The 144,179-nt window shown below is 44.0% G+C and overlaps 3 protein-coding genes and 2 pseudogenes across 4 annotated transcripts; 2 read left to right on the top strand and 3 right to left on the bottom strand.

Moving 5' to 3' along the window:
* Positions 1-33,948: 33,948 nt before the first annotated feature.
* LOC136514393 (uncharacterized) lies at positions 33,949-37,070 on the bottom strand. Of its 2 annotated transcripts, none has more exons than XM_066508357.1 (6): positions 36,911-37,070; positions 35,901-35,983; positions 35,266-35,315; positions 34,556-34,593; positions 34,376-34,450; positions 33,949-34,008 (listed from the first exon to the last, which is right to left on the bottom strand). In XM_066508357.1, exons 1-5 carry the CDS (start codon positions 37,052-37,054, stop codon positions 34,394-34,396), a joined length of 372 nt encoding a protein of 123 aa, XP_066364454.1. In that variant the 5' UTR covers positions 37,055-37,070; the 3' UTR covers positions 33,949-34,008; positions 34,376-34,393. The 2 variants fall into 2 exon arrangements, with proteins under 2 accessions (XP_066364454.1, XP_066364455.1); XM_066508358.1 differs by having other exon boundaries at positions 34,376-34,447.
* Positions 37,071-40,797: 3,727 nt separating this feature from the next.
* LOC136510576 (protein NETWORKED 2D-like) lies at positions 40,798-43,809 on the bottom strand. Its single transcript, XM_066504980.1, has 2 exons — positions 43,716-43,809; positions 40,798-42,929 (listed from the first exon to the last, which is right to left on the bottom strand). The coding sequence occupies exons 1-2, from the start codon at positions 43,807-43,809 to the stop codon at positions 40,798-40,800; spliced, it is 2,226 nt and encodes a 741-aa protein (XP_066361077.1).
* A 6,007-nt stretch (positions 43,810-49,816) lies between these two features.
* On the top strand, positions 49,817-52,983 carry LOC136510575 (uncharacterized; annotated as a pseudogene).
* An 18,607-nt stretch (positions 52,984-71,590) lies between these two features.
* LOC136510573 (uncharacterized) lies at positions 71,591-81,142 on the top strand (annotated as a pseudogene).
* Positions 81,143-125,776: 44,634 nt separating this feature from the next.
* LOC136514501 (uncharacterized) lies at positions 125,777-126,630 on the bottom strand. Its single transcript, XM_066508444.1, has one exon. The coding sequence runs from the start codon at positions 126,546-126,548 to the stop codon at positions 125,973-125,975; it is 576 nt and encodes a 191-aa protein (XP_066364541.1). The 5' UTR covers positions 126,549-126,630; the 3' UTR covers positions 125,777-125,972.
* Positions 126,631-144,179: the final 17,549 nt, after the last annotated feature.

Below are 144,179 nucleotides of genomic sequence, written 5' to 3'. Positions count from 1 at the left end.
ATGGTGAGTGATCATCGTGGGAGGGCGAAGACTCGCAGTCGTCCTCATCATCAGAGGACAATTGGTGGTCAAGCTTAATGAAGTGCTTGGGCCAGGCCACTTAAGTATGGGGTACTCAATGTGCATCTTGGTATACTTCTTATCAAGTATTCTATCAGTGGTGATGCGAGCGTACCCATATGGAATTGGGCAGCCATTAATGGTCTCGTCTCCCGTAGTCCAGGCTTGGCCGAGCGCCACCTTGTCCTTTGTCCATTCTTGATGGATGTACAACTTGACATTGATGGGTTCAGTGATGTCGTCCACCAGATGAGGCACATTCGCATCTTCTTCATCGAGTGGGGTTGATCCACAGCTGCTGGAACCCCTAAACTGTGGGCTAAAGGTAGTAGGAGTAGGGTTTTGTGGTACTTCTGACCCCTTGGACTCGTGCTTCAACAGTCACCTCAATCCATGCATCCATTCTTTCTTCCATCTCTTTTAGTCGCCTCAAATACTCTGCCTCCTGATCCGCTCTACCCCTCGAGCGGCTCTGGTAAGTGTTAGATTCTTGGGGGAATGCTAGTTTCTAAGGAACAACACCGGTTCCTCTAGTGCGACCAGGGTGCTCCTTGGTTCTGAGTGCTTGGGTGAGCACGTCTTTCTCCCTATTAGAAGTGTGAGTCCCTTGCCTCACCTCCTCAGTTACCTGGGAGATCCTTTGGATAAGTTCGCTCATGGGTTGATTTGTGGAGCTAAAGCTCCCATCCTCTGCGTGGCGTACATTCCTCCCCATACAGTATATTACTAATCTTGCCTCCCAATCAGCGGTCTCAACCTTAACGCCTTCCTCAGCAAGGCGATCCACCTTATCAAATTCTGCTTCAAATTCTAGCATTTTTTGGCATAGCCACGAGAGCCGAGATGATGAGGATTCATCGCTTTCTGTGAGTTCTTATTCTTCCTGCTTAGTTCTAAGTACTCCTCGGATAACCTGTATTCCTTGAAATCCTGCCAGAAGTCCTTTTCCTTGCTAAATTGTCCACCATCAAAATCTGGCTCTTTATTTTAGAGGACAAAATTCTTGTACAATGTCCCCTTGAATTCTTGAAGCATGTCCCCATGGTTTCTTTTGCTTTTTTCTTGACTAACTCCTTGTCATGCTCCATTGGAAAAGTGAAATACTCTAGGATCTTGATATCCCATATGTAATTCTTCTTACTTTTGGAAACTCTCCACAGGTCATCATCTTTCCCAATCCACTTCCTATACCTAATCAGGATGAAGTCCCTTACAAGTAACCTGAGGATAGTCTTATATTTGGTCAAAGCTATAGGCAATGAGAGTGGATTCCCGAATTCATCGAACTTAGTGATGTGCCAGTGTGCATTCCTACCAATAGGAATCTTTGACATGCCTCGCTTTGATCTGGCCTTCCTGCTACCCAAACCCTCTGCCTCCTTGGCCGGCAGAGGCTCCTGCTAGAGACACCAAGTAAGCTATGACCCTCTCAATTGATTAGCATGTGTGGCTATATAGTCACATGATACCAAAGTTACCTGGCCATCTTGGTCATTTTGACCCAGATAGAGCAGGCCGGGCGGGGTCCATGGCTGCTTGTTCTCATCATCCTGATTTACACCGTAACCATTTGTCGGATCATACGGCTCTCCTATCCCAGCGATATCAGCCGCTTCTTGTTGTCGATCTGTTCTTCGATGATGGGATAATAGGCGATGATGAGTCATGGCTGTGACACGATCATGGTTAGTTTTAGCTTTGGACAACTACTAATAGCATATGTTCATATTATATATATAATATGTTTAATGCAAAGTCTAATAATAAGTCCACGTACAATAAAGTCAAATAATAGCATATGTTCAACTAGAACAAATTCATTGTTTGATTGACCACATACAACAAAGTCCACCTATGGTTCTATGAATCTAAGCCTACATCAACTTCCAAATAAGAAAAGCAATGACCATAGCCATAAATAAAAGCATGACATCTTTTCAAGACCAAGGAGCAATTCTCCTAATCTTCACATCTCTGGCGGATGGCTTCTCTTCAATCTCTAGTGCCAGCGGATGGCCATGGTTTGTATTCATTGGACCATAGTAGGCCGGTTGCCCATGGATTGCAAGGTAGGTCGGATGACTATAGTAGGCCCTCAAAGCTTCAGCTTCTATGTTGTATTTTTTGTGCAAATTACTAGGGTAGCGATTGACTTGAGCATAGCAATCTTCCCAGGTTCGATAAATCCTAGGCATGTGACCAACATGCACTACATACCATGCCATGGTTGCCTATACATTTAAGTAAATTAGGTTGTCATTCTAACATAATGTATTCTTATAAAATTTAATATATTTATGAATAATACACAACAATTGCATAGATAGGAGTGTTTGAAAAATAGCTATTCATGTGCCTTAGTAATAGTTACTACAACTTATGATTATATCATCATTGCACATGACCATAGTCTTAGTCCAATTAATATATTAAGTCATCATAACCTTAGTCTAAGTGTCATCATAGATGAGAGAAAACACTCATATTAAATATAGTTATCATCGACACTGACATCACAGGAAAGGGCTATCTTCTATGAATCCATCCAATCATTTAACGGGTGTTTATTTTTTTAGAGCATATTATTCCAAGCAACTGTCGCAATGCGGCGGTCCTTGTTTTTTCTTTATGTAAACACCAACAGGTCCGGTGAATCCGTGTCACATTGAACGATCGATCACGCCTTGTTCTTATCTACCAAAAGTGTCATTTGCCATGAAGGAAAAGGAATGATAGGGAAGGCTCGTTCGCTAGGAGGATTTTATGCTCTACCCCCAGTCCCCCTCAGGGAGTTCTTTTCCAAAATTCCACACAACAAAGAAAGAAAGGACGAGAGTTCACAAACAAGTTTGTGTGACCTATATAATCTACCAAAAAATTGAATCTTGCAGGTCACATTTGATCATATTTTATGCATTCATTTCCTTATAAAAAAGATTGGGGACTGAGATTCCTTGATGCCAGTGTGGCCGTGTGGAACAAGAATTCTAGGTCTTTTGCAGTCTTATGTTTTCAAATTAAAATTTGAATTTGAAAAGATAAGCATGTGTCCAAGAAAAAAATGAAAAGAGAAACAGATCAAAGTTCCAGAAAAATACATGTACCTCACTAGCGGGTAGAAATTAGCAACACTTGGGCTAAGTTTTACAATTTTTACTTGGATGAAATTTGAATGTTTGTTTGTGTAGTAGCAAGGTTCATTTTATAGGTACGCCCTAAAAAACAGTTATGGGTGGTAATCTGCAATGAGTTGCTTGTATCTTAGCCATGTGTTGCTACTGTGAAAAAGAAAATAACAACCAGGCATCACACACATTAATTAGTTGGCAATTTAGCATATGATGATATAGTATGAAGCTGTATATAGTAAAATTAAAGGTTCCATCGCTCTACCTTCTAAGAAACTAAGCAAAATTACTTCAGCATATTTCTGATGCGTGCCATTTGTTATGTAGAGTTAGATACCAGGTGTTTGCCTTTTCTTTCCTATTTTTCTCAAAAGAAATCAAGTTAGATAACAATTGTTTGCTTTCTTAAAAAGAATTAAGAAAGTTAATTAGATGTGCCAACTGTTGATAACCATGCATGCATGAGAACAAAAGGTTTTGTGCACACAGCACTTGTTTTCAGTTTGTGTGTGCAATTAAAATTAAGTATATATACTTGGGCTAGAAATCTCTTCCTTTATCTTAAAAACAAAAAAAGAAATGCTCATATATGATGGGTAACAAGGAACATTTTTTCCTTGAGAAAGAAAAATATCTACAGACTAATCTAGGTAGATTGCTTGCTACAGATCAACAGCGAATCATGATTTTCCAGCATATCTAGCGACTTGATCGGTAGCATGGCAATGGCATAGGAGGACAAGAAAGGACTGATTAAAAGCATGAAATGACACTCCTTGGCTTTTGCACAAGCTTGAAACTTGAAGTGACTCATAATCAGCTCTAGGAATGAGATTTGTGAACAAAATAATTTATAAAAGGAAGCTTAAAAATAACAAAAAAGATAACAACACATGACCATAGCCTCGGTCCAATTAATATATTAAGTCATCATAACCTTACTCTAAATGCCATCATAGAGGAGAGAAAACACTCAGATTAAATATAGTTATCATCGGCACTGACATAATAGAAAATGGACAGTGCTAAGAAGTAAGAAGTCTCCATTGGCAATGGATCAATGCTCAGATTAAAAACAACCATCATAAGCATAGACATGTGCTTGGTATAGAGAAATCCTCAGAATATAATCAATCATCATTGGCATGGACATGTGCTCGGATTTATATAACAAACATATTTCAACAATGGACATGTGCTCAGTATAACCATTTTCATTAACAAATTCAACTCAAGCTTGAGCAATCATTGAGAGGCCTCACAAAGACGGTGGGGCATTTCATCAAACACAAAGACGAAGTGAGCCACGCACTCACCATGGGGGGTCAAAAAGCAGCTGTCCACGCGCTCCTAAAGGCCTCGGCGATGGGAGTGTAGGCTTGGAGGAGGAGGGGCACGGCCAGCGTCGTGGACAAAGAATGAGGACACGGACAGCGCGGTGCTCTAGTGTGGGGCAGTGGACGGCATGGGGCGGTGCTCCGGCGTGGGGCGGTGCACAAGCGTCGGCATCAAAGAAGAGGAGTGCGGGGCTGGGAACGGCGGTGCAGGGCGTGGTAGATGGGTGCGCGGGGAACGGTGGTGCCAGTCGACACGGGGTGGTGCTCCGGCGGCACGGGGGAGGGGTTGACGTGGGGTTGAAATGAATTTGGAAGATTTCAACCTGCACCTTGCTATATACCAATGAGGTTCATCACTGCCGGTTCTACTAATAAATCGACAGTGATGAGGAACCATCACTATTGGGCCATTCCTCAAACCGGTAGTGATGGGGGTGTACCAGTTAGGGGTTAAGTAGTATAACTTTTCCCTTCCTTTCGAATTCCTTCGACTGCCTCAATGGGTAAGACTCCACAACTTAGCCCCCGAGACCTGTGTTTGAGTCCCAAGAATTGTTCATCACTGTCGGTTGTAAGTCTAAACCAACAGTGATGAGAAAATATCATTGTCGGGTCAATCCTCAAACCGGCAGTGATATGGGTGTGGTAGTTAGAGGTTAAGTAGGATAACTTTTACATTTCTTTCGAATACCTCTACAACTTAGCCCCCGAGACCCGTGTTCGAATCCCATATGGCCCAATTTTTTTGGTTTAATATTATAATTTATTAAGTAGTCTAAAGGTCAAAAAGAAAAAATAAATTAGCCTTAGCACACATCCTATACTAGCGCAGCGGTTAAGTCTCAGAACTCTGCAGTCCGAGACCCGATCTCGAACTCGAGGGCTAGCACATTTTTTTTAATTTTTTATATATCACTATCGGTTTTTAAAATAAACCGATAGTGATAACCAGTATCACTAATGGTTTTGTCTCATCACTGTCGGTTTTTTTCAAACCGATAGTGATGTTTATATATATTAAAAAATTTCTTTTATATGCTGAATAAATAGAAGCATGTATATTCCTATGTCAAAATGGCTTGAAATTTTTTTGGCAAGCATGTACACCCAAGTTAAGACCCCACACAAGATCTTAGGTTTTTCTGATTAGTTTTTTATTTATTATAATTTACTATGTGCTGAATGAAACAAAAGAGGGTGAATTTCATCTTGGACCCATTAGATTTTTTCATTGACCTCCACAAAATTCTTATCTCTAGGGCACATTAGAGCCTATGTAAAAGTTTGGCACTATTTTGGATCTTTTCATGAATAGACTCAGTTCAACCTATAATTAAACGGTGTCGTCGCCAGAAAATTCAATTAAACCTCAGAAAGTAGCAAACCATCTATGGAAAATCCCAAACTAGGTGTTTCCTTCACACATGGCACGTGCAAGCCTAAGAAAAAGTTTGAGACGAATACGACATCGAAATACGTATGAACCACAGAAACCTTGGTAACCTATGTGTATAGTCATGGTCGATGAAAGGGCTCATATACCTCTGTAAAGAATGTATGTTCTGCCTATGTCGAAATGGCTTGAATTTTTTTTGGCAAGCATGTATACCCAAATTAAGGCCCCAAACAAGATCTGAGTTTTTTCTGATCATTTTTTATTAATATATTTTTCTCTATGCTGAATGAGACAAAAGAGGGTGAATTACATCTTGGACCCAATAAAGTTTTTCATCGACCTCCATAAAATTCTTATCCCATTAGAGCCTGTGTAAAAGTTTGGCACCATTCCGGATCTTTTTGTGGGTAGACTCAGTTCAACTAATAAATCGGGGTCATCGTGCGGAAATTTAATTAAACCTTAGAAAGTAGCGAACCATCTCTAGAAAATCCCAAACTAGGTGTTTCCTTCACACATGGCACGTGCAAGCCTAAGAAAAATTTAAGACCAATACGACACTGAAATGCGTATGAACCATAGAAACATTGATAACCTATGTGTATAGTCATGGTTCGATGAAAGGGCTCATGTACCTCTGTGAAGATTGTATACTCCACCTATGTCGAAATGGCTTGAAATTTTTTTGGCAAGCATGTATACCCAAATTAAGGCCCCAAACAAGATCTGAGGTTTTTCTAATCATTTTTTAGTAATATATTTTTCTCTATGCTGAATGAGATAAAAGAGGGTGAATTACATCTTGAACCCAATAGATTTTTTCATTGACCTCCACAAAATTCTTATCCTTAGGGCACATTAGAGCCTGTGTAAAAGTTTGGCACCATTCTGGATCTTTTTGTGGGTAGACTCAGTTCAACCTATAATTAAACGGTGTCGTCGTGCGGAAATTTAATTAAACCTCAAAAAGTAGCAAACCATATCCAGAAAATCTCAAACTAGGTATTTCCTTCACACGTGGCATGTGCAAGCCTAAGAAAAAGTTTGAGACGAATACGACATCGGAATGTATATTTCTAGTTACCCAACAAATGTTACACGAATTACATGCATGACAATAATTAAACACACAAAGCCGTACAAATTAAAATTAGAACCTAATTAAACTATGACCTTGAAAACCTAGCTAAATAAACATTAATTACTATCGAAATCACTGCCGGGTTCGATCGGGCCACGCACACTAACATGCCTCTATAACCATATATGGTAATTAATGTCATGGATTATGTATCCGCTTGTATCGATGAAGTCCAATGCCCATATGAGTGCACTCTCTTGTGCCTCATAATACCGAAAGAATGGTCGGCCATAGATGTAACCTACTGAACAACCACTGTCCCTGTTAGTAATCCTTATGCAATACTGGCGTCCTTCTATAGTGAGCTGGCCGAGGTTACCATTGCAGAAGTCCCAATCATACCCGAATTGCTCCGTAGCTTGGTCTAGAACGGCCCACAAGCCACATGCAGCATAGGTAAGGTCCTGGAGCGCAATCTGCAAGTGGAGAAAAAGAAAAAAAATTAGAGAATGTTATTACAATAATAAACAACAAATAACCACGACTTAGGTATAAGTGATCATTTTACCACATCCGCATGGTTGTAGCTTGCAAACCATTCGCTTGCTTGCGGGACGGGGATGTCACTAGCATTCAAAGCAAGTACCTTGAAGTGCGAGAAATTAGGCACATCATAGCAAACACGTCGAAGTGCCTCTAAACAGATGCGCATGGCACTGAATTAGACGCTTATCACATCCAGGCTCTGTCTTCCCGTCTCGTGGATATGGTTCCGATGATTTGCACTCCTCAAAGGGATATAAAAACTGAGTTCACACGACCATAGCCGACCACTTGCATTAGATGCTGTGTTCTAGACAATGCCCGAGATAAAGAAACAGCTAAGTGCTGTTCGTAGCCAATCTATTGGGGATATAGTCTGCGACATATATGTATGCAACAATGATATTAAACTAATTACACTTATTTGTTAGCATCAGAAAACAAAAGATGTTGGAAAATATTTTATACAATAGGTGGAACAGGGAACCATGGAATGGCCACATTAGGAGCGAATGGCTCATCACCAGGGTGGAAACCTGGTTCTTGTGGTGGGGGAGGTCCGTTGTTCATATCACCTGATCGATAAAATGTCAAAAAATATGAACATAAAAAATATGCACAAAAAATTCTTCCAAAGTAAAATGTGGCAACATAATTAAATATAGATCGAATGTAAGGAATAAGAATATATATAAATGTAGAATGCAAAGAAACATGAATACAAATATAGATCCAATGAATATAGATAGAATATTGGAGAAGACAACATATCAATACCATTGAAAAATACAGGAGCCATGACCAAATCACGTAGAGAGAGTGGATTTCTTGAGAAGTGAGAGTGAAACGTGAGAAATGAGACTGTGAGAGTTCGTGGATGGGTGGGATCGATGTATGTGGCCGACGGTTTGTTTTATATAGGGGGCATGGACATCACTGCAGGTTTTAAGTAGAACCGGCAGTGAAAGTTAATATCACTGTCGGTTTTTTAATAGAACCGACAGTGACAATTAATATCACTGTCGGTTTTTAAATAGAACCTCATGGCTTCTCCAATCTTCAGCGTTGCTCTATCTTCAGTAGCATTCTTCTAGTACCTCTTGTGTGCACCATTTTGGTGGACTACGACGCATAATGATATTTGTGGTTTGTTGTGAGAGGAAAACATTGTATCATGGCTGATAATGCCTGGCTGAAACCAACATACATGAAGAGGCTAGCTCCTGGCCAAGGGCCATTTTATAGGGGCTAGCAGTCATGGTACATTTTTATTTCTAAACTAAAGTTGTTGGGGGTAGGTGGGAGCAGTGTTCCAACTGTTGTGGTCAGTGGGAGCACTGTTGGCATGTTAGGAGCATCTACACATCATTGTTGGTTTTAGTTTCAAAACCGATAGTGAATGCAGCCTTCTATGTCGGTTCGATCAACTGACTATGATAGAAGCTATCACTGCTAATTTTAAAACCAAAATCAACAGTGAAGGGCCCCGCCACCATCACAACCAGTTAGGGGTTAAGTAGTATAACTTTTCTCTTCCTTTTGAATTCCTCTGACTACCTCAACGGTTAAGACTCCGCAACTTAGCCCTCGAGACCCGTGTTCGAGTCCCAAGCGGCCCAAATTTTTTGTTTTAATTTTATAAATTATTAAATGACTTTGAGAAATTGTTCATCACTGTCAGTTCTAATAATAAACTGACAGTGATGAGGAACCATCACTGCCGGGCCATTCCTCAAACTGGCAGTGATAGGGGTGTACTAGTTAGGGGTTAAGTAGTATAACTTTTCCCTTCTTTTCGAATTCCTCTGACTGCCTCAATGGTTAAGACTCCGCAACATAGTCCCCGAGACCCATGTTCGAGTCCCAAGCGGCCCAAATCTTTTGTTTCAATTTTATATATTATTAAATTAATTTTTTTCTATGCACCTTCTTTCTCCGTGGCCTTCTTAGCGTTCCTCTTCATCTCAGCCTGATCTGGAGACTAGAACAGTACATGCATCAAGTAAATGGATCACTCAACAGTCAAAACACAAGCCACAGGCATTTCCATTCACATCTCCAGGAGCATATACATCAATGATCAATGAAGGTTGGAGGAGCAATGGAGCTACTACACCTTTGCTCAATGCTGACTATGGGCTAGGCTCCTTCGAGTATTGCGAGCAGGGACTACAAACTGGTTGGGGACCAGTGGCACCGAGGAGCTATGGATCTTTCACTACTAGTAGTAGCTCGGAAGAGAATGGTCGCCCCAATGTCCTTCTATCGGAAGTCTAGACATATATATTTATATTTATATTTAGTTGGTGTTTAAATTCAGAGAGTAAAGTTTAGAAATGTTACATTCGGTGTCTAATCGAGTGTTTGAATAGTAATAAGGTCAGTCTCAATGGTAGTTTTAAATAACTTTCATTCTCATTAACTGCTATGATACATCAGCATATTTGCTGAGTTGGTAGAGTATTAACGAGGAGGAGAGAGGAAATGAGAGTTTCATTAGGATCAAACATCCTTCACGATTATGTGCATAATGATTACATAGTTAATAATAATCTAACTATCTTTACGTGCATCAATAATGAGGGCCTCATTGCGATCAAGCTGTATGTCAGTAGGTTCGTCACCCTCTTGAAGGATAGGTAGGGGTACGTCCGTCCCGAATAGAGTCATTTCCTGATAGCCCCTATAGCCTTCTTTGTCCGTCACTCCATCGACACCGACAATCTTCCTTTTCCCTTCTAGGACTACTTTTAGCCTTCCTTTTATCTTGTTGTCCCTTGCATAGAAGACTTGCATAACATCTCTTGCAAAAATGAAGGGGTTGTCTCTGTATGCGGTCTTAGTGAAATCAATGGTAGTGAACCCTTAGCTATCAGTGTTGATTTCCTCGAACCGGACCCACTGGCAGCGAAAAAGAGCTACCTTCAATGGACCGTAGGCTTGCTCCCATATCTCCTCTATGAAACCATAGTATGTCGCCTGCATATTGCGGTTTTCGTCGTGAGCATCAAAACAAACACCACAATTTTGGTATGTGCTCTTTCCATCTTGCTTTTTTGTGTAAAATGTGAATCCATTGATCTCATACCCTTGGTACTTAAGATATGTACTCGAAGGTCTCTTGGCTAAGGCATCTAGTTGATTACCCAACTTTATTCCAAGCAAGCGATGTTGCAACCAGTTGACAAATCCCTCCTTATGTTTTTTATCCAGCCAAGCCTATGACCTGCTCAGATACACAGTTTGCAGCGATTGCCTATGCTTGTCAATGTATGGCATCACACCCTCAGCTTGCTAGAGAACAACGAACTATGCCTATATGAAAGAAACAGGGTTGTCTACTGTAACAGATTTCTCCTCGATCGTTCCTTTGCCACGTAGTCTTCCCTCGTGATGAGATTCTAGAACTTCAACCCTTTTGATGTCCAGATAATATATGCAGAACTCAATGGCCTCATCCATTGACCATCCTTCAACCATGTCCCCTTCTGGCCTAAATCTGTTCCTAACATATCTCCTGAAAACTTTCATCAATCTTTCGAAAGAGAACATCTGATGCAGGTACATTGGGTCAAGGGCTCTAATTTGGTCAACAAGATGAATGAGCAGATGCAATGAGATATCAAAGTAAGTCAGCAGGAAATGCATCTCAAGCCTAACGAGAGTTTCGGCTATGTCCCGCTGCAGCTACTCTAGCGTGGACACATCAATGACCTTTTTTGAGATCGCGTTGAAGAACGAGTAAAGCTTTATGATTGGGGCATGGACCTTTGGGGGGATACCACGCAGGGCAATAGAGAGCAGCTAAATCATAATGACATGACAGTCATGGGCCTTCATAGGGCCATAGTTGAACTTGAGTTCTCTCATGTTCACTAGCCTCTTTGGGTTCGCACAGTAGCCCATCGAGACTTTGAGTTCATTGAAGAAAGAAATAAGCGCACGCTTTTCTTCCTTCTTCAATGTCCATGACGCAACTGAAAGCTCGAACTGGCCATTCTCTAGCTCCACGGGATGCATCTCCTTCCTAATTCCTAAGTGTTGCATGGCCAGGCGTGTGGCTAGTGAATCCTTCGAAGTCCCCCTGATGTCCATCAAGGTGTTAAGAGTGTTAGCGCACACGTTTTTAGTGATGTGCATGGGATCAAGACAGTGGCATACACTCAAAAATGGCCAGTAAGGTAGTTTCTTGAAAATCGATGTTTTCTTCCAAACGCTCCCATCAGGCGCTGCCACTGCATTGTCCCCCTTCCCAAGGACAACCTCTAGTTTGTTAAGTTCTCAAATTATCGCAGACCTGTCTCGATATTTTAGAGCTAAGCATTTCTCAATAGTACCGTTGAAATCTTTTCTGCTCATGCGGTAAGGGTGATCCTTAGGTAGGAACCTACGGTGTCCCATATAAACTATCTTTGAGTTATTTGGCAGATTTACCGCATCAGTGTCATCTAAGCACTCGACACATCCAGTATAGCCTTTTGTCTTCTCTCCAAAAAACGGACCTCGACCTGGCAGGTCGGTGATTATAGCGATAAGTACTCCCTTGATCGTGACATGTTCCTTTTTGTACTCGTCCCAAATATCTGACACACCCTTTTCAAACATCTCCACTAGTTCATCGATCACTGGTTCCAGAAACACATCGATGTCATTCCTAGGTTGTCTTGGCCCTTAGATCAGTAGTGGCACCTGGATGTATGACCGCTTCATACAGACCCAAGGTGGAAGGTTGTTTATACTGAGCGTCACTGGCCAGGTGCTATGATTGCTTCTAACCTAGTCGAAAGGATTCATCCCATCTATGCTCAAAGCAAACCAAAGGTGCCTTACCTCTCCACCGATGTCCTTATAGAACATAGTATTGACAGTCCTCTAGTCATGCCCATCGGTGGGGTGCCTCATCATTGTATCTTTCTTACGCTCTTCGCCATGCCAGTGCAACAGCTTGGTCGACTTTACACATGCAAACAGCCTATGCACCTGGGGAGCTATAGGAAAATACCAAATAACCTTTACGGGACCTCCTCTAGTCTTGGTACCCTCATTTGACGGCCCTTTCTTGTACCATGGAGCTTCACACTTGGGGCACTTGTCTAAGTCTTTGTATTTTCTCCACGGTACAATATGCAATTATTGGAACACGCATGGATTTTTTTCAACCTCGAGGCCAATAGGACAGATTATTTGCTTGGCCAAGTATGTCTTTTCTGGCAACTCGTTTTTTTTCTATGAGCATTTTCTTTATTATACCTAACAACTGATTGAAGCCTTTATCGCTCAATCTGTTTGTCAATTTGAACTCTAACAGTATGATGTCGGCTTCCAGTTTGCTCATTGGACAATCCCTATACAATGGTGTTTTGTCATCTTGTCTTATTTTCTCTAGCTTTCTTCGCTGTCTTTCACTAAGACATCTGGTCTCTACATTACATAGCAGCTAAGAAATGCCATCGTTATCCTCGGTGTCGTCAGCTAGCGTGTTCCTAAACACATTATTAATTGTGGCCATAGGTTCCGTGTTGACATTGGGTTCCTCGTCAGCATCATGGATGGCTATGTCAGGCATGTCCACATCATCATCATTTCCCTATAGAACATTCACACCAACCTCGCCATGCATAGTCCATATCGTATAGTTTGGCATGAACCCTTGGTAATCAAGTGCGATCATATAGACTCAATTTGACGAAAGTTTCTTTGATTCTTATAATCTTTGCATGGGCAGAAGACAGGGTTCCCATTCCCAGCATGGGCTTTGGCATCGGTGACAAACTGGCTGATGCCATGCATGTACCGCTTGTCCATTCGGGATAGATGCATCCACTCTCAATCCATCTCTGCACAAAAAAAATACTGAGACATTAATTACAAAGAATTAATAAGAAATCAAGCTTCATGAACAACAATTATAGCTCGAAAATACTATTTTTGGAAAACATTATTGTACACTAATTATTGGAAAATTGAAATTGGTTATCCCGGCCCTGTAAATTGAAAATCGTAGTAAAAAACAATTATTGCACAATAATGAAGAACAACTATTCTACTCTACTTCTAAGAACTAATTATAGCATTACATATTAACAATGATGATCTTGACCACCATAGAATATTTAGCTAGGAATTTAAATGTGTTCATAGACACCAACCTTTTGGATGATGGATTCACCACAATTTGAGCCTTGCACAAATGTCTAATTGGAAAAGTGCTCTCTAGAATGGAGAAAGAACTAGAATGAGAATCAAGCAATGTAGCAATCAAAATGAAGCTAATTAAGCAACAAAATCAAAGTAGTGGATGTTTGTTACTAACCTTAAAGCAAAAAGATCAAGCCATTCTTCAAAATCCAAGCACTAGCTTTATAGTGAAGAGCAGCCGCAACAATAGAGGAAAGGGCCCAAACGCGCGTCTCTGTTCTCGGGATAGAAGAGAGGAGGAAGAAGAGGATGGCTGCAACCTTTTTGTGTTGTAGGCTTATCACCGTCGGTTCTTGATTAGAACCAACAGTGATAGAGCCCAATCACTGTCGATTCTTGGCTGGAACCAGCAGTGATAAGTTGCCGCCAAAACACTACCGGTTTAAGCCACAAACCGACAGTGATGTGGTCCTTCACTGTTGGTTTTAGCCTAACCCCAATCATTTTTTTATTTTCAAGCTCATAACCGGCAGTGATGTCCAAATCTGGCGTAGTGTACGCCTAGTCATCCGGCCAACGACCAAGGCGGACGAGGCCCACGAAGGCCAAACGAGTCGATCAACTTGAAGATCAAGGCACCTCGAGAATATCTGAAGCCACCGTAGCTGGACGTAGCGTAGGATCAATCTGTAGTGCATTCCTTGTAGCAAACTAGAAAACCAATCTGTTAGCCCAATCGTCCTTATTGTAACCCTACCCCTCCTATCTATATAAAAGAGGGTAGGGACCCCGCGATTGGGATAAATCTCTTATTCCTTCATCCCATCTACTACGTAGCTAGGAGTAACAACCCCTATAACCGAGCATACGAATACAAGAAGAGCCCAACTGGACTAGGGCACCCACGTGCCTGAACCAATATAAATCTTGTGTCTCGTGTGCTACCATCTTATTCATCTTACGCGAGTAGTTGCTAGGCACTGCCGGAGCTAAATCATCCGACAGCCGGTAGTCTCAACTCTCGTCGCAGCGGTGGATCTTTGAGGATGGCCGACGGGCTCGGCAACGGTGGATCTCCGGGCTCAGCCAGCGAGCCTCAGTAGCGGGCTTGGCCCGCGCCCCCCCCCCCCCCCCCCCACCCCACCCCACCCCCTCAATTTACGTCGCCTCCATAATTTCTGATTATAACAGCCATATAAGCAGAGGATGGTCATATTTGAAAATCTGTTTTGGGTAGTGCCAAACACTTCAATTATAAATAACCAATATGTAATTTAAATTATAATAATTCTATGAATAATTTGGATTATATAATAATCCTATGTATAAACCATTTTATAATAATCTAGTTGTGAACAAAATAGGATCAGAATTTGTTTAGTTTTTAGGTGAATGTTCCGTTGCATGTATGTTTGGATTTTATGAGACCATTACGGACTTAGGTCTACTTCTAAGATGAATATTGTGTGCTTAATGTTTGGCTGATGAGAACGATTCGGGACTTGTACGTATGTTCTCTGAGATGATATTTGTTACCAGAGCAAAGGTAGAATGAGTTCGATTTGTTACTTCATACTTGCTTGAGCATTGGAGAGAAGCTGAATCTACTCCCGTCACAGCACCGAAGCATATATCCTCTGCGGTACTAGTGCAGAGAAGACTCATTCGTCACAGCACTATCAGTGGCCACATCCACCGGGACCTGCTTCTTTTTCTTTTCTTTTTTATTTTATTAAAAAGTATCACTCGGTACATATCGTCAACGAACCGGACATGCCATCTGTTTCTGATTAAAATCTTAAAAAAAAAGCCTCGAAAAATACGAGCACGCACTCAAGTTAAATCAAGAACTTGAATCTGGATGAACAGATTCCATCAACTCAGCTATATATGCTCATGTATGGTTTTCTGAAAAAACACACAACAGAGATGCAGATATTCATGTACACCCTCTCTCTTTAAGAACATCTGAGAGACTAGGCTGACGGATCTTGGACAAAATCATCAGACATGTCACCTTAGGTACCTCCCGATCCGCTGGACGATGAGTTGGGCATGATTAAAGCCAGTCGTCCCAAATGTTGGTGAGATGACCTGCAAACTGCTCAGCTGCATGCAACGAGAATCAAGCTAGGAAAAGTGGAAAACCACACGTTAATATGGGTATGGTGGGTACGGTACAACTTGATTTCTTTGGAGGGAAATTTCTTTTCAAAAAAATCATAATAACATTGATATGTACACTTTTACAAAATTATCCACCAAAAAATAGATGGAGAAAGTAACTAAAAGCGTACCCAAAACGTCATTCATTCTTTAACAGCAGTAGTTCTAGATTATGATTAAACATATAATTAGGAGTGCACATCCGATGCAAATGAGCTAAGTGTTTGCCGTTTGAAAACTTTCTTAGAATTCATACCTACAAGTTTACAAATAAATTATAAAAATCATTGCTCATATGATTGCATACAAACTAGTCCGAATTCAATCACAAAGATGATAAATTTTGAACATATTTCCACACAAGGACGGAATTCCAAACCTATACACCCCAGATTTGTCAATTTTACATCTCATGAATGGTATTGACATTGCACTGCAAATTGTATGTATTATATATACAGAACATATTCTCACTTTTAGAAGAGTAATTTTTGTCACAGTACTTGAAACCTATAGGTATATGGCTCCTTAGAAAATTCTTTGTTTCCTAAACTCAATCCATATTCATCGGATATGTGTATGACAAGTTAATGTAGCATAGATGCCCAAATTTTTACCTAACCCATTGCCAAAACAAATCAATATTAAGTAAATTCTCTACAAATAAAATTAGATCTAGAGTAATTCTCTAAAACAACACATTCATAGGTCTATCAAATATGTCGTAGGGGTAGCACATATGCAATGGTTCACGGGATTTATACCCACTAGAAAAGTAACTCTATTTTAACTCTCTGAAACAAGAGACAAATTGAAGCAGAACATATGCGATAGAGCTGACCCAACTGGCTCTTGATATTTACCAAAAACAAATCTGTGTGGTGATTATCTAAAACAAGATATGCATGGGCGGCATGTATGCAGAGCATCATGTACCGGAGAACCACAGCTTGAATGCTCTTTTTTTCCTTGACGGTAGCGTCACTAGTAAGGGCAGTCCCAATGAAAAAAACTATAGTTTCTATAACATAGGATATCGCACAAAAAAGTACTACTTTCCAACCCATAGTTTCTATGAGTAATAACTATTTTCTCTTTCTCTCTCCCAACTCTATCTTTTCCTCCAATGGGAGTGCGACACGAGCTTCCTAGAAACTGGTGGTTTCTCCCCAATGGCGATTTTATGGTTTCTTGGTGCATTGGGTCAAGAGTAGACCTGGTTTCTTCATGAAGAAACCATTTCTATGATTTTTGCTCTCTTTCTTCATTAATTACGTTGCCATGTCAGCATTTTGCCTACGTGGCAAGTCATTTAATGAGGATAGAAACCATCATCAATGCACCATTGGTACTGCCCTAAGCTTCCAAAGGAAGTTAAATAGACTTTGATTTGCAAATAAAAAAGGTTAAATAGAATTCACCTCATATAGAACAAATTAGAATGTACTAGTTACACGTGTGATAAATGTCTAACAACTCTAAAATAGGTTAATACCCTCTAGAATACTCGCTCCTTCCACCTTACAATATAATAGATATTCAATTGCAGTAAATCAAACTCTATGTTTGACTAAATTCGTAGAGAAGAGTAATAGCATCTGCCATATTAAAAGAAGAGAATTATAAAGATATATGTTTCGTTTTGTATCTAATAAACCTCATTTGATATCATAGTTATTATTGTTTTTTTCTAAAAAAATCAGTCAAACTTAGGAAGGTTTGACTTAGTACAACTAAAAATTCATTGTATTCCAAGATGAGGGGATAGTAACTTCAGATTAATTAAATGAAACAATACATAAATATAGGCAGTACATATGACATTGCTAAAACAAGTGCTCTGATATTTAACAACAAGAAAAATAAATATAAGGTGAATATATATATCTAAAACAAGATATACATGGGTGACATATATGTAGACTCGTACCGGAGAAGCTTGTGATGAATGCCCCGCTACTTTAGTGCTCTTTTTTCAGGGTTTTTTTTTATCCAGGCTATTACAATTCTTTGAGTTTTGAGATACTCCATTACAATTCGCCTATTCCGAGATTTGCCATTATAATTTCATCTCTCCATCATCTATGCCATTTTCTATGGTTGCCACGTACAAGGACCCACTGTCAAGCGTGTATGCGTACAGGGCGCCAACGTGCGTTAGGCCGCCGTCGCTCTCTCTCTCTGTCTCTCCCATCAGCTCCCCTCTCCCTATCACTGACATGTAGGCCCCACATGTTATCTTCTTCTTCCTCATATCTCCCCTTGCTGAACTGCAGTTGCCGCGTCGATGGGAGCACTTGTCGCCGCCCAGAACAGCTTCCTGGCGCTGCTGACCGTGTGGCCACAGCGGCTGGATCGCCTGCATGTGGTCGTGGCGGTGGTGGCGGCAGCTGCTCGCCAACTCAAGCGCCTGCGTATGGAGAGCGGCGTCGGTGGGCAGCGGCGCGGGCATGGAGCCCATGCGAGTTCGGTGGTGCATGGACTGGATCCAGCGAGGGAATAGAGGAGGACCAAGTTCGACGACGGTAGGCAGGTGCCCGAGCTCTGGCCGCCCAGGTCTGGGTCATTGCCGCCCAGCCACCGCCGCAGGGCCACGCAGGCGCGCAAGCATGAAGCCACGGCCGCAGCCTGACTAGCGAGCACAGGAAGCCGCGTGCGGGCATGCGGCGAGCGGGCGAGGCTGGTGAGGGAAGAAGATGGGGAGGCCAAGGTCGTCGGAGAAGAGCTCGTCGGCGGTGAGCTGCTCGCATCTCCCGTAGTTCAGCAAGGGGAGATAGGTGGAAGAAGATGATGACATGTGGAGCCCACACGTCGGTGATAGGAGTGGGGGCTGATGGGAGAAAGAGAGAGCGCGACGGCAGCGTGAGTCTAACAGAGGCGTGTCTAAAAATGGGCCCTTATACGAGGCAACCATAGAAAATGACATAGACGAGTGAAAGATAAAATTATAATAGTAGATCTTCGAATAGGTGAATTGTAATGGCGTATATTAAAACTTGAAGAATTGTAATGGTCTAGATTTTTTTAATGTAGCTTGCGTAACTAGTTTTGCAAGGAAGTTTTGATATGCAAAGCAAGAATTTTAGAAGAAAAATACACGAGCGCTCTCTAGATTTGTTACCATACGTTATTTTAGGTCTTTGAACTATTAAAATGTTTTTTTTAATTCTTGAACCTGTGGGCTCTCGCCGGCGGGGAGGTCTGGGAGCCGGCAGAGTTCGCCATACCGGTGAATCCGCCCCCTGTTGAGACACAGTGACTTCTTTGTTGAAATAGAAAATATATCTATGAACGCCGGTGCGGTGCTGGTTGGATCCGTTTCCGTATCAGCATCGACCAACGCCGCGCTGTGCTCGTGGGACTGGGAGACGGATCGGTGTCGGTGTTGGAGTCGGAGGGAGAGAACGATACCAGTACCGGGACGCCCGGTTCCTCGCCAAAACAACAGCAGCCTTTCATAATCCAGATCTAGGGTTCGAGGAGGAAGAGAGACAAGAGCAAGAGAGCGGCCATGGCTGCGAAGACGAGGGAGATGTGGGTGGACGGGTCCGAGAATCCTGCGGTGGGCTCCGCTTGCGTCTTGCCCAGGCGCAGCTCAAATCCCCTCAAGGACATCAACGCCAAGGCGGCGGCGGAGGCCGGAGCTGCTGTTGGGGACAAGAAGGTGGCGGCAGCGGAGGCCGGAGCTGTTGCTGGGAAGCGTCGTCACTACCGTGTCCCATCCGAGGAGTACTTCAATCTTTGGGAAGATGCTACGGATCGACAGGAGCTGAGGGTCTGTTTTACAGAGTTTGCGGCATTGGTGGACCAGTGGAATGCTGAGTTGATGCTTGAGGTTTAGCTAGTCAATTTGGGCAGTGCAAGCCGGTCCCTGAACTTTTTTTTTCAAGGTAGTGGCTAGTTTTTTCATACACTTCTATGTAATGATCGTTATCCAATATTGTTCAATGGTTTGCATATTGGTCTCTGGTTGAACTTATTTTAAGATAGTGGCTAGTTTTTTCACACACTTCTATGTATTAATCGTTATCTAATATTGTTCAAGGGTTTGCATATTGGCCTCTGGTTGTGGTTGGATTTGGGGTTTTGCGTCTGCCGCCCGGCCCTGCTGCTTATTAGCCGTCCTGTAGGAGATGATCTCTCTCAGGTTGAGAATGGAGCCGGTACTGCCTCTGGACTGGGAAGCTGATTCCCTGGATCTGCGTTTGCGGCAATGCTGAGGCTCTTTTCAAGCCAGCAAGTGCTCGCGCAGCGTGCCAGCGAACTGTTCGATGGAATGCCATACCGATACGACACCACCTTCAGGCTCTCTCTCACTCAGGTGCGTGCTTACCACCATCTAAACCTTGTCTCTTGCTTGCACCATTTTGTCTGACTCAGCTTGATGTGTACTCTTCTGTTGTTTTCTTGTATACTACTCATCTTTGGTCAGCAAGACTAGCGCTCTGCCCACACAATGCAGTAACCCTCAACTGAATGGATTACACGTTATGGCCTCAATATTAAATGGCACAAGCTGAAATTTATCATGTATAATCGTTCACTTCAGCACACAGTGACTTCTCTAAGAACTTCAAAATACCTATTCTCTAAACTATCTACAAATGTAAACAAGAAAATGTACAGCATATGCATATCTCTTTTGAATTGAATCAGCTGGTTAGTAAGAATATGCAATTCAGTCCCAGTAAGGTGCTGCAAGATCCTCAAAATAAGCTAAACATAGCCTTCTGGCACTAGGCCACAATCTGACATCAGATCTTAAATCTTGTTTGCTTGCTCCATGATGAATTTGGTTCCATCCAGAAGACCTGATCATCACAATAACATGTTAGAGTTAGACCATCAGATCACACACTAACATAGTTGAAAGTTTAGGCATTTGGACAAACACTCATGCATACCTAGCTCATTTTAGTGAAGAATTCCATGTCACTGTGCTGCTTTGAAAGGTACGCTGGATTCACACATGCAAACAGCGATGTCTTCTTTTTCTTGGCTGGAAAGAGGAACATCCGGAGCGGTACTTTTGATTTAGAGGGTGCAGTCCTCCAGGTGCTGCTAGCTTTAGGCCCAGATAAGCTAGTGCTATTGAGAAGCTTTAGGCCCCAGCCCAGCTCGCCTCCCCGCCCCGCTCGGCCAAGCACCCGCAGCCCAGCCGCGCGCCTCGGCCGCTCGGCCCAGCAAGCCGCGCCAGCCCATCACCGCGCCTTCCCCGTGCTCAGCAGCTGCCAGCCCGGCCCCACCCGTCGGCGCCATCCTCCACCTCCCACACCCCCGAGGAACCGCCGCTGCAGCAACCGCCGCGCCCACGTTTCGCTGCGCATCGTGGGAGCGCCCCCCCCCGCCTCGGCCTCTACAAAACGAAGCCGACCCCCCCCCCCCCCCCCCCCCCCCCCGCGCGCACCCCTGCTACCTCCCCGCCACTTCTTTGCATTCACGGAGCGCAGCAGAGGCCACAACAGCCGCAGCTGAAGGTCGCCGGGATCCACCATCGCCGAGCTCAGAACCTCCGCGCGAATAGTCATCTCCGAGCCGCCCCCATCTCCATTTCTCCCTTGGTGAGCTTCGCCTTGTTCCCCTATCTCTCCCGGTACCGTTATTTTCATTTTGCTTGGCTTCTAGATGCCCTGGCCGCGTGCTCCACAAGCCTTGGCCGCCGGCCATGGCAGCCACCGTGCTACCCGCTGTTCCCGGCCACCGTATCGGCATGGCCGAGACCCCTTTCTTCCCCCGCACCCCCCAGTGCACTCGGTTTTTCTTTTGGTGAACCCTAGCCCCTAACCGCGCGTGTCCGAGACCTCCTCGCCGCTGGCAATGGTGCGCCGTCATGGCTGCTACTGTGCTCGGCCGGACTCCCTCTCTCTCCCTCCCATCTCTAATCGGAGCCATTTGTTTCTAATCCAACGGCCAAGATCATCCGATACCCCTTCACGTGGCTGATTTGCAAAAGAGACCCTGGACTTTTCTAAGTCCTAACCCACAGTCCAAGGCGTAGTTCCCCGAATGCGCATTTTCGTTTGGAAAACGTAAACTTCACGGCTTAAGTCAAAAATACGTTTTCAGTATTTACAGAAATGGCATTTGAACTGTTTCGCTTATAAAATTGTCGTTTTAGCTCTGAATTGATCCATTCAAATCGCATTAGCTTCGTAATTTCATAAGCTACATGTTGGAACTACTGTTAGTCAAGTTTGGAACTTTTTGATTTCATGATTAGATTTAATTAAATATATGGCTATAGGAAAACCCATTTAAATCATAACTTTCGCATTTTAGCTCCGTTTTTCATGAACTTCGCGTTGACGTGATCGTAGCGAGACGTAGATTATGTTTACAAACATTTTATCTTGTTTTCAATACTATTGGTGTACTGTTCTAATGATAGGAATGTTTGCTTTGCATGAATGCTTTTAGAATGTTGTATGTTGCCGTGTTGGTCGCGTTCAGACGGTGAGGAAAACGTTGGAGATCAAGAACTCTTCGATGACCTGCAGGACCAGCATGAGTTTGTGAACCAAGGCAAGTATAGCATGGGCCTACCTTGATGTCCTATTTCACTTTAATCAAATACTCATTTGCATGTATCTAATTTTGATACCCATAAGGACAACCTAGTGATTGTTTATCCTGTGCCTTGTCTCCTATGGGTTAAATGCATATGGGTAGATTGCTAGTGCTCTAACTGAACTTGATATACATGATACTATGGAACTAAGAGTTTAACATGGATTATATCAACTGTTCCATAGGGTGAAAGTGCAAATGACCTTTGATCATGTTGCTCCCAGCCCTCCATAAGGACTTATCTGTCGGTAAAAGCTGGGACTGACAATGCAACCGGGAGAGTCATATGGCTTTGACTTTAGCTCAGTAATAGGACCTTTTCTAGCCAGTTAGAGGTTACCTTTTTGGCGCAAATGGGGCTTGCCATGTTGGGTATAGGGCTGCCTCTGTTCCTATGAGTATAGTCGCGATGGATATGTGCCATAGGAAAGGGGGGTTCCTACATCTGCCTGCCAAGGAAACCTAGCGGCCTTAACTTGTTAGGGAAACCTATAAAATGGCTTCATAGTGTACCCTGCCCGCTCACCTTGGTAGTGACATGGGAGTAATTAACCCGGGCATATGGGGATCACGACTCGCGGTGAATGTGCACCACCTCTGCAGAGGGTAACAAACTGTTATAACAGCCATGCTCACGGTTACGAGCGGCCCGGAAAACTCACAGAATAACTGGATACTTGATGATGTTCATTTAAGATGTTCTATGATGATATATGATACACTTTACACTGATATATGTACTTATGGGACTAAATGGGAGCTTAATCATAACTTGATAATACCTGTGAATAAAAGCTTGACTTACTAAAAATGCTAACTGCAGTAAACCAGTGTCAACCTTTTGAGCCTCATAACCCCATGTTAGCTTGTTAAGTACGGGATGTACTTACACTTGTTTATTTTCTTGATTTGGATAAAATCCCGGATGGGTAACAGATGACAACGGGTATGAGGATTTCCCAGAGGATTTTTAGGCTTGTGGTCAACCAGTTGACCTTCCCTGTGATGAAGCCCATGAGAGTTTATTATCTATTAATTTCCGCTGTGTGATGTAAGACTAAGTTGTATTATGGATCTGATGTAAGAGACACCGTGATGATACTTTATATGATTTGTCGACTTATGTGTGTGACTGTATCCTGGGCACACATGAGTATTGTGCATTCAATTTTATCCTTAAAATTGGGTGTGACACTCCCTTTTGGCCGAAGGCCTACTCCATCCCTCTTAAGGCCTGGCCTTGGCCTCTCTCCTTCCCCCTTAGCCCATTTCTCCAGTCGGGCTGCCCTGGCCTACTCTATCCTCCTTCCCCTCATTCTCTCAGCCTCGGCCCAAGCTAGCTTGAAGGCCCGGTTTGCCAGTCTAGCTTGGCTCAGTTGCGATCGTGCGTCCCACTCCTCTCTTCGACAGCCCAGGCCCGCTTGTCAGCGTCCTCGCCGTCTTCCTCATGACGTGCCCACGACGGAGTCTCTACCACCATCCGACTCCGCGCAGCCCCCACCTCATTCCTTGGTGTGTGCACCAAGATGCTCCACGGGCCATAAATAGCAGCTGCCCGTGGTCGTGTCTCCCCATCCCAAGTCTCGAAGTTGCAGCTACCTCGCCAAATCGCTGTGCCGCCGCGTAACCTAGCACCGTCGTGCTCGCCGCCCGCTTTGCCGTGCACCACGCCGCCTCCGTCCACTCCGCGCTTTGGTAAGATGACTAGTTGAGTTCGCCGCCTTCTTCTCTACCTCCCGGTGCTTTTCTCGCTTCGAATTGAGGGTCGTAGGCCATGAATCCCGTGTGCCGCTCGTCGTCGTCCATGGCACCACCGCCAAGCTCCTCCTTCCAATCTAATCTCCACCGTCCAGTCCAGATCCAACGGCCGACAGAGCCTGTTACCCCTTCGTCATGACCTTTTGCAGAAAACCCCCTCCATCTTTTTAAGTATAAACCCGTTGTCCCTGATTTCTTTCAAAAGGATCCCTGCCCTTCCTCCTATTAGTGCCCGCAGTCCTTGGCTGGGTTAAAAATCAGATTTTATTTATTTTAATTTGAAAATCAAGTTCCATCTATTTACAAAATTGCCACTACCTTCAGTAGGCCATACCTTCTCCATTTTAACTCCAATTTGACCCGTTCAAATTGCGTTAGGTTCGTATTTGCATTGTCTATGTGTTCATACTACTGTTAAGTATGTTTTCAACTTTTAAAATTCGTGATTAGATTTAATCTATTATTTTACTAAAGGAAATCTATTTAAATCGTAACTTATTCATTTTAGCTCTGATTCGATCCATTCAAGATGTGTTAGGTTCGTAACGACGTAATCTACGTGTTAGTAACATTGTTTAGCATGTTTAGAGCTTTTGAATAAAACAGTAATTTGATTAATCTATAGGAAGTTATTTTTCAATTAAAAGCAACTTAGGCTTTTTACCTTTGTTTCTTTTGTAAATAAAGTAAGATTAATCTTATGTTGATTTTCTAATACAAATATAATTTGATTTAATTCAATTTATATACTTTTTGAAGTATCTTAAATACGTTTTATAATTAAAATAAATAAAGTCTATAGTTTCTTTTCGAAACAAATCTATCGGTAGATGTATCTTTTCGTTATAGCTCCGACTAGAGTGATTTTCGCGTCTATGTGTTCGTAGTAACGTGTAGAACATTTTTAAAACCTTTTCGGTTGCTGTTTTATATGTTTGGTGTATTGTTCTAATTTTGATCTATTGTTTGCTTCGTGTATGATTGTATGGATGCTTGTGTGGTGCTTTATGAACATGCCCAGTCGGTGAGCTTTACATGTTGATCAAGAAGGAGTTTCTTTGAAGTTTTGGACTTGAAGAAAGATCAGAGTTTAAGGCAAGTATAGCATGTGATCTTTCTTGTTGTCCTATACACCTTTAATCATTTAATTCATGCTGCATGTGTCTACCTTGACTACCACTAAGGATTTTCTAGTACTTTGTTACCTTGTACCTTGTTACCTATAGGGTATTGCATTGGGTAGTATGATGCTAGTGCTCAACTAAAGCCATGATCTTATAATGTGACTAATGGTATATGCAATAAACATTAAAAGCTGCTTTTTAGCAACATGGAATCAGGAGGCTAGAGCATTGGGCTATTTTTATGGTGCTCTAGATTCCTCTCCCTAAGAACTTCTCTGTAAGTGATCATCCGGGACTTACAGTACAGCTATGAGGGCTACATGGCTCTGGCTTTAGCTCAGTATAGGGACATTTTCTAGCTTGTTAGTGGTTACCTTTATTGATGTAAGAATGGCTTGATGAATCAGGTATAGTGCGGCCTCTATCCCCTTATGTATAGGCTACGCGTCATTGTGCCATCAGGAAGGGGGGCTCTACATCTGTTTGCCAAGTGAATCTAATGGCCCTAACTTGTTAGACGAACCTTTGAAAGGCTTCAAAATGAACCCTGCCGACCTTCCTTGGTAGTGGGTCAAGAGGCTCATCACCTCGGGCGAAAGGGTAAATCACGACTCATAGTGAAAGTGTACAACCTCTGTAGAGTGTAAAACTGGTATATCAGTCATGTTCACGGCCCCGAGCGGCCTTGGAACCCTTATGGAATACATGATCATTAATGGTTAATAGATGATGAACACTAATGATATTGATGATAAAGATGCTCACTAATGATTACTGTTTATGCTATTCATTATTCATGTTTACCTAATCATGTGTTTATATGGGCTTGTGAATAAACTTATTGCCACCCAATTGCTAAAAGATGACTCATTAAAAGCTAATCGCAGTTAAATCAGTGTCATCCTTTTGAGCCTCATAAACCACATGTTATATTTGTTGAGTATGACATGTACTTACGCTTGCTTTACTTTTCAATTATTTGGATAAAAATCTTGGATGGGTACCAGATTGCTAGAGTTCGGAGGAATTATGTTTGTGATCAACCTGTCAGTTGTCCCTATAGAATTGGAGTCTTCACCTGAAGATCGGAGTTGTCTTTCTGTTGTTTGCTATCTAATGTTATATTCTTTATACTAAGTACATTATAGATTGAGCATTATCTATTGATATTACCCTTATTTGTAGCTATATGTGAGATTTGACTTTCTGGGCTCACATATGGTGTGTATCTAGTTTTGTTTTTAAAACTAGGTGCTACAAAGTGGTTTTAGAGCAATGCTAACTGTAGGATGCAAGTCTAGTTAGAATCGGACATTTTAGCATGCTTTCATTTCTGCTTAGTTCTTGCTTTCTCTCCAACCTTGTTATTTGCTAAAAGTTATGCTCACTTCGGTCTCTATTCTGTTAGGAAAACCTTGTATCTATTCTAAATCCTCTCTCTTCATCTAAATAGATGGGTCGTAATGAGAAGACCACCGGCATCAAAGGTCAGGTGGACTAGGCTATGTTGTCCTTGATTGTATTCAACAAGGAGAAGCTTTTAGTTATACGACAACAAGTATTAGAAGGAATGACTCAACATGGGAGTTCTCAACAGTGCTTGCCACAAGGTCAAACCAACATACCAACGGGACCAGTGAAGAGACAAGTGGCAGAAGCTTGGAAGAAAATGAAGTCCAAGGAAGATGTTGGTAGTAAGACGTTTGGTAGTCAGGACCAATGTCAATGCTGCAAGCATTATGGTTTTCCCTGTCTTCAAAACAAGACTAATAAGAGGGAAGTCAAGGTTAACCCATGTTATGAAGCCAATGTGGATAAGAAGAGGAAGATGGTCTCACTAGAGCTAGAATTGGGAAGCAATCAACATTCGAGTCCTACTACGTTGTCACATCTAGCTCCAATCCCTAGTCAAATAAACTCAGACTCTGAAGAGTCAGAAGTTCCTCAAGCTAAGATTACTCCACTCTTTCCACATGAGGTATGCATAGATGGGTAAACAATCACCTATAAGGAGTTTCAACCCTGAAAGATCAAGCGAGCTAGAAAGCGGTCTAGTCAAACAAAGATGAACCTTCAGAGTTAGCAAGCTGGCAACCCACCTAGCAACAATTCTGTAGAGTATGACACCACAAAAGATACAACTAAGATCATGTGTTATTGTTGCCAACATGAAGGACATTATGCTAAATTTTGCCCACGAAAGAATCAACAATTGTACCATGGAAGTGGCCAGAGTCGGATCACTACAAAGTTGCTACCAGAAAGTGTCAGTGATACCTAACCCAAAAGAAGCATTCGGTGAGAGTGACGAATGAAGAAGTCATGCTAGACTACCCAAGATCCTTAGTTAAGGAATAGGAGTTTATGCCCTTTATGTAATAAAAACGATAGTATCGCAAGATGAGTCAATGATTGAGATGTGCACTTTTATTGCTTTATTGAATTATCATTATGTTTATACTTGTTTTGGATCTTTGTGATGATTGCAATGATCTTGTTGGGTGTTCCCATAATTTCATTTAGTTTATAGGCCTAAGGTATTAGGATTAATGAAATAAATACTTGGGTTATGGTTTTCTTCTGTTCTCCCTATCCTGCCTTTTGGAGCAGCCTGAACTCTTTGGCTTATATCTCTGATTTTAGACGATCAGAAATCATGAGGAAATTCTAGACAATAGTAGACTTCAATATCTTTCTCTGACCACAACAATCACCTTGATAGCTATGTTGGTTATGGAGTTATGAAAATCACAAGACGATACACCTATGTTGTCTGAAGCCTAGAATAGTTTCTGTTGTGCACTATTTTTGACTACCTAAACTGCGGAATTTGGAAAAGTGTTCTATAAGGAAGTTGTGGAGGATTTGATAAGATTTCCTATGGTATAATCTACAACGTCATTTGATTAATATAATGAGAGTTATAGCTGTTTTATTGCGCTATTGTTTTCTGCTCACGAGGAATTTCATATTTCTTGTTCTTGCCCATACACAAGAGTATCATAGGGATGTCAGAACGTCTTGATACTAGTTAGCTCATCTGGAAGAAGGTGCAAGCTACCCTTTTTGTGTCCCCTAGTTGATTGTTTCTTAAGGGGGGTAGCCAAATGAAAGAAGTTGCAAGACGAAGGCTTCATACATTCTGGTGCTTCACTTGAAAATATAGGTTATGTCGCTAGATGAGAAGTCACTATCAAGCGCACGTATCTTTGCTAAAGATGTGTTACTTGTTGGATCAAGGAACTCAGGTATTTTCTTCTATTGGTTATCACTTCGAGTAATTATCAATTGGGAGCCAATCTTCAATATACCTAGGATAAGTTGGCATGGATGACATAGGAAGGAGATATTGGACATCTACAGTGATTTAATGGAGACTCAGAACATCTCAATGTTTCACCAAGTTAGCAAGTGCATTTTTGTTGAAGGAAGTTCTCTTCTTGGGATATGTTATTTTTAATGGAAGAAGAACTCGAGAAAGTTAATGATGAGTTTGGTTGTAACCCACCCAAGTATGTAAGAGTGATGCAAAGTTCCTTGGAATAGTAAGATCCTATCAGAGGTTCGTTGGAGGTTTTTCGAAGATCATTAGAAGATGGTTATAGTGGTATTGGGAAATATTACTAAGTTCGTTTGGATCAAGAAACCTCAGGTGAGCTTGGAAGAAGAGGTTGAAGTAAAACCTATATGATAGCTTTGCCAGATCAGAATAAGAGTTTCTCTATCTTTTGAGAAGCATCATATCTAGGTTTAGTACATGTAAGAATGAAAGCAGTGGCTTATGGATTAAATTAACTAAGAAAGCGTGAGTTGTACTACCCGACCCATGATGTGGAGAAGCTATTTCTTTGGACCTAAGCGTGGCATCTACAAGGACATGAGGGTGAAGTATATTTCACTAAAGATTGGATAAAAATTTGAGACATTTTAGTTGGATTGGAGCAATCAAGAATTATGACTTAGAAAAGTGCTATCACCTGGAGAAGTAAAAGTCGCAGTCGATGCCCTTTGCAATAGAGAATTATGCTAAGAAGGTTCAGGTGACACCAAGAACTAAGAATTGTATTCCAAGTTCGAGCAATTTAATCGAAATCATTAATATTTTAAAGATTGGTGGTAGATTCTCTTTCTAATCAAGAAAGTGAAAAGGCTCCATTGGAAGGAGAATATATGAAGAAGAGATTTGATATTATGGACTAAAAAGGAAAGGTGACCTAGTGATTGGAGTTACCTAAGTATTGTTTGGAGTACCTTTCGGAATCTTGGAATCAGTTGGGCAAGTTACTTGGAGTAAGGTCCATAGGTATGCTAGGTAAAGAAGAATCCAAATGCGGAGAATCTGCATCTCTTTTGTCACCATCTCTACGAATCTCGAGGACAAGATTCATCATAGGAGGTGTAGAATTGTGACACCCTAAAATTTGCTACTCTTGAAATAGAGCTAAATTGACTAATTTTTTTTTGAATTTTTGTGCTCATAAAAATATAGAAAAATAAAATTTTTCATTAAACTAAAATTTATCATAGAAATTTAGCAACATTTTTGTGCATTCATGCTGATGCATACTTATTACTATGATGAGTGGATTTGTCCAAAATTCAAAATGAATTCAAAATGCTTCTGAAATTGGACTTGAAATAAAAGAAAAGAAAATTCAAAAATAAAATAATTTAAAAAGTTGTAAAATTTATTTTTGGAGAACTTACCAAAATTTCTCACTTTTATTTGGACTAAAAAGTATATTTGAAACTCTATTTGAATTTGCATTTGGTTCATATTTGAATGTGGTTTTGAAATAGAAAAAGAAAATAAAAAGGAAAATGCTCCCTGTCTCCCTTTTGGCCGAAGGCCTGCTCTATCTCTCTGAAGGCCCGGCCTTGGCCTCTCCTTCCCCCTCGGCCTACTTCTCCAGCCGGCTTGCCCTGGCCTGCTCTGTCCTCCTTTCCCTCCTCATTCTCTCGGCGTTGGCCCAAGCTAGCCCATAGGACCGGTTTGCCAGCCCAGTTTCGCTCAGTTGCGCTCGCGCGTCCCTCTCCTCTCTCTGATAGCCTAGGCCCGCTTGTCAACATCCTCGCCATATTCTTCCTCACGACGTGCCCATGATGGAGTCTCTACCGCCGTCCGACTCCACGCCGCCCTCGCCTCATTCCTTGTTGTGCGCACCAAGATGCTCCACGGGCCATAAATAGCAGCTGCCCGCGGCCGTGTCTCCCCATCCCAAGTCTCAGAGTCATAGCTACCTCGCCGAATCGTTGCGCCGCCGTGTAACCTAGCGCCTCCATGCTTGTCATCCGCTTCGCCATGCACCGCGCTGCCTCTGTCCGCTCCGCGCTTCGGTAAGATGACTAGTTGAGTTCGCCGCCTTCTTCTCTACCTCCTAGTGCTTTTCTCACTTCAAATCAAGGATCGTAGGCCGTGATTCCCGTGCACCACTTGTCGCCGTCCATGGCGCCACCGCCAAGTTCTCCGCCGGTCACTCCTCCTTCCAATCTAATCTCCACCGTCCAGTCCAGATCCAATGGCCGATAGAGCCTATTACCCCTTCACCATGACCTTTTGTAGAAAACCCCCTCCATCTTTTTAAGTATAAACCCGTCGTCCCTGGTTTCCTTCAAAAGGATCCCTGCCCTTCCTCCTATTAGTGCCCATAGTCCTTGGCTGGTTTAAAAATCAGATTTATTTATTTTAATTTGAAAATCAAGTTCCATCTATTTACAAAATTGCCACTACCTCCAGTAGGTCATATCTTCTTCGTTTTAACTCCGATTTGACCCATTCAAATTATGTTAGATTCGTATTTACATTGTCTACGTGTTCATACTACTGTTAAGTATGTTTTCAACTTTTAAAATTTGTGATTAGATTTAATCTATTATTTTACTAAAGGAAATATGTTTAAATCGTAACTTATTCGTTTTAGCTCCGATTCAATCCATTCAAGATGTGTTAGGTTCATAACTATGTAATCTATGTGTTAGTAACATTGTTTAGCATGTTTAGAGATTTTGAATAAAATAGTAATTTGATTAATCTATATGAAGTTACTTTTTCAATTAAAAGCAACTTAGGCTTTTTACCTCTGTTTCTTTTGTAAATAAAATAAGATTAATCTTATGTTGGTTTTCTAATACAAATATAATTTGACTTAATTCAATTTATATATTTTCTGAAGTATATTAAATACATTTTATAATTAAAATAAATAAAGCCTATAGTTTCTTTTCGAAACAGATCTATCGGTAGATGTATCTTTTCGTTATAGCTCCAACTAGAGTTCTTTTCGCGTCTGTGTGTTCATAGTAATATGTTTCACTTGTTGTTTCATATGTTTGGTGTACTGTTCTAATTTAGATCTATTGTTTCCTTCGTGTATGATTGCATGTATGCTTGTGTGGTGCTTTATGAACATGCCCAGTCGGTGAGTTTATGTGTTGATCAAGGAGTTTCTTTGAAGTTTTGGACTTGAAGAAGGATCCACGTTTAAGGCAACTATAGCATGTGATCTTACTTGTTGTCCTATACACCTTTAATCATTTAATTCATGCTGCATGTGTACACCTTGACTACCACTAAGGATTTTCTAGTACTTTGTTACCTTGTACCTTGTTACCTATAGGGTATTGCATTGGGTAGTATGATGCTAGTGCTCAACTAAAGCCATGATCTTATAACTAGACTAATGGTATATGCAATAAATATTAAAAGATGCTTTTTAGCAACATGGAATTAGAGGGCTAGAGCATTGGGTTGTTTTTATGGTGCTCTAGATTCCTCTCCCTAAGGATTTATCTGTAAGTGATCATCCAGGACTTACAGTACAGCTATGAGGGCTATATGGCTCTGGCTTTAGCTCAGTATGAGGACCTTTTCTAGCTTGTTAGTGGTTACCTTTATTGGCGTAAGAATGGCTTGACGAATCGGGTATAGTGCGGCCTCTGTCCTCTTGTGTATAGGCTGCACGTCATTGTGCCATTGGAAAGGGGGGCTCTACATCTGTTTGTCGAGTGAATCTAATGGCCTTAACTTGTTAGACAAACATTTGAAAGGCTTCATAATGAACCCTGCCAACCTTCCTTGGTAGTGGGTTAAGAGTCTGATCACCTCAAGCGAAAGGGTAAATCATGACTCACAATGAAAGAGTACATCCTCTGTAGAGTGTAAAACTGGTATACCAGCCGTGCTCATGATCACGAGTGGCCTTGAAACCCTTATGGAATAGATGATCATTAATGGTTAATAGATGATGAATACTAATGATACCAATGATAAAGATGCTCACTAATGATTATTGTTTATACTATTCATTATTCATGTTTACCTGATCATGTGTTTATATGGGCTTGTGAATAAACTTGTTGCCACCCAATTGCTAAAAGATGATTCATTAAAAGCTAATCGGAGTTAAACCAGTGTTAGCCTTTTGAGCCTCATGAACCCCATGTTATATTTGTTGAGTACGATATGTACTTACGCTTGCTTTACTTTTCAATTATTTGGATAAAAATTCTGGATGGATACAAGATTGCTAGAGTTTGGAGGAATTAGGCTTGTGATTAACCAATCAGTTGTCCCTGTGGAATTGGAGTCTTTACCTGAAGATCGAAGTTGTCTTTCCGCTGTTTGCTATCTAACACTACAAGGTTTTACCCCTGATGTAACGGCCTAAAAGTGTTGCAATATACCAAAAATGGTTGCGATAGACAAAATTGCAACACTTTTTTTCGTTGGCAGACGTTGCCATAGTAACCGTGGCAAAAGGTTTGCCCAACGACTCATTTTGGTGTTGCAATAGGTTTTCCCTTATTGCAACACCAAGGAGTGTTGTTGCAACGCCATGTAGTGTTGCAACCCATAGTATAGGCAACCATTGCGGGTGTTGTAATAGTTACTATTGCAACACACCCGATGTTGCCAGAAATACCTATTGCCACGTACCCAAAGCGTGGCAATAGGTGCATTAGCAACGACAATGGGTGTTGCAATAGACCTTATTGCAACACATTAATAGCAATAGATGGACCCTCTATTGCCACGCTATCTCAGTGGTTGCTATAGGTGGAACCATCTATTGCCACGATAAATATTTGGTTGCTAGAGGTAGCCTCTCTATTGCCACACTAAACATTGTGGTTGCTATAGGTGCAACCATCTATTGCCACGATAAATATTTGAGGTTGCCTCTCTATTGCCATGATCAATAGTGGTTGCTATACTTGGACACTCTATTGCCACGCTTGCTATTGTGTTGAAACTGTTTGGAGATTCTATTGCCACGCCCACTATTCCGTTGGTATGATGTTTTTTGCAACATCGTTTGTTTGTTGCTATATCATATATTGTAACGCCAAATTATTATGTCAATAGTCCATATTACAACGCTTTATTTGCTTCAAACAATAATTGCATGCCGAACAATATATAATGAAAGAAGCATTTAGACATCCATTAATCCAAAATATGCTTTGTTCATATAATTCATTAATGAAACCATCCAATGTCAAACTTAGTCAATAACACACGCACAACTGAAACACATAAGGTATCCGACACACACTAGCTAGTTTGAACACATCAAAATGTAATGAACTATGTCTAGCACTGTAGCAAAGGTTGACTTGACATTGACCATCCCATCACTTGTGCGCTCCACAAACTCTATCTTGCTCTGACCAGTACTTGTACCTTCACACCTTGAACTGCCTCAACAACCTAAGAAATAAAAGTCAGGATGACTTACATCAAATAGTTCAAAGCAATGCCAATAGAAAGGCAGTGAAACCATAGCAGTTAGCTACTGGGATAAATTCTGTGAGGCAGAAACCATAACAACACATTATTACTGATCTCAAGAGAATTATAAGAGCACAAATGCAGATAACCACTAAAGGCATGACAAAAAAAATCCTCTTGAGTCTATAACAGTCACTCCACTATAGTTTTGTACAACACACTTTTGAGTCCATAACTTTGTCTAATACAAAAAAAAAAATCCAAGATACCAACCTAGTAGCAGCTCCATGCATGTAGCGTGGATGCAAAAATCCAAGATACCAACCTAGTAGCAGCTCCAACTTACCACTGCAAACTTAGTTCATCACTGGCACAATGGGACCCCTACTAGACTGCTGAATGGCATGCACGCGGTAGACTGCTGAACGGCATGCAATTCATAAAAGGGTTCAGTAGCCAACACATATGCTTTTTTGGTAACCATGAATTACAAAACAAAAGAAAGATTGAACTGCAGAATACTAACCTTGATGCTCTCTGTCAAACAACCTAGGCCAGATGTACCTGCACATGAATATCACCTCTTAGTAAATGTACTACAAAGAGGGCAGATTATATAATTCAAAAAATAGTAAAACATGGATAAACAGATCTGGCAGTAGCTCCCATCCTAACCTGACAAACGGGCCCAGCCAAGCCTAGAAGGGAAACCTTTAACTGTTTATGCGTGTTTCTCTCTTGCCTATCCTCGCTCGCTGTTTTTTTCTCACCGAAATTTTTTTACCCGTCCACGCCTATACCCACCCGTCCCTGTTTTGTATCCGGAGTTCTTAACTGGATTGACTACAGTAGCCGCACCAATCTTCACTTTCCAAAATTAGATTCTACCACTCATCATATTTTTCATCATTCACGACTATTCATTACTTAAATATTCACTGTCTTGAAACTATAGGAGTAATGTTTGTGCTGTGTATCACCCAACCAATTATAGCTAGATCCATACCTATCCTGTTACTCTAGCAACCAGAAATGGCTTGAAGATACAACCACCAGTCAATGTTGCAGCATTGAATCATGTTTGCATGTGGAGCATAGTTTGCAGAAACAACAGCGCGTGAAATTAAGCCCTAAGGTGGAACGAAGCAAAGTATGAGATAGAGGGAGAAGGTATGGAAGAGCAGATAATAAGACAATTGGCTGAAAGCAAAATCATTGGTAAAAGAGGGGAGTCACCTGAAAGAGCAATGTTCACTGCAGGAAAATTGCATCGTACAACTGTGCAACTGCAGGAAGAGATTTTTATTTAGTGTTGTTTTTTGTGCAGCTTCAGCGAACAAAAAACAGTCACTATGGTAATTCGTACTTTGCCTCTGATGCATGTATGACATGTTTGCTTCGTATAAGTACTAAACTGATATGGAGATGACAAAAAATGTTACTACATGGCGATATGGTTGTAAATGCATATATGACCTGGTAGTATGTTGTAAGTACTAAACTGATGTGGAGATGACACAAAATCGACTATATGGCGATATGGTTGTAAATGAGGCTGCTCCAAAGGAACATGTATTGTGCAACTTTCTGACAGTCACCATGCAGCAGGAAAAGATAACAACTAGAGAACCCAAGTACCAGCATGCAAACCCAAATATCATTCGATTTTTCAATAGAACCCTAAGAGATATTTCACCAAGCAATTTACAACTAAAAAGTTTTATGTAAGTAATCATTGCGAGCCTAGACCATACTGCATTTTACTTGTCGCCTAGATCAAAGGGCAGTAGGGCACCCATTTCCATTTGCAATGCATGGTTGAAGCATTCTACTCTGTTTCCAAAATAAAATAAATAGGAATATTATCTCACAGGACCAACGAAGTGAAGCCCGAAGCTGGCGCAATTGATTGAACATGGTACCACCATATTGATCTTTCCATTTCAGTACCTGTCTGTAAGACGATAAAGAAATGAAATAAGTAATAATGAAACCTAAAAACGATACATCAGGTGCAGGATTAAGGAATCAGAAAAGGCAGACAACTAAATACAAAAGCTTTAGTTACGGCTTTTGATCTTTGCTCATCCATTGGAGAAGCCTGGTGTGAAGTTTGAAATGTAGTTACTATATGTTAATATGCATGGTTCAACCATGAGACATGTTTTTTTTTCACAGACTAAAATAAATAGGAATGTGACCATATTGATCCTTCTATTTGAGTTGAGTGAAACAACACTTAAAAGAAGGCAATTGTTATTAGTTAACTGACATAATCAAGTTACATGTATATTCCTTTAAAAAGAAAAGGAATGTGAAGTTTACAACTGAAGCACAATGATTGATATAACATAACAGTTATATGGTCAAACGATCATAGAAGGTGGATGAAAAGTAAGTTAGCAGCAAACCTTAAATTTGCCTTACGCAGGTGAATGAACTCTACAATTAAACCCAATTTGGCCTATTTATATGTGATGTATACACAGAATAAAACTGAGCTGACTGCCTCTGAACCTACAAACATGTGTATAAATACAAATTTTCTACTCAGTGGTCCAAAAACTGGACAGATAAAGACAAAAATGTGTTTGCCAATCTTCGTACATACAGACTTAGTGGGGGCATCATGAGCGGCGGCGGCGTGGTTCCCGGGCCACACAGTAGATTGAGGCAGCGCTGCGCGGAGGGCACGGGGCCGCCGCCGTGGCCTCCGCGATGGGTTCGGGGCAGTGTGGCGCCACGGCGGGAGCCGAGGAGGCTGCCGCGGCCACGTGCGGCCAGGGCAGGAAGCCCCGCTACCTAGAGGACCAAGAGCCCTGTCGGCGCTGGGAGAGGGAGGATCAGCAAGGACAGGTAAGGAGAGAGAGGGGGGACGTACCAAACCGGCGAGCGGACGGTTGGGCGGGTGACACGCGGCGCGGCCACCGGCGGGGCTCCCCCGCACCGCCGGGGCTTGCTGGCGTAGGTGCGCCGCGGCACGCCTTGCCGAGAGGCAGCCACCGACGGGGCGCATCCGTGCCATTGCGCCGCAAAGCTCGGTGCGGCGCTTCGCGCAAGGGGGGGCGCGTGGCAAAGGAAGCCGAGGGAAGCGTCGGAGGCGGCGGGATTTGTTTCGCACGATGGGGAAGGGAGGGAGCGTGATTGGAGGGGGTGGAGTGTGATTTGAGGTGAGGAGAGGGAGCAAGCGGCGGGGGACGCGGTATCGCACGGACGGGAAGAGGAACGATAAAAAAAAAGTCACACGAAAAAATTGGCAACGGACTACAATGCAAGTATCACAAATGAACGTGATTTATATCATGAGGGTGCGATCAGAACCGGATCGGCGATAGACGGCTAGAAATAGTTCGGCCATTTGGGCTAAAATGGGCTTGGTTCATTCTTTCTCTGCTCAACGTTTTTTCTTTTTCTTTTTTTCATTTTATTGCACCATTGTGAAGTAACACACAAAAGTAATTATCTATTATACACCAATATATTTTTTAACGGATTTAGTATTTTCTATCATTTAAATGAATTTCTACACGCTTATCGAAAGTAATTCCAAGTTGAACTATGTGTACCTCCAATAAGATTCAAAAAATGCACGCGGTAGCGTGCTTGAGCGGCGATGCGCATGGACGGTGTGGTCGGGCGCCGGCGGCGAGCTGTTGGTGTGGCACGGCGGCGTCGAGGCGCGTCGGGCGCGGTGACGGCGGCCATATTGTAATATAAAGGCTGCTTAATGTCGAACACACCTCAGTACCCCAGTGGTAGATAAGGGTTTGCTTGTACTTTAGTTCCTGGGATCAAATCCTCCGTGGAGCATTTTTTTGTTAATAGAATATATTTTTTTTATCTGTTGCAACCATTTTTGATATATTGCAATATTTTTAGGCCGTTGCATTAGGGGTAGTCTACTGCGTGGAGCATTTTGTCTATTGCAACCATTTTTGGTACATTGCAACACTTTTAGACTGTTGCATCAGAGCGGGTCCCACTGGCTGGATTCCCGCGTAGCTAGTATTTGCTCCCGTGCAGGTGTGAATGAAATGGTGCGGTGAGTGGCGTAGGCCACGGGGCTGGTGACGTGGTCCGGCCAGTCCTATGCCTCCACGTCGGTACAGTGGCTCCCGTGGTCAGCGACGAAGACAGAACCGCTTGCCACGCATGTCATCACGTGTTCGTTCTTTTTCTTTTTTTTTTCTTCTAGAATTTTTATGAAATTCTATAATTTTGAAATAGTAGATAATTTCTAATGGAAAAGTCGTCAAAAACAAAGTTGTAGAACCCACTGAGATCTACAATTCCGGTTTTTGTTCTTTCTCCATTCGATTTTGTTTCAATAATTCAAATTTTGAATTTTAAAATATAAGAATTCGAATAGAATTTTGGGATAGTAAATGATTTCAAATGAAAACGTTATCAATAACAAAGTTTTAGAAATCATAAAGATCTACAACTTTTATTTTGGTCATTTCTTTATCCGACTTTGTTTGAATAATTCAAAATTTAAATTTCAAAATATGAGAGCTTCAAACATATTTTTGGGACAGTTAATGATTGCAAATGAAAAAGTCGTCAACAACAAAGTTGTACAACCCAACGTGATCTACAACTCTTGTATTGGTAATTTCTCCATCCGAAAAAATGGTAGTATACATTGTTTACAATTGGGTACATCTTTCATATTAATCACTTATAACTATGTGAGAGATGTATCAATTTGTGAACAATGTCTATTGCCACCTTGTTAAAATCATTTGAGTTTTTTATATGATGATTAGATAACAAAAACATGTTACCATGCAAAATTGTAGAATTTTCAGACAAAATTTAGAATTATTACAATTATTTGATCTTAATTTAGGAATAGAAGGATGAATTATCCCTAGCAAACAAATGTTTTTCCCTAACAACTCTGGGATATGGGATAGAGTGAAATGTATGACTATAAATATGTTCTTTGTAAATTTTTTGACTCCTATTGGAGGTACGCACAGTTTAATTTGGAATTACTTTCGAAAAGCACGCAGAAATTTATTTAAAAGATAGAAAATATCAAATGAGTTCCAATTTTTTTGAAACTCCTACACAACAACATATACTTAGGCTATTGCCTGTTAAAAAAGTTTCAGAAATACCAACTATTAAGAATAGAAATACCAACTATTCATGTGTTCTTCGTTCCAAATCGGTTCATCTAACTGGATGGAATTAGTATTTGGAAGAAAATTCCCCCAACTTGGCACAAACACTTGCTGTAGCCTGGTGGTTAGACTTCTTTGATTCCTTGTCGAGGTCTTGGGTTCAAGTCTCAACTAAGGAATATTTTTTTTCCGATTTAATTTCTCTATTCTCTCACTAACATGTTAAGAACAATGTATGCCGAAGTAAGTCACAAACAATAAAGTGGTGTGGTGGTACGGTGCACTTGGCTTTAGTCCAAGGTCTTGGGTTCAATTCCCTTGGCCAACATCTTTTTTTTGCCCTTTTCACGTCAATTCCCTTGGCAAATGGGCTCCAGCTTGCAGCTGGCGCTAGCAGGCCTGCTCGGACCAGGCGCAAGCGTGCAGCCTAGCACATATTTTTTGGTTTTGAATTTCAAATGATTGGACCAAACATGTATAAAGAAATATGCCAAAAAAAATCACAAACACAACCATGATGTGGTGGTAAGACATGCTCATCTTTAGTGGCAGGTCACGGGTTTGAATCCTCCTCACCCCCACTTTTTTGGTATATTATTCAGAAATGCGTGGAGCATTTTGTCTATTGCAACCATTTTTGGTATATTGCAACACTTTTAGGCCATTGCATCAGGGGTAGTCTAATGCGTGGAGCATTTTGTATATTGCAACACTTTTAGGCCGTTGCATCAGCGGTAGCCTATAGCAACACAAAAAAACTGAGACAATATTAACATGATATTGCGACCATTTAGGATTGTAGTTGCAATAAGTACTTAGCAATTGCAACGCCACAAAAATTATTACAACCCCAGAAAACTATGGCAATAGAAACATGGTATTGCATCCATTCGAAAATCTTGTTACAATAACCACCCTAGCAATTACAATACCATGGAACATTATTGCAACCCATAATAACCGTGGCAATAGTTACAAGCAAAAGCAACAAAATTCAATATAGTTGCAATAACACCGAGTAATTGCAACGAAAACCAATACTATTGCAACTCAAAAATGCCATTGCAATAATGCCAACTAATTGTAACACAATTCTTAAATGGTTACAGTAGCACAAGTCTGTTGCAACGACAAACTACACATATTACAACAAATTTAGTCCGTTGCATTATAGGCACATGTTGCAACCATTTTTTGAAAATGTAGCAATACGACCCACCTATGGCAACCAAATTAGTGATGTTGCAATCATGTGGCGTGGCATTAGAGGTAGAACCTTGTAGTGTAAGGTTATATTATTTATAATAAGTACGTTATATATTGAGCATTGTCTATTGATATTACCCTTATTTGTAGTTATATGTGAGATTTGACTTTCTAGGATCACATATGGTGTGTATCTGGTTTTGTTCTTAAAACCGGGTGCTACAATGGAAGAATTGGTACTCAGGTTATTTTTCAGGCTAGAATTATTTTCTATTCTCCTAGGAATAGAGGAGACACTTTGTGCCCTTTGATGAAGTTGCAAAATACTTGGAGTCCTTCGGTGGCCCCTAACCATTCCGTTCTTCTCACTTAGGGACATGGTTGAATTCAATTGATGACCTCTTTGTGATGCATCTTTGTAAGTTAAAGATTATAAGAGCTCACGAAGTGACCGAATCTCAGCATCCTTCATTCCGTTGGCACACTCTAGTTCACTTATCATGGCTCGCATCTCATTCAAGCATTCCTGGTTCTTCATTTCCACTTCTGCAAGCCTTCGCTTTGCATTCTTATAGTTTCCGAGGATGGAAGTGTACTCGTCTAATAGTACTTTTTCCTTATCTTGGAGTCCAGTCATAAGCATCTGCTGCAGAATAATCATGACATCCTCTTGATCTCCAACATTTGCAACTTCCCCACTAGTAGAAGTAGGATTTTTAGTGATATATGAAGCCTCTGCTTCGTTCATCTCCATATTCTGTTCTGACCTGCTCTCAGACATGTTGTTACACTGTGTTGAGTAATATATCACATTATCCTCTTGTTTCACATTTTCTCCTGGGCTGCTTGGGGAAATGTGATGCAGCTGTTCTAATTGGTCACCCTCATGGGAGTGTGCAATATATGGTTGCACACTGCTTTCAGTGTTATTAGTGATTTCATCAACATGTTCTGGTCCTCCATTATTGTTATCAGCAGACAAATTATGGTCTGCATTTTCTGTTGTTCCTACATCCACTGATGCAGATATACTGAACTTATCTTCAAACTCACAACACCACAAATCCTTTGTTTTATCTACATGAGAATGCTTTTCTGCTTTAATCTCATAGTGGCAAATAGATGACTGACAATCGTCATGGAAGATACTTGGCTCTGATGTTTCTGGACGATTAAGAAATCCATCCACATGTGGCTTCCTTGCAGTTTCATCCATATCAGGGTCTTCTGAAGGGTTTGTTTTGCCATGCACACTTGATGGTTCAGTGTCCGTGGATGCTGTTGCATCATCTTTCAGCATGCACCTGGAAACTGCTTGGTGGTGCTCAATGAAAGGTGATTGCAGCATATGTAAAATATCACAGAAACTATTTATTGTTTCCTCGAAATTTGTATAGACTATTCTTTCTTCTGCATAATAGGATGCCTCAAGGTTATGCACTCTAATAAGCTCCTCTTCTGCCTCCTTGAGCTTGCCATGTAATTCACCTGAGTCACGGGTTTGTTCTGTCTTCTCGTCCAATTTCTGTAATGACTTCTCCAGCCTATTGTTTTCTAGGCACAGCCTATTTATCTGTGCAGTCTGGGTTGAAATCATGAGTTCCAAATCCACAACTTTGTTAACTATTTCATCCATTTTCTCTGCAATATCTTCCACAGAAAGATCAGAGCTCATCTCAAAGTATCCCCTGATCTTATCTACCAGTTCTTGTAGTTCAGTTTTCTCCTGCTTCATGGAGAACAATTCATCTTTCCTAGCACTGGCATCATTATTAACATTCTCATCCGCAGGATTTCCTGAATATGATAGTGATTTACCATGTGCTCTGAAGATACCCTTCAGTTTATCCCTAGAAATCTTAACTCTTTCGGACTCAATCATAGCTTGCCTGAAAAATGACGTTTGTTGCTCCTGCATTTTGATAATGGTACCTTCACAAGATTTAAGAGCAGTGGCTGTCATCAAAGCCTGGGCCTCATGATCCTCTATTGCTGCACTTTCATTGAACTCATCTTGGAAGTAGCAAACTTCTTCCTGCTTTTCATTAATTTGTTTTTCAAGATCCCAGTACTTTGCTATTCCACTCTCATAAGAGCTTTTGATGAATTCTTTCTCAGTCTGCAGGACTAATATCTCTTTCTGCAGCCTGCTAATCTCAGCTTGTGCATTACCCTTGCTGATTGGAGCTGCAGATTTCTTGCCTGAATCCTTCAGTCCTGATTTCTCACCATGCTTCTTCTTCATCAGTCCCTCCACCGTTGACTTGTGGATTTTGCGACGATCAACTGTGGTAAAAGCCTTTGGGAGATTATCATCGTCCTCTTCTAACAATGAATACCGAATCTGATCAGCGAAGGCAGTTGCAATGGTGTGGTTTGCTTTCTGTAACTCCCCTGACATATGGTCATAGCGTTCAGCAAGGGCCCTGTATGCCCGGTATGCTTCTTCTACTGAACTGATCACCTCGGGTCTTCGCTTGTAATACATTTCCGCCCTCTTAGCGAAAGAATCAGCTTCCTCCCCAAGGAGGAAGAGAATACACTTGACCCTATCTTCCATATCTGCACGAGTGCACATGCATGGTAATCTTATAACACCCGAAATGCAATAATGTTGAACAATGAAAAAAAACTAAGTACAATGGAGACACTGGATATTCAGAAAGGAAAAAAAAATCTCAGAAGTCATTGCCTAAATGGATTGGGTGGATTGCAAAATACGTCTTGAAGGATGTATCATAGCAGTCCCTATAAAAATATGTAGAGTTGAAAGCAATTCTAACAGTTAATTGGTTGATATGTAACAGAGGTTTCAGTTTGTTCGTTCTTTACTTTACTGTATTCAATTTTGTGGTCAATTTATTTGTGCAGAATGGTATGCAATGTATTGATTATGAAAAACCAGTGTTTAAAGACCACAATCATATTGACAAACACTAGGCCAGTACCGATCTAAACTAGAATGAAAAGCATAGTACTTCTTGTTCTGAGTAACCAGACATTGTGAAGTGAATAGTACATCTCTATGCTTAGATGGTCCATACATAACTTTGATAATCACCTGAACTAAGGTGTTTATTGCTAGAAACCAAATGTTCTTGGTACAATCCTGCACAGATTACATACCATGTATTTGCCGCATATTTGGGTTCTTTTGCAGGAAATTATACAAGTTTGGAGAAAGAAAAGAAATAGTTCAGACAAACCATCCTATCACTCATTTTAACAAAATGTCTTAACATGCTGAAACTAAAGCTGCACATGAAGCAAGGTGCATCGTCTTTCTCAAAAAGGGAGATTGGCTGCCTGAATATACATGGATGGGATGTGTTCTCAAGAAAGACGAACCTCTGAGGTTGTTGTCGAGCCATTTGGACTGCTTGGTGCGGACATGGCTCGCCCACCACCACGAATACGCATTGCTGGCCGCCCGCTGCAGCATACTGTTCTTCCTGCCTCCTTCAGCTCAAGACTTCCTCAGCCGGGTAGGGTAACCCACGCTCCTCTTCTGTGTTGTTGTATATAAGTTCACCTGCTCGATCTGCACAACAGCACAAGCATGTCTCACTGAACTTTTCTGAAATGCGCACAGGCTAATCGATCTGAATACCTCTGTGATCTGGGTGGTCCTTGATCGTTAGGTCCCTCGTTGCAGGACAAAGAAACTGGCGCATGAAGAAAGCAGGACAAAGAATGCCATGAATAATGGTCAATGTCCGGTGCCTGCATCTGCTGTTGATGATGAACCATCTCTAAACCAGACGAGGAGGAACGCAGATTCTGTGCTTAGTTGTCAGCACACGAGAGCCATTGGTAGGTGGTAGTGGTGAACAAGTGGTGGTGGGGATCAGTAGTAGTAGTCACTGAACGGTGGGCCCATTGGCTTTGTGAGCTCGTCATTAGCCACTGCATCTGCTAGTGTTGGGCAGCACGTCGGCGTGTTGATTGGCTCATGAAATTCGGATGCGAAGGAGGCATGCTTTATACCTGTTCGCATGTCTGAAGAAATTAAACTAAAATAAATGAAAAGAAAAATAACAGACAAATGTAGGGTGGTTATTCTGAACTGCGGAGGCACAGGCGCCACGTAGCACTGTCATTCTGTAGAATTGGAAAATCAAAACCAATCCCCTCAGATTGGTTCCTCTGCTCTGCTCTGCTCTGGTTCTCTAGGGTCCCTCTGTTTTCTGCTCCAGGTTTGGTCTCGTTTACCTGTTTGACAGGTATTGTTCGAATAAATTAGCATGCCCAAAAAAAAAGGAGCCCAAACCATAGGATAAGGCTGTGTTTAGTCGTAGGAATTTGGATTTTGGAGCTACTGTAGCACGTTCGTTTTTATTTGGCAAATAGTGTTCAAACATGGACTAATTAGGCTCAAAACGTTCGTCTCGCAATTTCCCACCAAACTGTGCAATTAATTAGTTTTTCTTTTCGTCTACATTTAATGCTCCATGCACGGGCCGCAAACATTCGATGTGACAGGTACTGTAGCAACTTTTTGAAAATTAGGGTGGAACTAAACAAGGGCTAAGAAACTTTCCTTTGTCAACAGTATTCCTCCAAAATTACTTTAAAAATCCTGTAATCCAAAGGAGCCCTAAAGGAACTGTCTAGTTACCCATCGATCATTATTTGATAGGATTGCACCTTATAATGGCTACGGGCGTGGTCATTAATTGTGAAGCTTAAATGACCACAAACACCATGTACCGGATTGCTCTAGTTTCAGTTTGGTGACCTCCAATATCACACACAAATAACTAAGGTAGAAAAGGTGATTCTGCTCAAAGGTAGTCCTGATAACAAAGACTAATAACAATAAAGACAAATTGAATCTTTTACGTATTCGAGAAAAAAAAGACACCGATAACAAAGCTGCGTGAGATTATAATGTCATAAGACTCTAGTTTATTTTGTCTCCTAAGTCCTGACAAAACTAACAATGCATATATAGCATTGTCAATTTTATTACTCTGCTCAAATTCTTTAGCTTTATGTTTTTCTCTATTTTTGTGATTCCGCTCTACTTTTGAATTCTTTGTTACAGCGAGGATCTTAGAATTTTTATCATTTAGAACTCTATCTTTGGTTATCTTTTTTAGTTTAGCCAATTCTCTAATCAAAAAGAGTTCTTTCTGATTGCAGGTCATTCACACAACATGGAGGTATTATATTCTTCAGGTATTTTATTTAACTTTTGTTCATAATATTGAATCTTGCTCTCCAAAATTTCCATTATAAACTGACAATCTCTCCTATATGACAACATATAGTAAATCCCTTAAATCATATTTTTATAACAAGGTTCTGATACCACAGTTACAAACGTTCACAAACTAACAAACTCACAGCGCAAATTCACAACACTATTTAAATTCAGTGGTCACTATTCAAATCCATGGCAATACTCAAAATGCTCGCTGCTATTCAAAATAGGAATATAAATAGTGCACGAGCACTCTCCTAAGAGGGTTGAGTGGCCCAGGCACCCAAATTTCAAGGCAACTATTCAAGCACTATTTGGAGCACTTGGTGGGTGGATGGGGGATGGTGGATGCAGGATGCGTGAGTGAATAATATGCGCGTGATTAGTGATTTTGTGTATGCGGATTATATTACGCAAGATATTTTGCAGGCTGGTGAGACTAGCATCTCAGTCGGTCGTGCGACGATGCTCGTGACCGTCCTACTTGGTACTCATTGTATGCCTCGCTGGCTCGCTTTAGAACCAGGCTAACCCGATCTTCTCCCTCGCTATCCCAAGCCACGCACACACAGGACAATATCTTAGTATTTTTTCCATATTTCTCTTTATCTATCTATTGATCTATGACTGCTTCAAATAATACATAAATTTCTGGTGTGTTCCCTTTGTATATAACATATATGGTTCTTCGCTCTATATTGAGAGTTGATTGTTTTGGTTGTATTATTCCATAAATCATATGGAAATATTTAGCGAGGCTATTTAGTATTGCTAGCATATAACCTTTGTCTTTTCTCTTATTGTTATATTGAACTAGAAATTGTCTAGAATGCATTCTTGTATTTCATCTAGAACAATATGGTCTCGGGGCTTAAATTTATGCGTATTTGGTGGAAAAATTCTTAACTTATTTTTATCTCCAAAACTAAAACATTATTATCTTTACCTTTTATATGCTCAAATATTACTTTATAACCATTTCCTGTAATAATATCATCTAATAAAACCCATCTCCTAGTTGAACTTAATCAATAGTAAGAAAAGTTTAACTAGGTGATGGGTTTTATTTGAAGATATTATTACAGGAAATGGTTATAAAGTAATATTTGAGCATATAAAAGGTAAAGATAATACTTTGTCTGATATATTTTCACGACTATTTTGCAGGAACGATGAGAGGAATAAGGCCTAGTGCCGGTGAAAGTTTCGGTTTTGAAGCTGAAAATAGGTTAAGATTTTTTCTACCAAATACATATAAATTCAAGCGTCGAGACCATATTGTTCTAGATGAAATACAAGAATGCATTCTAGATAATTTCTGGTTTCAATATAACAATAAGAGACAAGACAAAGGTTATATGCTAGCAATAATAAATAGCCTAGTTGAATATTTCCATATGATTAATGGAATAATACAACCAAAACAATCACATGACAATATAGAGCGAAGACCCATATATGTTATATACAAAGGGAAGACACCTGGAATTTATGTATCATTTGAAGCCGTCATAGCTCAACAGATAGATAAAGAGAAAGATGGAGAAGTATTATGAAAAAATACATAGATATTGATCAAGCCCTGGTATATGCAAGGAGTATTATAGGATTAAATTATTTTCTAGAGCTAGCAGCAAAAGAATATATTCAAAAATATAAAAAGACAAAGGAATTGAAGATAAATCTGCCGGGAGTAAATATACAAGAAGACGAACCTTCAAAGATACCGACATATAAAGATGTGAAGAAAGAGATAGAATCATTGAATGAAGAAACTATTGAGAAAAAGTTAAAAGAAAGACTTGAATCAATAATTCCCCAAAGGAAGAAAGATATAAAACAAGTCATGCAAGAAGTAAGACATAAAATAGAGGAAAATTTTGAATCTATAAACAAAGATTATGAAGAAAATATAAAGAAAGATTATGAATCAAAAATGGATGTACCGATATCTGGCGATGATATGTTGGATATTCGTGGCCATGGGCAAGAACCAGAATATTAGAATCAAATATTATGAAAAAATAAAATAAATATATCTAGTTATACAAGAATTATATTCTCGGTGTTGACAAGGTGTTATCAACATTTCGGCTGTGGCAGAGTACTACATGCCCAGAATATTTGTGAATACTACATGTCAGAATATTTGGATTGATGTTTTTGCATTCGGGCGTGGAAGACCATACCAAGGAACATCCAGGACACGTGAATACTGTGCGCGACAAAGGAGAACACAAAAGGAATATACAACTGCTCTACTATAGCCAGGACAACCGCAACACTGTTTAGTTGTCCAGGCAACAATGAAGGAAAATAATTGAAGACACTCCAAAAAGCTCCTCATCGGCTTTAAAAGAAAAAGCCGGACGAATACATTCGACATGAAGAAACACACACCGGCAGAGGCACGAAGCCACACGAGAGCCTGAGACTTCCACCACCTCTCCACTTAATTAGTAGCCACTCCACTCCACTACCCCTATAATATAGAATAAAGTAGTTCTAGTATTTCATCCTGTGCTTGTAAGGTAATCTCTAAGGTTTGTGCAAAGTGCTTGGAGTTTCCTGAAAGATAAAGCCGTATGTAAGCTTATTCTATGGAAATGAATTAAGTTGTCCTATGATGATCCCTGCCTTCCTTTAACCTTGTTCATATGGAGCGATGTCTCTATGCTAGGGACCCTAGAGGAGAAACATTTGCGTGTGATCTTCTCGTGTTAGCCCTAGTATGGTATTTGTAGATAGCCCTATGTGTCCACAGAAGTGTTCTTTTCGGGTGGAACTACCTGGGGAGATGATATGTAGAGCTCGAGTCCTATGTGTGTGTGGCCAGGGATAGCGAGGAGGAAAATTGGGTTGGGCTGGTTCTGAAGCGAGCCAGGAAAGCATACAGTGAGTACCGAGTAGGACGGACACAAAAGCTTTGTCACATGATCGGCTAAAACTTTGGTCACGCCAGCCTACAGAAGATCTTGTGGAATATAATCCGCATACACATAATCACTAATCACACGCGCATATTATTCACGCACGCATCCTACATCCTCCACCACCCACCAAGTGCTCCAGATAGTGATTTGATAGTTGCCTTGAGATTTGGGTGCCTGAGCCACTCAACCGTCTCAGGAGAGTGCTCGTGCTCTATTTATATTTCTATTTTGAATAGTAGCAAGTATTTTAAATAGGGCCACAAATTTGAATTGTGACCGTCGAATTTGAATAGCGATATGAATAGTAAATCCAAATTTGTAGCGCAAATTCAAAATTTTTAATTTTAAATTTTGAGCACTATTCATAGCACTATTCATATTCGGTGTTCACTATTCAAAGTCGTGACACTATTTAAAATACTTGCTACTATTCAAAATAGGAATATAAATAGAGCATGAGCACTCTCCTGAGAGGGTTGAGCAGCTCAGGCACCCAAATTTCAAGGAAAGTATTCAAACACTATTTGGAGCACTTGGTGGGTGGATTGTGGATGCAGGATGCGTTTGTGAATAATATGAACGTGATTAGTGATTATGTGTATGCGAATTATATTCCACATGATCTTTTGCAAACTAGCAAGACCAACGTTTTAGCCGTCCGTGCGATGATCCTCATGATAGTCCTACTCGGTATTCACCGTATGACTCACTGGCTAGTTTCAGAACCAGGCTATGTCGATCTTCTCCCTCGCTATCCCTAGCCACGCACACACAGGAATCAGGCTCTATCGTCTCCGAGACAGTTCCACTTGAGGGGAACATTTCTCTACGCACACAGGGCTCTCTACAAATGCTGCTACCAGGGCTAACACGAGAACATCACACACATAGATTTCTCCTCTAGGGTCCCTAGCATAGAGACGTCGCCTCATATGAACAAGCTTAAAGGAAGGCAGAGATCATCATAGGATATAGCTTAATTCATTTGCACAGAACAAGCTTGCTTACATATGGCTTTCCCTTTCACTTAACCCTAAGCACTTAGCACAAACCTTATGGATTACCTTGCAAGCGTGAGATGAAACATTAGAACTCCTTTATTCTATATTACATGGGTAGTGGAATGGAGTGGCTACAAAGTAAGTGGAGTGGTGGTGGAGGTCTTCAGGCTCTCTTGTGCACCTTCGTGCCTCTGCCGGTGTGTGTTTCTTCATGGTGAATGCATGCTCCCGGCTTCCCCTTTTATAGCCGTTAAGGAGCTTTCTAGAGTATCTTCAATTATTTGCCTTCACTGTTGCCTGGACACCTAGATGGTGCTGCGGTTTTCAAAATTGGTCCTGGTTGCAGTAGAGGTGTTGTATATTCCTTTTGCTCTGTCCTCTGTTGTGCGTTGTCTTCACATGTCTGTCTAGATGTTCCTTGGTATGGTTGGGTCAGCCTGGTTCTGAAGCGAGCCAGCAAGGCATGCGGTGAGTACCGAGTAGGACTGTCACAAGCATCGTCGCACGACCGGCTGAAATGTTGGTCTCGCTAGCCTGCAAAAGATCCTATGGAATATAATCCGCATACACATAATCACTAATCACGCGCATATTATTCATGCACGCATCCTGCATCCACCATCCACCCACCAAGTGCTCCAAATAGTGCTTGAATAGTTGCCTTGAAATTTGGGTGCCCGAGCCACTCAACTCTCTCATGAGAGTGCTCATGCAATATTCATGCTCCTATTTTGAATAGTAGCAAGTATTTTGAATAGTACCATGAATTTGAATAGTGTCCACCTAATTTCAACATGAAAAGTGGGACCTTGAGGATACTTTGGAAAACAAGAAAAAGATATGGGCCATCGCTAATGAGTGCTACAAAGGATGGTGCTCAACATTTAGTGCAACTTACAGGGCTTACGACACTTATGATGAGAGAATGAGACATAAGCCCGAAGACCTGCACATTGTTGAATGGCACTATCTAGTGTTGTATTTCGGCACTGAGGAATTCCAGGTTTGATGCCATTTACTATTTTTCTTACCAATTGCACTTGCAGAGATAAATGTTTTCTTCGGAGCACTATTTTTTTTAATACAAACATAACATGCAGAAACTTAGCAACAAGAATTCTCAAAACCGTTCGCTTGCCCAAACAAAGCATATGACGGGATCAAAGCCTTTCGCTCAGTGCAGCTATGAACTGGTAATGACTTGAGGAGCACTATCAATGTTTTCTTACTTGATGAAATATTTATTTGTTTCATTCTTGCCAAAATTAGAGAGACCCACAAACCGGTGAAGAGCCAAATGATGTTGATCTTTGAGCGAAACTGCACACTAAGGGAGGGAAATGGACAAACGATGCATCTAAGGCTGTCTTTGTGCGTATATAATTGTTTCTACAACCCTTACTAAATGATTCATAGTCTTTGTTTCCAGTTTTTGTTTAACAAAGTTTGCATGTCTTCTTTGTGTTAGGAAACTGCTTGCAGCAAAATTGCAGAGATGGAAACAGAGTCACCAGATAGCTTTATTCCTTCAGTAGAGAGAAACCTTATTTTCTGGGAAGCATACAAGCAAACTACTAGATCTAAATCATCCAAGGTTCATGGTAATGGGTATTTGGCAAGGTATCCAAGTAGGAGGCAGCTAATGACTGAACGTTTCGAGGACCAGGCCCGTTCTGAAATGGCATCCCATATGGAAACTGAAGAGCTGAAGGCTACGCTCGAGAAGGTACAAGAACAACTTCAAAGCCAAGTTGCTGAAAGGGAAGCCAAGAAGGAGGAACATAGGCGTCAGATGGAAGAATTGCAGAAAGCAAGGGAGGCTGATAAAGAACAACTTAGGCAAGAGTTTATGTCAGTGCTGGCAGCACAAAGGCAAGGACCATCACCGCAGGTAATAGTATTGTAACATTTGAACTTGCGTATTTATCTAGTTAGTATGTTTGTTTTTTGATAGTTTTTTTGTTGTATTCACTTGACAGTCATCAACATAATATGCTTGCTCAAACTGAACATAAGAAGATTAATCAATTAAGTGCTCATGTACGGGAGCTAAGTAGTAGTAATAAAAAAATTTAAATGCAGGTTAACCAAGCTGCCATCGAAACAGCAGCCAACGAAACAGCAGCCAATGAAACAGCAGGGAATGAAACACCCTCAATTGTTTGTGAACCAATCTTGACTGAAAGAGAAGAAACAACACAAGAGAATGAAGCACCTCCTCTTGTTTTTGCTCTGGTTCCTAAAAGGCGATTGAGTAAACGTACTGTTAGTGAGGCCCTTCCTAAGAATAGGTGGATAGAGGACTTACAGGGAGAAATTGGTGCGGCTGCTCTATCTCAGTATATCCATCTCTGGGATCTTTTATCTAGGGTGGAGCTGAATGAGAGCATCCCTGACAGACATTTATGGAGGCTTTCCTCTTCAGGCCAGTACACAGCAAAGAGCGCCTACACTGCCCTGTTTTATGGAGCCATCTCTTTTGAACCCTTTGAGAGAACTTGGAAAACTTGGGCGCCCCCAAAATGCAGATTTTTTATGTGGTTAGTGGCCCATAACAGGTGCTGGACTACAGACAGGTTAGCAAATAGGGGCCTCCCTCATCCAGAGATGTGTGTCCTGTGTGACCAGCTTGAGGAAGATCTTCATCACCTTCTTGTAGGCTGTGTTTTTTTCAAGAATATTTTGGTTCTCCTTCCTCTCTCATTTTGGTGCTGCAACCCTTGCTCCAACACCTGCTGATCAGAATTTTGATGATTGGTGGAGAAAGATTGATGGTGCTGTTCAAGGTGATCTAAGAAGGGGTCTGAATTCTCTGGTCATCCTAGGAGCCTGGAGCATTTGGCGGCACAGAAATGACCGTGTTTTCAATGGAGCAGTCCCAAATGTTAACTCGGTCCTGTACCTGGCCAAGGAGGAGGCTGGTTGGTGGAGTGTGGCAGGGGCTAAGGGGATTTCCCTAATCTCTGCCCGAACTTCAACTTAGGTATCTGCGGGGGGGGGGGGGGGGGGGGGGGGTTCGTGGTCGTCCTTGTAACTCTTTTCCGGTGATTTAGCTTCTATGGTCTAGTGGGTGTGTGTGGGTGTTTGTGGGTTTTAGTCTCTGTAAGACTATTTCTTTTCTTCTACTAATATAATGATACGCAGCTCTCCTGCGTGTTCGAAAAAAAAGAGAATGAAGCACCATTAGATCAGGTTATTTCGGATTGAAAATTGATTACAGCCATCATGAATTAGTGCACGGTATGAGAGTCCTAATATTTTTCATGTAATTTTTTGAGTTGCAGAATAACCTACAAGTGAAGCAGAAAGGACAACTCGCAGCTTCGACACCTGCAGGTAACATTGTGTGCACCACTAGATGCAGTCTTAACCGAAATCAATCACAAAACAAAGAAGGGAATGGTACACCGAATTTTATTACTTCAAAACATTTGTCTGATGCTGTGGCAAAGAGACGATCAGCCAAAAAGAATTGAATGTAAGCTTTGTTTTTCCTATGATGTTCACATTGTCCTTCTAGTCATGTGATTTGCAATGTCTCTTTACTGAATAGCCTATGGTAAAATTGTCAATGTTCTTTTATTTCAGGACGACTATAGAGTTTCAGTGTTGGGATAGTCCAAATTAGGAACATGTAAGGTAAAATTCCATCCTATGCTTCTCGATAACTTTTTGATATGTGCTTTGCTTGTCATCATCTTTGTTTTTGAATGACTGAGCACTATGCTGTTGAGCTAAGATGTGCCTTGTAAAATAGTACCAATGGTTCTGGATAACTTGTGCCCTTTTATTTTCTTTGTTTGTGAACATCATTAGTTCTTAGTCATTGTGACTATGTTATTGTTGTGAACACCTGACCTGCACCTGCTTCTTATTATGTGCTTAAATTTTGGCATATCTCATCTGACCTGCACTAGGATGGGAGACACCATTGGATGGTTCTAATGCTTTAAGCACTAGATTCATGATAAATAGAAATTGACAAGCTCTTATTGAGGAATTCTAAACTAGCATGTACTTTATCTCTTGTTTATATCTTTGCTATTTATTTATTGTGGATGATATCAACTAGTAGCTGCAGAGATGATGAAGGTTAATCTCTATAGGAGATAAGGTTTTGTTGATTTGGAAACTGTTTAGCAAGCAGCAACATTATTAAGACGGGATTGTTTGGCTGCAGCTAAATAGCGACTGCAATAGCCATCTGCTGCTGCTGCTACAGTGTCTGCTGAGGAGGCAGCTGTATTAATGATGAGAATTTTAATCCCTCATGTCAGGGAATAATTTCTCCATATCTTCACAAGACAAAAATGTTGCACTTCTTCTACTGAATGGGAACATGCAAATATCTTGATTTATAATTATCGGTTCTCATCAATATAATGCAACTCATACTACTATGACCTATAAATTTGCCCTTATAAAGTAACATGGCTGAGATTCAAAGTTAAAATTACTGGCCTCTCATCGATCTAATGCAACTCATACTACTATGACCTGTAAATTACTAGGCTCTCATTGATATAATGCAACTCATACACTAAGCTCAGTAGGTTCTGAATCATGCATACATATATGCTTTGCCTGAATATATATAATAATAATAATACTACCAGGTGCTTTGTATGTCCATTTCATCCTTAATAGGCTTTAGCTATTGCTTCTACTATGTATTGACTAGAACAGGTTGTACTTTAATTGCAAACTTTTAGCTACTCAAATGCGACTTTGAGTAGCTAAAAATTTGTAGCCTTGCATCTTTTGCTAATTAAGTCTATTGATATTTGCGTCCAGGTGCAGGCTATGCAAGTGAGGCAGCGGGGAGTGTCAGGTGCAGGCTAAGGCGCTCATTGAGTGAGGCAAAGGCTACGCAAAACGCAAGTGACGAAGCTAGAGTTTGAGTGGAGCATACAAGTGATGGGATCGACTGCAGTGGTTGTAGCACCCGGTTTTTAAAACAAAACCAGATACACACCATATGTGAGCCTAGGAAATCAAATCTCACATATAGCTACAAATAAAGGTAATATCAAAAGACAATGCTTAATATATAATGTACTTAGTATAAAGGATATAACCTTAGACAACAAACAGCGGAAAGACAATTCCGATCTTTAGGTGAAGACTCCAATTCCACAGGGACAACTAATTGGTTGATCACAAACCTAATTCCTCTAAACTCTAGCAATCTGGTACCCATCCAAGATTTTTCTAAATAATTGAAAAGTAAAGCAAGCGTAAGTACATATCGTACTCAACAAATATAATATGGGGTTCACGAGGCTCAAAAGGTTGACACTAGTTTTACTGCGATTAGCTTTTAATAAGTCATGATTTTAGCAATTGAGTAGCAACAAGTTTATCACAAGCCTATGTAAACACATGATCAGGTAAACATGAATAATGAATAGCACAAACAATAATCATTAGTGAGCATCTTCATCATCCGTATCATCAGTGTTCATCATCTATTCCATAAGGGTTCCAAGGCCGCTCGTGACCATGAGCATGGCTGGTATACCAGTTTTACACTCTGCAGAGGCTGTACACTTTCACTGAGTCGTGATTTACCCTTTCATCCAAGGCGGCCAACCTCTTGACCCACTACTAAGGAAGGTCGGCAGGGTTCACTATGAAGCCTTTCAAAGGTTCGTCTAACAAGTTAGGGCCATTAGATTCACTCGGCAAACAGATGTAGAGCCCCTCTTCCCGATGGCACAATGACGCGTAGCCTATACACAAGGGGACAAAGGTCATACTATATCTGATTTGGCAAGCCATTCTTATGCCAATAAAGGTAACCTCTAACAAGCTAGAAAAGATCCTCATACTGAGCTAAAGCCAGAGCCATGTAGCCCTCACAGCTATACTGTAAGTTCTGAATGATCACTTACAGATAAGTTCTTAGAGAGAGAAATCTAAAGTACCATAAAATAGCTCAATACTCTAGTCCCCTTGTTCCATGTTGCTAAAAAACATCTTTTAGTGTTTCTTGCATATTACATTAGTCAAGTTACAAGATCATGGTCTTTAGTTGAGCACTAGCATCATACTACCCAATGCAATACCCCATAGGTGACAAGGTACGAGATAACAAAGTACTAGAAAATCCTTAGTGGTAGTAAAGATAAACACATGCAGTATGAATTAGATGATTAAAGGTGTATATGACAACAAGGAAGATCTCATACTATACTTGTCTTAAAACTCAGATCCTTCTTCTACTGAATTGTAACCTCCAAAAGACTTCATCTGGATCACCAACTTCTTCTATTTCATCAACGTACTTCACACCGACTGGACATTATCTTTTTTTCTCGAATGCGCAGGAGAACTGCGCATCAATATATTAAGAAGAAAAAAGGAGGGGGAAAAGAGCCCCAAAAAACTGTTACAAAAACACAGAAACAAAAAACTGTTACAGAAAAAAGGGTCTGCAACCCACCCTAAGAACCCAAACTACGTTGTGTCTCTAGAGAACTATAAGGCAGGACAAAAAAACCACCGGACCCAAAAAGAGCTAGGAGGTAGGAGCCAGGGCAAGGAGATAAGAAACTCCTCGAGCCCCTGCTGCTGACCACTGCTGAGCTTCTTCCTTAAAAGCTGAGAGGACCCTAGCTAGGTTAGGAGTTCCACCATCAAAAACACAATGATTTCGATGCTTCCAAATTAACCAAGCTCCCAAAATAATAATGGAATTGAACCCCTTCTTCACTTGACCGGAAAGCCTGCTGCAAGCACCCTCCCACCAGTCCACAAAAATCAAATCAACCATTTGTGGAGCCACATCTTGTAGTCCAAAAGATTGCAGAATGTTGTACCATGTTTGCCGGGCGAAGACACAAGAGATCAGAAGATGGTCTATTGTTTCACCAGCCTGATCACAGAGTGGACACTGCGTTGGGTGATCAAGACCTCGACGTGCTAGTCTGTCAGCTGTCCAACATCTATTGTGAGCTACTGTCCACATGAAGAACTTGCACTTCCCTGGGGCCCAGCTCTTCCAGATCAACTCCCAAGGACTGAAATGAGTGGCTCCAATGAACAAGGCCTCATAAGCCGATTTATTAGAATACATACCGGAAGCTGAAAGTTTCTAGATATGTGTATCTTCCACCTCAGGATGCAGTACCACATTTAACAAAAGCCCCCAAAGGTGAAGGTATTCAATCAGAACAGACACACTTAAAGCACCTCTTATATCAGAAACCCATTTCCCCTCGTGATAGCATCGTAAACTGATCTTTTCCTTGCTCTGGTTGCTATAGCGCTAAACAAATGTGGCATGGCCTGTTCTAAGCTCTGACCAAGCAACCATCTATCTATCCAAAAACAAGTATTTTTTCCATTGCCTACTACTGTCTCAACAGCCATAGCAAAGAAGGCTTGGACTTGAGAATGAGCTTGGATGGGGAAAAAAACCCAGGCTTTGTCAGGTTCTGTTTTCTGCAGCCATAACCATCGGAGTTTTAAAGCCCATCCCAAGTTTTGAAGATTAGAAATACCAAGACCTCCCAGATTCAGAGATCTAGTGACCTTTGGCCAGGCTAGCAAACAGTGCCCCCCCTGACATCTCTTCTTCCTTTCCATAGGAAACCCCTTCTTATCTTATCAATTGCCTTCAAAGCCCATGAGGGTAGATCAAGTGCCATGATGATGTAGATCAACATTGAGGTGAGAACAAACTGAACCAAGACCACTCTTCCAGCTTTCGTAAGCAAATCAGCTTTCCAGCTTGGTAGTCGATCTGTAATTTTCTTGATGATGGGCTGAACCTGTTCTTTGGATAGTTTATGAGGAGAAAGGGGGACCCCTAGGTATTTACAAGGGAAGTCGGAAAGCTGACAAGGTAGGGTTTCCTACAGGACTGCTCTGTCATCCACATTACACCTTATAGGGAGAACACTACTTTTCTGAAGGTTTGTTGTAAGGCCGGATGCATTTCCAAAAAGTTGCAAGATATCCAAGGTTATTTCAATGTCACTGGTTGTTGGACTCAAGAAGAACACCACATCATCTGCATACAAGGAAATCCTATGCTCCAATGCCCTTCTGGCAAGTGGCTGCAACAAATTCTCATCTGCAGCTTTCTTCACCAAGTAGTATAGCACATCCATGACCAAAATGAAAAGCATCGGTGACAATGGATCCCCTTGCCTTAGACCACGCTGGTGTTGTATCCTTTCCCCTAGAGAACCATTCAATAGCACTTGAGTGGATGAAGTGGCAAGCAAGCCGCTGATAATATCACACCAAACTGATCCAAAACCCAAACGTCTCATAACTTCTAATAGAAAAGGCCATGACACCGAATCAAACGCCTTATTGATATCCAATTTTAAGAGGATACGAGCTTGTTTCTGTTGGTGCAAGAATTTTGTAGTATGGTGAACCAACATGAAGTTGTCTAGAATGAAACGACCCTTGATGAATGCACTTTGATTAGTGGAGACCAACTGATTCAGAGAAGCAGCAAGCCTGTTAGCTAGGATTTTTGTTATGAGCTTGGCAAAAGAGTGCACCAAGCTGATAGGTCTGTACTCCTTGATGCTTATAGCGTCCTCTTTCTTTGGCAGCAGGGTGATGAAGGCTGAATTGAGTAACTCAAAATTAGCAAACTTTCTGCTCCAAACAGCTGAAATAGCAGCCATTATATCCAATTTGATGATCGGCCAGCAAACCTTATAGAACTTCCCTGTGAAGCCGTCAGGGCCAGGGGCCTTGTCTGACGGTAGGGAATTGATTGTTTTCCAGACCTCCTCAACAGAAAAAGGAGCTTCCAATTCACTAAGATCAAGGTTTGGCATGTCTAGTTCTGTCAAGTTAACTGTCACATCCGTGTCAATGCTCCTTCCCAAAAGGTTGCTGTAGAAAGCAAAAATATTATGCTCTTTGTCTTCGTGCTTGGTGAGAACTACCCCATCATCACTTATAAGTTTACTAATAAAGTTTTTCCTCTTTCGGTGGCGAGCATGTGCATGAAACAAAGCTGTATTGGCATCGCCCTCACTGAGCCAACTGATGCGAGATCTACTTCTTGCAATGGTGCGCTTCCATGCATTCATACACAAAGCAAACAATAGATCTAAATTAGAACAATACACCAAACATAATAAACAATAGGTAAAAAGGTTTTAAAGATGTTCTACACGTTGTTATGAACACACAGACGCAAAAAGCACGCTAATCGGAGCTACGGTGTAAAAGATACAACTACCGAAAGATTTACTTTATACGTGGAAAAGAAAACTATAGGCTTCATTCATTTTAACTATATAAATTCTATATATAAGATATTTTATAAATAATATAAATTGAATTAAGTCAAATTTAGATTTGAATTATAAAACTAAAGTAAAATAAATCATATTTTATTTATAAAATCCAGTTGCATAATTATTGTTCAAATTAGAGTTTAAACCATAAAATTCCAAAAATAGTGACATGATAAACATTGTTACTAACATGTAGATCTCGTTGCAATGAATCTAGCGCAACTTGAACAGGTCAAAGCAGAGCTAAAACGTAGAAGATATGAATAAAACAGGATTTCCTTTAAAATAATAGATTAAATCTAACCTCAAATTTTAAAAGTTGAAAACATATCTAACAGTAGTATGAACATGTAGATTATGGAATTATGAACCTAACGCAAGTTGAACGGGTTAAATCAGAGTTAAAACGGAGAAGATATGACCTACTGAAGGTAATGCCAATTTTGTAAATATTTGGAAACCAATTTCGTATTAAAACCTGAATTAAAATAGTCCTGTGGATCGGGCATTGTTTTTTTAAAAACTGCAGGGGCTGAAACGGAGAATCTAGGGGCATATGTTGAATTATTTTCAATAGAGGGTGGACTACGGGTTAATTTCGCAAAACACTAGGGTCTTTTTGGCAAAAGTGCGGCGGCTGTCGACGCTGACCCGGTCAGAGGATGATGTGGCGAAGTAGGATTGGCCGGAGATGGTGCGCCGGATGGTGGACCGGAGTTGTGGACCTAGTCTACACTGCGCTCATGGACCGGTTATGAAGGGGTATGTGGGGTTCTAATCTAAGCAGTTCATTTAAGATCGAACGGTTGAGGACGGTTGGGGAGGTGGGGGTCACTGGCGGCTCTAGCAGACGACGGCGCCATGGCCGGGAGCTCTGCTCCTCGCCGGGGTTTGTCCAGGTGACAATTTCGGGCATCATAGGCCAAAGTGAAAACACATAGAGAGAGAGAGAGGAGCATGACAAACTCACCTAGGGTCTTCTCGATCGTCGAAGGGGCTGCTGGGGTGGAGACCGAAGGTGGTGGGAGAACATGAACTCGGCAAGATCCTAAGCGGGCGGCGGTGGCAGCAGCTAAGGCTCAAGGCGGCGCTAGGGTTGGTAGAGGGGAGTGGTGCACCTAGGGCTCGGTTTTATAGGGCCTAGGCGTGGTGCACACACCAAGACAGGGGCACGGCGGCGGGGCGGGTGCGGACTCAGCGACGGAGTCCGATGCGGGGATGAGCTAGAGGAGGATGATGACTGACTCGTGGGCCTAGGGTGGCAATGAGTGAGAGAGCGTGGCTCGGCTGGTGGTGAGAGAGGTAGGGTGCGAGCGCGATGTCTGGCTGGGCCGGCCTGGATGGCTTGCTGGGCTGCACGAGAGAATAGGAAGGAGGCGGCCCACGCGAGAGAATGATGAGGGGAGTGGCCTACGCCAAAAACAGAGAGAGGGAGAAAGTGGGCTGTAGCCGGCTGGGCCTTCGGGAGAGGAAGAGCTGGGCCGGATCCAAGGAAAGGAATAAATAAAAATCTTTTTTTTTTCTATTTCCCTAAACACATTTTCAAATCCAATTTCAATTCAAATTCTTTTACAATTTGATCAAACCCAATCACCATAAAATAAACATGCAGCAGCATGTATGCACAAACATGTTGCTACCTTATGATGAGTTTTAATTTAATGAAAATTTTTATTTTCCTATATTTCATGAGCACAAAATACAAAATTAAATCAATTTATATATTTTTTCGAAGAGAGCAAATTTTAGGGTGTTATAGTGGTGTGTAGGCATCTTATATGTTTTGGCTTAGGAACAAATGTGTTGGATATCTTTGTTTCAATAATGTGTGTAGCATGAGTTTGAATTTGGATTGTTTAAGTCTAGATGTGAACAAATTAAACAAGTTAATATTTTGGTTTGATGGCTTTATTCAAATGCTTTGTTGATGTCTATTGAGTTTCTAATTTATTAATGGTGCTGCAATATTGTCTGGTGGCACCAAAGCAAAATTGTTGTGAAAGTGGCTATTGGCAGCAACATTTTCTGTGGCAATATATCATATAGCAACGAACAATCAGCGTAGCAATAGCGATTGTACCTTATAGCAACGACAATGCAAACGTAGCAATTGCACTAGTTGCCACCACTTCTTGGTGTTGCCACATAGGTCTTGTTGCCACACTCGTTATGTGATGCAATAGAGGGGCACCTTATAGCAACCAAACCTTGGACGTGGCAATTGCACATGTTGCCACCACCTCTTGGTGTTGCCACACTCATTATGCGATGCAATAGAGGGGCACCTTATAGCAACCAAACCTTGGGCGTGGCAATTGCATATGTTGCCACCACTTCTTGGTGTTGCAACATAACCCTTGTTGCCACACGCATTATGCGTGGCAATACATTGTCTTGCAACACATGTTCGTCGTTACTAGTGCACCATTTGCTACGACATGGGCAAATTGCCATTGCAAGGTCCAGCAACGCCTAAGGCATTGCATTAGTTGTTGTTGCCACACCTACAACCGTAACAAAACCTTATGTTGCAGTGCCTAGGTGTTGCAAATCCAAAATGCATTTTGCAACGCTTCCCAGAAAAGCGTTGTCCAAAGCTTTACCCACGCAAGCGCCTGCAACGCCTCCCAACGAAAAAAAGTGTTGCTATTTCTGCTATTGCAACTATTTTGGGCCTATTGCAATACTTTTCGAGCGTTGAAACAGGGTCAAAATTTAGTAGTGTGTGCAGACAACTGTTAAGAAACACACTTGGTTATCTGTAAAATATCAGATCAGTATGGTCGCTCCATTCAGAGTCCCTATAGGTCCATGCTGCAGTTTGAGATGAGTAGATCTCCACAACTGCGCACACAACATCAACATCCACATATTCAATCACATAGAAGTGTGAGGAGGCTGTCAGATCAAACCCCAAGTGAGCCTCACCAACAACATGGCCAATATCATGAGTGCTAGGTGACATAATTTTAAACTTCTGGGTCATTGGATTACAGATGACATAGCGGTATCCATCAGCCCTAAGGCACCAGCATAGGAAGAGGCCTCTGCAGTAATATAAGATATCTACATTGTCAATGTTGAAGGGCAAGAATTCCAATAAAGGGGCGTACACCAGGGACGCTGGTGAAGTGTCGATTGTTGTCCTTACTGTCATAGAAGAAGCCGGCCACAGTCTAGGGCAGATTCTTATGGTTGTTGGAGTCCAAGATGAGGTTTCTCTAGAAGCGACAAACACATTTGTAGCAGAACAAGGAGCGGGTGGGGAGGCAGCGGAGGATCTCGAAAGCGACATCCTCTGTGAGGATGGCTAGTGCGTTCCTCTTGTTGGGGACCTCCTCGTGAACCAGATCACGCGGCATTTCTTGATGCAGAAGATGATGAAGACCATGAGACCTACATTAATGATGGAGTTGTTTGCACCAGCTACAACCGTGGGGCAAGACCAGGATGATGATTTCTTTGTTTAAGTCATTTTTATGAATATTTGTTGCTTTTGTGTGGACCTGGATGAAGATCTCTTTGATCAAGTCGTTTTTATGAATATTTGTTGCTTTTTGTGTGGACCTGGATGAAGATTTCTTTGATTAAGTCATTGTTTTCATGAATAAATATTTGATTTATGTGTACAAGACATCATTTATGATCATATATCTTGTCTCGTTCTTGGGATAGAAAACAACAGAACAGACTGGTACGTTGCACATCCTTTAGTATGTACTCTGCTGATGATCATGGCCGGTGCCGATAAAAGTTAGCACATTATGTATTGTCTTCTCTGTACAATCGAACATAACTCAGTAGTCCAGCGGTAAGTGTGCCTTTGCTTAAGCACTATGTCCTGGGTTCAAACCCAGCATTGTGCATTTTGAAGAATTTCTTTTTGTTAATTTTTATTCTACTTTTCCAAAATCCTATCTTACTTTTGCCTTTCGCTACTTAGCATACTATTTTTTGCTGTTTTTTTTTCTACTACTACTACTCCTCACACTACGACTAGCTACTAGTATTACTACTACCCCAAGGGCGGATCCAGAGGGTTAGCATTGTTGTCACCTCACAGCAATAACTTATGTAAATTCAATGGAAAATTATTATGCAAACTAGAGAAAATAACACCCGTGTCTATCATAACTATGCTAATGACATCAATGATTCTTAATTCTTTATCCACCCCTGCTACTACTACTAGCTTCCACTACTATACTACCACACTCATATGCTACTATGAAGATGGTTTTTACATAACCTACGCAGCCGGGGCAAAGTCAGCATTATATCAACATTGTGTAATAGGATAAGTAAACTAACATCACTGAGAACTCACTTGAAAGGCCCAGTGGTTTATGTGCCATCGCTTGATCCTAGGGTCCTGGGTTCGAACCTGGTAAAAGGCGCTGGGTTTTTGTTAACCGTTGTTATTTTTTGCAACTTTTCCGAAATAGATTCTTAATTGTTCCTTTTTGATACTTTTGAAACCCTTTTTTGTTTTTTACAGTTTTTTCTCCGCTATGAAACTTATTTTAAGCTTTTCACAACTACTATACCTACTACGACTACGATGATGATGACAACTACTACTACTCGCCATACTCATATAGCTATACTCTTATGCTTAGATTACAATAGCTATACTCTTATAGCTATACTGCTGGCCATACTCATATAGCTACTACAATGATGACCCCCCCCCACCACTACTACTACTTGCCATACTCATATAGCTATACTCTTATGCTTAGAATAGCTATTCTACTTGTCATACTCATATAGCTACTATGGCTACAACGACGACAACAACTATTGCTGCTGCTGCTGCTCTTATACTCTTATAGCCTACTAACTTATCATTTGTGAGTGAGGATAACTTATTAAGTGTTAATTGTAGTCGGTGCATCAATATAGTACTCGACTATATAAATCCGCTCTAGAGGTGGATATCGACCCCAGCTCGGCTCGGTCCAGCTCGAGCTAGCTTAGGGACTCGTTAAGCCAACGGAGCTGGAGTGCTGGTTCGGCTCGGTTTGTTCGCCACCTCGAGCTGGCTCATTATCTCTAATGACGTAAAATACGAGCTCGGCTCGTTAGAAAAATACTCCAAGCCGAGTCAAGTCGAGCTGAATTGGACACGCGTCGAGCAAGCTATTGAGCTTTGAGTTTTTCGTCCTGCCTTAATCAGCCTTGATCCGATCCATTTTCATCCCTATCAACTCTATAGTCCATTGTAGGCGAGTGGGCAACAACGGAGACGGAGCGGCAACCCGCGTCGATGACGCCGACCCCAGTGTACACGACGCCGACGCCAGCACCAACGCGCGGGGGGCGGCCGCCAGCATCCACGACGATGAGGCACGGGGCCACGGCAGCACTTTTCCGCGCGGGTACAACGCCGACCCCTGCTTCTTCGAACGACCATGACGGAGAGGACGGTGTTAGATTAATTTGGGCCAGGCCCATTATTTATTCTAATTAATCAAATAAACTTCAAAGGCCCACAATTATTGTTAAGTGGAAAAGTGATTAGTACCATATGGGAAATTCACTAAAAAGGTTATCAACTTAAATAGTGAGTCTTAGGACTCTCACATAGACAAGTAGAGAGGGAGAACCGGGAGGCCACCCGCCCGCCCGCGCGCGCGCGCGACGCGCCGGGCCGGGCCGGGCCGTGGCCGTGGGCCGTGGCCTGGTCCAACCACCCTGTCCAGGTTCATTCCCCCGACAGGGCCTAACGGACAGATGGGAATTGCGCGACTATAATGAGGGGAGGGCGCCCCTGTTCCAGGTGTGCGAGACCCGACTCTTCCTCTTCCTCCTCTCCGCAACATCTGAGCGCTGAGCTGTTCGTCTGCATCTCCGACCGGAGTTCCCTGCGCGCATAGGGAGCTTCGGTAAGTTTTTGGGGAGCGCCGGCTTCCCGGTGCGACTGCTGCCCCGTCTGCAGTTTCCTATTCGGGGGCTTCTGCTTCCTGACGGGAGAGTCTCGTTCTACTGCTCCGACGCCGCACCTGCACGAGTTTCCCGTGCTACTGCTGCGACACCACACCTGCAGGAGCTTCCCGTGCCACTGCTCCGACACCGCACCTGCAGGAGCTTCCCGTGCTACTGCTGCGACACCGCACCTGTAGGAGCTTCCCGTGCCACTGCCCCGACACCGCACCTGCAGGAGTCTCCCGGCGTGACCTCCTCTGCAACATGGTGGACACGAGGAGGACTGGTGGCCGCACCAACACCAACGACGGAGAAGATGGTGGCTCACTGTCCGCAGGTACCGGCAGTCCCACCCTAGGGTATAAATCTAATCCCACTGTGCGCTATTATTCATATGCTATTCTGTTAGTGTTTTTAGCGCACTTGGTTGCTGCACTGTTAAATACTATCTGCAGTAGTGGTGCTGTTACAGTATTGTTAGTGGTATTGTTACTATTGTTTAAGTCGTATTTATGGATTAATATAAGTCGTAAATTGACCAAATGTTCAACAATCAAAAAACTTGATAGGTCATTTTTCGGCTGCTAGTTTTGCTGTGTCACTAAAACCACCACCATTGAAAGATGATGGATCCAACTATAAAGTGTGGCGTGTCCGCTCCAAGCTGTGGTTCACTAGTATGCGTTGTGAGCACGTGATCAAGGGAAAGCGCATTGAACCTCCTTTCTCTCACGAGGAGGAGATTAAGTTCAATGAGGCAGATAACTTGTTCAAGGGGGGTCTCATCAGCATATTAGCTGAAACCATGGTGCAAGTGTACATGGATATGGACACTGGCAAGGACATGTGGGATGCACTTGAGGCCAAGTTCGGTGTTGCCGATGCTAGCACTGAATTGTACATCATGGAGAAGTTCTATGACTACAAGATGGTCGATGACCGATCTATAGTAGAGCAGGCTCATGAGATACAGATGCTGGCAAAGGAACTCTAGAACAATGAGTGTGAGTTGCCTGACAAGTTTGTGGCCGGCGATATCATCGCTAAGCTGCCACCTACTTGGTCAAGCTTTGCCACTACTCTAAAGCACAGGAGGCAAGTGTTCAGCGTGACTGATCTCATTGCTACTCTTGGTGTGGAGGAGAATGCTAGGGCAAAGGACACTCATGGCAAGAAAGCGCATGAGGAAAGTTCTAGCGCCAATCTGGTGCAAAAGAAGAACTTTCATGCCGCACAGAGGAAGAAGAAAAACAGGCCTGCAGTCAAGCCTAAAGCTGCAACTTTTAAGAAGAAGGGCAAGAAAAAAGAAAAGGGCCTTTGCTTTGTCTGCGGTGCATCTGACCATTGGGCAAAAGAGTGCCCTGACCGCAAGGACAAGCAGAAGAAGTCCGCAAACATGGTTGTTAGCGAATCTGGAGGATCTGGGTACGGTAATCATCTACCTACAGTTTTTTTAGTTTGTCTCTCGCCTGAGTGGTGGGTTGACACGGGTGCTAACATTCATGTTTGTTCTGATGTTTCTTTGTTTTCTTCTTATCAGGAACAAAGAGGTTGCTCCTTGCTGATGGGAAATGGTACGCATGCTGCTGTACTTGGTGTTGGTACGATCAATCTGAAGTTTACTTCGGGAAAGATCGTGCAGCTAAAGAACGTGCAGCATGTCCCCTCCATCAAGAAGAATCTCGTTAGTGGATCTCTATTATGTAGAGATGGCTTTAGACTTGTATTTGAGTCCAATAAATGTGTTGTATCCAAGTATGGAACCTTTGTTGGAAAAGGCTATGAAAGCGGAGGCTTGTTCCGCTTCTCTTTGATGGATTCTTGTGATAAAATTGTGAACCATATGAGAAATGATAATGAGTCTAATGTTTGGCATTCCTGACTCTGTCACATCAATGTTGGTTGTATGACACGCTTAGCTAGTTTAAAATTAATCCCTAAAATCTATCTGGTCAAAGGGTCTAAGTGCCATGCTTGTGTTCAAGCGAAGCAACCTCGCAAGCCTCACAAGGCTGTGAAAGAGGCGAGAAATTTGGCACCGCTAGATCTCATTCATTCTGATCTGTGCGAGATGAATGGTGTATTGACCAAAGGAGGAAAGAAATATTTCATGACTCTTATTGATGATAGCACTAGATTTTGCTATGTGTACTTGCTAAAAACAAAGGATGAAGCAATGCATTATCTTAAAATCTATAAAGCTGAAGTAGAGAACCAATTGGAAAGAAAAATCAAACGGCTAAGGTCTGACCGTGGGGGAGAATACTTTTCACATGAGTTTGATTCATTCTGCGAGGAAAATGGAATTATTCATGAGAGGACGCCTCCATACTCCCCCAATCCAATGGGATTGCCGAATGAAAGAATCGCACTCTAACTGATTTGGTTAACGCCATGTTAGACACTACGGGACTTTCCAATGAATGGTGGGGTGAGGCTATATTGACGGCATGTCATGTCCTGAATAGAGTTCCTACAAAGAATAAAGAAGTAACACCATTTGAGGAATGGGAAAAGAAAAGGTTGACTCTCTCATACCTACGCACTTGGGGATGCTTGGCCAAGGTGAATGTGCCAATCATCAAAAAGCGCAAACTTGGACCAAAAACTGTAGATTGTGTGTTCCTCGGTTACGCTTTACACAGCGTCAGCTATAGATTCCTAGTTGTAAGCTCTGGAGTACCTGACATGCGTGTTGGTGCAGTGATTGAGTCCAGAGATGCTACATTCTTTGAGAATGAATTTCCTATGAGAGGAAATGAACCTAGCACATCTAGTCAAAACCTGTTGATTCCCCCGTGGCGCCAACAGAACATCTTGAACAAACATGTGTTGAGAATCCAGAGGAGGATAATAGTGGAGCTACTCGAAAGAGTAAGAGACAGAGGACTGTAAAGTCTTTTGGTGATGATTTCACTACATACCTCGTGGATGACACTCCAAGCACCATTGCTGAAGCATTTTCCTCTCCCAACACTGACTACTGGAAGGAAGCAGTGCGAAGTGAGATGGATTCAATTATGACCAATGGAACTTGGGAGATTGTTGATCGTCCTTACGGGTGCAAGCTTGTAGGATGTAAATGGGTGTTCAAGAAAAAGCTTAGGCCTGATGGTACGATTGAAAAGTACAAGGCAAGGCTTGTGGCTAAGGGTTATACCCAGAAAGAAGGCAAGGACTTCTTTGATACTTATTCACCAGTGGCCCGATTGACCACAATCTGAGTACTGCTTGCCCTGGCTGCGTCTCATGGTCTTTTCGTTCATCAGATGGATGTTAAGACGGCTTTCCTAAATGGGGAGCTAGATGAGGAGATCTACATGGATCAGCCTGATGGCTTCGTAGTAGAAGGTCAAGAAGGAAAGGTGTGTAAATTATTGAAGTCTTTGTATGGCCTAAAACAAGCACCTAAGCAATGGCATGAAAAGTTTGATAAAACTATGACATCTGCTGGTTTTGTTGCGAATGAAGCTGACAAATGTGTGTACTACCGCTATGGTGGGGGAGAAGGAGTAATCCTGTGCTTGTATGTGGATGACATACTAATCTTTGGGACAAGCCTCAATGTGATTGAGGAAGTCAAGGACTTTCTGTCAAAGAGCTTTGACATAAAGGATTTGGGAGTGGCTGATGTGATACTAAACATCAAACTTCTAAGGGGAGAAAATGGTGGGGTAACACTTGTACAAACTCACTATGTGGAAAAGGTACTGAGTCGCTTTGGTTATAGTGACTGCAAGCCCGTGTCCACTCCCTATGATCCAAGTGTGATCCTGAGAAAGAACCGAAGAATAATGAGGGATCAGTTGAGATACTCCCAAATCATCGGCTCGCTAATGTACTTGGCTAGTGCAACGAGGCCTGACATCTCATTTGCTGTGAGCAAATTAAGCCGGTTTGTTTCAAATCCGGGAGATGATCACTGGCGTGCTCTTGAAAGAATATTGCGCTATCTAAAGGGAACGTCGAGCTTTGGCATTCACTATACGGGGTACCCAAAGGTACTCGAGGGCTATTGTGATGCAAATTGGATATCTAATGCTGATGAGTTAAAAGCCACAAGTGGATATACATTCACACTTGGAGGTGGCGCTGTTTCCTGGAAGTCTTGCAAGCAGACCATCTTAACAAGGTCAACAATGGAAGCAGAACTTGCAGCACTTGATACCGCTACTGTTGAGGCTGAATGGCTCCGTGAGCTCCTTATGGATTTGCTGGTGGTTGAAAAACCTGTGCCCGCAATTTCTATGAACTGTGATAACCAAACAGTAATTATCAAGATAAACAGTTCAAAGGACAACATGAAGACCACTAGGCATGTAAAGCGGCGGTTAAAATCTGTCAGAAAATTGAGAAACTCCGGAGTAATAGCATTGGACTATGTCCATACGTCTAAAAATCTGGCAGATTAATTTACTAAGGGACTATCGCGTAATGTGATAGATAGTGCATCGAGTGAGATGGGACTGAGACCCACATGAAGTTCTATCGTGGTGGCAACCTGTCCTATGTGATCGGAGATCCTGTGAATTAGGATGGTGAAACAAGCTATGGGTAGACTGAGGGAAGAGACCCTTTTTAATAAAGGTCAATCTCTTGAGTAATGCACTTCTCTTCCTATCTGTATGGCAGGTTGGTAAATACCTCAATGTGATCCGAGTGGCTTAATGAGAAGCAAAGATGTTGGCCTACAGGGCATCTTAAAGGAACACACCTATGTGAGTTCGACTGCTAGTCGCAATCTATGAGATTTGGGTGATCTCTAGATACTCATGAATAGGCCAGGAGTATGACTTATATGTTCCAACCAGAGGGGATGCTACAGGCAGCCTAGTATCAGTAAAGGAATCGAGTGAGCCTCACTTTGCACAAAACTGTCAATTCAAGGCATAGTCCATTGGTCAGTTGTAAATGAGTGTAAACTCCTTTTCTAGATGGATGTTCAACTTAACAGTCTCCATCGAAACACTGGTATATCAAACAAGCTCAGATCTGAAGATATTAACTGTGGACTTCTGAAGTTTGGTGGGGATTGTTAGATTATTTGGGCCAGGCCCATTATTTATTCTAATTAATCAAATAAACTTCAAAGGCCCACAATTATTGTTAAGTGAAAAAGTGATTAGTACTATATGGGAAATTCACTAAAAAGGTTATCAACTTAAATAGTGAGTCTTAGGACTCTCACATAGACAAGTTGAGAGGGAGAACCGGGAGGCCACACGCGTGCGCCGCCGCCACCGAGCCGAGCCACGCCGCCCGCCTGCCCGCGCACGCGCCGCGCCGCGCCGGGCCGTGGCCGTGGCCGTGGGCCGTGGGCTGGCTTGGTTTGGCCTGGTTTTGTCGCTTGGCCCCAACCAAAACCCTAGCCGTCACAGCTAACTCCCAACGCCCAACCACCCTGTCCAGGTTCATTCCCCCGACAGGGCCTAACGGACAGATGGGAATTGCGCGGCTATAATGAGGGGAGGGCGCCCCTGTTCCAGGTGTGCGAGACCCGACTCTTCCTCTTCCTCCTCTCCGCAACATCTGAGCGCTGAGCTGTTCGTCTGCATCTCCGACCGGAGTTCCCTGCGCGCACAGGGAGCTTCGGTAGCAGGCCTCCGGAACTTCCCCCGTCAAGCGTACCTGCACGGGTAGGCGGGGAATCAAGTTTTTGGGGAGCGCCGGCTTCCCGGTGCGACTGCTGCCCCGTCTGCAGTTTCCTGTTCGGGGGCTTCTGCTTCCTGACGGGAGAGTCTCGTTCTACTGCTCCGACGCCACACCTGCAGGAGTTTCCCGTGCTACTGCTGTGACACCGCACCTGCAGGAGCTTCTCGTGCCACTGCTTCGACACCGCACCTGCAGGAGCTTCCCGTGCTACTGCTGCGACACCGCACCTGCAGGAGCTTCCCGTGCCACTGCTCCGACACCGCACCTGCAGGAGTCTCCCGGCGCGACCTCCTCTGCAACATGGTGGACACGAGGAGGACTGGTGGCCGCACCAACACCAACGACGGAGAAGATGGTGGCTCACTATCCGCGGGTACCGGCAGTCCCACCCTAGGGTATAAATCTAATCCCACTGTGCGCTATTGTTCATATGCTATTCTGTTAGCGTTTTTAGCGCACTTGGTTGCTGCACTTTTAAATACGATCTGCAGTAGTGGTGCTGTTACAGTATGATTAGTGGTACTGTTACTATTGTTTAAGTCGTATTTATGGATTAATATAAGTCATAAATTGACCAAATGTTCAACAGACGACAGTCAAGAAACCAACAGCCGATGTCGTTCCTCAAGTCTCGGACCAAACTTCAGGCCATTCGACTCACAGCGTCGGTAAGATTCAGTGTACTGATATATTCATGTTGTGGTTCAGTGAACTGATTTCTGCTGTGTACTCTGCGCTTAACGCCTACTAGTTTTGTCTGTTTACTGGTCTATTCAACTTTTGATCGATAACGCCAAATGAGTGTTGTGTTTTTAAATCATTTAATTAAATTATTGTTATTAATAATGCGAATTCTAGCCAGTGCTTGAGGCATCTTAACTGTATTTGTTTTGTACTTGTTCATTCTATCATGAAACAGAAACTTGTTGTTATTAATATTGGGAATTCTTTAGGTGAGTAGTGAATAGAAATATTGGGCTTGATCGGCTGTGATATTTTTAGGATGTGACTGTAGGCTGTAGTGGATGCTAGCTGTTATAGGAACAGTAGCAATATATTTGGTGTTTGCAGCGAGCACGGCCATTTTCTAGGCCATATACTATGATTTGAACTTATCGAGCTGAGCTCTGATTCTTGCTTTTGTATCCAATGATTACTGCTCTGATTCTTTCTTTTCATCCATACGCTTAATTCATCGCTGGTACCAACTAAAGGTGCCTGATTAAAGCTGAGCTCTGATTCTTGCTTAGTTCTTTTCATCCATACGCTCCTGCTCTGTTTAGATAAGTATTATGGGATTGAGGACCCATTTGAATGTTAAATTGTTTTTTGTATTTGTGATAGTAAGCAATTAAAATTTCATTCGCTTGGAAAGACAGCTAGCAGGTTGGGATTTAATCTTGTTCATTAGTGTACTCAAGTAAAATTCTCAGTTTCCATTCAACTATGTCATCCAAGTATGTGAATGTGTTTGTCAGGGAAAATATTGTGATGTCATCGGAAGAAACAGAATCTTGGAGTCTATATTTTCGTCTCATAGGTGCACCACCTGAGTAGGATATTGCTGAAATTGAATTAGAGAGGAAGGATCTCACGTTTGGAAACTTGTTAACAATGAAATCACGTTTAGGTTACACTATGAGGGACTTCTTATACTATAAGAAACGAAGTGGTAATAATGTAGCAACACTTCGTGAAATTCAAACGGAAATGGATGCAAGTGGAATGATAACAATGAACGATGAGGAGAGAGAAGTCAGATTAATATTGAGCACGGATAGAATAACCGAGCGAAATGTATCCATAACTCCCATGAAACTACCTCCGGTACAGCATTTTATGAGGAAGAATTCACAAATGAGGCGCTTGATGACTACAAGGACTGTCTTGCAGAATTGCATGCGAACAACCGAGGCCGTGGTAAGTTAAGTTGCTGCACTAGTGTCCATAACTGCATCTTAATTAATTCATTGGTAGACAATTCAATAATATAAGCATGTTTCCAGAACTTTGTGATACGTTCAGGGAAGATACAGTCAAAGCATACAACCAATGGTTATGTCTAGAAGGACAACTTGATGACATCCGTAATATAATATCTCTCTCCAAGTTATAAATCAATTTAACAGTTCTTCATATACCAATTTTAACTTATGCTCTATTATTGGCAGAGGCATATGCAGAGCACCCCAGCACTCAGTCAAGCCAATCTAGCAATCCAACACCACCAGTGCAGCGGCCAAGTCATGCTCATCGTGAAAAACAACTGGTCAATGATGGTAAGATTTTTTTTTTGGAAAACATTATTATAAGTTGCAATTATATTCCACAAGATTAATAGTAACATTTATTAAATTTCATTGTCTGTCGTTTTAAAGGGCGACGTGGCAGTGAAAAGGGGAAGTTTAAAGGACATGGGTCCATCAAAGGTTTAACTGTATCCAACAAAAGAGCTAGGCTGGGCACTATGAAATTGCATGTTGAATTCTCTAGAATGGGAGGACCTGTTGGTGGTAACCAATGGTCTTTTGTTGATGAAGTGGTAGTGTATACAAGGAAAAGTGCTCCACTTATTGGAGTGAGAAAGTGGAAAGACATTGATGTTGAAGTTAAAAAGAAGATAACATATGACGTAATGGTAAGCTTCGCATATTTTTGGTCTGTTCCAATCTTATTTGTGAAATAGTGTAAGAACTGACCCGGTTTGTGTATTAGTTTTTTCAACAGGAAAAGTGGAACCTTGAGGATACTTTGGAAAACAAGAAAAAGATACGGGCCATCGCTAATGAGCGCTACAAAGGATGGTGCTCAACAGTTAGTGCAATTTACAGGGCTTACGACACTTATGATGAGAGAATGAGACATAAGCCCGAAGACCTGCACATTGTTGAATGGCACTATCTAGTGTTGTATTTCGGCACTGAGGAATTCTAGGTTTGATGCCATTTACTATTTTTCTTACCAATTGCACTTGCAGTGATAAATGTTTTCTTCGGAGCACTGTTTTTTTAATACAAACATATCATGGAGAAACTTGGCAACAAGAATTCTCAAAACCGTTCGCTTGCCCAAACAAAGCAGATGCCGGGATCAAAGCCTTTCGCTCAGTACAGCTATGAACTAGTAATGACTTGAGAAGCACTATCAATGTTTTCTTACTTGATGAAATATTTATTTGTTTCATTCTTGCAAAATTAGAGAGACCCACAAACCGGTGAAGAGCCAAATGATGTGGATCTTTGGGCGAAACCGCACAGTAAGGGAGGGAAATGGACAAATGATGCATCTAAGGCTGTCTATGTGCGTATATAATTGTTTCTACAACCCTTACTAAATGATTCATTGTCTTTGTTTCCAGTTTTTGTTTAACAAAGTTTGCATGTCTTCTTTGTGTTAGAAAACTGCTTGCAGCAAAATTGCAGAGAAGGAAACAGAGTCACCAAGTAGCTTTATTCCATCAGTAGAGAGAAACCTTATTTTCCAGGAAGCATACAAGCAAACTACTAGATCTAAATCATCCAAGGTTCATGGTAATGGGTATTTGGCAAGGTATCCAAGTAGAAGGCAGCTAATGACTGAACGTTTCGAGGACCAGGCCGGTTCTGAAACGGCATCCCATATGGAAACTGAAGAGCTGAAGGCTACGCTCGAGAAGGTACAAGAACAACTTCAAAGCCAAGTTGCTGAAAGGGAAGCCAAGAAGGAGGAACATAGGCGTCAGATGGAAGAATTGCAGAAAGCAAGGGAGGCTGATAAAGAACAACTTAGGCAAGAGTTTATGTCAATGCTGGCAGCACAAAGGCAAGGACCATCACCACAGGTAATAGTATTGTAACATTTGAACTTGCATATTTATATAGTTAGTAGGTTTGTTTTTTGATAGTTTTTTTTGTTGTATTCACTTGACAGTCATCAACATAATATGCTTGCTCAAACTGAACATAAGAAGATTAATCAATTAAGTTCTCATGTACGGGAGCTAAGTAGTAGTAATAAAAAAATTTAAATGCAGGTTAACCAAGCTGCCATCAAAACAGCAGCCAACGAAACAGCAGCCAATGAAACAGCAGGGAATGAAACACCCTCAATTGTTCGTGAACCAATCTTGACTGAAAGAGAAGAAACAACACAAGAGAATGAAGCACCATTAGATCAGGTTATTTCGGATTGAAAATTGATTAAGTGCACGGTATGAGAGTCCTAATATTTTTCATGTAATTTTTTGAGTTGCAGAATAACCTACAAGTGAAGCAGAACGGACAACTCGCAGCTTCGACACCTGCAGGTAACATTGTGCGCACTACTAGAGGCAGTCTTAACCGAAATCAATCACAAAACAAAGGGAATGGTACACCAAATTTTATTACTTCAAAACATTTGTCTGATGCTGTCAAAGAGACTGAAAGGTCCTAATGCCTAGAGTGGGGGTGAATAGCCTAATAAAAATTTCTACAACAACACTTAACAAAATGGTTAGACAATTATGAGGCGAAGCAAGTGTTGCGCTAGCCTACTCAAAATGCAAGCCACCTACCACAAATCTAGTTTAGATAGTATCTATTCACATAATAGCTATGACACTACCTTATGTTAGTGTGTTCTCAAAGACTAACTAAAGAGCCACACCAACCAAGCAAGCAAGCTCTCATAAATAGCCACACTAAAGAGCTTAACAACTAGTTTACGGTAATGTAAAGAGAGTGATCAAGAGGGTTATACCGCCGTGTAGATGAAGGAACCAATCAATCACAAGGATGATTAACAATGAAGACCAATAACCTCGGAATCAATGATGAACACAATTATTTTTACCGAGGTTCACTTGCTTGCCGGCAAGCTAGTCCTCGTTGTGGCGATTCACTCACTTGGAGGTTCACGTGCTAATTGGCTTCACACGCCAAACCCTCAATAGGGTGCCACACAACCAACACAAGATGAGGATCACACAAGCCACAAGCAATCCACTAGAGTATCTTTTGGCTCTCCGCCGGGGAAAGGTCAAGAACCCCTCATAATCACCACGATCGGAGCCGGAGACAATCATCACCCTCCGCTCGACGATCCTCGCTGCTCTAAGCCGTCTAGGTGGCGACAACTACCAAGAGTAACAAGCAAATCCCGCAGCAAAACACGAACACCAAGTGCCTCTAGATGCAAACACTCAAGCAATGCACTTGGATTCTCTCCCAATTTCACAAAGATGATGAATCTATGATGGAGATGAGCGGGATGGCTTTGGCTAAGCTCACAAGGTTGCTAAGTCAATGAAAATGACCAAAGGTATGAGCTTCAACTGGCCATGGGGCTTAAATAGAAGCCCCCATGAAATAGAGCCGTTGTACTCCTTCACTGGGCACAACACGGGCTGGCCGGACGCTCTGGTCATGTTGACCGGACGCTGGACCTCAGCGTCCGGTCACCCAACGACAGCCACGTGTTCCGATCTCAATGGTCACTTGAGTTAACCGGACGCTGCGCTATAACTGATTGGACGCTAAGCCACCAACATCCAGTCATTTCCAGTAAGGTTCTAGAAACACATTTTGCCCACCGGGCGCTTCCAGTCATGCACGACCGGACCCTGCCATCGTCCAGTCAAAGACCCTAGCCTCTGTGCGCTGCCCGACAACAGGACCGGACACACCCTTCCAGCGTTCGGTCGTTCAAGACCCAGCGTTCGGTTGTTTGACCGACGCCAGCATCTCTGCTGTTACAACTGACCGGACGCGCCGGTTCCACTGGGACCAGCATTGCTCAAACTCCTTTTCACTGACCGGACGCGCCGGTTCCAACTAACTCCTTTTCACCTCTAACTTCTTCACCATTGCTCAAATGTGCCAACCACCAAGTGTATCACCTTGTGCACATGCGTTAGCATATTTTCACAAACATTTTCAAGGGTGTTAGCATGCCACTAGATCCTAAATGCATATGCAATGAGTAAGAACATCTAGTGGCACTTTGATAACCACATTTCGATATGAGTTTCACCCCTCTTAATAGTACGGCTATCAAACCTAAATGTGATCACACTCTCTAAGTGTCTTGATCACCAAAACAAAATAGCTCCTATGGTTTATACCTTTGCCTTGAGCTTTTTATTTTTCTCTTTCTTCTTTCCAAGTCCGAGCACTTGATCATCACCATGGCATCATTATCATGCTATGATCTTCATTTGCTTTACCACTTGGAGTGTGCTACCTATCTCATGATCACTTGATAAACTAGGTTAGCACTTAGGGTTTCATCAATTCACCAAAACCAAACTAGAGCTTTTAATCTCCCCCTTTTTGGTAATTGATGACAACCCTTTCACAAATATATGAATTAAAATTCAATTGAATCCATGTTGCTTGCCCAAGCATATTTACCATGTGTAAAAGAATATGGATAAGTTTCATGAACCCCAAATGGTAGCTATTACTCCCCCTACATATGTGCTAAGAGTTTGGATTAAAGCTTGCACATATGCTTAGATGGGAAATATAGGAGACAATGTCTACCAAATGATGCTAAGGTATAAAAGATGGACCTTTGAAGCGTGATACAAATCGGAGTGCACCATTATACCATCCTTAGCACCATGGTTAGCTTTATATCACTTGGAAACATACTTTTAGAAGATACCACTTGTAAAAGCTTACTTGGAAATGAAAGTTATCTAGTGATTTCATTTCATCATTCAATCTTACAACTAGCATTTATCACACAAGCATGGATATTTTAGATTTAGAACTTATGACATGCAAGCAAATATATGAAATGCACATTCAAATGTACCATACAAGTTCATGAGCTTGCTCCCCCTACTTGTGTGCTCAAAGTTTCAATTGATCCCTTTCCATTTATCATCTCTCTCCTCTTATGTCAAGTTCTCCCCCTATCACTTGTATCTTTATTTCTCTTCCCCTTTGTGTTGTCTTTTCACTTATCTTAGTGCACTATCTCTCCCCCTTTGTCACTTATGTCTTTGTTTGTTTTACATATATCTTTGTTTCTCTCCCCCTTTGTCATCAATGACCACAAAGACTTGAGATATAGATAGTACCACTTGTAGGGTCTAGATTATCAATGTCAATCAATGGGGTGATGATTATTTTTCCAAATTTGGTCTAATCTAGATCATTGACCAAAGATATTTAACTCAGTTTGATCCAAGGACAAGCTTCTTCACACCTCCAAATAAGGGTTATCTTGTACCATGTTGAGTTAAACACTTAGAGTTCATTTTCTAGATTAAACACTAGGTTTACAAGCCCACAAACATATCATATGCTACCACTAGACCAAGTCAAGCATAGAAGCAATAGTGATACCATATGAACATCAAATTCATTTGATTTTCATGAATGAGCCTAATAAAATAGAACCACTTGAAAGGTCCTAATAAGATTAAAAATGTGACTAGATGCACTAAACATGTCCTTAGCAAGGATGTATGTTATGCCAATCAACTTTTACCTTGGATTGCTCAAAGGAGAGGCATGTCATATGAGTGGGGGGGGGTGCATCAACACATATTTGAGAAATCCAATATGTTCAACTCATTCCTTAGCTTGCAAAACCTCTTCACATCCAATGGCTTGGTGAATATATCGGCGAGTTGATCTTCGGTGTCTACACTCTCAATGCAAATGTCCCCTTTTTATTGGTGATCTCTTATGAAATGGTGGTGGACATCAATGTGCTTTGTTCTTGCATGTTGAACTGGATTGTTGGTCAACTTGATTGCACTCTCATTGTCACATAGCAATGGCACTTTCTTGAACTTGATTCCAAAGTCACTCAAAGTGGCCTTCATCCAAAGTACTTGTGCACAACAACTACCGGCGGATATGTATTCGGCTTTGGCGGTTGATAATGCAACACTATTTTGCTTCTTTGATGACCATGAAACAAGTGATCTTCCCAACAATTGACATGTGCCTGAGGTGCTCTTCCTTTCAACCTTGCATCACACATAATCCGAGTCGGAGTAACCAACTAGCTCAAACTTTGCTCCTTTGGGATACCATAAACCAACATTTGGTGTATGTTTCAAGTACCTCAATATTCTCTTTGTAGCCTTCAAATGACTTTCTCTTGGTGAGGCTTGAAATTTTGCACACATGCATACACTAAACATGACATCTGGTCTTGATGTGGTCACATAGAGTAGGCTTCCAATCATAGACCGATACAACTTTTGATCCACCATATTTCCACTTGTGTCACTATCCAAGTTGCCATTGGTTCCCATTGGTGTACTAATGACTTTACTATCAATCATTCTAAACTTCTTGATCATGTCCTTGATGTACTTGCCTTGACTTACAAATGTACCATTTTTCAATTGCTTGATTTGAAGACTAAGAAAGTAACTTAATTATCCAATCATGGACATCTCAAACTCATTAGCCATCATCTTTCCAAACTCATCACAAAAGTCTTGATTGGTTGATCCAAATATGATGTCATCAACATATATTTGCAACACAAATAGATCTTTTCCAATCTTCTTGATGAAAAGAGTGGTGTCAACCTTGCCCATTGTGAACCCTTTAGAGAGCAGGAAGTCCCTCAATCTCTCATACCATGCTCTAGGTGCTTGTTTCAATCCATACAATGCCTTCTTCAACTTGTATACATGGTTGGGCTTCTTGTCATCTTCAAAACCGGGAGGTTGCTCAACATAGACTTCTTCATTGATGTAACCATTGAGAAATGCACTCTTAACATCCATTTGATAGAGCTTTATGTTGTGGGCACAAGCATAAGCTAGCAAGATTCTAATTGCTTCCAATCTAGCAACTGGGGCATATGTTTCTCCAAAGTCAAGACCTTCAACTTGTGTATAGCCTTGTGCTACTAATCTTGTTTTGTTCCTTACTACTATCCCATCTTGATCTTGCTTGTTTCTAAAGACCCATTTGGTTCCAATCACATTGTGTCCCTTTGGTCTCTCTACTAATTCCCATACTTGATTTCTTGTGAAGTTATTCAATTCTTCATGCATAGCATTTACCCAATCAACATCCTTCAATGCTTCATCTATCTTCTTTGGTTCAATGGATGCCACAAATGAGAAATGCTCACAAAATGAAGCCAATCTTGATCTAGTTTGCACACCTCTTGAAATATCACAAATAATAGTGTCCAATGGATGATCCCTTGCAACATTGGTTGGTTGGAGGATTGAAACTTGATTGCTTGCACTTGCTTGATCATTAGGTTGAGATGATATACTAGCCACTTGATCTTATTCATTCTCATGAGAACCACTTGTACTAGCTTGATTTGTATCATCTTGCACATATGAGTTAGAGAGTACTTGTACTTGATCATCTTCATCATCATTCACTTGCCTAGGCCTCAATTCACCAATATCCATGTTCTTTATGGCATTTGAAAGTTGAATGCCTCTAACATCTTTCAAGTTCTCATTCTCTACTTGTGAACCCTTGGTTTCATCAAATTCAACATCATGAACTTCCTCAAGAGTACCACTATCCAAATTCCAAACTCTATATACTTTGCTTGTAGTGGAATAACCAAGTAGGAATCTTTCATCACATTTCTTGTCAAACTTGCCCAATCTAGTGCCTTTCTTCAAGATATAGCATTTACAACCAAAGACCCAAAAATATGCAATGTTGGCCTTTCTACCATTCAAGAGCTCATATGGTGTCTTCTCTTTCAATGGGTGACAATAGAGGCAGTTGCTACAATAGGAAGCCGTGTTGATAGCTATAGATATTTCACTTTGGTGGGATTGCTGGGACAAAAAAATTCCTTGTTGGACGTGGAACGATATGAAAGCTGTGCTTCGGCGCCGATTTCGTTCTCTTGAGTCAAAGAAGGTAGCTACTGCATGTGCACAAAAGCCCCGAGGCACTACGACAACTGAACCTAAAGAGGAGTTAATTGTGCAAGAGAGAGATGTAAGCGTGCGTGCTGAATTTTTTTCGACACCAAAACAGCAAGCTATGGACTCTTCCTTTTATTCTCCTATAGTGATATTGTTGATGATGCAGCAAGTGGTTTATCTATGCTGGCTCAAGAAGTCAAGCAGGATGCTACTGCTAGTAATGTCAAGGGGCAACGATCTAATATATTTCAGTCAGAATGCACAATCCATGATAAGGTATGCAAACTAATTATTGACGGTGGCAGTTTCACTAATGTCATTAGCTCAGATGTTGTTCATGCTTTGTCTTTATCTATGTGGAGGCTTCCAACGCCGTGTTATATGCAATGGATGAATCAAAGTGGTACACTAAAAATTACTCATAAGGCTAGAGTTAAATTTTCAGTTGGAACATATATTGATACCGTGGATTGTGATGTTGCACCATTGACTGCATGTCATTTGTTGTTGGGTCGACCATGGCAATTTGATCTTGATGCTACTCATGGTGGTTGTTCTAATACTTATTCGTTTGTGCACAAGGGAGTTAATCATGTGTTCAAACCAATTCCTCAGAGTGCTATTAAGGCTGAGGTATTTGCTACTTCCAAAATGAAGAAAAAGGTTGTTGAAATTATCTCAAAGCCGAGGACGGCTTTGCTTCAAGAGGGCGAGAATGATGTGACAGCGACTTCTCAAATTATTGCTTGTGAGAGCTCAAGCAAGGATTCTATTCCCAAGACTGCATCTGCTAGTACTTATGACCATGTTTCAAATAATGTGACTTTGATTGGCCGAGAACACATGCTAGTTGCAACAAAGAGTGACTTGACTGATGTTTCAATTAATAATGGTTCATTCAAGGAAATATTAGAGGGAAAGCCTGTCTTGTAGCATGACGTTTCTCAGGTTGCTAACGTGAAGGGCAATGGACGAAACATGCTTATTGCTACCCAATGTAAGTATAAATATAATGACGCTGATGATGATCAGATGAAGGAAGATGCTAGGATTGAGCCAAATCCGAGGACGGCTTTGTTTAAAGAAAGGGAGGATGATGAGCCCATGGATCCACAAAATATTCATGCAGATAATTCTAACATTAATTTAAATATAGCTACCCATAATTCTTTGAAATCCTATGGTCTTAAATTTGGAGCTGTCATTTTTAATGAGAAACAGATCACAAATATGGAGAAATTTACTACTGGTGGCCTATCTTCAAATATCATTTTTGGCGGTGTGACATTCAAGAAAGCGCAAAATATGAAGCCAAGAAACAATATATTTATCGGCTCCATATAGGTTGATATCACTTGAATTGTTATGGCTGTGGAGAAATAATTGGAGAGGCGTGGGTAATATCAAATATCCAGTCATAGAGATATGAAGGGCAGTCCAACCTGAGCACGCCATGGACTTGGGCTGTCCAACCTAAGCACGTGATGCATTTATTTGCTTAATTAAAATAGAGTTTATGGTAACTAGCTAAGTAGCCGCAATATTATATTATTATCCCTGTATGTGTCATGGTGCCTGCGCGCACTAATTTTGGCCAGGCCAATTCTGGAGTCGTGCACATGTAGGCCAAGTCCGACTTGGTCCAAAGTCTGGTTCGGTGGAGTTCGACCTGCATGCCTTTATCTAGGAGTGTCCCCTTGTAACAGAGGAGGTTGGATTTTATTTGTGGTGTTATTCCTCATCGAGCCGCCGCTCGGAAGACCCTAGATGGTGTTCCCATCAGGTTCTTCATCTTGAAGATTATCTTCCAGATTCTTGTGGATCTGTGTGGAGTGCGTGATCAAGCTGCTATGGCTTGAGTGCGTCGCTTGGAATTCGTGGAGTTCCCCATCTTCTGATCGTGGTTCATCGTGGCTGTGGGTGGAAGAAGTTATCTAGGGTTTGGTTTGCAACTCTTGTAAGTCAACCCTTTATCTAGTTACTGAATGTCTTGCTGCGGTGTCGAGTTGATTAATTTTGCTTGGCCTCCTTCTTGACTTGGACACCCTTGCTGGCCTCCTACCTGATGAGGACATGACACCCATGCATACGACCATGTTTGGCACATGGTATGGAGGGGTAGGAGGCCAGCAAGGGTGTCCAAGTCAAGACAGAGGCCCGAGGCTAATTCTGTTCGAGTCCCCGAGGTGGAGGCCCAAAACAACTCAAGTTCGAGCCCGTCTCGGAGTCCAGGAGCAGCACATACTAAAAACGATTCCCAGGTCGCATACGGTGTCCATTTTGGATGTTCTTTATATGGATGGAAAGATAATTTCATGGAGCTTCCAATGGAAGTGGTCCCACCTTAAAATTCAATAGGAGTCAACGGGAATCATCAAAACAAGTGGACATCCAACAGAATGATTTTGAGTCTACCTCGGCCTTCAGGACCAGTCTGCCTTAAACTAGTTACCCAGGATGCATCCGGACTCCGTTTTCGACGATCCACATATGGTTGGAAAGCTAATTTGATAAGGAAGCCAATACAAGTGGTCTTATGTCAAAAGCCCTTCAGAATCAACAGGAATCGTTGAAACAAGTCAGCATCCAGAATCTGCCAGAGTGCTGCAACACCTTCTTTTGGTCCGTTGGACCGTGTATCGTGTTTGGGCCCATTAGGGGGCGCGTCCAGGGTAGGCGAGGACCCTAAGACCTTTATAATCATACACCACTGCCGTTATTAGGTTTTTGGGTTTTGCTTAGATTATTCTATCAAGAATAGTTTCGCCATTCATCGGTTTGTGAGACCCCAACTCGTGAGATTAATCATTCATTTGCAATTTGGTTGCTTTCTTTCTTTTTCTTGCTTGTGTTCTTCGTTGCGCAGGTAGGGATTAGCCTTCTTGGTGAGGTCAACCTGGTCCATGACTTGGTTGATAACCAGAGGAGCTGTGGTGCTAAGATTACAGGGTTCGATCTTTTGATCTGAAGCCGGATCGGTGTGTCATTCTCCGCCACAATGATAGTTACCTCTACCTGATGGAAGATCGGGATCCCCGTTTTCATTAAAGCCCGCGACGTTGCCCTCCTCTACTTGGCCAAGTACCAGCGCCGGTACCACAGCCGTCAAGTGCAGGGTTGGGCCTTCAACGTCAGAGACCTAGTGCTCCGTCTCGTCCAGAGCAACAAGGACCACCACAAGCTTTCTACGCCGTGGGAGGGACCATATGTTATCGCGGAGGTACTCTGACCAGGCGCCTACAAGCCCAAGACCATCGACGGTGAAGCCTTTTTCAATGCCTGGAACATTGAACAGCTACGTCACTTTTACCCTTAATAAATGCATACTTTCTCTTATCAGTTTCGCTGTCGAACTCCCCGACCTTTAGTGACACCCAACCCCAGCAACGGTGGGGGGTCGGGCCTCACTCGGGGGCTAATAAGAGCGTACCTTTCTGGTGTGCATTCTTTACATCCGACCCTCTCTCATGCTAAGACCTAGAAGCAAGGTTTGAGGAAACAAACCCTAAGTAAAACTGGTTGGGCTGCGAGAAACCTACGCCCTAGTGACTATGATGCCTATGCTCACCAGCGTGATCAGAGTTTTTTCCGCACCCTAGGCTTTTTGGCCTTAGCTGCGAAAAGTGTCGGTGCGCATCTAAGAGTTTATCCACCTTGCCAAATTTCTCTATGCCCAACCCCCTCTCATTTTAAGACCTAGGGGCTAGGGTTGTGGGAACAAACTCTGAGTATAATTGGTCAAACTGTGAGAAACCTACGCCCTAGTGGTTACGGTGCCTTTGCTCACTAGCGTGATTAGAATTTGCACACCTGCACCCTAAGCTTTATGCCATTAATGATGAAAAGGGTCAGAACCCACTAACCATTTTATATGAAAAGGGGAGAAGGGCTAAAAGTCTGTTAGGCTATAATGAAATTTAAAGAGCTCGTCCATTTATTACAAGTTCGTCGCCTTGCTTATCAACCTAACTAAATTCTTGTGCGGGATGTTCTCATCCTCTATCTCCATAGGCCAGTCCTGTCCCAGCGGATCATACAAGTCGACCGGATGGCTTGGCCACTGCTGAAGGATAGGTAGGGAGTAGAAGGATGCCCCAAACGGGTTACGCTGACCCCGTCACGAATGACAGATCCAGATTTTGCTCAAATATATTCGGTAAGAGCTCCCCAAACCTGTCACTCATGCCATTGAGGTAAGTCCTATGCCAACGAGTTACCCTTACTTTACGAACATTTTCTCGTCTTAATTTTGCTATCAAGCCCCCAACCCTAGCAACAGCAAGGGTCGGGTCTCGCTCGAGGGCTGGCATGAATGTCTATCTAGTAGACATTATCTATGCCCGCCCCTTTCTCGTATTAACTTCGCTATCAAGCCCCCGACCTCAGCAATGACGAGGGGTCAGGCCATACTCAGGGGCTGGTAGGAGTGTCTGTTCGGTAGATATTCCCTATGCCTGACCCCTTTCTCACGCTAAGACCTAGAGGCAAGGTGTGCGAAAACAAACTCTGAGTAAAACTAGTTGGACTGCAAGAATCCTATGCCCCAGCGGCTACAGTGTTTTTGCTCACCAGCGTGATTAGAGTTTCTATTCCCGCATTCCAAGCCTTAGCCTCCACCTTCCCAGGAAGGGTTTGGAGGGGCTCACCTATGGAATCTCCATTGAGGAGAGGCCAGTAGGTCACCTAAAGTTGATCGGACGGCCCGAGCCACGGTCGGGAAATGGGTGAGGGGCAGTGGGCTGCCCCATGTAGGTTATGCCAACTTCATCATGAATGACGGACCCAAACCCTGCACAGACATATCCGGTAAGAGCTCCCCGAACCCGTCACTCGAGCCATCGAGGTAACTTACCAACCTACTTTTTGTTTCTAGCACATGACCATTCATTCATCCATTCTTGTACACGCATTCATACATTTAGTTATACATTCATTCCATACATCCAAGCATCTCATATGCAAACTGTTGCATCACAACACTTCGCGTTGCGTCACAAAGCGGTAGCTGTCTAATTCGATAAGAATGGTGACCGACCAAGGTTCAAAGGCTGGCCCACGAAGGGCTCAATGCCGCCACGCGTCAAACAGAGCCATGGAAGAAAAACCAAGATGAGCCCTAGCGGCCCATGCCCGACCCCGCTCAGAAGTGGATAGGGACATCTCAACCTTTCTCGTTCGATCCTAACCTCGAGCCAAGCCCATAGAATCTCCATCGAAGAGAGGCCAGCGGGCCACCCGAGCCAATCGAATGGCTTGAGCATCTACCGAGAGGAGGGTTAAGGAGCAGTGGAATGCCCCATGTGGGCTATGCCAACCCTGTCAGTGAACAACGGACCCAAATTCCACTCAAACATGCCTATTAGTGAGCTTGCCGAGCGCAACACTCAAGCCATCGAGGAAAGTGTCATTAGCTCAACCCCTCTAGTTGTGGAAACTGTGGATGAGATGACGCATGAAATTTGGCCAACCCCTACCAAGCCCAATGAAGCTCAGGGGCTCAAGCCACCCAACCCTAGTTTAGGAATCCAATTGATCAAGGTTCTAAGGCCAGCCCGCGAAGGGCTTGAGGCCACCTTGGATCGAACAGAGCCAGGGGAGAAAACATAGATGAGCCCTAGTAGCCTTCACCCAACCCCCTTAGAAGTAGATAGGGTCATCTCAACCTTCTCATTCGATCCTAACCTTGAGCCAAGCCCACAGAATCTCCATCGAGGAGAGGCCAACGGGCCACCTGAGTCGCTCTCTAGAGCAACACGGACATCAGCCAGGAGGTGGGTTAAGGAGCAAGGGAATGCCACAAGAGGGCTATGCCAACCCTATCACGAACAATGGACCCAGATTCCACTCGAACATACCCGTTAGAGAGCTCACCGAGCATGTCACTCGAGCCATCGAGGCAAGTGATGTTAGCTCAACCCCTCCGGTTGCAGAAACCACAGACGGGGCAACGATCACAAAGATGAGCCAACCCTCAACTGGACCCCTACTATGCATGGGGGCTCGAGGAAAGTTGGACTCGCGAGGAGACCAAATGCACGGTCGTAGAACAATTGCTCAGATCCTAGGGAGGGGGTACGCACGAAAATAAGAGACACTCTCTCCTACTAGGTTTGCTATCCTCTCCTCGATCTTTAGTGACACTCGACCCTAGCAACAACAAGGGATTAGGTCTCACTCGGGGGCTGATAAGGGTATACATACACCCTTTCTAAAATAGTCACCGTGCCCAACACCCTTCCTCACATTAAATATAGCGGCAAGGTCTATGGGAACGAACGGCGAGTAAAACTGGTAGAATTGCAAGAGACCTACACCTCAGTGGCTATGGCATCTTTGCTCACTAGCATGATTAGAGTTTCCCTTCTATACATTGAGCTCTACAGTCTTAACAAATGGAAGGATCAGAATGCATGAACCCCTTTTCACACATAAAAAGGGAGAAAAATAGATTCTATCAAACAAAACAAAATGATAAGTTTTGTTCAAATAGAAAAGAGGGGTCGGAGCTTGTCTGCTTGTTACAAGAATGATGGCCCGACCTATCTAGCTAACTAACCTCTCCAAGGAAGAACTATGCTCTCTATCCTATCAGCTAGGTCCTGTGAAAGGGGAGCCACTGCCACTTCTGTCTCCTCTAGCTCGTGGGCTTCATAGCCAAGCGCAAAACCATGGCTCATCATCTCTAGGTAGATGTTGTCCCCATAATGAGAATGAGCAATCATGAAGGAATGATTGACCCTAGCGCGATGGGCATTCCTCTCAAGCTAGCGCACCCAAGCCATGATCTTGATGGCACAGGCCGTGAGAGAGCTGGTCCCTCCAACTGCACCACCTTAATGTCATCGTAGACCACTCCAAGGGTAGCGCTCAGGATACCGAGCTCATTGTTCTCCGCCTAGAGATTCCTCCTCACCTCGGTGAGGTCCATGGCCAGCATGATGGAAACACTCTTGACCTCTAGCTTCTAGGTTGTCACGTTCCTGAGCTCGGCCTAGAGGGAGCCAACCTTCTACTACGCATCATCGTGCTCTTGGTAGGCCTAGTCACGCTCTTGGAAGCCCTGATCGCGCTCCTCGCAAGCCGTGCCACATTTTGAGTGGAACCTCTCTATGGTCTGGAGCAGCTCATCCTGCTCCTTGTGTAGCAGAGCGACCGCCATGGTATCTAGGCTCACCCTCTTCTCTAGAGCCGCGAGTCTCTCCTCGGCCCCTAGCTTTAGCTCCCTTTCCTTCTCAACTTTGGCTAGAAGGTCAAGGATCTTTTGGTGGGCCTCGATGTCATTCTAGAGTAGCACATCCTACTCCTTCCTAACCTTGGCGTCCTCATCGTCATCCCTCTGTGACCTCACCGATAGGTTCTCGAACACTTTCTCGGTCTCATCAGCGTGCTGATGGGCCTCCACCACCCGCGAGGGGGTTAGCTCAGCCACCCTCTGCTGGGCGACAACAAGCTGAGTGGTCACCTCCCTGCATAGTTGTGCCTCCTCGACGAGGCTATCCTAGGTTTCCTTCTATTCATGAAGGAACCAAGACTTCCCCCGGTTGTGAACGATGAGGGACTGAAGGGAGACAATGGTTAGAATTCAAAAAATATATGGAGAAAGGAAAGGGAGAGAAGCAGGATCAAGCAAATACCTGGCTGACGGGAATGACAATGTTGCGCAAGGCACCCCTGGCATGGTCTAGGGCTTTGAGCATGGACGTGACCCTCACGTCGAGGCTCTCCTGCTCCATGCTCTTGGTAGCATTGTCAAAGGTAAAAAGAGTTGATGCCAGCTCCTATGGATTTGTCCACCGAAGCAGGGGCTTGCCCCATGTAGGTGAGTCACTATCCACTAACATCAGGGCCAAGGATGACTCCGTGCTGGCTCCAAGCACCACCGACCTCTCTCCCAACATCGTGATGTTTGGGGACCCCTCAGCCATGTCACCCTCTATCCGGCCCATGCCACCACAATAGTGTCTAGCTATGACCCACCTATCATAGCCACCATCACCTCCACCTACATTGGTGGGGACATGACCGGCTGCATCACGCTGGCCACGGTCGATGACATGAGCGTGGTCAGTAGCACTATCCATCCCATCATCGGTAGAGGTATCACCGCCATCGCTGGCTGCTCTATGACCTCCGAAGGTGCCCCTTGGGCCCCCACATCCACCCATCCCGCTAAGGGCACGAGAGCCACCATGGGCAGCGCCTGTCTAACCAGAGGAGTGGTTGCACTAGCGCCGCTCTTGCCCAAAATGGGTGCGGCACCAACTGACAGCTGTTGCCTCGCTTGGAGGGCAACGCCCTTCTTTGGCGCTAGTGCCAAAGGATTACGCTGCCTCCTGACGCTGTAAGGAACGAAAAGCATAAGTCACAATGAAATCCATCCAAAATAGAGAAAGTAGGGGAACTGATAACTTACCTCAGCGCCATTAGGTGGCATATACATTTGGGAGGCAAACCCCCCAAACTTTGCTTCGCCTCATCAGAGCGAGGCCAATTAGAACCTGCCCCCTGCTCCTGGGTAGAGGGGCTTGCTCCCATGACTCTTTGGGGTGTGATGGCGGAGCCACCCACCTCAACCGACATCTTAGGCTCAGCGGTAGAGCCACTCACCCCTACTGGCTCCTAGGGTAGGCGGACAGTACGGCCCATCTCAGCTGGTTCCCCAAATGTACCCTTCCCTCCATGGAATGGGAAGGGTCCTGACTCATGCAAGGATGAACCAATACCTATCAGCACATCCTCATTCTCCAAGTTGTCCCACTCGATGTTATTGACTACCTCATCATTGTCTCCATCATCATCATCATCATCATCATCATCATCGCTATTGGTGTCCTCCCCTAGCTCTCACGCCTGTAGCTCCTACTACTTCTTCTTCCTCTTGTCCTCCTTCGCCTTTCTCAGTCGCTCGCCCTCAGCGCAATTCACTGCCCTCATGGATAGATCCCTCGGCAATGGTGTCAGATGATCCATGAAGACGAGGTCCCTCGACTGACCCCACCCCTCTCAAAGTTAGTATCAAGGGGTCAGGAAATCAATTGAAAAGAATGCTAGAGAAGGGGAAACTTACAAAGATGACATGGCCTAGTTCCAGTCGCATCGAAGGATGCCCCAACACCAGATAGATGAAGTCAAGGGGGACACCCACATCATCCCATGAAGGCTCCATCGCTTCCTTGATGCGTTGCGCAATTTTAGAGTTGGGATGCACCCCCTCGGCGAGCGCTATTCTGTCGAATGATGCCTTGGGCGCCATCACGTACAGTGGGAGCACATGCATCATCGATGGCGCCACCCTTCTTATGTGGTAGGCCTCAAAGACACCTAACCCCTTCAGGTTGCTCTCCTTTAGGATGTGGATAGTGCCAATGTGGTCTCGGGTCCTCTTCTTGTCCTTCTCTGGGATGACCCACTTCCTCCATGACTCTAGGGCCTCTTTGATCAAGCACCCAGTGAACTCCGATAGAGGGGCGGTGGCATCGTTCTTGAGGTAAAACCATTGCAAATGCCACCCCTTATTGGACGTTGATAGCCACATCGATGGGTACTCACCTACCTGATTGTTCTAGAGCTGGATGCCAGCGCACCCCATCAGCATGTGTAGCTCTGCCCTGCTGCTCTTCTCCCTCTTCTTCTGGAGGGTGACTACGAAGAAGTGCCTCCATAGATCGAAGTGGGGGCTGATCCCCAGGAATCCCTCACATAGGGTGACGAACGCCGCCATGTGATGGATCCCATTAGGGTTGAGATGCTGCAGCTCAATCTTGTATTAGTGCAACAGTCCTTGGAGAAATTTGTTAGTGGGGGTCACAAAGCCACGCTCATGGAAGTGGGCGAAGGACACGACATAGCCATCAGGCGGTGATGGCAGATCCTCCTCATTGGGCAACAGCCACTCCTTGGTCAAGGTCCATGCACGAAGGAGACCGCGATGGAAAAGGCCCTCCATGCACTGGAAGGTGATGTCAGAGCAGCACCACAGATCCATTGGAGACGGGGGCAGGTGGATGTGAGCTCTACGATGGCGGGGATGCAGAGACAAAGAACCTTAAGTAATTGGCAGTGGTGGTTGTGGCTATGGAGGTGAGGAGGCAAGGTATGGAATCCGAGGGGCGAACCCTTTGGTTTTATAGGGGCGACGGATGCAAGGAAGCCAACCATCCGCCTAAATCCCTACGCCTACCACGATCTGCCACAACATCTCACTATGGGACATGTGCACGCAATCTCTATCTGTTCCCTCGAAAAACTCACTAGACATTTTGCCTCTCTGGATGGGACATGACTCATCATGAGTAAAAGGAAAATGGATCTAAAAGTGCCTCTATGGCATGACTCGGCCAAGGAGTTCGTAGATCGGCCCATCGATGGGTTCAACAACCGCTCTGGGCACCTTCAAGGTAATGAAGTGGAAAGGAATGGGCCTGCTAGTGACCAGCACCTAGGAACACAAGCGCTATGGGCACCCTGGCCCACATTCGAGTCTCAGCCAGATATGATCCATGGTTATTCCTCAAAGAAAGGCAAAGAGCCCTTGGGACCGATTGAACAGACCTAAGAACTAAATGGATTGACCATCAAGAATCTAGAGTCGGTCACTAGCTGATCCTAGCCGGATCCTCATGAACAGGGTGCCGGGGCCCCAATCGGGAAAGACCTTTTCCAAACCACCAAATCTCATGGCCATACCCATGAAGGGTCTGATCTCGACAAAAGGGAATCACTGTCTCTAGGTCACGCCATGGGCGACAAAAGAAGGCCAAGGCCCTCAGAGTCCTCCCATTTGAAAAATCCTCCAAAGGAGTATTCTACACCTCCGAAGGCTCGGGGGCTACTGTTGGGGACCAATACTAGGCTACCCAAAGAGGAGGAGCTAATAACCATCAACATTGATTGATCCGAGCAGTTAAGAGCGCGACTACAACTTCAATTGACCCCAAGGCCGTGGGCTCCACCTTGCCCGACCCTTGGGTTCACGCTCTGCCTTGCCCAACCTCTGGGGGAGGGTTCCACCTCGCTCGACCCTTGGGTTCGCACTTCACCTCGCCTAACCCCAAGGCCACGAGCTTCGCCTCTAAAAGGATCAAGATGCCCAAGAGGGGGGGGGTGAATTGGTCTAATTCTAAATTTTGTTCAATAATTAAATCCAACAGTTAGCCCAATTAACCCCTTGTGCCTAGAAAGTGTTTCTAATGTTCTACCACACAAAAAGTCTTGCAACCTAAGTTCCAATCCTACTCTAGCATGGCAATTCTATGAATGTAAAGACAAGTATTGAATTGCTTAAAGTAAATGCTCAAAGTAAATGCTCAAGGTAAAGAGAGAAGGAGGAACGCAGTGATGTTTTGCCGAGGTATCGGAGAGTCACCACTCCCCACTAGTCCTCGTTGGAGCACCCGCGCAAGGGTGTAGCTCCCCCTTGATCCGCGCAAGGATCAAGTTCTCTCTATGGGTTGATTCTTTGACACTCCGTAGTGATGAATCACCCACAACCGCTCACAACTTGAGTTGGGTCATCCACAAGCTCCGTTGGATGATCACCAAGCTACCAATCACCACCAAGCCATCTAGGTGATGGCGATCACCAAGAGTAACAAGCACAAACTCTCACTTGACCACAACAAGCCTAATGAGAAGGGTGGATGCACACTTTGCTACTCTTGATCTCACTAATGAGGGCTCTCTTGGGATTCTCAAATCTCAATCGCCTCACTAGGACCTTGCTCTTCTTGGCACTCTCAAAGGTGTTTCTCAGCTGTTGAAATGAGCTAAAGTACCCCCACACAAGAGTGGAGGAACTATTTATAACATGGACTGAAAAACGAACCGTTATGTGCCTCTACAGGGTGACCGGACGCCCCGGTCATGTTGACCGGATGCTCCGTTCAGTTCACCCCGAACTCCAGTGATCAAGTAGTGACCAGACACTGGACAACGTCTGGTCAGCACTGACCGAACGCGTCCGGTCATGATTTTTGCTCTCTGGAACCTTACTGTAGTCGATCGGACGCTAGCCCTCAGTGTCCGGTCACTTCACCTCTTAGTGTTCGGTCACTTCCAGATGACTTCACCTTGATCAAATGAACTGACCGGACTCTGCACCAACGTTCGGTCACACCAAAGCGAGTGTCCGGTCAGCATTTGACCCTCCATTCACTTCCAACTTTCGATTATGCATGAATGAAGTTTGCTCCACTAGATCTAAGGGGTTTTTAGGAGCTACCTAGTGCTAGGTTTAGCAAGTGTGCACCACACCTAACCCACTAGACTCACCTAGGTCAAACTACCCATCCATACCCCCCTTAATAGTATGGCCAAAGGGAAAACAAAGTCCTAAACTACTCTAAGTGTCTCTTCAACACCAAACGACACTTAGAACTAGTCCATCCTTAACCTTGTCGTCCATCCTTTGAAAACCAAAATGATTTTCATCGTAGGGGCATGACCACCATGATAGCCCTATCGATCTCCATTACCATGACCTAACTTAATTGCCCCTGCAAAACACACGTTAGTCATAGTAATCACGTATTGTCATTAATCACCGAAACCTAGCTAGGGGCCTAGATGCTTTCAATCTCGCCCTTTTTGGTGATTGATGACAATACCACCTCGAGTATGTGAAAGAGTTGAGGTTTTTAACATGCTTGGTTCATATAAGCTTTTGACAATAAGAACAAAAGAGTTAGGCAAGCTTATATGACCCAAGCCAACATGATGTACTCAAAAGCTATGAAATAAGCATGAGTACAAGTAATAAAGCTCATTTGCATTGGAGTAAGACACGAAAGCAAAGCAAATGAGCATAGCACAAGTAATATGACATATAAATAATTCAAAGTAGAGAGCACACATCTCATATATCATGATCATGTAGATATCACTATCACATAAATATAGTTTGATGCATAAAAGTAAACACACGAATGCATAATAGTGTATCACATATAAAACTCCAAATGTAATAGATAATCTAATAGATAAACTAAGGCCCCCTGGATATGTCGCTCCCCCTAAGACTAACATGCTCAATCCCTCTCCCCCTTTGGCGTCAAACACCAAAACCTAAGGGTCAATCGGTGGGCCTACAGCGGATGAGTCGGGTGCTGAGGTACGAGGAGCAAGGTGGAACTAAGTGCCATCATCATCTGAACTAGAGCACTGAGTAGTCTGACCCTCTATAGCTGGAAGCGACGCTAAAGTGGTCTGGGTCGGATCAACAACTAGAGCTGCTGTAGATTGTGTAGGTACGACTGGAGCAGCCGGCTCTAATGATGCTACTTATGAAGGGAGCGTCTCTATAGTCCCAGTAATAGGTGCAAATATAGAAGGACCTAGGACATGCAAATATGGTAGAGTAGGCTGCCCTGTCAACTCACTGAAAGTCGCTCCAAGACTCTTGGAGACTGAGGTATCTGGCACTAGCAGCGAGGAAGTCTAAGCCGGTGTGAAGCCCATCTAAAGATGTGTGAACTGTGGGGCTAACACTAGCGAGGCAAACTACTAGAACACCTGCTCTATAGGTGAAGCAAACTATGCTGGTGGTTGTCCCTAACTCTAAAGCCCACTAGGTTGTAAAGCTGGAGTCACAGAAGTGGTGGCAGGCTGACCAAGCTAGGGTGAAGGTTGTGGTGGTGGAACCCCAATAGCTGTCACAACATGCTGCATAAATCCAAGGAGCTACTGCTACATGAGTAGCTGCTACTGATGCATGGCCTACTACTACTGCTGTATGACCTACTGCTGCTGCTAAAACTCATTCTGCCGAGTCTAAAACTGTGCAAACATAGCGGTGGTCTCCTAAGACTAGCAAGCCTGATCCTGCCTCATCCGCTCAAGTATGGCAAGTAGAGTGGGGTCTATCTACGGTGCAGGTGGAGCTAAACTAGAGCTACTGGCCTCATGGTCATGTCATCGAGGAGGCATCTAAGGGATCTCATGGTAGTCCTCATCTGAGCTATCACTAGGGTCGCTCACAACCATCCCCTCCTACTGAGCATCAAGCTGCTCCTCCTCTATAGCTGCTATGCCTCTGATAGTATCATCCTACTAGGCTGTAGTCTCTAGCACCTCTAGACAATGACGTGGCTAGCTAGGTGCACTCAATGTACTATGGTGGATCATCTGAGTCTGGTTATATGCAGGAAACTCTATAGTAGCACCACTGTACTCAGCTAGCATCTCAGGCGGCCTCACTGTAACTACCCTATGAATAAGAAATGTGATCCAGTGAGCATAGGGCAACTGACGATGACCTCTGAACCCCTCAGCAATAGTATCCTCCATCTTTGATAGAAGGAGATCCCAAATGTTAAACACTGTCTGCTGCATCAGAGTGTTCAGTAACCATAACTGTATGCGAGTCAAGCCCTCGTGATACCCCATCCTTAGAAGCAGTGTCCTCCTCATAATGGCATCAAGCACTCTAGTAGTGGGAGTGAGATCACTGGGTGTCCTGCTAGACCCCTTGCCAAATGGCTCTGTGAAGCAGTGGCGGACTAGATCTGTAGGGGGCACCATACCACCATGAGGGCATCTATGGGGTGTTGTCTGTCCATAGCAAACCTCATGTAGCCGGATGGGCTGCTCCTGAAGCCTAAGTATCTCTCTAACCCTAGTGCTCATTAGCCTATAATCTCTACTTCTGAATGCAAAGTGTATAAATCTATGCTACGAGTCAATCCAGAGTGAAGCATAGAACTGACGGACCCAAGATGGAACATATAAGCTTGTCCATCCAAGTAAATCTATCAGCCCTGGTAGGTAAGCTAGGTAAGGGCAAATATGCTCTCTAGCTACTGCTACAATGGTCTCAATGTGGCACACCCTCTGAGATCTGAATACTGCCCCACTGTTAAGATATGCATTATAAAAATCTTCCTATAGAGGTGTATAGAAACCCTCTAAAGCATGCTCATCCCGCCTCGGTGGAAACCACTGCTCAAAATCCACAAATCTGAGCTGCTAAACCTGCTTGGCCGTGGCGGCCCTCAAATCCAAGTGGGTCACTAGGGGCGGACCCTGTGGTGTAGGCAGTGGACGTGAACCCCTCTACTTGGTCTCTGATCTCGAAGTGACTAGCACACGGGTATGACCAGAGTGGTGAAGCTATGGCTGAGGTGACTGCTCTATCTCCATGGCCTGCTCTCCCTCCTAAGTCTGCGCTGCTGGCTGTGGCTCCTACTATGACTCCCCCTGAGGCTGACTCTCATCCAAGACAACTTGTCATCCCGCAACCATGATAGTCCTAGCTGGACCACCATGACGGCGCTCAACCTGCTCTAGTGCAGCTCTCATAGATGGAGAGAGTTGATCTGTGATCTGGACTCCACTACTAGCGCCTCCTGCCTCTGCATGCTCTGCTGCTGCTGCAACTATGGCTGCTCTAGCCATATCTGCATCTGGATACTTCCACTTCTTTGTTGCAAGCTTCTTCGTTGCCTTGCCTTTTGGATCTGTAGGCAAGCAAGGCGGGGGTCTCGGATCCTCATCACCAGGACCACCTCCAACATTCTTGACATGAGCCATCTGATGGATCTAAAAAGAACAACTGCCATTGATGAAGATCAACTACCAACTATCACTTCTGAGGTTTGGCCTCGATCCGTACTCACAAGCTTGGCCCCGAGTTGACTGACAACTACAAATAGGACCACAACGGCATCGACTCGCTGCATGATAGAATAGAGGGTATACAAATAATCTTAATTATTCATCTAGAGATACAAAACCCTAAGAAAGCAAGCAATTATGTGCAAAATTAGAACCAAGGGCTTGCTACCTGATGAACCGGCGAAACGACGAGAAGAGGAACGGATCAGGGGACATCGGGTCGACAACTAATGATTAGGGTTTGCAGTGGCGTGGATCGGTGACAGAGGGTGCAGGGCACTATGATGTGGCTTAGGCACGTGAAGTAGAGGCACAAGCGTGGGCTAGGACAAGAGGTCGATGATGCTGGAGCAAGGCCTCGGCGGCGCTGGCGCTCGGGCAGGGCACGGCGGCACGGGACACGGCATCGATGGCACACGGCGCCGAGGCGCGAGCGGCGGCGTGGGCATGACGCAGAGTGGACAACGGCAGAGCACGAGCAGCGGTGGCGCAGAGGACGGGCATGGTGGTTTGGCTTGGGAACAATGATGACGACGTGGGATTAGGGCCTTAGGTCAAATGCGGCAACAATTATATGGGGTCCCTAACGAGACAGAAAAGGAAACGGAGAAAAGAAACCTGAACCCGCATGTTCCCTATTGACTGGACGCTCTGGTGGCAGCGACCGAACGCTACCACCCAACGTCCAGTCGATTCCAGAGAGGTCCAAAACCCCTAGAATCGCGACTGGACATGTCCGGTGAACCCTGATCGGACACAGCTAGAGTCCGGTGCAAGCTGCCTTCATCGTCTTCGATCGACCAGACGCTGGATCACCATCTGACCGGACATTGGGAGACCACTGTTTCAGCGTCCGGTCACTCCTTCTCAGCAGTAGTTCACCTCCTATGAACTGACCGGACGCTGGACAACAGAGTCCAGTGTAGCGTCCGGTCACCCTTTTTCTAGCAAATCTTCAAAGTTCTTCATGCTGCCTGTTCCCAATCAAGTCCCAACTCCAATAAGATCCAAATAAACACCAATTGGGACCGATGTGAGTTACCTCTCTCAAACCCTCAAGTTTTTCAAAAATATTTCGCCTTAGGCTATAATTCTTTTTAAGAAAATAGGTAATAAGAGGGCAATTGAAGATAAATGACAAAGCAACATTCATGCATATGCAATGCAATCCTTGAAAATAAAACTAGTTGCTTGTCAAGTTTGATCCAAGGTTAAGCTTCTTCACACGCTTTACGGCGGTTATCTTAACCATGTTAGACAAGCCCTATATGCATTACCAAAAATTAAATATGTTGTATATTACAATGCAATGCAAGGGACAACACAAGCTCATTTTTAGTGAAGTTACTAAAATCAAGAACATTGAGCTCATTCCGCAAACAACAAAAAGTCGCCTCATCTAGCTGTTTAGTGAAGATATCCGCCAATTGATCCTCGGTCCTTACACCTTCTAATGATATATCATTTTTAGCAACATGATCTCTAAGAAAGTGATGGCGGATATCTATGAGCTTGGTGCGAGAGTGTTGAACCAGATTATTTGCAAGTTTTACCGCACTTTCATTGTCGCATAAAAGAGGCACTTTTTCTAGAACTACACCATAGTCTAGCAAAGTTTGCTTCATGTAAAGTATTTGTGCACAACAAGCTCCCATGGCAATTTATTCCGCTTTGGCGGTGGACAAGGCCACACTATTTTGTTTCTTGGAGGACCAAGACACAAGTGATCTACCAAGCAAATGGTGCCCTTTGGATGTGCTTTTTCTATCAACTTTGCAACCAACATAATCTGAATCGGAATAGCCAACTAATTCAAATATAGCTCCTTTTGGATACCAAAGACCAATGCTTGGTGTATGCTTAAGATACCTAAGGATTCTTTTTATGGCAATTAAGTGAGTTTCCTTAGGATTAGCTTGAAATCTAGCACACATACACACACTAAACATGATGTCGGGCCTAGATGTGGTTAAATATAACAAGCTACCAATCATAGAGCGGTAGATAGTTTGATCAACCGTGTTACCTCCCTCATCTAGGTTGAGATGTCCATTAGTTGGCATTGGTGTCTTGATTGGCTTACATTCATCCATCTTGAATCTCTTGAGAAGATCATTTGTATATTTCTCTTGAGAGATGAAAATCCCTTCTCTCATTTGCTTGACTTGAAAACCAAGAAAGAATGTAAGCTCTCCAATCATTGACATCTCAAACTCCTTTGACATCAATTCACCAAACTCTTTGCAAGAATCTTCATTTGATGATCCAAAGATGATATCATCAACATACACTTGACAAATGAAGATGTGCCCATCAAGCTTCTTGGTGAATAGTGTGGTGTAGACCTTCCCGATGGTGAAGCCCTTCTCAATGAGGAAGTCCCAAAGGCGCTCATACCAAGCTCTTGGAGCTTGCTTAAGCCCATATAATGCCTTGGACAACCTATAAACATGATTAGGATATCTAGGGTCTTCAAACCTGGGAGGTTGATCAACATAGACTAGTTCATTAATAAAGTCATTTAAAAATGCACTTTTCACATCCATTTGATATAGTTTCATTTCATGATGTGATACATATGCAAGGAGGATACGAATGGCTTCTAGTCTTGCAACCGGTGCAAAGGTCTCTCCAAAATCCAATCCTTCAACTTGAGAGAACCCCTTTGCAACTAGTCTTGCCTTGTTCCTCACAACTATGCCTTGATCACCTTGCTTGTTGCGGAACACCCACTTTGTTCCAATGACTCTTGCACCTTTTGGCCGCTCTTCAAGAGTCCAAACTTCATTGCAGGTGAAGTTGTTCAACTCTTCATGCATGGCATTTATCCAATCCAGATCTTGAAGAGCTTCTTCTACCTTGGTAGGCTCATAGCAAGAGACAAAATAGTGATGAGCAATAAATGAAGCAAGTTTTTGTGAGGGAGTCATTACACCCTTTGATGGACTCCCTATGATGAGATCTTATGGATGATCTTGTAGTAAAGGTGTATTTCTTCTATTGACCACTTGAGGAGGAGGTTGTGGAGCATCAACATCTAGTGCTTGTACCACCATTTGATCATGGGAGACATGAGTATCTTCATTTTCTACTCTCCCATCTTTATCACAATCTTGTGGCACACTTGATGTAGAAGGTGGATCAATCACTTGTACATCATCTTCATCACCTTTAGGCTTGATGTCTCCAACCGGAATGTTCTTCATAGCCTCCCTCAATGGTTCATCACCTACATCATCAAGATTCTCATGTGCTCCTTGGGAGCCGTTAGATTCATCAAATTCCACATCATATGTTTCTTCAACCAAGCCGGTGGCATGATTAAATACTCTATATGCTTTGGACTTTGATGAGTAACTAATAAGAAAACCAATATCACAACATCTTTGAAACTTCCCTAGGTGTTGCCGCTTCTTGTAGATGTAGCATTTGCAACCAAATACCCTAAAGAAAGAGATGTCCGGCTTCTTCCTATTGAGCAACTCATAAGGTGTCTTGCCAAGGAACTTTTGAAGGAATAGGTGGTTGGATGCATAGCATGCAATGTTGATAGCTTCCGCCCATAGAGCTTCGGGAGTGTTGTACTCATCTAGCATTGTTCTTGCAAGAGTGGTCAATGTCCGGTTCTTTCTCTCAACTACACTATTTTGTTGAGGAGTATATGTTGTAGAGACCTCATGCTTGACCCAACTTCATCACAATAGGCTTCTATGTTTGTGTTGTCAAATTCCTTCCCATTGTCACTTCTAATCTTCTTGAGCTTCACTTCAAATTCATTTTGTGCTCTCTTGGCAAACTTCTTGAAACAAGATGCAACTTCAGATTTGTCATGAAGGAAGAATACCCATGTATATCTTGAATAGTCATCAACAATCACAAGACAATAAAGATTTCCTCCCAAACTCTTGTATGTTGTTGGTCCAAATAAATCCTTGTGAAGGAGTTCTAGCACTCTTGTGGTTGACATGAAAGCTTTGGTTGGATGAGTATTTGCAACTTGCTTGCTGGCTTGACATGCACTACAAAGCTTGTCCTTCTCAAACTTCACATCCTTCAACTCTCTCACCAAATCATTCTTCATTAGCTTCTTGAGTGAGCTCATCCAAACATGAGCAAGTCTTCTATGCCATAGCCACCCAAGTGTTATTTTGGTGAATAGGCAAGTCTTCAAATTTGCATCTTCGGAGGTGAAATCCACTAGATATAGGTTGTTGTATCTAAATCCTTTGAATATCACTTGATCTTCATCCTTCTTAGATACAACAACTTCCTTTTCGGTGAACAAGCATTGGAAGCCAAGATCACACAATTGTCTAATGGATAGCAAGTTGAAGCTCAATGAAGCAACATATAGCACATTTGAGATAGAATGATCATTTGATATTGCCACTTTGCCCAATCCTTTAACCTTGCCCTTTGAATTATCTCCAAATGTGATTCTTTCTTGTCCATCTACTTCTTCATCTAGTGAGGTGAACATACGAGGATCACCGGTCATATGTTGTGTGCAACCACTATCAATAACCCAATGACTTCCATCGGTCTTGTAGTTCACCTACACACAAGAGATCAAGCTTTAGGAACCCAAACTTGTTGAGGGCCCTTCACCTTCTCAACAAGTGACTTTGCAACCCAAATTTTCTTAGGCCTATTCTTGTTGGGAGGTCCTAAGAACATGACTTTTATTTTCCCACTAGAATCCTTTCTAAGCATGTAGTGAGCATTGAAGGCAAAAGGTCTAGCATGCTTAGGCAAGGGTTGTGGTGGTGGAGTTTGGCACTCATGGGCAAAGTGACCTTCTTGTCCACACTCAAAACATCTCTTTGGCTTTGGCTTTGACTTGTGTTGTTATTGAGCTTGAGCCTTCTTCTCTTGGTTTGCTAAATACCCAATGCCACTTCTATCCATCTTCATGACGGTGTTCATAAGTAGCTCACTTTGTAGATACTTGCCTATTGTGAACTTGCTCAATCCAATCTTGAGATGCTCTTTCTCCAATTTGAGCTTCTTGTTTTCTTCCTTGAGAGCATCATTGTTTTTCTCTTCCTTGAGCTTCTTGTTCTCTTGTTTGAGCTTCTCATTCTCAAGGATCAAGTCACCATCATGATCAAGAGTTTCTTGCACAATAGTGTTGTGGCTTTTGATCTCTTCAACATCTTTCTTGAGCTTTTCATTGTCATTCTTGAGCTTGACAAACTCATCATAATCATCGGCCTCAACCACTTGCTTGCCCTTGCTACTTGAACTTTGCTCAATGCTCTCAAAGATCAAATCATCACATGATGTAGCTATATCAATCTTAACAACATCGTTAGTAGCATCATGTGGCTTATTGGATAAGAATTCTTGAGCAATAACAAGATTATCATGATTGATCTTTAGAGTTGTATATTCTTCTTTTAGCTTATTATGGCTAGTGATGAGCTCATATCCTCTCAAGTTTATCATGTTTATCCCTAAGCTCTTTCTTAGAAGATTTGAGCTCCTTGAGTTTGGATGATATAGCATCATTTGCTTCTCTAAGCTCAATACTAGCCTTTTCCGCCATATCACATTTTGATAAAAGTGAATCGTTCTTAGCTTCTAGCTTTTCATTCTTAGCTCTAGTCTTTATAATGATATTAGTGTATTGTTTTAGCAATCTAGCAAGATCATCATAAGAAGGTGATTCATATTCATCATCATCACTATCGCTCTCATCATTACTAGCATGTTCATCACCACTACTATCATCATCATTTGATATCTTGCGTTCACTCTTGGCCATAAGGCATAGGTTTGTAGAGGATGATGGCGGTGGTGGCGGTGAAGATGATGAAGAGTCAATAACAATTGCGGCCACCTTCTCGTTGTCACTATCATCATCGGATGAGCCACTAGATGAATCAATGTCCATGAGCCAATCACCAATGATGTATGCATTTCCACTCTTCTTCTTCTTATGGAAGTCTTTCTTCTTGCCATCTCCCTTCTTGTATGGCTTGTTTTTTTCTTCTCTTCTTCTTCTTCTTCATTACTTGAGTCATCTTTCTTGCCCTTGTACTTGTTCTTAAACTTGTCTTTCTTGGGCTTGGTGCATTGGTGTGCTAGATGACCAAGTTCTCCACAATTGTAGCAATCCATCTCGGAGATTGGCTTCCTTCTAGAGCTAGTGAAGAACTTCTTCTTGCCATTGAACTTGATGCCACTCTTGTTGAGCTTCTTTAGCATCTTGGCAGTTTTTCTCACCATGAGAGCAAGACTTGCATCATCAACTTCATCATCACTTGAGCTCTCATACTCAAGTCTTGATTTGCCCTTCTCTTGGCTAGCTTTGAATGCTAAGTCCTTTTCTTTCTTCTTTGTAGAGGTTGAGCCATCTTGAGGTGTGATGTGCATGTATATCTCATGAGCATTGATCTTTCCCAAGATTTATGTTGGTGTAGCGGTGGAAAGATCACCTTGATGAAGCACAGTCACAATATGCCCATATTTGTCAATGGGGAGAACACTCAAGATCTTTCTTACAACATCGGATGGTTGTATTTGAGTGAGTCCAAGCCCATTGACTTCCTCTACAAGAACATTCAAGTGTGAATATATTTTATTAGAACATTCTTTAGGAAGCATCTCAAAGGAGTTAAGCCTTTTCATGACAAGATGATAGCGTTCCTCACGCTCACTCTTCGTTCCCTCATGGAGCGCACAAACGTCCGACCATAGTGCATGGGCATCTTGTGGTTCCTCACCCGGTTAAACACATCTTTGCAAAAGCCTCTAAAGATGGTGTTTCAAGCCTTTGCATTCCATTTCTTGTAATTCACCTCATCGCCTTGTAGGTTAGTAGCATCCTGAGATTTTGGGAAGCCTTGTGAGGTGTCTCTAAGTATTCCAACATCTAGAGCTTCTAAGTATGCCTCCATGTGAATTTTCCAATATGGAAAATCATCCCCCTCAAAGATAGGAGGAGGTCCATCCCCGTGAGACATCTTTCTCTAGGTGGTTAAGCCTAAATACGTGAGCATGAGGCTCTGATACCAATTGAAAGGATCAAGATGCCTAAGAGGGGGGTGAATTGGGCTAATTCTAAATTTCTTTCAATAATTAAATCCAACGGTTAGCCCAATTAACCCCTTGTGCCTAGAAAGTGTTTCTAATGTTCTACCACACAAAAAGTCTTGCAACCTAAGTTCCAATCCTACTCTAGCATGGCAATTATATGAATGTAAAGACAAGTATTGAATTGCTCAGAGTAAATGCTCAAGGTAAAGAGAGAAGGAGGAACGCGGCGATGTTTTGCCGAGGTATCAGAGAGTCGCCACTCCCCACTAGTCCTCGTTGGAGCACCCGCGCAAGGGTGTAGCTCCCCCTTGATCCACGCAAGGATCAAGTGCTCTCTACGGGTTGATTCTTTGACACTCCGTCATGGCGAATCACCCACAACCGCTCACAACATGAGTTGGGTCATCCACAAGCTCCACTGGATGATCACCAAGCTCCCAATCACCACCAAGCCATCTAGGTGATGGCGATCACCAAGAGTAACAAGCACGAACTCTCACTTGACCACAACAAGCCTAATGAGAAGGGTGGATGCACACTTTGCTACTCTTGATCTCACTAATGAGGGCTCTCTTTGGGATTCTCACTAATTAGCAAAAGTACCCCCACACACAAGTGGAGGAAGTATTTATAATGTGAACTGAAAAACGTACCATTATGTGCCTCTGCGGGGTGACCAGATGCTCCAATCAGTTCACCTTGAACTCCAGTGATCAAGTAGTGACTGAATGCTAGACAGCGTCCTGTCAGCACTGACCGAACGTGTCCAGTCGTGATTTTCGCTCTCTGGAACCTTACTGTAGTCGATCGGACGCTGGCCCTCAGCGTTCGATCACTTCACCTCTTAGCGTTCGGTCACTTCCAGATGACTTAACCTTGATCAAATGAAGTGACCAGACTCTGCGCCAGCGTCCGGTCACAATGAAGCCAGCGTTCGGTCAGTATTTGACCCTCCATTCACTTCCAACTTTTGATCATGCGTGAATGAAGTTTGCTCTAGTGGATCTAAGGGCTTTTTAGGAGCTACCTAGTGCTAGGTTTAGCAAGTGTGCACCACACCTAACCCACTAGACTCACCTAGGTCAAGCTACCCATCCATACCCACCTTAATAGTACGGCCAAAGGAAAAACAAAGTCCTAAACTACTCTAAGTGCCTCTTCAACACCAAACGACACTTAGAACTAGTCCATCCTTAACCTTGTTGTCCATCCTTTGAAAACTGAAATGATTTTCATCATAGGGGCATGACCACCATGATAGCCCTATCGATCTCCATTACCATGACCTAACTTAGTTGCCTCTACAAAACACATGTTAGTCATAGTAATCATGTATTATCATTAATCACTGAAACCTAGCTAGGTGCCTAGATGCTTTCAACCTCGCCCGACCCAAGGGTTCGTGCTCTACCTCACCTGATCCCAAGGTCATGGGCTCCATCTCACCTGACCCTAGGGTTCACACTCTGCCTCACCTGACCTCTAGGGGAGGGCTTCATCTCGCCAAACCCTTGGATTTATGCTCTGCTTCGCCTGACCCCAAGGCTGCAGGCTCTGCCTCGCCCAACCCTTAGGTTCATGCTCTACCTCACCCGATCCTAAGGCCATGGGCTCCACCTCGCCCAACCCAAGGGTTCACCCTCCACCTCGCCTGACCCCAAGGTCATAGGCTTCACCTCGCCTGACCCTTGGGTTCACGCTCCACCTCACCTGATCCTAAAGCCGCGGGCTCTGCCTCGCCCGACCCTTAGGTTTGCGCTCTGCCTTTCCCGACCTCCGGGGGAGGGCTCCGTCTCGCCTGACCCTTGGGTTCGTGCTTTGCCTCGCCCGACCCTTGGGTTCGCGTTCTGCCTCGCTCAATCCCAAGGTTGTGGGCTCTGCCTCGCCCGACCCTTGGGTTTATGCTCCACCTCACCCGACCCCAAGGTTGCATGCTCCACCTCACCCAACCCTTGGGTTCACACTCCGTCTTGCCCGACCCCAAGGCCGCAGGCTCCACCTTGCTTGACCCCAAGGCCGTGTGCTCTACCTCACCTAACCCTAAGGCCATGGGCTCCGCCTCGCCTGACCCTTGGGTTCATGCTCTACCTCACTCAACCTCTGGGGGACCCTTGGGTTCATGCTCCACCTTGCTAGACCTCTGCTCACTGCTCTTTCCCTACCAACATGGTTGGGGTCAACTAGGAGCAACTGACTAGGGATGCCCGCTCGATGTAGGCCTAGGGAGTAGGCAGAGCAATAAGATAAGGTGCTCAAGTCAACCACAATATCGAGGACCGTACCTTGCCATGCCCTATGCACTTGCTGGATGGTGCTGATGGGGCATGATAGACGAACATGATAGAGCTTACTAGATGTGTCAGAGCATAAATAGTGTTGTGCGCGTCATTGTTTGCCGTACAAAATGAACACGGTAGAGCCTGCTAGATGCGTTAGAGCATAAAAAGTGTTGTGGGCGTCGTGATTTGCCGTACTAGACAAACACAGTAGAGCCTGCCAGGTGCATCAGAGCATGGACAATGTTGTAAGCATTGACAGCTATCCCATACCTGATGGCATGGGCAATAAGACTAGGCAGCACACGTATACACCCTTCTGCTCATTCTCCCCTTTTCCCTTCGCTGTAACTCCTGCTTTCCCTTGACCTATAAAAGGGAGAGCAGGGTGTCCCATGAAAGGGACTCGAATCAGATCGAATCATCTCGAACCAATTGGAACACAACTATGTAGCCAAGCAGGAACCGAGCTCTCAGTACCCGTTCGCTCCTTTCACTAGAGACTTGGGACCCGTCCCTCTCTCACTCATTTGTAACCCCTACTACAAATTTTTAGTGCTAGTAACACGAGCAGCAGAAATGAATTGGACATAGGGACATTCTACCCGAACCGGTATAAACCTAGTGCCCTCTAAGCACACCATCCGAGCCAGATGTGTAATATTAGAAATTTACTAGTTGGTGGCAACTCAAAACACCGACAATAGGCAGTGGCTCCATAATGGCTGCACGATAGGGTAGGGAGGCAGCAGCCTCGCACTGCGCTGTCACACCCAATTTTAAGGATAAAATTAAATGCACAATACTCATGTGTGCCCAGGAATCAGTCACACACACAAGTCGACAAATCATATAAAGTATCATCACGGTGTCTCTTACATCACAAATAATAACATTAAGTAGTCTTACACAACACAGCGGAATAGTAAAGTATAACACTCTCGTGGAATACCATCACAGGGAAGGTCAACTGGTTGACCACAAGCCTAAAAATGCTTAGGGAAATCTTCATACCCATTGTCATCTATTACCCATCTAGGATTTTTATCCAAATAAAGAAAATAAACAAGTGTAAGTACATCCCATACTTAACAAGCTAACATGGGGTTATGAAGCTCAAAAGGTTGACACTGGTTTACTGTAGTTAGCATTTTTAGTAGGTCAAGCTTTTATTCTCAGGTATTATCAAATTATGCTTAAGCTCCCATTTAATCCCATATGAACAGATATCAAGGTTAAGTGTCTCATATAACATCATAGAACATCTTAAATGATCATCAACAAGTATCTAGTTATTCTGTGAGTTTTTCGGGCCGCTCGTGACCGTGAGCACGGCTGTTATAACAGTTTGTTACCCTCTGCAGAGGTGGTGCACTTTCACCGCGAGTCATGATTCCCATATGCCTGGGTTAATTACTCCCATGTCACTACCAAGGTGAGCGGGCAGGGTATACTATGAAGCCATTTTATAAGTTTCTCTAACAAGTTAGGGCCACTAGGTTTCCTTGGTAGGCAGATGTAGGAACCCCCCTTTCCTATGGCACATATCCATCACGGCTATACTCATAGGAACAGAGGCAACCCTATACCCAACGTGGCAAGCCCCATTTGTGCCAAAAAGGTAACCTCTAACTAGCTAGAAAAGATCCTATTACTGAGCTAAAGTCAGAGCCATATGACTCTCCTGGTTGCACTGTCAATCCTAGCTTTTGCCAATAGATAAGTCCTTATGGAGGGCTAGGAGCAACATGAACAAAGGTCATTTGCACCTTCGCCCTATGGAACAGTTGTTATAAATCATGTTAAACTCTTAGTTCCATAGAATCATTCATCAACATGTAGATCAAGTTTAGTTAGAGCACTAGCAATCTACCCATATGCAATTGACCCATAGGAGACAAGGAACAGGATAAACAATCACTAGGATGTCCTTATGGGTATCAATTTAGACACATGCAAATGAGTAATTGATTAAAGTGAAATAGGACATCAAGGTAGGCCCATGCTATACTTGCCTTGGTTCACAAACTCTTGCTGGTCCTGCTGGTCGTCGAAGAATTCTTGATCTCCAACGTTCTCCTCACCATCTGAACGCGACCAACACGGCAACATACAACATTCCAAAAGCATTCATGCAAAGCAAACATTCCTATCATTAGAACAGTACACCAATAGTATGAAAAACAAGATAAAATGTTTGTGAAAATAATCTACGTCTCGCTACGATCACGTCAACGCGTAGTTCACAAAAATCAGAGCTAAAATGCGAAAGTTATGATTTAAACGGGTTTTCCTATAGCAATATATTTAATTAAATCTAACCATGAAATTAAAAAGTTCCAAACTTGACTAACAGTGGTTCTAACATGTAGGTTATGGAATTACGAATCTAATGCGATTTGAATGGATCAATTCGGAGCTAAAACGACAATTTTATAAGCAAAACAGTTCAAATGGCATTTCTGTAAATACTGAAAATGTATTTTAGACTTAAGCAGTGAAGTTTACGTTTTCAAAATGAGGATGCGTATTCAGGGAACTACGCATTGGTCTGTAGGTTCAATTAGATGAAACCCGAGGGTCTCTTTTGCAAATCTGCCATGCGAAGGGGTACCGGACGTTCTCGGCCGTTGGATTAGAAATGAGCGGCCTGGAATGGATCCGGGGGAGAGAGAAGAAAACTGGCCGGCCAGAACAGTGATGCTAGCGATAGAGCACCATTGTCGGTGGCATGGAGGTCACTGGAGCATGCGGAACACGGCCTATGGGCCACGGTTCAGAAAACTGGAGGCACCGAGAGTTAGCTGGGGAGAAGGGGAACTCGCCCAGGCCATCACAACGGCCGGAGGAGTGAGCCAAGGCGGTGGACGCCATGGCCGGCGGCCAAAGCTCATGGACATCCGTGGCTATGGTGCTAGGAACCATCTAACGCCAAAGAAAAGGGTCGGGGAGAAAGAGGAGAGCAAGGGGAGGCTCACAGCGGGGAACTCGGTGACAGATTTGGCTTAGGGAAGGCGGCGACGCGGACAGCGAGGATGGTGGCCGGTGGAGCTCTTCCATGCAGTGGTTGTGGCCTCCTTGGTGTGAGCACGAGAGAGAAAATGGATTGGGGAGAGTAGGGGAGTGCGCGCGGGGGGGGGGGGGGGGGCTCGGCTTCTTTAAATCGAGGCCGAGGAGCGGGGGGTGCTCCCACGACGCTAGGAGCGTGGGTGGCGGTTGCTCGGGCGCTCGCGCGGGTGGTTGTCGAGCCGCGCGGTGGAAGGGGATGGCGCTAACATGCGGGGCCGGGCGGTCAGCGGCTGCGGGCGCGAGGATGACGCGGCGGCGGTTGCGCGCGTCAAGCTAGGCTGGCGCAGCTTGTTGGGCCGAGCGAGGCGCATGGCTCGCGGCTGGCGCTGGGCCGAGCGAGGCGTGCGGCTAGGCTGGCGGCAGGCGCTGGGCTGAGCGAGGTGCAAGGGGGAGGCGAGCTGGGTAGGGGGAAGAACTATGCCTGCGGGCCGAAATGAAGAAGGGAGGGGGGAAAATGAATTTTGCATTTTTCTTTTTCCACATGGATTTCCAAAGCATTTTTAAATAAGTTTTGAATTCATTTGAAATTTGAATCAAGATCAATCATCACAAAATTAGATATGCAGCAGCATGTATGCATCAAAAAGTTTCTAACCTTATTTTTAAAATTTTAATTCCACAAAATTTATTATTTTCCTATATTTTAATGCGCACATATTTGCATAAATAAATCATATTTACTAATTTTAAAAGAATGTCATTTTTAGGGTGTTACAATTCTTCCCCCCTTAAGATAAATCTCATCCTCGAGATTCGGGTGATTGCTTACTCAAACAGTTGGGGATAAGTCTTTCTCAGATCCTCTTCTCTTTCCCAAGTAGCTTCATCCTCTGTATACCGATTCCACTGCACCTTGCACATCTTTATGATTCGGCTTCTCGTAACTCTTTCGGCAGTTTCCAAGATCTTTATTGGATACTCTTCATAAGTAAGATCTTCCTTGACAGCAAGTTCTTCCAAAGGAATTTGCTCTTCTGGTACCCTCAAACACTTCTTCAATTGGGAAACATGGAACACGTCGTGCACACCTGACAAACTCTCAGGCAGTTCCAACTGATAAGCTACTTTTCCACGTCTCTCTAGGATCTTAAAAGGTCCAATATACCTTGGTGCTAACTTTCCCTTCATATTGAATCTTCTCACACTTCTCATTGGTGACACCTTCAAATACACATAATCACTAATCTTGAAAGTCAGCTCTCTTCTGCGAGTATCAGCGTAACTCTTCTGTCGGGACTGAGCCACTCTCAAATTATCTCTAATCATTCTCACTTGTTCTTCCACGTCTCTAAGGACATCAGGTCCAAATACTTGAGTTTCCCCAGTCTGGTTCCAGAACAAAGGCGTTCTACACTTACGCCCATACAGTGCCTCGAAAGGTGCCATCTTGAGACTCTTCTGATAACTGTTGTTATACAAGAACTCTGCGTATGGCAGACTCTTATCCCAACTATCACCATACTGAAGTGCACAAGCTCTCAACATATCTTCCAAAATCTGGTTGATCCCTTCAGTCTGTCCATCAGTTTGCGGGTGGTAAGCAGAACTAAAATTCAACTTTATCCCCAAAGATCTATGTACTTTATGCTAGAATTGCGATGTAAACTGAGTGCCTCTATCCGACACAATTTTCTTGGGAACTCCATGTAAGCACACTATTCTTTCCATGTACAACTCTGCTAGTCTTGCACTAGTATAGGTAGTCTTGACTGGTAAAAAGTGGGCAACCTTTGTGAGTCGATCCACTATTACCTGTAACAACCCAAAAATCCATACACCAAAAATACAAACTACAAAAATTTTTTCTTGGAACTCCCATGTAGTGATGAGTGTCATGTATAGAAAGCCAACCTGAGGGCTGCATTAGGCATAACCCCAACCCAAGTCATCACATAAGCATAGCATGACATTTGCTGACTATGTTATTTAATTTCTAACAAATAAAGGGTTGCATACATTGTTAACTCAAATTGTGAGTTGGATCTTCATTTGTTTTATGTAATGCCTAACAACTCCTTTAAAAGTAATAAACCATCAAATCAAATCAAAGAATAAGGATTTGTTACACTTACTTTTGTTATACAAAATGGCTCAATAAATTCCTAATATATATATAAGAATGTTGTGGGTCACATATCTAAAACTCTAATGAATTTGGTGCACCAATTTTTGAATTCAAAAACAAAAACCAAAATTTGAATTCAAACAAATGGAAGAGAACTAAAAATAGAAAAAAGAAAAGAAGAAGTGGGCCTCGCAGCCAGCCGCTCGGCCCAAGCTAGCTAGCCCAGCCAGCACCATCGCGGCCGCCACCCCCCCCCAGTGCGCGCGGCCTAGCTTGCGGCCCAGCAACGCCCGCGCGCTCCCCGCCTTCGCTCGCTGCCGCTGTTGCTGGACCCCGCATGTCAGCCCTACTATGCTTCTTCTCCACGCCGATGCTGATTCTCCCCTCCGACAGAACCCCAACAACAATGGCAGGGTGGGCCAGGGGGTCACGCCTAGGGCATGGCCTTGCCCCCCCTTGCGCCGCACCCATGCAACCACGCACGGCCATCGGATGGGATGCACGCCTCCGATTCTCCTCAATCTCCAGCCGCCGAACGCCGGGCTCCATGGCCAAGCTCGGCTATAAAAGCCCTAGCCTCGGAGCCCTAGCGCTTGTCCCGTCGCCCCACCGCCACCTTGGTGGCTGTCCACAGCCCACCCAAGCCAAGAGGGAGAAGAGGAAGAAGAGGGGGAAACACCAAAGCCGCTGTGGGGGAGGAGACCACCGGAGCCGAGAGCGACGCCATCGTCTACATCACCGACATGGTTCGACACGGCACTGCACGGCTACCAAAGCTACACGGCCTCGAATCAACATGGCACCACCATCCATTCTTCCATGCCACCCACGGTGAGCCCCCCCCTTCCGGTCTCTCTCTGCCGCCGAACCTCACCGTCAGCCATGGTGCTCCACACCTGGAGCGCATAGGCCAGCGCCTTGTCTCTAGCCACTAGGAACACACGCACCCACGCACACCATGCGACCATGCCGTGACCACCCCACGGGAGCCCCCTTCATCAACCATGCACATCGCCGTCGTCACCATGTCGCCATGGCCGCTGGAGCCCCCACCGGCCACCGAGAAACCGAAACCCTGCCTCGAGCTCGGGACGCCCTCGCCGCGTCCACACGAAACCGTAGAAGCCTCATCTGCCCAGCACTAGCCACTGGAGGGCCTACGTGCACGGCCTCGCCACCAGCGAGCACTGCTGAGCCACCGGCTACCATGGCCAACGCACTAGAGGACCTCGACCACCACTTAGACCTCAGGATCATGATCGCCGTGGCCTGGGGAAGCTTTCCCCCTCCCCAATCGGACACCAGCACTGCCACGGAGGCTCACCGGGCACTCACCGCCAATAGGAGCACTGCCGTGGAAGAAAATAGGGGAACACCCCCTTGTCGACCACCCATGCGTGAGCTCGGTGCACGTGAGCTGAGCTAAGGAGAAGAGACGGTGGACTTGGTCCACCATGCGCCCTGCCGTAAGTCCATGGACCATGAGCGCTGGTCCACCGTGAGCCACATGGTGTGAGCCGCGCTGTGGATGAAGCCCAATAAGAGCCCACAGCCGTGACGTGGCAGCGTCACAGCGTGCCATGTGTCTGGCCCGGCACGGCCTAGATCGGCCCAACCCGAAGCCCAACCGGCCCAGTTCGGACCCGACCCGTATTGACCGTTGACTGGTCAATGTTGACCATTGACCTGGCCCCATAGGTCAGCGACACAGCGTGGCTGGACCCCCACGTCAGATGATGACGTCATGCTAGCGTCGTAATGATGTCACACGGGACCCACATGTCAGTAGTAACATAGCCGAGGTGATGTCATGCTGACGTCATGATGACATCAGCTGCTGACGTCAGCAGCCCTGGACCCACACGTTAGTGACCCTGACCAGTGACCGAAGACCGTTGACCATTGACTCGCTGTTGACTTTGACCAGGCCCACCTGTCAGTGACCTAATAGTCTCTGGCCCCACCTGTCGGTGTGGATGACGTTGATGATGTCATGCTGATGTCATGCTGACATCAGCTGGGCCCCACCTATCAGCCTGAAACCGTGAGGCCAACATTATGCTGACGTCATGCAGACATCAGCAAGCCACGTGGACCAACCACAGCGTGACACGTGTTAGCCTAGGATTAATTCAGCCTTTTTCCATTTTTAGAAATGATTTAAACTTCGGAAATTCATAACTAATTCATATGACCTCAGAAAAATACGAAACTAGGACCAAAATTCATCTAAAATCAAGCTCTACGCAATGAACCCATGTTTGAGTGCAATTGGCTCTTTTGAATTTTCATTGCTTCTATGTGCTATTCTATAGACGTCGCTAACGCGACTATAATACGATCGTTCGCAGACTCGGAGGAGAACCTGATGGACAAGGATCATGAGTACTGTGAGGAGTACGGAGACAACTACACTGAAGGTGCCACATCCCACCCAATCTCGTAGCACCTATCACGCATGGCTAATGTAGAACTGCTATTGCTTTACTTTACTGTTATAATCATACTATGATAGGACTTGCATGGTAGTATGCTTTCTTGATGGCCTTTACCTTGATGCAACCTTACCCCTGCATACCCTGCTATTAGGTTAGACACACGCTTACTGCTATATTTTATTTGCTTGTACTTCTACTACGCTTATACTACATTAATGCGTGGTGTATTCTAGACTACGGGGAGAGTGCTGCGTGTGTGACTTGGGTGTGTGGAGGGTGAGGGTTGTGTTGACTAAGTTGGAGTATATGATGAGCCTGGGGTAAGTCATGCCATGTGGTGCTACCTGGGCGCCCTTGGAATGGATACCTGTGGGGGGTAAATGGTATATGAGGTGGTCCTGGGTGTGAACCTGTGATGGGAGGAGCCCAGGATGGAGGTGTTGTGGTGGCACGATAAATGGAAACCCTGATGAAGACATTCTGGCTTGGTCACCCCTAAGGACTTACTAGTACTTAGATTCACCGGGAAGCCTTATGTACCACTCGCCCTATATGGTGCGGGACGGCCGGACTACTTGGTAGGATATTGCCACTACTGCTAGGTTGATAGCAGATAGTGTAAGGAGGTACGGGGCGTGGAGGATTTCCCCCACACCCTTCCGAGACTTCATGGAGACCTTGTGGACCCGGCTCATGACTCACAGTTTCAGCCACCCCAGATTAGACTTGGGGTGTATCAGGGCTGAATGGTAGAGTGGCATTATCCTAGGCTAGCAAGTGGCCAGAATTAGCCTAGTTGGCAACGGTCAATGAGGAAGGCAGATCTTGTGGTTATGTAAAACCTCTACAGAGTGTATGGTTGATCAATCGATACATGTGCCAACTTGTCGGCTATGGACCTTTCCTGGGTTTCGCTTAAACTAGATAGTGAGATGAGTCCTTTTCTCCCCCTGTGAGTGAGTATTCGGTCGTAGCCAGGGGCTACGGGCCTTGAGACAGTGCCGAGAGGGAGTTGGCCTGTCGACTGAGCGATGGTATGGAGATGGTGGTATATCAATCCTAGGATCGAAACCTGGCTCTAGAATGGGAATGGGTGGAATAGGTGTGGGAATGGTGTTAAAACTTGACTATACTATTATATACTTGATATGCTAAAAGCATAGGAAACCCTAGCCTTATAGGTTCCTCTTGACTATATCCAACTTGCATCCAATTTCCACAAAGCAATGCTCATAGGGTTGGGAGTGGCCAGTACAAATCTTACTGATAAATTTTGGCATACAGGTTCTGCTAAGGAGTATAGCTCCGAGGAGTTTGATGGTTGAGGGGTTCGTGCCTACGCTCGAGTTTGGCGATCTTATCTTCAAGCTATTCTAAATGAATGCTACTTTTGATTCCGCCAATGCGGCGATGTAATAATTTATGTAATTTCGCACTATTTGTACTCTGATATTATCGTTGTATGGATGTGATATTCGACTAGAATTTGGGTAATATGATCTACAACGGTCTTATTACACTTCGACACTGTGGATTTCCCTTCATGGAAATCGGGGTCGTTTCATTACCCATATTGAATCATAGCCTCTTTGAGTGCGGGGCAATCCTACGATAAAGTCCATACCAACTTCTTCCCATTTCCATTCAGGAATTTTCATTGGTTGTAGTAACCCTGTAGGTCTTTGATGCTCAGCTTTCACTCTTTGACAAGTGTCACACAAGGCCACATATTCTGCCACATCTCTCTTCAAACCATACCACCAATACTTCTCCTTGAGATCCAAGTACATCTTGGTGCTTTCGGGATGTATAGAATAAGCAGACTCATGGGCCTCTTGCAGAATTGCATCACGGATAGCTTTCACTTTAGGTACACATATCCTTTTTTCGAACCAAAGAGTGCCATTCTCATCCATTCTGAATCCGGGTGCCTTTCCAAGCACTACATTCTCTGCTATCTCCTTAAGTTTTTCATCCTCCAATTGACCTATGCATATCTCTTGCTCCAATGTAGGCTCTATCACCAATTCCATTGCATTAGTGACAAGGCTCAAATTGAGATACTCCATTTCAGCACACAACTCTACTGACATAGATGTCATCTGAAGTCCATTGGCATAGCTCTTTCTGCTAAGTGCATCTGCTACGATGTTTGCCTTTCCCGGCTGATAATGCACTTCCAAATCATAGTCTTTGATCAATTCCAACCAACGACGTTGTCTTAAATTTAGATCTGATTGGGTAAAGATATACTTCAAACTCTTATGATTTGTATAGATATCACTCTTATGTCCAATTAGATAATGTCTCCAGATCTTCAAAGCATGAACCATAGCTGCCAATTCCAAGTCATGAGTAGGATAATTCAACTCATGCTTCCTCAGTTGTCTAGATGCATATGCCACCACTCTTCCTTCTTGCATAAGCCACATCCAAGGCCCAAACGGGATGCATTACAATATATAGAGAAGTTCTTGCTTAAATTGGGCAAAATTAATGCTGGAGCTGTAGTCAATCTCTTCTTTAGCTCTTCAAAGTTTGCCTAGCATTTATCCGACCATACATACTTAGCATTCTTTTCCAACAGAGCTGTCATGGGCTTGGCTAGCTTGGAAAAACCTTCAATGAACCTTCTGTAGTATCCAGCCAATCCCAAAAAGCTTTGAATCTCACTTATCGTTGTTGGTGGTTTCCAATTCAGTACATCTTGCACTTTGCTTGGATCCACTGCTATTCCACCATTGGAAACAACATGACCCAGAAAAGAGACTTCCTTCAACCAAAACTCACACTTGCTCTGCTTAGCGTACAACTTATGCTCTCTAAGCTTTTGCAAGACCATCCTTATGTGTTCAGCATGTTCTTCTTCTGTCTTAAAGAATATTAGTATGTCATCTATGAATACCACCACAAATTTATCCAGAAACTCCATGAACACCTTATTCATCAGATACATGAAGTATGCAGGTGCATTGGTCAATCCAAAAGACATAATGGTGTACTCATATAACCCATACCGTGTAGTGAATGTTGTCTTGGGTATGTCCGAGTTTTGAATCTTAAGCTGATGATACCCTGAGGGGAGATCAATCTTTGAGAACACATGGGCTCCTCTCAACTGATCAAACAAATCATCAATCCTAGGCAACGGGTATTTATTCTTGATTGTAACCTCATTAAGTGAGTGGTAATCCACACACATTCATTGACTACCATCCTTCTTATCCACAAAGATCATAGGTGCCCCCCACGGGGAAGAACTGGGGCGTATGAAACCTTTTTCTTACAACTCTTTTAGTTGTTTCTTAAGCTCGTCTAATTCATTAACTCCCATTCTATATGGATGTTTAGCTATTGGTGCAGTTCTAGGTAATAATTCAATAATGAATTCAATGTCTCGGTCAGGTGGCATACCTGGCAAGTCATCGGGGAAGACATCCGGGAACTCCTCCACTACACGATCTTGTTCATTGACTTCACCATCTAGCTGGTTCACTGTGGCTGTAGGTTGGGCTTGCACTACCACTTCTACACAGATTCTATCTCCATTGAGTGATGTCACAACCACAGATTTCTCCTAACACTGAATCACTGCCCGGTGTTGTTTCATCCAATCCATTCCCAGAATAAGATCAATTCCCGCTATTCTCAACACAATAGGCTTCACTTTGAAGCCTACCCCCCTTAAAGAAATGCTAGTTGAGGGGCTCCAATAAGAAGCTGGCATACTACCTCCCGGGGAATTTACTAGTATGAGGTTTTTCATGGCACATAAAGGTATGCTATGCATTCTAACAAAAGCTTGGGAGATAAAAGAATGCGAAGCACCAGAATCAAAAAGTACGGTAGCAGAGATAGAGTTGACACTGAACATACCCAACATGACCTTAGGCGTCTCCTGAGCTACATCAGATGACACATAGTTCACCTTCGCAGTGTGAGGTGGTCGGGCGTTGAACTTCTGATTGCTGGTCTGGTTCTGAGGTGCTTGTTGGTTCTGCTTCTTAGGACACTGATGAGCATAGTGACCTACTTCTCCACAGCGATAGCAGGCATTGGGATCGTTGGGTGCACCACTCTTCACAGGAGCATTATTGGGCACTCCCTGGCGTGTTGTAGGATTGCTGGTCTGTTGCGGGGGACGCTGATTTCCAAACTGTTGCTGGTACTAAGGGCGTTGCTGGAATTGGTTTCGCTGAGGATACTGACCACGGTTTCTTTGGTGAGTTGGTCCTTGATTCCTCTACTGGAAACCTTGCTGGGGATAAGCACGTGGGCGAGTGTTGCTTCCTGAAGCTTGCCCTTGGAGCCTTCTCTTCTTAGCTTCCATCTCCTTGCGTTTATCGTCAATCACGATAGCACGATTCACCAAAGACTGGAAGTTAGGGTAGGTATTAGACATTAGCTGGAGCTACAGTCCATCATAGAGTCCCTTGAGGAAACAGCGTTGTTTATCCTTGTCATCCGCTACATCATTTGGAGCATAGCATGATAGTTGTGCGAACTTGTCCCGATACTCCGCCACTGTCATGGGTCCTTGCTTGAGAGATCTGAATTCTTCCTGCTTCAGTTCCACTAGTCCATCAGGAATATGGTATGACCAGAAATTATCCTTGAATTCCTACCAAGTGATAGCAGGAGCATTGTTGGGACGTCCAAACTGGAATGATTCCCATCAATCCTGAGCAGCTCCTTGGAGTTGCCCAAAAGCGTACAACACCTTCTCAAGGTCGTTGCATTGTGCTATGTTCAGTTGTTTCTCCATAGCCCGCAACCAATCATCTACCTCCATAGGGTCTGAGGCATGGGTGAACACCGGTGGTCGACCTTTCATAAACTCTCCATGCTTATCTCTGACCTGAACAGGAGGTGGTCCTCTTGCAGGTTCATTGTTCAAGCGCTGCATCATAGCTTGCATCAGCTGCGCTTGTATTCCCAATATTTGTTCCATGGTCACAGGTGGCGGTGGTGGTGGATTTATGAGAGCATCACATCCACGACCATGGACTCTGCCTCTTCCTCCTCTTGCGGCCATCTGTTTTCCAACAAATGTGCAAAATTTAGAGATTTTTCCAATTATAGAGAGCTTACAAAAGAGAAGAAACAATGCTGAGAATTTTCTGGACAAGATTCAAATTCAGCAGTTCAGTAAAACTGTTATAACTCGAGTTTCAGAGATCCAACAGAGGTGCACCAAGATTTGTTAGAAATCTTAGGAGATCAGCTACAACTTTTATTTAGATCACTTTTACAGATTCTGACACACACATGGTCAAAAATAGAGTTAAACCGAAACTGTTCTGGGTTCCAGACAGCGCAGGAACATCAACTTGTGTCAGCTAGATCTCACAAAACTGAACAGCTATTGATGTGATTCCAGAGACATTTGAAAGATACTAAAGTCTAATTATCTCCACAAAATTTTCAGAATTTTTAAAAGCCCAAATTTCGAGATATCAGATAAAGAACACAGGCTGCTCCAGAAATCAGCACAGCAGAGATTAGATAAAGTGAGACATCAGCATTAAGATTTCTTTCTAAACTTAAAGTTTTAATCTAAGGAAGTTGTGGACATGCCCACAAACTTCCAGCAATCAAACAAATACCAAATCAACCAAGTTCACAAATTAAACATCTAATCATCCAAGTTCACAAGACCAAACAAAACTAACTATGAAACATGAACTAACGACGGGGTAATCTAGATCAAGGCACCTAACACCTATGGAGCGGTGTCAATCATGGTGAAGGATCGGCGCTTCTTGTAGATCGAAGGCTGTCCAAGTTGAGCTCGAAGTTCATCCACTTGCTTCTGGAGGCGTGTCTGAGCCCTCTGAGATGCATGCAGTTCTCCTTTGATTTCCTCATCCACCCCCTGCATAGCGTGGATATGCTGCACCGTTGCTTCCAGAGTTGGGTCACTCTCTAGTGGAGCCAAAACCTGCCAAACACCCTCATGATCATTTCGAGGGAGAAACCTGAAGCGATCCTCCCTCATAGCCTCAAAGCGACGCCCATGGTAGTGGATGTAGGCGTTCTGTGCTGCATCCTCCATGCCATCCAAGGCATGGGCTCTCCTGGCAGGGGCACAGTGGACAGTCTCCACCTCATGTCCATTCTTAACGTCGTTCCAGGCGGTGACCACCAGCTCTACCTTCCAGAAGGTAGCCTCTAATGGATGCTGGTACTCGGCGCAGTGGTAGCTGATGGAGGCATGCAAGTCGGGGTAGTAGTCGTCCAGCACGTGAGTGAGGAGGGTGTGGTAGTAGGCTGTCTCTAGGGCTAGCTTGAAGCAGTACTTGCACATCCAGCCAATCTCCTCCTCCACCACAGGAACAGCTGGGGATGGTGCAGGTGTGGGGGAAGTAGCCGTCGACTCCTCAGGTGTAGCTACAACAGGATAGACCGGTGCGGCGACTGGTGTAGGAGCAGGTGCAGGTGTCAGGGTAGCCATCTCCTCGTCGTCGGAGATGATCACAATCTCCCTCTCCGCCTATGGGGCACGCGGGGTGAACAAGGCAAGATAGCCGACGGTGCTGAGGCGAGCAGTCTTCGGGTTATGAGACATCTATAGATTTAAAGTAAGATAGAATTAAAATCAACAATTTTAAATAATAGATTAAGGTATGAAAAGCATAAATGTTTTAATAAAATAATAAGAATAAGATAGTAAGCAAGAAAACAGAGGAGCAAAGGTGCTAATACGACCATTTTCTAACTAGGCTTACGTCCTACAGTCAACACGGCTCTGATACCAATTTGTCACACCCAATTTTAAGGATAAAATTGAATGCACAATACTCATGTGTGCCAAAAAATCAGTCACACACACAAGTCGACAAATCATATAAAGTATCATCACGGTATCTCTTACATCACAAATAATAACATTAAGTAGTCTTACACAACACAGCAGAATAGTAAAGGATAACACTCTCGTGGAACACCATCACAGGGAAGGTCAACTGATTGACCACAAGCCTAAAAATCCTCAAGGAAATCTTCATACCCGTTGTCATCTGTTACCCATCCGGGATTTTTATCCAAATAAAGAAAATAAACAAGTGTAAGTACATCCCGTACTTAACAAGCTAACATGGGGTTATGAAGCTCAAAAGGTTGACACTGGTTTACTGTAGTTAGCATTTTTAGTAGGTCAAGCTTTTATTCTCAGGTATTATCAAATTATGCTTAAGCTCCCATTTAATCTCATTTGAACATATATCAAGGTCAAGTGTCTCATATAACATCATAGAACATCTTAAATGATCATCAACAAGTATCCAGTTATTCTATGAGTTTTTCGGGCCGCTCATGACCGTGAGCACGGCTGTTATAACAGTTTGTTACCCTCTGCACAGGTGGTGCACTTTCACCACGAGTCGTGATTCCCATATGCCCGGGTTAATTACTCCCATGTCACTGCCAAGGTGAGCGGGCAGGGTACACTATGAAGCTATTTCATAGGTTTCTCTAACAAGTTAGGGCTGCTAGGTTTCCTTGGCAGGCAGATGTAGGAACCCCCCTTTCCTATGGCACATATCCATCGCGGCTATACTCATAGGAACAGAGGCAGCCCTATACCCAACGTGACAAGCCCCATTTGCACCAAAAAGGTAACCTCTAACTAGCTAGAAAAGATCCTATTACTGAGCTAAAGTCAGAGCCATATGACTCTCCCGGTTGCACTGTCAGTCCCAGCTTTTGCCGACAGATAAGTTCTTATGGAGTGCTAGGAGCAACATGAACAAAGGTCATTTGCACCTTCGCCCTATGGAACAGTTGTTATAAATCATGTTAAACTCTTAGTTCCATAGAATCATTCATCATCATGTAGATCAAGTTCAGTTAGAGCACTAGCAATCTATCCATATGCAATTGACCCATAGGAGACAAGGAACAGGATAAACAATCACTAGGATGTCCTTACGGGTATCAATTTAGACACATGCAAATGAGTAATTGATTAAAGTGAAATAGGACATCAAGGTAGGCCCATGCTATACTTGCCTTGGTTCACAAACTCTTGTTGGTCCTGCTGGTCGTCGAAGAATTCTTGATCTCCAACGTTCTCCTCACCGTCTGAACGCGACCAACACGGCAACATACAACATTCCAAAAGCATTCATGCAAAGCAAACATTCCTATCATTAGAACAGTACACCAACAGTATGGAAAACAAGATAAAATGTTTGTGAAAATAATCTATGTCTCGCTACGATCACGTCAACGCATAGTTCACGAAAATCAGAGCTAAAATGCGAAAGTTATGATTTAAACGGGTTTTCCTATAGCAATATATTTAATTAAATCTAACCATGAAATTAAAAAGTTCCAAACTTGACTAACATTGGTTCTAACATGTAGGTTATGGAATTATGAAGCTAACGCGATTTGAATGGATCAATTCTGAGCTAAAACGACAATTTTATAAGCAAAACAGTTCAAATGGCATTTCTGTAAATACTAAAAACGTATTTTAGACTTAAGCAGTGAAGTTTACGTTTTCAAAACGAGGATGCGTATTCAGGGAACTATGCATTGGGCTGCGGGTTCAATTAGATGAAAACCGAGGGTCTCTTTTGCAAATCTGCCATGCGAAGGGGTACCGGACATTCTCGGCCATTGGATTAGAAATGAGCGGCCAGGAAGGGATCCGGGGGAGAGAGAAGAAAACTTGCCGGCTAGAATAGTGACGCTGGCGGCAGAGCACCATTGCCGGCGGCATGGAGGTCACCGGAGCGCGCAGAACACGGCCTATGGGCCACGGTTCGAAAAACCGGAGGCACCGGGAGTTAGCTGGGGAGAAGGGGAACTCGCCCAGGCCATCACGACGGCTGGAGGAGTGAGCCAAGGCGGCGGACGCCATGGCCGGTGGCCAAAGCTCGCGGACGTCCGTGGCTATGGCACTAGGAACCATCTAACGCCAAAGAAAAGGGCCGGGGAGAAAGAGGAGAGCAAGGGGAGGCTCACAGCGGGGAACTCGGTGACGGATTCGGCTCGGGGGAAGGCGGCGACGCAGACGGCGAGGACGGTGGCCAGCGGAGCTCTTCCGTGCGGTGGTTGTGGCCTCCTTGGCGTGAGCGTGAGAGAGAAAATGGATTAGGGAGAGTAGGGGAGCGCGGGGGGGGGGGGGGGCTCGGCTCCTTTAAATCGAGGCCGAGGAGTGGGGGGGTGCTCCCACGACGCTAGGAGCGTGGGCGGCGGTTGCTCAGGTGCTCGCGTGGGCGGTTGCCGAGCCGCGCGGAGGAAGGGGATGGCGCTAACACGCGGGGCCGGGCGGTCAGCGGCTGCGGGCGCGAGGATGACGCGGCGGCGGTTGCGCGCGTCAAGCTGGGCTGGCGCGGCTTGCTGGGCCGAGCGAGGCGCGCGGCTGGCGGCTGGCGCTGGTCCGAGCGAGGCGCGCGGCAGGCGCTGGGCCGAGCGAGGCGTAAGGGGGAGGCGAGCTGGGCTGGGGGATGAACTAGGCCTGCGGGCCGAAATGAAGAAGGGAGGGGAAAAATGAATTTTGCATTTTTATTTTTCCACATGGATTTCCAAAGCATTTTTAAATAAGTTTTGAATTCATTTAAAATTTGAATCAAAAAGTATGCATCAAAAAAGTTTCTAACCTTATTTTTTAAATTTTAATTCCACAAAAATTTATTATTTTCCTATATTTTAATGCACACATATTTGCATAAATAAATCATATTTACTAATTTTAAAAGAATGTCATTTTTAGGGTGTTACACGTGCCTGATAGGGCAAACTAATAGGCTATTGGACTGTTATATTAAAAAATAATGATTCCTTGCTTGAAGAAAATATTGTACTTTATTTTGGGAAGTTATTGATAGTAGCAAGTCTAAAAGGCTGGTATGTCTCTATTGTATGCTGTTGGATTGTTGTCTTCCGTGTCTAGGGTAAAAGAGTCATTTCATGTATAAGTTAACACCGTTCCACCATCAAATTGACAGAAGAGCCAAGAAACTAAACAAAGGAAGTTTAAAAAAAGACCAAAAAACTAAGCACAAATTTCTCAACAAATAAACGGCCGACCGTAGCGCAACACAAAAACATCACCACGAGGAACACGGGCTCGCCGAGACGTATATACATTTTAAATAAAAATTCACAGCTTTAGAGAGAAGAAATAAAAATACATGGTTAATACATAGAAATTGCAATTATCGATGATATTCATTTCAACGTTTTTAGGGTTGATACTCCTCCAATTATTATTAAAAATTTTCGGGTGTTTGGATTCCCCTCCTAAACTTTAGTCCTATCATATCAAATGTTTATACACTAATTTAGAGTATTAAACATAGACTAATTATAAAACTAATTACACAGATGGAGACTAATTTACGAGATGAATTTATTAAGTCTAATTAGTCCATTTGACAATATGGTGCCACAGTAAATATGTGCTAATGATGGATTAATTAGGCTTAATAAATTCGTCTCATAAATTAGTCTCTATCTGTGCAATTAATTTTATAATTTTTAGGAGAAATTAGCTTTATAAATTTTTAGCAAAAATTAGTTTTATAATTAGCTCATGTTTAGTTCTCCTAGTAAGCATCCGAATCCCTGATACTTTAGTCCTGGATCAAACACCCTTAGAAAGGCCGAAAGGCCCTAGTGATGAGGACATCGCCACGCTGGACACACCGACGCCATGGTCTTCCCCAAGTTGCAATTCGTTCCCATGCTGTCCTAGCCCGCATAGGCGTGTTGTGCTTGGACCGCACCCTCGGCACTCTGGGCCAGCACGAGCACGGCCTAATAAAAGAGTTGGCGCACTAAGGCCCGACATCACACATCACCTAGACCAAATATTACTGGGATAATTAACTTTTTACCATCATAACGGATGACACCTCCTCAAATAGCAGCTTTAGGTTTGGTGCTACGCTTTTGGCAGCAGAGAGAGAAAAATGATACACATTTACTACTTTTGCTCACGTGGCACGTGAGCTCCGCTGTCCAGCTCGGATCCGAGTCAGTAGCTCCATGTGAAAAGTCAGTCATGCCCCTCCCCTCATTGCCATAAATTAAAGGATGGATGGCTCAGGATAGCTGCAGACAAAGATACGTTACTTGTATTTTTAAGATATTTATTTTTTATTTTGCAAAGGAAAAAAGAACGTATATGACATCATCATGATGTCATGGCTCAAGAGCAAAGCACTGTGCAAGGCGCCCGCTAGCAGGTGTCCTCCATCTAGCACAGTGCACCGGCGACCTAGGAGAGCGCGGCCACAACGCGGTTCCAGTTGGCGCACAGCTGGCGCATGTGAGCGCCTCAAGCTCGGCGTAGAGCACGGTAGTGGCGGCCCGTGTCGGAGGCAGAAATCTCAGCCGCCAAACCACAAAATCCTACCTGGCTGGCGGGGATGCGGAGGAGCCCCTTGTGGATCCCAGTGTCGGCGGGCTCAGAGATGCGCATCTGCACCCGCATGAGCTCCCCAACCGTGGTGGGCCTCCATGGGGCCGCCGCCTTCCTGCCACTCCCGGGGTTGCCTACGCCCTTGGATGAGGCAGAGGAGCAGAGCCCGAGCGCCTTCTTCATCTTGCTGGCGGCGGCGGAGGTGAGAGAGCGCTGGAGCGAGGCGGAGGACGTCGAGGATGCCAAGGAGGAGGCCGGGGACGCCAGTGGCCCCGTGGCGGCCACCGACGAGGACTGCAGGATGTAGGTGAGGGGCTTCCCGCCTATGGTGTGGGAGGCCACGACCAGCACCTCATAGGTGGCCTCCCAGAGGTCAGCGGCGGAGAGGGCGACCCCGAGGTCCGGGAACGGTGTGGGCAGCGCGGAGGCGGCGGTGGAGGGAGTGGAAGCGGCCGGCGGCAGAAGGAAGCCATTGGAGGAGGAGGAGTGGGACGAGTCGCGGCGGGACTCGCGGAACAGGCGAGCCATCGTGGCGGCGACGGTGACCTCGCGGCTTGCTTCTCCCCCCTCTCTCTCCCTCTCGTGCTAGGTCCCACGCTCTCTAGTGGAGAGAGGAGGCTCCTGTCCGGAGAGGGGAGGAGAGAGAGATGGGGCCGCTTTTCATCGCGGGGGATGAGTAGGAGAGAGAAAGAGGGAAATGAAGCTAATGCAATCTATGGCAATCCTGAGCCGTCCAACCTTTAATCTATGGCAATGAGGGGAGGGGCATGAGTGACTTTTTGTATGTGGCTGCTGACTCGGATCTGAGCTGGACAGCGGAGCTAGCGTGCCACGTGAGCAAAAGTGGTAAATGTGTATCGTTTTTCTCTCTCTACTGCTAAAATCGTAGCGCCAAATCTAAAGCTGCTATTTGAGGAGGTGCCATCCATTATGATGGTAAAAGTTATTTATCCTAGATTACTCGGCCGCCTCTCTCTTCCTATTCTACCGTTAGTAGTCGCGACTACCCCCTCTCCCCATCCCTGTCTCCGTCTCCATCTCCCGTCCTCTCCCTAGATCTCGTCCACCGGCCTCCACCCTCTGATCTGCGTGCAGGGGCACAGTGGCCCCCTCCCATCGGAACCGCACGCACGGCGGCATGGCGCGGCAGCCTCCTCACACTCGGATCTGCGCGCAGGGGGCGGTGCGGTGGCCTCCTCCCCTCAGATCCGTGTGCAGGAGCGGCGCTGCCTCCACCCTTCGGAGTTCCTCGATGCAGTAGCGAGCCTCGTCTCTGAGCTCCCTCTCTCTCTTCTCTGATTTGTGTGAATACATATTCTTTTCTAGAGCCTTGTGATTTTTGTTTTTTTTTCTTACTGGAGAGCTTGAGCTTGCCATGGCCATCTTGCTCATCGTGCCAGCATGGGCACGTCGCGCCTCTTGTGCCGGCACAACACGTCTAAAGGGGCTAAGGACCGTGCTTGGGCTCGAGGCTTGGCACGGCACGACTACTTACTCGTCCCAATCGTGCCCGTGCCTTAACGTGCCCGTGCTGTGTCGTGCCGGGCGGCCCGAATGGTCATGTACAGGATAGGCCCAAGCCCAGAAAAAAATAACTTATTTTTTCCCTAGTAGGCCCAAGCTTAGTACAAAAATAACTTATTTATTTATTTTATTTATATAAGAAAACGCTTAGAAGTAGAATATTTGTGACTCGTGAGCTTACGGATAAATCCACGTGCGCAGGCAAAGCCTCGAAGATGACAAGATATGTGGAGCACTGTTCATTTGAGTAGGCGAATGGCGGCGTTCCCGGCATTGAACCAATAATCAGTACCAAAATCCAAGATATTTTCAGAAATAGTGGTGTATGTAGACCCAAAAATCCATTTGTATAATTAGCTAATTGCTAGACCAATCCATCAATAGGACTAATCTTGGCAGAGGCCTTTCTGTCGCTGGCGATGGCGGCATCGTCGTCGCGGAGTGCCTGATACTGTTGGTCTCTGCAGAGCACAAGCAGATACAAACCGACGAGGCCGACGAACGCGGTCATGCACCAGACGAGGACAGCCAGCGGCGGCGGCATGACCGCGGCCACGCGGTACGCGAACGCGCAGCTGAGCGCGGTGGACAGAGCCCACACGGCGGCCTGCACGCGGCGCCTCTCCGCCGCGGGCGAGTCCGGCGCGAGCCGCTCGGCGCGCCGGAGGCACGCGAGGAGCGCGGCGAGGAGGGAGGCCGCGGCGGCGACGAAGGCCAGGTCCTGCGGGTCGTGACGCACGCGCCACGCCGTGACGGCGAAGCTGTAGCCCACGACGGCCGCCGCGGCGGCGCGGAGGCAGTGGCCGCACACGCACCTGAGCTGCGCGGAGAAGGGGGACTCTGGGTCGTCGTCGGCTGCTTTTGGCCCTGAACACTTGGCGTGGACGGTGGGGGTGGCGGCGGCGGCATTGCCAGTGACGATGATGCTCTTGGTTGCCATTGCCTTGGACGGATGGAACGAAGAAGGGAGAGGCCTCGATCAGTTGAGCTCACTCTCACTGGCTTGTTTGTGTCTGAGTGTCTCTGGGCAGGTGCAGTGCGAATTGACGATAAATCTTACAGTGCATATATAAGGTATATCGTCCTCCGCGTCGTGAACGTGACGACGCGGCGCTGGACGACTAATCTATTGACGGATAAAGGGACAAGTTACGGGTCGCTCAACCTCTTGTGGGAGTGGGACATATATAAATTTCTCCGAACCTTCCTCCACGCGTTACTCCTATGACTGAACAACGCGCTCCTCCGCAGAAGAGGCCGAGGGATCCAAGGCAAACAGTTTTGTGCCGATGCTAGCTTTGATTCTTCATTATATATATCTCTTCAATCTCTAGTTCCAAAGAAAAGAAGGAACTGGCAAGTTGACTTGACACCGGCTCTGGACATCAGGTAACCTTGTTGGTCGGGTAATGGAGCCTTTTTCTTTTCTTCGTTCATTTATCTCGAAGCATAATTTCTTGGGCAGTTCGGTCTCACGGTTTACTACAGCGTTGTCGTACTCAAGCGCGTGTGGAACGACGGCCACCGTTGTCTTGGTCTCGTTTGATGATGTCGCTGGTCTGCCTGACATTGTACCTCTCCAGGCTTCACAATCAGATTCAGCACAAGTCTACCAAACGTCCCCCAGAAAAAAAAAGGGAAAACGATACCGCGCGCCAGAAGCACCTATAGAGTTGGAGGGAATTAAGGGGGAATTCGATCCCTTACGAATCAAATTCCCCTCAATTCCCTTTGTTCCCCTCGATTCCCCTCCATTCCCCTCGTATCAGGGAATAACCAAACAAAGCCTTACAAGAAACTAACTCATGTTGCCCACAATTTATACATGCTAGTGTTCTTTTCAGCGATCTATTTACATGTGTGTGACTTATATATATGAGCATTTGGAGCCTGAGCCTGGGCTAACTGAAGTCGTACCTAGCCGATCAAGGGTCAGTTTGGTAGGGCTCTCAACTCACTCCCTCTAGCTCTCTATTGCTCCCATGATAGCTCCCGCCCTCAACCCTAGAGCCGACCAAGGGTCAGTTTGGTAGGGCAAGTTGTGGAGGCATGTGCTCAGCCTCAGCAAGCTCGGCGGCCTCGATCTCGGTGAAAGCAAGATGGATCTCAACGAGCTCGGGTACAGTGTCCTCATTCTGGACAACGGTGGGCTGGATCTCAACGACCTTGATGACCGTGGCCTCGGTCTTCGCGAGGACAGGGAAGCGACAGCAACGGGCGTAGCAGAGTAGGATGATGTCGGACGAGGCAATGGGCGTAGTAAAGTAGGATGTCGGCGAAGGTGGAGAGGTGTTGCGCAATTCTCCTGGGGAGCCATGCGGAGCGGCGCCATTTGGTAACGCTCCGTGACTCCTCGCTAGGATCGCTGCGGACATGTATTCACCTCAATCCACATGAGTTGAAGTAAGATTGAAACGTAAATTAAATTTAAATTTTAACTCAATCCATTTTAATACACATGAGTTAAGATGAATACATTTATATCTAAACAAGACCCTAAGATTGGTCTAAAAGGCCCAAGCATTTTCATTTTGACATATTAAAATAATAGTTTTATTAGCTTTGGGCCAGGCCTAATTTGCTCCAGGTAGCAAAACGAGTCCAATAAATCCACAGCCTCTGAATTTCCAATACTAACCTTACGCTCAAAACATACTGTATTTTTCTAGTTTCCAAAGTTGAGATTGTGCGTCCCGTGCTGTTTTAATTTTATGCTAGGTTAACCTTTAAATTTTAGTTAACTTACAGAAATAAACCACCATATTAATATCAAATTTGTTTTATTAAATTCACAATATAATATATGTTAATAGTGTATTTATGTGATATTATTATTAATTAATATTAACATATTTTTCTATAAACTCGGATCAAAGTTAGAGAATTTAACTTATAGTAATAGCTATAGCTAAAACGGTCTACGACGACTCTATTTTTATACAAAATAAAGAGGTGCAAGTTATAGCTGACAAAAATTGATGTCACCTCACCGTGTTTAGCTATGCTGTACTTTTAGTCAAAATATGCTTATTTGTTTCTCTCTAGGTTAGCTTATTGGTTAATGTAGCTACCGTACCAGCATAAATAAGCTGTGCTAACCGCGTTGTTGGCCAACACAAAGACAGATGAGCTAAACTACCTTATCTCTTTTATCATTGACCAAAGATAGTCCAAACCTAGCATTCATAATTAATGGCTAAAACTATGTGTTTCGCTTTCCTTCACGCAAGGCGTACTGTATAATTTTAAAGATTCTTCAAGTTACATTTAGAACATTAGTTTGTCCAGCATGTATCATAAATTACAAATCAATACCATATCAAACTATATTTTAAAATGCAGATTTATCGGTCCATGTTGACACTCAAAAGTGTCCAACACTACTACACTTCACCAACGGTTTTGAGATAATCAGCAGTGATAAGTATCACCGTCGGCTCGTACCTACGGGACCCCTCCTGGCCGAATAACCCGCGTTGATTACCAGTTTCATCGCCGGTCCGGCGTATGATCCGGCGGTGAACGCAATTTCGACCTTCGCCACCATGTCGCCCGCCGAGCCAGTGGTAAAAGGGTTTTCACCGCCAACTGCTCATTCTATGTCCGACGCCCGGGAAACCGGCAAAGATGATAGTTTTTTTTACCGCCGGTGCCAAGATAGACGCGAGCGCTATAGTAAGATCTGGAGGTGAAGCAAGTTACCACCGTTGGATTACTGTATGAACCAGCGGTGAAGCAACCGCGTTGGTGATCCGAAGTCAACGTCAGTGCGTTACGATGGTGTTACAACTACCGGGATGTTCATACGGTGATGGTTGATACTCGAAATTTGTGCCCTTCGTCTGGATTGAAGCCCTAATAAGGTCGGTTGGCTGCCGCCACCTCCCGCATGGTCGGCCCATTGTTCCTCTGTCGCTATTTGTGTGCGCGCCATGCGTCGCGTCGCCACCAGATCCAAAGGCAAGGTATGCTTTCACAGTTCAATGATGGATCTTTGTCAAATTATTTTCCTCTTTAAGCCTTGTTTGGATGTTGTCAGATTCATCTCAATCCACATGTGTTGAGGTGAATTACTATAAAATTTTGTTCAAGATCCACTTCAATCCACCCAACACATGTGGATTGAACAAAACAAGATCTTAGTGATCTCATTAGTAAGGAAGCTCTCATCCTACTACACACTAACGATCGTAGGCTCTATGAAATAAAGGAGGCCCCTAGCAAGAGGAACGCACTGGCCAGCCTCACAAAGGATGTCGTTCTCGAGATCCTCTGCCGCATCCCCGCCCGCTCCTTGTTCTGCTGCAAATGTGTCTGTCGCTCCTAGAACCGCCTCATCTCTGACAACCGTAAGGTGTTGCCCTAGACTGTGGCTGGCTTCTTCTACGACGAAGAGAACGGCATGCGAAACTTCACCAACATCAATGCTCTGACTTGTCCTTCTTTCCCTTCCCCAGGGACAATGTAGCTGTCTTAAATTGCTGCAATGGCCTCATCCTATGCTCGTGCGTTGAGGCTACTGGTGCAGGATCCCGCTATGTCATCTGCAATCGAGCAACCAAGAATTTGCGGGTACTGTCGCCTAGCATTCATGATGTTGGTCAAGCTTGATTGGGGTTCGATCTAATAGCCTCCTCACACTTGCATGTGATTAAATTTGTGGAGCATGAGGACGTTGAGTGCCTAGGTATGGAGATCTACTCATCTAAAATTGCAGAAATGATCTATAAGGAATCTGAATGAGGCTAGAACATTGATGACGATGTGATACGTTCAAGATCAGCAAGTGTGTTTCTTAATGGTTTTCTGCACATTATGGGGTACTATGTGATACTTGCAGTGGATATGGAGAGAAAGATATGGAGAAAAATTCCTAAGCCTCGTGTTACTCTACCCTCCATCCATCAAACTTAGGGTCACTTGTGTGTATGTACTGTTGGTGGTGTTGGTGGTCACAATATGTCCTAGCTTTCAATCTGGATCTTTGAAGACTATGCTACTAATAAATAGATATTGAACCATACTGTCAGCACGCTGAAGGTGTTTAGAAAGACTAATATTCAATTTGGTTACGTGGATTATGAGTTGGACTACACAACGATTACAGTTCACCCAGAATGGAATTTGATTTTCTTTGTTGGGGAGGAAAGAAGATTCATCGCATATGAGATGGACTGCAGAAAAGTTCATGCCATCCCTGCCCGTGTCTTTCGGTTTGGTAGACATAGCGTCCTATCAGGGTTCATGAGCAGACCTTACTTTCTTCCTTATGTTCCCTTGTTCTTATTGGGGTCATTAGTAGAGCAATGAATAAAGCTACATTTGATGTATCTCTCTGTCACGATATGTTCAAATGGACCAATGTTATTTGATTGTCTATGGACCTATTAATTTCATCTAGGATGGATGTTGTCATTATTGCAGCTAAACTAGTATGCCATCTTTGTTGTGTTTGCAAATTGGTTTATTTCTCTAGCTTGAATAGTACGATATGGTGGTGTTACAGCTCCCATCGTTTCATACGGTGAGTCTAGATCTGTGTTACATCACCTAGAGGACCACGCCCTCCTCTGAGAGGAGGAAGAAGGACCGTGAGACAATGAAGAATGAAGCACTGTAATAGTAGTAGAATACTTAGATTCATTTCTAATGTTATATGGGTACATAGGGAATGCTGATGAGGGCACTCCAAAATACACAAAAATGACACCTCAAAAGCACTATAATGCACCCGCCATTGTACTACTGGGCTAGGCTACTAGTACTAACTACACCTAAAATCGACTTAGTCTTGATCGATGCCACTGCCCCTGCCATTGCCAGAGGAGGAGGATGCCTCTGACATAGTGTATTTGCTCAACGCGTCGTCATCCACCTCCTCGTCATCATTAGACATGATCTTGATGGGTGGGAATGGAGGGATCCTAGGCTTCTTGTAGCGCGGTGTCAGAGAGAATCTCGGTGGAATAGCAGGGAAGTTATCAATGTTCCCACCACCGCTGTCGTTGCCCTCCGACTCCTCCTCGAAGACTGGCAGAAGCGGAACGATGGGGAAGTTATGAACATTCCCACCATCGATGTCGCTGTCATCCTCCTTGACGGTGACTACTGGCGCCTCCACCTCTGCTGCTGCCTCCTCCTCCCTGGCATTGTGGCGATTCGCTGAGTCCCTAGACTCGTCGCTGGACAAGTCGCTAGATGACTCATTGGTGCTATACCTTGCCATTGCTTGTTGTTGGTGGTGAGACAGATTTGCTTCCAAGTTATTTAAAGAGTATCATCCGGCCACTCAATGCACTATGCTACTTGATCTTGGACGTGGGCACCATCTCGATGGCGTAGCCCAAAACAGTGTTGTTGGGTTCCCGAGGTGACTGACGGCATGGCCGTGCGGTTGTCGTTCCCAAGGCATCACCCCAACACTCCCCATCATTTCACATTGAATCGGAGCAATTTTGAATCGCAATGTTTTTGTGATGGTTGATGCCCATTACACTGGCATATGTTATGGTCTTCTATTTTTCATGTTTGGAATCTAAGCCGTCCATTATTGTGTATTGAATCCTAGGACACCCACAAGGAGAATCTGACAAACGAGGCTCACGCATCAGCGAGTTGACTAAGAGAGGCAGCAGGGGTAAACTGGTCAGTTCACATCTCCTGTAGGGGTTCTAGGGCTCGGTGCCATGATGGCATACACACATGGCGTGCCACGTCAACAAAAGTGGCTAATATGTAGTAGGTTTACTGTTTTGTGTGGCAAATATGTAGGTGCTCGTGCAAAAACTGGTAAACAGAGGAGTGCCATTCGTAAAGGATGGCAAATAGTTAAAATATCCCAAACCTAAGGGCAAATAGTTAAAATATCCCAAACCTAAGGCTGGCCGTCCAGTCCCAGCACTCAGGCCATCCGCCGCCGCCTCCTGCTGTCCAAAGAAAGGAAAACATATGCCACCCCCGTCCAGATCTCTAACCTATGCCATGCCAAAAGAATCATGTGGCCCACCCATGCGCCTATGGCAGCCTCTACTCTTCCCGCTAGAATGCCTACCGACTGCTCTCATGGCACCAGTTCCTTCTGTCGTGCCACCGCAGTTCGTATCTCGCGTGCGCTACCTACCTTGGAAGTTGAAGGCACTGACCTCATAGTCATTCAATCTAAAGGCGCCTGGGCCTCCTCGCTGTCTCTGGTATGAATTAATTGGAATGTTCATGGTCTAGGGGCCCTGTTTGTTTCGCTGAAATTTGGATTATGCTGATGCTTATGCTGATTTATTATGAGAGTAAAACATTGGGCCTGATTGGTTGGCTTCCAAAATATGCCAAGCCAAAGATTTGGCATGCCATGGTTTTGCCTTTTGTTTGGTTTACTACAAAAACTTGCCAACCTGTCACATTTGACATGGCAAATTTTGGCCACAAACTAATCAAGCCCGTTCGTTCGCTGAAAAGTACTGCTAAAGTCATTTCAAGTTTGGTGCATTGTAATTCAATTGGAAGCCATCACACTCACAAAGGTGCATTGTTTCCCGAATGCTAAAGTACGTCAATTGAATTGTGAATTAATAGGAAGTATACATCAAATTTTGGGCTGTTTCGTTGCTACACACATTTTTTGAAATGGAGCGGTTTTGCGATGATTGATGCTGATTTGTTGTGAGAGGAAAATATTGTTGTTCGCTAAAAAGTGCTGCTAAAGTCATTTGAAGTTTGGTGCATTGTAATTCAATTGGAACATCACACTCACATAGGTGCGTTGTTGCCCGAATGCTAAAGTACATCAATTGAATTGTGAATTAATAGGAAGTCTACATCAAAATTGTGTAGTTTTTGACCAGTCGTCTTTGCCCAGTTTTGTAGGTTTCATGAATTAACATGGCTAGGACAAAAAATGCAAGAGAACCAAGAGGACAGGTAGAAAAAGTGAATTCATTGCCGGTTACAAAGAAGCCTAAGAAGAAAAAATTCACCATGACGTAAAGAGCAACTATAAGAGCAGCAACAATTGTAAAAAGTAAGCACAACAACATGACCGATACAGTTCCCCAATGCTCTACTCGCAACTTAAAATGTAGTGGCATTGGTGAAGGAGCTTCTTCATGGTAGGAGAGAGAAAGGGAAGAAGAGGAGGGGGAACAGGAGCCGGTTCCCATAGTTTTGCAGTTGATAAGCCTCAGAGCTAGCAAGATTTAGGCATTGAGGTTTGTTCTATTAGAGGAGTGGTTCCTAGACCCAAGGCCATTCAGAAAAGGGCCATTCTAGACTAAACTTCAGTGTGCCTTCTACAATGCCATTTGTTTTGAACCCGTCAAGTGTTGTGCTCACCGTCAGCTTATAGTTAGGGCTTGGCAAAAGCGATAGGAGCTACTGAGCAAGAGATCAAGGGTCACCTGTCATACATGCCCGGACTATTTGACTTGTTGACTGGGCCGCACTGTTATGTTCTAGAATGGGTGAAGATATTTTTTGCTTCTTTGTAGATACCCTGAGATTGATATTTGATTAAGTTCATGTTTGACGGGGATCATCACTAGCTCACTATATAGCAAATAGCTAAGGCTTTGGGTGTTCCACTTGTAGAGCGGAAAGTACATGAGTTACGTTACCCGTCGTGTCCTAGCAGGAGGGATGAAACCACCTGTTGAGAGGGTTTTGTTTATCTTTAGGAAACCTTTCAGTCCTTTGAGGTGACTAAAAGAGTTGGCACAACTATCAGCTGCTCTCCTCCTTGCCTTCAAGAAGTCATTGTACCCAAGGGCCGAATTTGGTGAGGCAATCACAGTCATGCAACAATGGCTGCTTGCTTTGGTGTTGGGACACATCGAATTCGATATTGTTGACTTGCTCATTTATGAGTGGGAGGACTAGATTGCTGATGGTTTCAAGGGAAAGAGGAGGATGCCTTATGTTCATATCATTTGCTCGCTCTTGGCAAAGACCATAGGATCTCCTACCTATTGCGTTCAATTGGAGAACGCTAGGGCAGGGTTCCCAGACTATAAACCTCTTGGGCTTAATGATAGACGCAAAGGAGCACGTGGCTTGAGAGCGGTGTACAAACATATGACACGAGCACAGCGTGCTAAGGCTTTGCAAGAGGACTTGAGTTTGAGAGAGGTAGAGGCTAGTGCAACTCTTGCTAGAATGGTGGGTGGCTATATGGATACTGACAGTGATGACAAAGACTATATGGAAACTGATGTAGACTAGGCCCGATCTTCTGAAAGGTATGATAGCATCGATTGTTGGAGACTCAACGTTCATAATCTAGGCTTTGAACCAAGACTGGTTTGGACTCCCGCAACCGTTACACCACTGCTCTGTTGGTTATCAACCACGCGAATGCGATTGACCTCGCCGAGAAGGCTTTCCTGCAAGCGAATCGAGAACACAAGCAAGAACGGGATGAATGCAATCTAAAATTGCAAATAAATATGATGCTTATGAAAATAAGAATGAGTTCAAGTCTTTATTCAAAAGGACTAATTGCCACAGGCGAACAAGATCAAGAACTGGGGCCCTGGTTTACAGCAAGCAGCCTTGGCAACACAGTTGCAGCAAAATGATGTCTGTTTCACGAGGAAATCAAGAACTAAATAAAACCCAAACCCTAAGAAGAGCAACAGCTGTTATTTATAGAGTCTTGGACGTCACCCCCCTGGACGCGCCCCCTAATGGGCCCAAACACTATACATGGTCCAACAGACCAAAAGAGGGTGTCACCGCACCCTGACAGATTCTAGACACTGACTTATTTTGACGATTCCCATTGATTCTGAAGGTCTTTTGATGTGAAACCACTGGGATTGGCTTCCTTATCAAATTAGCTTTCCAACCATATGTGGATCGTTGAAAACGGAGTCTGGATGCGTCCTGGGTGACCAGTTTAAGGCAGACTGGTCCTGGAGCCCGAGCTGGACTCGAACTTGAGTTGGACTGGGCTTCCACCATGAAAAAGATAAATTGGATGCCCATGCTAGACCTCCTCCTCTCCTTGGCTTGTATGCGATGAAGTAGTGATGTCCTCATCATCCTCCCTTTCTTGAATTGAAGTCGTCCTCGACTAAAGTAGATCGTCTCCTCCATTGGATGACAGCAACGACGGTTCCAAAAGAAGACGTTCATCTTGGCGCCCCATCCTTCGCAAAGGCGGCTGCCATGGTGGCTTCCCTATTGAGAATTCATCCTCCTTCTCCTGCAAAAGGTTAGTACCAACAAAAGGCATAGCACTAGGAGTAGGACCAAGTGGACATATAGGCGATGTACAAGTTAGAGCATAACATGGTTCATCATGAACAACAAGAACAGATTTTAGAGCAAATAAAACTTCTTTCATGTTACTTGAAGGTTCATTTAATGGTTTGCTAGAGTCGTTATCAAGGCCTTTCTTTTTCTTTTCAGCAAGTTCCTTTTCATATTGCACAATTTCAGCAGGTGTTAAAGGAAGTAAAGCAATGACCTTTCCTTTAAACATAAAAGTATATCTATTTTGCCTACCATGATGTAGAGCATTATTATCATATTGCCAAGGGCGGCCTAACAAAAGTAAACAAGCTTGCATAGGCACGACATCAAAATCAGCATAATCATGGTATGACCTAATAGAAAAATGCACACGAGCAGATTGTGTTACCTTTGCCTTACCACTATTGTTGAACCACTAAACATGGTATGAATGTGGAAGAGCACATATGGATAACCCAAGAGTCTTGACAAGCTCAGAACTTACCAAGTTATTGCTGCTCCCTCCATCAATTATAGAACGAACATGGAAATTATTGACAATGAGGAACATTTGAAACAAATTATGGCGTTGTAGCTTGTCTACTGGCTCAACTTGTGTACTTAAAACACGTTGAACAAGAATTGATTTGTAGTCTGCAGTGCATGCCACACTATCAATTACCTCATCGAGATCATCAGCACTATCCACAAATTTATCTGCATAAAGATCAGTTGCAAGTGCAAATTCATTCTCTTCATCACTAGCACTAGCATACCCACCATCATCAGTAGCAATATATGCGTGTTTGCTGGGGCATTCTTTAGCAATATGTCCCATGCCCTTGCAGCGGTGGCACACAACTTTAGAAGAGCTGCTAGAGGAAGGTGTAGCAGATCCATTAGAAGAAGGTGTGATAGGAGAACTCTTCTTTACAGGCGCTGGTGGTGTCTGCACATTAGAAAATTTACTCACCTCGGTTGGACATGAAGGAATGGATGGAGTCACGGATGGAGTCATGGATCGCCTAGGTTGTCATCCTTGTACTTCCCTTTCAGCTTTAATAGCATAATGATATAATTGGGAAAATCTAGTCCATTCTTTATAGTCAAGAACATCCTGTATTTCACGACGCAAACCTCCAAAAAATCTAGAACACTTATCCATATCATCCTCTTGTATGTTACTATGTGCTAGACCAATTAAAAGCTCCTGATAATATTCCTCAATAGTTTTACTACCTTGATTTAAATGTTGTAGTTTTAATCGCAGATCACACTGATAGTATGGAGGAACAAATCTCAATTTCATTCATCATTTAAGTACAGTCCAGGTTTGAGGTATTTGAGCATTAGCATTAGCATTATTGCAAATATCATTCCACCAGAAAAGAGCAAAACTAGTAAATTCACTAGTAGCAAGTCTAACTCTATATTCTTCAGGTACTTGATAAGAGCTAAATTTTTGATCTATAGCCATCTCCCAATCTAAATATGCTTCAGGATCAGCAGAACCAAAAAAAGGAGGTATCTTAAACTTGGTTTTAAAGAAAGGATCATTATTACCTTGGTTGTTACCTCCCATACCGTGTCGGTTAAAGTTCAACCAATTATGGTTACGTGCATCCTCAGCATGTCGTTGAGCTTCGGCTTTAGCCTCCACATCGCCATCGTCCTCCTTAGAGAGATCATCATCTTCTTCTTCAGGACATGGTTCATGATGTCATTGTTCAACATCTTCAATCCTCTTGGCTAAATTGGTGATTTGTTGAAGGATCTCATTGAACTTGTCATCAAGAACGGCACAAAGCTCATTCTTAGAAACACAGTCATTGAAATATGTAGGTGTGTCCTCGTTTCCTTGGCTGCTGCCTCTGGCTTTTCCTAACATGGTTAGTAGAAAGGAAAAGCCAACACAAATAGTATTATCCTTACCAACTACTTAGGTTGTGGATAAGGAAAAATAAGGCACTCAACTCTCAAGCGTCTTACCACGGTCTTACAAGTGTTCTTACCAAAGCAACAGGCGGTGCAATTGGTCGGTGACTGTGATACCATTGTAGCTTGAGTGTTATAGTTGCAAGGTGAACCTATACTTGGTTAGAAGAAAGTGGAGCTTGGACAGGCACAATATAGTAGCAAGGAATAGCAAAATTCGCAACTAAATAGCAAAGCTTAATAAGTATCCTAAGTACTTGTCTTAGTTGTTGGCCTACTCACGTTTCAAGTACCAGATGTATTAAGTGATGTGAACAGCAAGAATATGATTAGGAACAAGGTAGAAATTAGCACACACAAACACAGCTCAAATGGCGCTCTCTATGTGCTCCTCTAGATATTGTTCCTCTTTTGCCCCTCTCTTTTTTCTATTTTTTGGACTGTCGTTGTTTTTTGAGAAATTTCTAGTTTTTCTTTTTATTTTTTGATATTTTTTTTCACTTAGGAGCACAAAAGAAGTAACCACAAAAAATATGAGCTTAAACAAGTGAAAGACGTGGCCTGTGGAATTTCTAGAAGATGTGCTCGAAATCGACAAAAACCTTGTGACCACGAAAATAGGATCTTGTGACCACATTTTGACCAAAATAAAAATCTCTGACCCTGGCAAGGCTAGGGATGGATGGATCCGAAATTTTTTTCCAATCAATTTTGATATATAGAATGTCAAAATCCGAGTTCGTATGCGAAAACTAAACCAATTTTAAGAACGAACTCCGAATTAGAGGACAAAACGGTAACAATGTGCGCAAAATTAGTCACGGCAGCAAAGATTTGATGGAAACAGTAAAGACAAGTATAACAAATAAGATGGCGTGGACTAGAGTTTGATGAATACAAAGGAAACTCAACAAGACTTGGAGATGTTCGCGGATTATGATGAAAAACAAAGGGGAAAACACAAATTGGACTAAAAACGATCTAAAACCAGCAACAAGAACTTGACCTAGGGCACAAACTCAACAACATGAAACAGAGACAAAATTGTACGACACAATAAGGCTATAGGATAGGGAATATGTGATGATGTATATTTTTTTTGCTTTTTGTGGACTATAGGTATTGCAAAAACAGTAACAATCTAGGAGAAAACAAAGTTATACCTAACGGGCAACAAGGTCTCTGATACCACGTGATGTAGACTAGGCCCGATCTTCCGAAAGGTATGATAGTGTCGATTGGTGGAGACTTGACATTCATGATCTAGGCTTCGAACCGAGACTGATTCGGACCCCCGCAACCGTTACACCACTGCTCCGTTGGTTATCAACCACGTGAACGCGATTGACCTCGCCGAGAAGGCTTTCCTGCAAGCAAATCGAGAACACAAGCAAGAACGGGATGAACGCAATCTAAAATTGCAAATAAATATGAGGCTTATGAAAATAAGAAGGAGTTCAAGTCTTTATTCGAAAGGACTAATCGCCACAGGCGAACAAGATCAAGAACTGGGGCCCTGGTTCGTAGCAAGCAGCCTTGGCGGCACAATTGCAGCAAAATGATGTCTGTTTCATGAGGAAATCAAGAACTAAACAAAACCCAAACCCTAAAGAGAGCGACGGCTACTATTTATAGAGTCTTGGGCGTCACCCCCTGGATGCGCCCCCTAATGGGCCCAAACATGATACACGGTCGAATGGACCAAAAGAGGGTGTCGCCGCACCCTGATAGGTTCTAGATGCTGACTTGTTTTGACTATTTCCATTGATTCCAAAGGTCTTTTGACGTGAAACCACTTGGATTGGCTTCCTTATTAAATTATCTTTCCAACCATATGTGTATCATCGAAAATGGAGTCTGGATGCGTCTTGGGTGACCAATTTAAGGCAGACTGGTCATGGAGCCCGAGCTGGACTCGAACTTGAGTTGGACTGGGCTTCCACCATGAAAAAGATGAATTGGACACCCATGTTGGACCTCCTCCTCTCCTTGGCTTGTATGCGATGATGTAGTGATGTCCTCATCAGAAACTCCATCACCGGGTCAACAATTTTGAACAACTGCACATGATCATGAGGCGGGAGCTTCTAGTGAGTCTGTGTCAGATAGTATACTATCTTTGACAAAGATGATTTGCAGCATGCAAAGAGAAATGTGGCAATTTCACCAAGACTAGGCAAGGAAAAATATCATGCTGGATGAGATGAATGCATCATTACTTAGAACCCAAAACATGATGTTTGAACACATGCGAGGGGATAGAGCCAACTGGGACTATAAATTTACCTACCTTATCGAATGTAGCGGTCTTCCACCTCCACCGGATAGGTTGCCAACTAATCATCCTTTGTGTGCTACTCCTAGTCATCAGCTCTCTCAGGGTCTGATTTTACAGGTTGAATAGGTACATAGGCAAGAGGTGAACATGATAGGGATTGAAGGTCAGCCAGATATGAGAAGTAAAGCCCAGCAAGATACAAAGATTTAAGATCAGATAAATACGGGGAGTGAAGGTCAGCTAGGTATGGAAATAGGAGATAAAAAATGCAGTGTCTCAAGAATAGGAGGACATGGAGATTTATTCTACTAAGGCTGATTCAATAATTCATAATGTCATAGCTGATGTGACCGCTGCCCATGGAAGCGGCACTATGGACTCATCACAGGAACTAGGGACGCAAGAAGGAGAGAAGAGAAGACTAACACTACCATAGACGACGATGCCACGACCACTGCCTATGGAAGAAGCACTACAGAGTTAGCATAGGAACCAAGGAAGGAAGAAGGAGAGAAGGAGAAGACAACCACTCCCATCAATAATGCAAGCAAAAGTGCCGGCGATGAAATTTAATTACCAACGTAATCTTTGCTTCGAACTCTGTTGCAAGGCAATCTAATATTGATATAGTACTTTGTGAACTTGTGTGTGCCTAAACTATATGTTGGGTGCCCACCACTTCTATTTGATACTTATCTGTTTGTAAGATCGTGCCCTATATACGAACTAGGTTGTTGAATTTCTCACGTTAACGGTGGAGCAAAACTACTGGGCACATTATGATGCTTTTGATACCGTATGATATGAGTTTCCATACGATGAGATTGTGAGATGAGTGTTCAATGACCTTATGTGTTTTTCATGTCATCCGGTGCATGTGTTGTCCTGCTTTAGATTGATTGACAAAATGATACGGTCCTGTTACGTCATCTAGCTATGCAGTGCTCTATGGCACCTTGATCTTGGACGTTGGGCACGATCTTCGTCGTTGCTTCGCTGAATAAGCATTGAGGCAAAGTTGTAGCATTGTTCTTGATGTCTCGCCTCCTAATGCATGGTTCCACTTTGGAAACTCAACCCACTAGGAGTTGTGGGGGGCGTTGCATGGGCACGTTGCTATAACTTCCCCCACCATGGGAGTTGGATGGCCGAGCGAGACTTTGTGGCTAGAAAAGCGGAAGAAAAGGAGAAGGAGGTGATTATGTAGTGACCTCTCTGACTCACATCCCCCTTCATGATCTCTTGTCAATCCTGTGCTCTGCCTCACCAGGATCAATGGCCAACAGCAAGCGCCCACGGTCACCGTCAGCTGATGAGCCGAGACCAGCCGGCCTCGTCTTCATGCCCAAGCCGCCGTATAGCTCATCAGTGCCACACCCTGCTAGCATACCTCACATGCGTAGCATGCTGAACTAGTCGTGGCCCCCATAGGCCTATCCTACTGGCCCCCACAGGCCCATTCTCTAGCCCTCATAGGCCCACACTCTTAGCCAGCCACGCCACACCTACCTCTCATAAGCCTAGCGGGCACTGCCAGCCATGCACACCTGGGCAACTTAGGCCGCCACCACAACATTGTCCCATGCCTTGGCATCTGTGCCCCGCTTCTCGATGCCAGCCATGTGTCCCAGGGTATGGACACCGAGGCACATCACCGTCCATGCCTAGAACCCTAGACGACAGCGCCTGTAAAGCCCTAGCCCTAGCCACCACCGCTCCCTTCTCCACATCCCAGCACCCGCCGCCATCTCCTTCCATCCTCCTCACTCGCAACACCAGAGCCGCTCACCACCATGATCGGCCGGCCAAGCCACCCTCGTCCCGAGTCCCACCGCCGTGGCCACAGTCAGCCACCATGCCACCAACCTTGCCACCAGGCCTACGTAGCCACACCGCCACAGCTTGCCCTACACTATGACCACGATGCCGTGCCGCGATGTTGCACCTTCACCTCAAACCCACCGCTGGCCTCCTCATCGTCGTGCTGCACCACAAGCTAAGCCTCGTTGAGCGCAACCGCTCACCACTACTCGCCACCCTGGACCAAGCTATGTCACCCATGCCTTGTCACTGCTGCCCTCATCATGCCATGCTACTCCAAGCCAGTTCGCACTATCTTTAGCGCTGTGCTCTACGTTCCCCAAGCCATGACCCTCATCACCATCGGCCCCTTGTCAGCGGCACCTAGCAATGGCCTCCATCTCAACCATAGCACCTAACTCCATTGAGCCAATGTCGTGCCCCTACATCCTCTTCTTTATGCCGTGCCTCTCCTTCCACTGAGCCAAGCCCCTCGCCAAGCTAGGGCCAGGAGCACCGCGACCGTGTCAGGCTACTGCCCCTCACCAAGCAGCAGAGCACATCTATGACTAGGAGCTCCCCCTCGTCGCCTATACATGCTTGGCATCACCTCACCCTCCTCCACTCCATCCGTGGCTAGCACCACTACCTCACCGATGACCCATCGATGAGCCTCCAGCACCAATGCTCTACCCTTTCTCCTTCATGTCACCGTTCTTGTCTAACAGCCGGCCCTTGTGCCGTGACCTTTCACCATCACAGGGAAGCCACCCCTACTCGCCACCACCAAGAGCCACGAACCGGAGTTGCTGACCATGGCGCCAACCACCTCGCCAGAGAACAGCAGCGTCGCCTCACCCGAGCACCATCTCCTCTGCCGCTGGTGAGCTCCTAAGGGCCAAGCTCCTGTCTTTCTCCCTTGCCATCACTATCTTGCTGAGACCGGCCTCCATGTCGTGTTCTTCCACAAACGTAGGGAAGCTATAGCCCTATTGCACCACTGCTTGGGGGCTAGACATCGACATCACCTCACTGGACCCCTCCATCACCACCGGAGCCACGTCTAGCAGCAGTAGCCAGCCCTGGCCACCTCTAGCTAGCTCCCAGCCAACCGTAGCTAGCTAGCAGCAAGCCATAGCTACCTATAGCCCACTAGGACATGCCACTGCAGCCCTTCACCTCCAAGGTCGACATTTTTACCCTAGCTGACACCATCCCTGGCATCAGCAAAGCTCTGCCTTTCATTTTATTCACTTGTTCATACATCATTATATCATCTATCATCTATACTTGTTCACGCACTTGTTACATGGTCATCCATCTATGTCTATGAATGCCTATGCCATGCCTTCGCCGTCAGTCTATCTCTTATGCTATGGATATGTGCTACTCCATGTTGTATCGTTGAGTTGTTGGTCCTTTGTGTGTTTGTGTTATTTGTTTCTGGACTAAGCCTTCAAGCCGGTCGAGGGTTTGTACCTTGTTCAAATGTTTTGATCATGGGCTCATCCTGCCATAGCCGTAATGCCAAGCGTAACTCGCTCCCTCGCTTCATAGTTGGCTTTGTAGTACTATGATCGATAGCCCCTATCCACGTCCCTAGGACATGGCCATTGTGGACTCGATATTAAAATCAATGCGGTTCTTACCCACACATTTCGAGGCCTGTGTGACCAAGTCTAGTGGGATACGAATTAGGGGACAACCTTCATGGAACCATTAGAAGCCAACTCATTTAGGTGAAGCTCATGGCCGCGAGTTGCCTCGCCATGACCATCGGGCTTTACCTCTTTTGCTCGCTTGTTTATCCTAGCCACCTCATAGGCTTGTACCACTTTGACCATAGCGATTGTTCGGATGTAGTGGTGACAACCACATCGTTACAAACCCTAGGGATGTCTTAGTGCAATTAGTGCACCTAGGTCATGGTACCCTACAAGTAGTTTGGGCACTCATGTTCTCTTGTGTGTCGCTCCTTTTTGATGCCCCATCTCTTACCATGGCATGTGGATTGGAAGGAGTAGACCACCTCCCTTCTCTTCTCTTCCCTGTTCCACCCTCTCTTGGTTCTCATCAATTATAATGGCATATGGATTGAGAGAGATAGGAACTGCTTCTTTCCCCTTAGCTCCTCTATTTGATCCCATCCTTAACAATGATGATCGGATCAAAGGCTAGACTACCACTGCTAGTTAGCGAAGCTAGCGTCTATGTCGTGTTCTCGGAACCCAGCGAGTTGACCCAATTGACCATTAGAGTGCCATCTCTACCAAGGATGGGACATGGATGCGCCTATCTGACTTTCTCCCTCACTCCCTTTTTAGCCCAAGGAAA

The sequence above is a fragment of the Miscanthus floridulus genome, chromosome 16 (assembly GCF_019320115.1).
Source record: "Miscanthus floridulus cultivar M001 chromosome 16, ASM1932011v1, whole genome shotgun sequence".
NCBI lineage: Eukaryota > Viridiplantae > Streptophyta > Magnoliopsida > Poales > Poaceae > Miscanthus > Miscanthus floridulus.
Note: the sequence above shows the minus strand (reverse complement) of the source record. Positions and strands in the feature narration are given on the sequence as shown.

Excerpts from the sequence above, each read along its gene's own strand:
- LOC136514393 (XM_066508357.1), bottom strand. The coding sequence starts at position 37,054 with ATGGCACGGATGCGCCCCGTCGGTGGCTGCCTCTCGGCAAGGCGTGCC. Across the intron at positions 35,316-35,900 it reads GGCTTCACTTCGTTGGTCCT|TTGCACAGTTGTACGATGCA; the intron begins GTGAGATAATAT and ends CTCTTCCTGCAG. Across the intron at positions 34,451-34,555 it reads GTTTGACAGAGAGCATCAAG|CAGTCTACCGCGTGCATGCC; the intron begins GTTAGTATTCTG and ends CATGCCGTTCAG.
- LOC136510576 (XM_066504980.1), bottom strand. The coding sequence starts at position 43,809 with ATGCTGCAGCGGGCGGCCAGCAATGCGTATTCGTGGTGGTGGGCGAGC. Across the intron at positions 42,930-43,715 it reads GCTCGACAACAACCTCAGAG|ATATGGAAGATAGGGTCAAG; the intron begins GTTCGTCTTTCT and ends GCACTCGTGCAG.
- LOC136514501 (XM_066508444.1), bottom strand. The coding sequence starts at position 126,548 with ATGGCAACCAAGAGCATCATCGTCACTGGCAATGCCGCCGCCGCCACC.